The 121896-nt window shown below is 35.8% G+C and overlaps 1 protein-coding gene across 3 annotated transcripts; it reads right to left on the bottom strand.

Moving 5' to 3' along the window:
• Window positions 1–465: 465 nt before the first annotated feature.
• Window positions 466–101720, bottom strand: LOC145673130 (RNA-binding protein 5-like). Of its 3 annotated transcripts, none has more exons than XM_081742530.1 (19): window positions 101646–101694; window positions 82458–82565; window positions 79668–79770; window positions 77966–78295; window positions 76191–76326; window positions 74177–74246; window positions 63491–63564; window positions 56996–57118; window positions 52460–52574; window positions 49739–49960; window positions 46664–46896; window positions 44707–44820; window positions 41903–42104; window positions 39460–39713; window positions 37037–37264; window positions 33621–33784; window positions 28367–28535; window positions 9576–9743; window positions 466–5122 (listed from the first exon to the last, which is right to left on the bottom strand). In XM_081742530.1, the coding sequence occupies exons 2-19, from the start codon at window positions 82510–82512 to the stop codon at window positions 4973–4975; spliced, it is 2910 nt and encodes a 969-aa protein (XP_081598656.1). In that variant the 5' UTR covers window positions 82513–82565; window positions 101646–101694; the 3' UTR covers window positions 466–4972. The 3 variants fall into 3 exon arrangements, 2 of the variants coding, with proteins under 2 accessions (XP_081598656.1, XP_081598657.1); XR_014128725.1 differs by having other exon boundaries at window positions 4983–5122; window positions 28444–28535; XM_081742531.1 differs by lacking the exon at window positions 82458–82565 and having other exon boundaries at window positions 101646–101720.
• Between the last annotated feature and the right edge of the window lie 20176 nt (window positions 101721–121896).

The following is a 121896-nucleotide window of genomic DNA, read 5'->3' as shown; positions in this document are numbered from 1 at the left end:
TGTTTTCGAACTGTCTCAAAAGACTATGGTTTCCAAAGTCCTTTGATCAATCTAGTTGCTCATTTTATTTGTGGGAAACCTGAAGGGCAAGATGTAATAATTCATGAGCCACTGACGAATTGCAACAGAACATACCCAGCTCCATCGCCAACATCCAACGAGACGAGTTACAGCAAGTTGTACTGAACGTGATCCATTGGGAGCAACCTGTACCTGGAAAATGGTGGTTAACATTTCCAGCAGTAAATGTAGAGAAGGAAGAACGTACATATATACTCGTTTTGTCTTTGATCTACTTGTTCGGTTTATTTTGGCCTACCCTGTATAAGAAAAGCAGAAAATTATACCGACAAACTACATATTTACTGTTGCAATTATGTAATCTTATTGCTTACGGGGTTGCGGATAGAATTTATAGATGCCTATAAATACGTTTAGAATAGAGGATTAATAATATAAACTAGGTTTTTCTCTGGACTATCAAAATGACATTCTCTCATACTTTATTTTTCATATACCATATAAACAAACGCTCCAAGGAATGGAATTTTAAGTACCTTACAATACGCAACAGATCACTTCTGTTCTTTTCTTTACATAACTGATTTGTAAAATCTACACCCATAATATTTGACTTATTATCAGCACATACGTATTTCTAAGTGAGAGAATCAAGAATAAAAGTCCTCTGTACATTACAGTATGTTCACTAGTACTGTTTCAGAGTAAATGTTTAATGTGATGCAGCAATAAGAAGAATATTGTTGTATGCGTCGTATACACAACACCATATGTATATGTACAACCTTCACTTAAGAGGTAAATTATTTCTCTCCAACACAACATTGACTCAATTTGTCTGAAACTAACTATATACACAAAACTTAACGTCATGAAATCTTGAGTTTCTGTCGCTTATGGGAAGAATTCATTACATTCCAAAATGTTCTGAACAGTTATTTTAAATGTGACCAGAATTTCCTACAATAGGAAATAATTCTAAACAACATAATATTTTCTACAAAATATACAGGGTGGGCCAATAAGTTGCTTGAAACTACCAGTTATTCACTTTTTAACTGACTAGGATAGCAGTAGCAGATTCACGTAAACAATACCTTATGGCAGTAGTAGTAGTTCCTAACTTTATGATTACTGAACGGCAAAACATTGCGACACACTGATTTATTACTAATAATAATATAAATTATAATAGTGTAAGCCTCTATAAAGTAGTGACTCTGTGTTTTATTGAGCATTGTTGCTGTTGCTAGAGACGTTGACTGGTACGATCGATCTCAAAATCAATTATAACTAATTATTACATGCTTCACGATTTTTCAACTTTACAATTTCGCGACATAACAGTGTCACGAAACAGTGGTTGGAAATTATTGCGTTATGGTGTGGTTTGTGAATAATACGTTGTAAGAATTGATTTTATACAGGATTTAAACCTTGTTACATCTGTAATTATGTAAGTTTACATTGAATAAAAAGTTATCAAAGGATGAAGATTTGTTCGTACTTCACAAAAGATGCTACATGACCACAATTACCAAATTATGATTGAGTTATCTGCACCGCTTTCCAAACACTGTACCTCTATCTCGACAAGCAATCTATTACTTGAATAAAAGGTTTTCAACTCACTAGGTCCACAGCACATCTTCCTATTGGCATGATTAGAAGAAAATCTTATAAATGTAGCACAATGTTTTGTGCAACTTCACTGAAAATAGTGGAAGATACTTTGAACACATGATATAAGTAACCTAATTTAATGTTATGATACATACAGTAGTGATTTCATGGTTTCTTAGTTAATAATTTCTCTCAAATGTATTTTTGTCAAGTATCTCATGGCCCACCTTGTAGACAGACAATACACAAGAGCCCACACAAATTACTTTTTTCTTTACGAATGTTCAATCAATGCCTTTTGTGTTTTGTTTACGTTAAATGCAGAAAAGAACAGAGAAAAATTGTTGAACTTTCTCATCTACTGCTTAACTAAATTCATAAACTGAAATTACATTTCTCAGAAGGTATTTATTTAAGAATTACTCATTACTGTATTCTGAATTTCAGATTGACATTTTAAAACTACATTATGTAGCTAATTGAACGTATAGAAGATATTATAAATCAACACAATACTAACTTTGTGTTCCAGCAGTGATGTGAGTAATATCTACTCTTGAATTTCTCATTAATATTTCAAGAATAGATATTACTCATAATCACTACTGGAACACACAAAGTTTTTCTCTTAACTTATGCAAGGGAGAGTCCGAGGTACATTAAAAATCACAAATGTATCTTAGATTCATCACATTAAACAAAAAAAGTCTGAAAAAGCATATTCCTTACTGTCAGTCAGAGATACCTCTTAACTGGGCCGTGATGGCTCAGTGATAGAGCGTTCACTTCTGGTGCCATAGGGTATTTGGTGTGATTCCAGCTCGAGCAAAGTTAACTTTGTGGTGGACAAATACCGTGTGCGTGGGTTTTCTTGGGGTTACCCCGTTTCCTCCCACTTTCTTCATTCCACCATTTCATTTATTTCTCATCATCACCGTCTCCTTTAGCCTAGCCTGGACAAGCGTGGAACGTAAAACTAAAAGATTTCCTTTCATATCTGTTAACTACCAGTGTCCTTAATTTAACATTCAACAGTTATTCAGCAGGCTATGAAAAATTGGAGGAATGAAGACATATGGCCCGGAATCGAAACACGTGTGCTCTACCACTGAGCTATGGACATTACTTCTTTCATGAAACTTCTCATTAAGCATATAGTATACAAAACCGTCTTCATAATTTCATCTTTACTCCATAAATATCTTTCGACCATGATTCAAGTTTACGTAATGAAAACAATTCCAAATGCACAATGATACCTTCAGGATTCCCTTGCGCAGAAGAGAAACAAAGATCTATAAATTAAACTTGATGAAGCAAAATTAAGTTTGCCATAAATTTCATATCACATGTCAAGCTAACAGCTCAAGAATATTAGAACGCAGAAATCACTTAATAAATGAGAGATGTTATATCGCAGTAAGCACCACATGCAATTTACTAGTTAAACGAAGCCATAATTATTTCGTTATTTTTAGAATGACATGCTAGTGGTCTACTGTTACTACTTTTCATATATTTCGAAATTACAATTATTTATTAAACTGTACTTCCACAGATAAATTGAAAAGAAAATTAAAATGAAACTTTAACGATAATTATTCATAGAAACAAACAAAACAAACAAAAAAAAAAAAAAAAAATTAAAATAGAAATATTTATTGCATCTATATTTTCTCACAATATAACAGAATATCCACGTAAACTTCATGCTATTTTCTTTCTTTTCTAAAAGTGACTTAAATTCACTATAGTGAATGATCTTAATCGTTTGTTAGGCGTCCCGTTACGTGCTGTTAAATAGTAAAAATTCAAGTGAATTCTCAAAGAAAGGTGAACTGAAGAAATATACACTAACACCTTAAAGTAATTTTAGAAACTGTCTGGAAACATCTTTAACTTCACGTGATAAGTATTCGAAACAAACCATTCAATTATTACAATAATACGCACGAAATCGTTTTCTATTAAAATACTGTTTGAAAAATTTCTTTATATTTGCTGGTCTGTTAATAACGTTAATGTTACAGTATAAAGAAGCAAAACTAAAATTCGAGAGGACAGCGTTGAAATAGAATTATATAGTACTATGATTTTTCTTACATGTGATCATCTCCTCTTTATAAAAATTTTAAAAAATAAGTACAGTCATTAATTAACCTTAAACATAATGAGTTCTAAGACGCTTCGAATTGCTTTATAGTTTACATATTTCGGAAAAGAAAGAAACAAAAACTACAGATTAAGGTATTGTTTGCAACTATATATTTTTAGTACCGCTATAGAATTACGAAACTGTAAAGGTTTTCAAATCATTTCTGTTTTCTTATGAACTTATAGCTTCACATAGTTTGTTATAATTTGTCAGGCATATTTCTTGCCCATAAACTTTTGCATTACATGGATTACTAAAAGTTCTGTATTTCACTGTCCGGTTTTTTCGTAATTAGAATTATGTGCAAGAAAAAATTATTGTATCTTCTTGGCCATATTTATTAGTACATCACTGATGTGTTCATAACATATTGCTAACTACCCCTCAGAGGTAATAGTACAAATGGATTTTTCTTTTCAGGTAAGTGAATAAAAAGTTTCACTTTAACAAATTATTATTTTGACAAGTCCATTAATTGACAAGTCCTTTTACAATGTTTCCCTTATGCACAAAGAAATATGCATATTAGAACTACAGAAAGTTAATAAAAACAAATCAATAAAAAAAATAGGAACAAATTCCTGTATTATTGTGTAACTGCCATTTTAAACAACACTATAAAGATGAAATGCGAAACAGAAATTAATATAAGCTAACAACATTGAAGTTCCTGTACTTCTTTGCATTTGTTGAAATAAATGTATTTGATTTTTTTTTTTTTTTTTTAATTATATGAAATTCCTACAAATCATCGTTGACGTTGAACAAAGTAAAACCGTAATTTACTTATCTCATCCAGTAATGTTACACTGTACGAGAATAAACATATTACTTATCACAATTACTTCTTCATATCCAGTCACACAGTTTCAACTATTTATACAAAACGAAGTTACACTTGATGGTTTTCAAGAAAAAAAAAAAAAAAAAAAAAAAACTAATTCATGTCTTATAGCAGAGAGTTAATTGTTTCTCTTAGCAACGAAAAAATACAGAAACACACTGTACCACACGTTCACACACATCCAGCACACAAACATCTGTTCACTATGCACTTAAATAATTACACCTGGACACAACACTTGGTCACTGGCATACGATGGAAAATTAAAATTCCGCATTTTCCTTGTTTTATACATTGTGTCCAATACACAGTTTTTGAGTAGTCAACTTTCAGCTATTAGTTCTCTTTTCCTGTTCCGTTAATTCTTGATATCTCGCGTACATCATCTTCTTAACACAGTCTTTATACGTGTCACCAGGAAGAACACCGTAATTCCCACCCTTCATACCCAAACCGGCTGTGGATGCCCTTCTTTCAGTCTGAAAAGAGAAATATAAAATGAGGAATTTCTTAACTTTGTCCAGTTTTACAATGCGCTGAGGACGCTATATATAAAACTCCTTACCTCTGAAATATTCCACTATGTATATTTCATATTGTACAGACATAATTTGACTATGTAAAAATTGTAGTTGGACGATAGAAACCGGTGAAGCATACGCTTCAACTTTTTTTTAAGGCGCTGCGTCGAATGTGTTTGGAATATGGCAATGGTTCATACACAAAACAACAGTGCCCTCACCACGGTTTGTACGAGTCGGGACTTCGGCTACATTTGTGATAATTCGTGCGCACGCGCAGCTTTAAGCGTCAGTTCCAATCAGCTCTTCGCGTTTTCTGTATTTTGTGAGGATATTGAACAATGGCTAAACTTGAACAATGGTGATTCAGGCTACCAACTTCCACTTGAAAGATAAAGGAAAATGTTATAGCAGACAGCAGACAGAAGTGCTGGTTTATTATGAACATTTCAGGAAGTTTAGATTTTCGATTATTAGGAAATAAACTTCAACGGCAAAGCAACTGAAGTTTGAGGCTTTTTTCACTTTTCTGATACGTAATTATAACGAGTTTTTTGCTAATAATATGGTACTTACATTAAGTACTTTACATTATAATGTTCAATTTCAAGTGTAATATTCCTACAAGGATAAGTCATGAGTCTTGCAATATCCTAGTATACAGCATATCTGTGTTCATTACAGTACAAGAACAGATTAACATTCGAAGTATAATCTTCGTGTTAGACTGTCTGCAGCCACGTTCCTGTTAGTTCCTCGATACCACGTTTTGTTCTTGAAGGTAAAGAAACTAGTTACTGCTGTTTCCACCTCCTGCTGGTTGGTAAAGCATCGTGATTTCAGCAAGCGCGCCATGGACAGAAAGGTAATAATCCGAAGAGAAAAGGTCAGGATTATATGTCGAGTATAGTATCAGTTCGATGCCATGAAGTTCCTGCATTTTTTGAGCCTACTGTGGTTTTGCATTATCCTGTTTAAGCATATCACTCTCTCGGTTCACCGTGTTTTTGGCGCAGTGCAGCATACATCTGATACAATAGTTCGGAATAAAGATCAACATTGATGGTACAACAGTTAGGAACGAACTTGAAGTGAATTACCCCCTCGTAGTTCCAGCACACACTTCATGCTCGAAACAGCTTTGTCTGACAACCGGTTCTGAAAGTTGGTCCTTCCTCAACCACTGTATTTACACAATCGCATTTCGGGAAAGTACTCCCTTGTCATCGTATGTGACAATATGTTTCGCAGCACACGGATTTTGTAGCAGTTGTCGGCAAACAGCAGTCTCCTCTGGGCTTGAGCTATTGTCAACTCATGTGGCATACTGCGACAGTTCCTAATGTTTTTTCTGACTTCGTTAAGGTGACGCACTATAGTGGACTGGAATATGCCGAGTTGTCATGACAGTCGTGTATTGGTGGATATATTTTCCCTCCATCAATGGCATATCGAATGACCTCAGAATCTGTTACCCTGGGGAGCCCGGCCATTGGCTGATCTTTGACATTTTCACAACCTACATGAAATTTCTGGAACCAATGAGTTGCTGTGCTGTGGGTCACTGCACCTTCCCCTTTCGCATGACAAATGTTTTGGTTTGTTGCCGAAGTGTTAAGCTCGAATTCGAACTCACGCATTAGACACTGTTAAGCATTCATCGTCATTGCCACTAAAAAATCGGCTGAATATTCTGACGAAGTGGTGCCCTCCGTGTTAAAACAGTCCGCTTGTCACACTACCTTTTACGCCAGTTTGATCTCGTATTTACGGTCGATCACGGCGTATACACGCGCCTGTTGTTTGAGTTGTGGAAATATTGCAAGACTTATGAGGATTACAAACAGAAAGATTAATGTAAAAATAAAACTAATAAAAAATCCTATGCTTGCTTGTCCAAAAAGTTGAAAGCACTGGTCTTATTTTCGTCTCTGTTAAATGAAAATGAAAAAAACACTTGCCACCAATGACTAAAGCACGCGTCATATTCAGTAGTCTCTGCGAACTCGATCAAAGATGGACTAAGAGGGTGAAGAATGTCGAATTTTACGGAATAAGAGGTGGGTTATTCACAACTCATAATATTTTACTGCATATCACTCGAACGAAAGTTCTAACAAAATACAAGAGGCTAGATTGTTTCTTTCCCTCGTTTCATCTTCGTCTGCACCATATACGCAATGTTAGAAATTATTAGTCCAGCTATTAACCAGTTACCTTGGCGATTTACTTTTTTAGTATGCAGTAGTTGGATATACGTGTCCAATATCTGCAACATTTAAGGTTCGTTTAAAGGGACAAGTTTTGCCGATAGGTGTCACTGCAGTCTTCGTATCTTTCTCATGTATTTTTTACCTTTCAAGAAAATTCACGATTTCTCTTACAAATTTCAGCCTGCAGACTTCAAATTTTTAGAGAAGGAAGTTCATAATCTATCGAAGGCAACAACCCGTGACGATTTTTTATTTAGAGTTTTCTTCATTGTGAAAATGACTTAGTTGTTGAAATGAATATCCAAACTTTTAACAACATAACTGTTTCAACAACAACAAACTTTTAACAACATAACTGTTTAAAAGATTGTACAGTTATACGGAATGTCGAGATAGCGAAATTCTACTGTACCTGGATATTTGTATGGATTGTTTATGTTTAATAAGACTATTGATCAATGTATGACATATTTGGTCCAAATTACTCTAATCGTCATTAAGTTTCGATTCTCCAGTTCAACAACACGTTTTATCAGCTGTCGTTTTCAATAGTTTTCCTTTCAAATGAAAATTGTACAAAAGACAGGTGATGGAATATCATTGTAATGAGACGTCGCTACGCCATTAAAAACACTAAATTTTGACAAATAGTTTTCATATTTAAACGAACTAAAATTTCAGTTTCTAATTCATCTAGCTTTGAGTATGAAAGATACTAAAGTGTGAAAGAACCATAGAAAAAAAGTGATATACTACACTTCGGTATCTCATCACAGAAACACGAAATAAATACCAAAATAACGACGAAAACAGAAAATAGGACAGTGACTTCTGTTTTCTCTTTAATATGGACTTATATGACTACTACTTAATGTATCACGATAAGCTTCGTCCAGTTTGACATCTCATGAACCAGAAATTCAAAGTACTCTATTTATTTATCTAATTTATACACATTTAGCTAACTTTGTGATGTAAAAGCACACGCGTAAAATATGCGAGAAAATGATTAAGATATACAATTTTAACAAGATATAAGGTGAATTAATTCACAAAAAGGAATATATTATTAACATAAATGCTCCAGAATGGCAACATCTCTTCCTCTCTTTCATATTGTACACAGGATATTACATAAATGTCACAAAATGTTACAAACAGATTCCTCACATCAAAATAAGAAAAAACGGTTCATGCGAACCTGTGCTCAAAAGTGGATAGTTTGGAGTAATATGGTTCCGAAAACGTGAAATGAAGTTATGGGACCTATCGCAGTCGGGTCAAGGCATCACTGAGGAATGTTATGTGAACTATCCAAATATCCATGTTTAAAAATGATCCAGTACTTACATACCAATTTTTAGATAGGTGGGTGGAGAGTAATTAAGTACTCCCAAACAGCCTCTGTAAAAGTACCAGAGGTTCTCAAAGATGGATATTTGGATAGTTCACATACTAGTGCTACGAATTTTTTTGAAGTTCGCTTATTTCACGTTTTGGCACCCTACAACTCCAAAACTATCCACTTTTGAGCACAGGTCTATATGAACTTTTTCTGTTATTTTGATGAGGAATCTTTTTTCCCAAAATATTGTGACGCATTTACATAACCCCTTATATATATATATATATATATATATATATATATATATATATATATATATATATATATATATATATATATATATATATATATATATAGATAGATAGATAGATAGATAGATAAGAGAGAGAGAACACCTTCTTCACTATAACTTTGATTAATCTTCGTAAGTCCAAAAATAAACTGCGACTTTAATGGCTACTCTTGAAGGAAGTCACACCGGTTAAAAAAGCTACGGGAACAAAGCTTCAAGCAGCTTCTAAAAGCCGTCCAAGATTTAGTACATAGGTAAACTCTATTCCCTTAAATATACAATTGTTCTCATACTTTTTTGATATGTAATAAACGTCAGAAATCTTTGTAAACTCACGACTTTCTAGTTTTCTCTTTTACGAAGCACTACAGAATAGATAACTTTCCTTCCCTAAATCTTTACAATGCTGACAAACAGCGAAATTTCGACGTTTAGGTTTTTTTTTTTTTTTTTTTTTTTTTTTTTTTTTTACCATTTACAATAATTTGGAGAAGCAAAGTGGATACATTTTGAGTATTTAATATGATAAAACTTAACTGTATGCTAAAAGCTACCCCATACCTCTATAATCGATGTCCGGCCCTGGTTTCCTTTTCCTAATCCCATCCCTTCTTGCCACCCCATCTTCTGTAGAAGTTTATTTCCTATGTTATCTGAACCAATCCCTGCTTTCGTGGGTTCCTCATAATTGCTGGCCACGGCCTCTTCTCTGGCCTTTAAATATTTTTCCTGAAAAGAACAACATCACACTTACATTACAAAGAAAAAATGGCAGACAACTAAAATGTTAAAGGCTATACTCACACCATGTAAATTATTGTTTACATCGTGACGAGATAGATATTTGCTAAGAAATATTTAGTAATGAAAACTGAGCTATGATAGATATTTGCTAAGAAATATTTAGTAATGAAAACTGAGCTATAAGAGAACTGTTAAGACACTTTTGTTAAATATGTCAGTTGAAGATGGGCACGTGTTTCCCTATATGACTAACTATTGTACTCACACAACCCTCCCTGTATCTCAAAACTTTGACAATCAAGTGTTTGACAACAGATATGAGTTATTAACACTGAACGTTCGTGCACTGCAACTATTTTCAGTAGTGTGTTGGATGATATTGTGTAGCAAAACGGCCAGTTTACTATGGATTCGTATAAGCAATAGAAAAGCGCAAATAAAGAGACCTCTCATATTTTCAGAGGGCAAACTGTGCGTGATTAGAGATGCAACTGTATTAACAGCAACAATGTCGAAGGTGATGGGATATAAAACTCGTGCCAAGACTTCATCACAGAAGAGAAATAGTGGACGAAAACAAAACCTAGTTCCTCGGGCTTGAGGAACTAAGAAAATTTTCACAAACAACAGGAGCACAATTGACTATAAATCAATATGGAAAGTTAAACCACCTCAACATCGGTGGTCGTTTACACGATTATGAATGAAATCTATGATTACCGCCGCAACTGTAATAGCGTGAAAATGATGGTGCCGAGAACAAGGATCCCCAATGACTGGAAGAGATCAATGAAGTCTGATAAGTTTTTTTTTTTATTTTTTTACTCGTTCCCCCCTCCCCCCCAAAAAAAAGGGGTCGGATTTGTGTATGGGGCAAGCTCTAGACTATATATTTTCTACAGTCAAACATGGCTACAGCTCTGTCTCGTCTGGGCCACAATTTCACGGTATTTACTTATTTTACTCGTCGAAGAATTTATTACCGCCAGTGATAAGGTGCTCCTTTTAATATAGATGGTTTCCTAACACCGATGCAAGCTTTCTACATGGCAATACTCCTACACACACAGCCCATTAGATCTCTCATGAGTGGTTCGAAGAATCACGATTGCCTCTGCCTGCTCAGTCCCTGACCAAAACATTATGAAACATTTATGATCAATTTTATATGTTTATTGAACTCTTTAATTTTCTTGTTTCCTCGAATTTCGAATTTAGCCCATACTGAGAATCGATTTTTTTATTAACAAATTCGAAAGTATATTCATTTTAATAACAAATTATCGAAGCTCAGAAGCCTTCACTATAATCTTTTCAACAAAAGTAATATAATCATTACTATAATTCTGATTTTCCTTCTTAAAGCTTTCTTGTATGAAGTACATTGGTTTGCAAGAAAAAATTCAGGGGCAAAAAAAGGGCCCTACAATAATCTACATAGATTGTGATTTTTGCTGGATATCTTTAGGGAACAATAACAGAACTTATTACAAAAGTGGACTCAAACCAAAACTCGAGGTTTTACTCCAAGCGCTATATTCAGTCAAGTCTGAGCCTGAAACCATGCATTCCGACAGAATACGATTTTTCTCCCGTGCTTTCGGCATCTAAGGCCATTTAGCTCGTCACGTTTGAGATAACGTCGGGGAAATGGAATGAAGAAAGGATGGGGGGAAGTAAGGAAGCGGCCTGGGACCTATAAGTTAGGTACCACCTTGGCATTTGCCTGTTGTGAATGAGGAAAATCCAGGGAAACTTCATTCAGGGTGGTTCTTATCAGATATAAGAAATGTATATATATATATATATATATATATATATATATACAGTTTAAACCTTTCCTCGTTATTTATTCTATCGTCTTTTAAAATTTAGTTTGATTTCCTTCGTTTCAGGTATATAACTTAAGAGATCAAAATAAATTTGACAGAACACGATAAAATAAACTTATGATAACATATTTAAACTTGTCTCCTGGAAAAGTTGAAAAATGAGATACGCCCCTTTGTCTCGAGAGGGACGATATATATCTTCTGCAAAGAGAGGCGGATATTAAAGCTTGTAACACGACTATGCAATCGTCGTTTAAGCAAGTAACTTTCCATTGCTAATAAATCAATTTATTTCGGTTTTAGCACTGTTTACTGACTTTTATTCAACTAGCGCAACAAACTTTACATTTCCTCTGTCTACATTCAAATATGGATTTTAGATATTAATATAAAATATTAAAAAAAAAAAAAAAAAAAAAATTGGGAAATGACGATGATTTATGTAAAATGTATACGCCGTTCACATTGTTTACGCTGAAATATGGTGTGCGCCAAAATATACAGTACTGAAACTCCCGCCAAGTGCAACTGTCAACGGGGCTCAATTCCAACCGCATATATTTCCAGCAGTAAAAAGAAGTTATGCTGGGTAGTTGTTGGAAATAGTCTCTCAACTCAAGAAGGAATATTTGTACTTAACTATTATTTATGCTCATACGGAAGTGATCGTGAAGAGAAAACAGGTTTGAAACAGATGACAGAACAATTCAAAGAGATTTATTAAGATGGACAGAACAATTCAGAGAGATTTATACGATGGCTAAGTAACACGGTTATGTTGACTATTATTATCAAATTTAGCCATTCTGGTAGTGTACTGTGTCAATGGAAGGGGGAAATCTCATAAACGCGGGTTTCGACAAATGAATCGTGCACGTTTTCTCTAGCGGGTCCTGCATTCACCCCAACAAACGGCCTTTGAACTGAATGTCAAAGGTATATCCGTTCGCCGATTGTTTAAGAACATAGGTGAATTTTCACATAGGATACATTTTCGACACAGAGCCAGCCAAGACAGTGTATTGTGTAACTTTTTAGGTCATGGTGTTTCAGGATCCAGATTTCTTAAGAAATGTGTGGCTTCTCGACGAAAGACTAATTTACTTGGACGGCTACATCAACTGAAGACAATTCTTTTACTTGATTTTAAGCAGCTAGCTGTTAACAGTCCATAAATTCTACTTAGTGCACACGTGTGACTGTATTTCAGAATTCAGGGCCCTTCACATAATATATAGTAGTATTAACTGGAAGGGTGACCAGTTATGTCGCTCGAGAATCTCTCTCTTTGCTACTGACTCCCTATGCTCATTTCTCATTTCATTTTCCCAATCTTACACCACCCGATGACTACTTGTGGGAAATGTTGAAGAAGTTGTGTGTTGAACTGTTTCTGAATATTTGCGAATCTGCGTGAACGATATGAACAGTGACTAAAGCAAGGCAGTGCACACTTCGAATACTTACATTACATATACCATGGTAAATCAACACTCCAATAGTTTACTTTCTTTCATGAGAAATAAATCCACAGATGACACGGTAATATTTTCATTTCAATGTATTTTTTCGCATAATGTAAATTGTTATTTAAGCCTGAAATTGCAGATTCGCCCTCTTTTGAATTTTTAATTCAAAAGAGAATTTTAATTTTCTACAATATTTTCTTTTATTTTCTTCAAAATCAGAACTTCGTTGGTATAACTACATGGATCTTTTGTTTTACGAAATTTAGTGTTAAGTTGTTCCAAGAAGTTTAAATATATAAGAAACCAGCTTATGTCCAAGTCCGATTTCCCACAACACGTGGAGAAAACGTCGCTACGAGAAATGAGGTAATCTTTACCACTATACGTATTCTGCCATTATTGGAGGTTACTTGCCACAATTGAGAAGCTTCCATGCTTCACGGTCTTCAGCTAACCTCTTCGTCTTCACGTACAATTTTTCTGATTTGATACCAGCCACCAATTATAGTCTTCTTCGTCCTCTTCCTCTCTTTCCTGTAACAATACTCTCTAGGATATTCTTTCTCAGCCAATATCCCAACCGGTTTCTCTTCCCCTTTCCAATAACATCTAGGGGGCCGCGGTGGCTCAGTGGTAGAGCGTTCACCTCTGGTGCTTGGGGTCCCGGGTTCGATCCCAGCCCCCGCCAAGTGAACTTTGTGGTGGACAAACACCGTGTGCGTGGGTTTTCTCGGGGTTCTCCCGTTTCCTCCCACTTTCTTCATTCCACCATTTCATTCATTACTCATCATCACCGTCTCCTTTAGCCTAACCGGCATAACCGTGGGACGTAAAACTCAAAGATTTCATTTCATTTCATTTCCAATAACATCTAAAATTGTTCTTTCTTCCCCACCATTTCTAACAATTTCTCACTCGTTTCCCTACTCGACTCAACTAAATCCATCTATTCTTCTTTACATGCACCTTTCGAAAGCTTTCAGTCGTTTCTCATCACTTTCGCGAAATGTTCATGTTTCTGACCCATACAGTACAATTATCCACACAAAGCATTTTAGAGTTTTTTCAACTCTATTCAAGGACCCACAAAATAGACTTTTTTCTCTCCTAAATGCTTCTTTTGCTACTCCTATCTTTATTTTCATTTCACGTTCACACTTTATATCATTCCTAATAATACTACTCAGGTATCGAAAACTAATCACTTGTTCTGTTTTCTCTCCTATATTTGACACCGACTCCTTTGTTCCAATCACTCTGGGTTTTGCTTTTCTAACATTAACTTTCATCCCTCATTCTTCACAGAAAATTCTCAAGTTTCCTAACATTTAATAATTTTCAGATTCCGCCGCAAGTGCCATATCATCTATCAAACCGCATACACCAAATCAGTCTATCTCCTACAGAAATGCCGTCTTCATTATATAGGCCCTTCATCCCGTCTTATTTAGATATATATTAAATAATGTTGCGAGACAACATCCCTGTCAAACTCCCCTTCCAACTACACTCTTCTCTGTCATTTCCTTCCCTTTTGTAACTTACCTGTTGGTTCATATACAAGTTTCTTATGAGGCTTCGATCATTCCATTTCAACCCAACCTTCTTCCGAATTCCCAACAATTGCCAATTCATGCAGTCAAAAGCCTTTTCTAAATCAATACATACAACATACACCTCTTTCGCTTTTTCTATGACCATTTTACTGATTACCCTTAATAATCCAATTACATCTATTGTGCCCTTACTTTTCCTAAACCAGAAGTATTCCTCCTCAACTTTTTCATTTCCTCTCCCATACAACTTTCTATTAAGTATTCAAATTATTTTTTTTCGGCATGCGATACGAGACTAATAGTTCTATAACCTTCCCATCTCTCTGGTTCGTTTTTTTTCTTAGCCATCGGAATCATGATCGTCGTTAGGAAATATTTTGGTCACTCTCTTGTTTCATATATTTCATTGCAGAATCGGAACAATTTTCTCTTGCCTTTATTTCCCATATTCTTAATGAATTAGATCGATAGATTATCAGGGGGGCGCGGTGGCTCAGTGGTAGAGCGTTCACCTCTGGTGTTTGGGGTCCCTGGTTCGATCCCAGCTCACGCCGTGTGGACTTTGTGGTGGACAAACACGGTGCTCGTGGGTTTTCTCGGGGTTCTCCCGTTTCCTCCCACTTTCTTCATTCCACCATTTCACTTATTTCTCATTATCACCGTCTTCTTTAGACTAACCGGCATCACCGTGGGACGTTAAACTTAAAAGATTTTTCCTGATTGCTTTTCCACTTCTGATCTCGAATATACCTACCCCGAAGGATACTAAACATTATCATCCTCGCGTACTTCATTTTCTACTTCAAAATCTAGGCCACACAGTCTATCTCTACTCTCATACAAGTTCTCAAAATATTCTTTCCATTTTCCTAAGACTTCACTTTTTTCTGCCCATCTGATTTTCTACTGTCATCGTAATATCCTCTTGTTTTCTTCGAAGTTCCATAGATTTCACTTTTTTTCTCATTTCCCATCTCTTTCTATTTCTTCTGTCTTCGTATTTCTTTCGTAAACTCTCCCTTTGCTGTCTGTTTCCCTTCGTATCTCGTAGTTTCACTTTTTGTACATCTTTCTGCCGTCTTCTGTATTAACTATTTCCACTCCCTCCTAACCCCTTATTTGCTGCAATATCTGTTCTGTAATCCATGGTTTCTTAGCCGTTTTGTATCTGCGATAGCCTACTATTACTTCTACAGTCTGCTGTATGCAAAGTTTAATATGCTTCTACTGTCTGTTACTACCTGCGCCTATCCTTTCCTCGTTTTTCTTCGAGTTTTTCAATGAAAAAAGATCTTACTTCCTTGTTTTTCAACTTTTCACTATTCAACACCTTCTTGCCTACTTTTACTCTGCCTGCAATTTTCAGGTGAACATCCACTTCGATCAGCACGACAAGTTGTGATCAGAGAACATCTATTCCGATACCTGTCCTGAATCATAACATAGTCTATTTGATATCTTCGGCCGTCTATTGAGGATTTCATTGTATATTTTTTCTTGTGCTAATTGAACCAAGTGTTCCAATTACTAGTGAATTCTGTCGACAGAAATTGACTAGTCTCTCTTCTCTTTAATTTCTTTCGCCTAAACATTTTTTTTCTACGACACTACCTTCCTGTCCTTCTCCCACAACTTCTTTGAAATCTCCATTATAATTACGCATCCACCTCTCTTCTTCCTGTCTATTTCTTCTATTTTCTCATCATTTTCCTCTATATCCTCTGCCGTGTGCGAAGTGGTCGATGTGTATATCTGTATCATCACTAGATCTTTCTTTTTTTCCTTCATTATCATAACTCTATCATCAACAAATTGTACTTTCACTACCTTCTCTTTTAAGTGTTTACAAAGAATTATTCTCATACCATTATGACCGCCTTTTTCATTACCTGAGTAAAACATTTTATATCCTTCGCATTTCAACTCCCCATTACCTACCTACCCAACTTCACAAACTTCTAGCAAGTTTAGATTGTTTTGTTTCATTTCTTCTTTAAGATTCTTTAATTTCGCAGCCTGTAACATTTGGTACGTACGTTCCATGTCCCTACCCTAAACCTTTTACTCTTGACTGTCTTCCTTTCTCTAGCCATCTTTCCCAAATTGTCACTCGCTTGTCCAATAGACCTTCCTAAGACATCCTCCTCCTCGAGATCTGAATGAGGAGAATACTTTACCTTCGGAACTAAATTTTGATCTGCGAAAGACAATTGTACATAGTTCTCTTTCTGCTGTCAATAAACTTGGAGAAAATAGAGTGGTGGTTTCCCGTTACCTTCCAACCCGCATTATCCCAGCCGTTAAAGTAATTCTGACCACGCCTGAGACTAATGTCCAAGTCGCCGTACCAATCACTATGATTTTCGCCACTTGACTATTTGAGAACTGCTGCCTTCTCCCTGAACACTCGTCTGTATTTAGACCAATTCTGTACGGGTGGCTCCTCTGATAGTGAACTACCGCCGACGTAGTTCTAAATTTCACTGTAGCACGCAACCTTCCTCACCCGACAAATAAGTGTACACGTAAAGGTGATGTTTATCGAATAGAAACTTAAACAAATTAAAGACGACTGGACTAATTTCGAGAAGTGAAAATGTACTAATTGAATTTTATTATCGTGTTTTTACTTGCTTTACTTATGTTCCGATCACATGCATGGAAGCAGAAAGATCGTTTAGTTTAGTTGTTTAGTTTTAAGAAATATGTATCTTAAGATCAAAGATATAATTTATGAATTGACAACTTGGAAACACCTTGTTATTGTATACAGTTGCATCTAATGATTCCTCGTGGACTGCCAAAACGTACTGAATTAAATATATTTAATAAAATATCTATTCATTTGAAAGTGAACAATAATTTCTTTCTTTGGAGACAGTTGTATGTAAAGTGTTGAAAAGCTTTGTACTGCTGTGAATAATTTATTACTTTTACAGGGTGTTTCAGATAAAACGTCCAGTGCTTATAAATCCGAAACGGCTGAGAATAAAAAGATGAAACAAAAACTGAGATAGGGAAATGTCATAGGGCACATCATATGGTGTTGTTGTGGTGACCCTCAGGGCCCTCCTTCAAGGGGGCCCAGGGGCCAACTTCAAATTTTCAAATGGGAACATATATTGAATCGTACCTCATTCAATAGTCCATGAAAAACGAAACAACTTTTGTAGGAAACAATTTTCGATTTGGGCCACCGTTTTCAAAATGGCCGCAAAAAGTGGGTCCTGTACCAGATAAAAAGTCCAATGCTTATAAATCCGAAACGGCTGAGAATAAGAAGATGAAACAAAAGTTGAGATGTAAAAATGTCATAGGGCACATCACGTGGTGTTGTTGTGGTGACCCTCAGGGCCCTCCTTCAAGGGGGCCCAGGGGCCAACTTCAAATTTTCAAATGGGAACATGTATTGAATCATACCTTATTCAATAGTCCTTGAAAAACGAAACAACTTTTGTAGGAAGCAATTTTCGATTTGGGCCACCGTTTTCAAGATGGCCGCAAAAAGTCCAGTATCAGTTTGAGGTTGGCACCTGGGCCCCCTTCACAGAGTTCCCTGAGGGTCACCACAACAACACCACTTGATATGCTTTATCATCGTTCCCTATCTTAAGTTTTTGTTTAATCTCTCTATTCTCAGCCGTTTCTGATTCAGGCCTATAAGCACTGGACGTTTTATCTGATTCAGGACCCACTTATTGCGGCCATTTTGAAAACGGTTGCCCAAATTGAAAATTATTTCCTACAAAAGTTGTTTCATTTTTGAAGGACTATTGAATGAGGTATGATTCAATACATGTTCCCATTTGAAAATTTGAAGTTGGCCCCTTGGCCCCCTTGAAGGAGGGCCCTGAGGGTCGCCACAACAACACCATGTGATGTGCCCTACGACATTTTGATATCTCAGTTTTTGTTTCATCTTTTTATTCTCAGCCGTTTCGGATTTATAAGCACTGGACGTTTTATCTGAAACACCCTGTATATCTAAAGGAAAATAAAAATGAAATCTTTGTTTTACGTCCCATGGCTATGCCGGTTAGGCTAAAGGAGACGGTGATGATGAGAAATGAATGAAATGATGGAATGAAGAAAGTAGGAGGAAACGGGAGAACCCCCAAGAAAACCCACGAGCACAGTGTTTGTCCACCACAAAGTCCACACGGAGCGGGCTGGGATCAAACCAAGGACCCCAAGCACCGGAGGTGAACGCTCTATCACTGAGCCACCGCGCCCCTATATATGTAAGGAATTTAATGTTTCTTTCTTTAAAATAATATATGTCTTTGCATACCATTAGTAGGCATGTTCCTAGATTACTACTTTTGAGTTAGTTTCAGTTTTTGTATGTCATTGAATATCGATCATCATTATTTCGTCTGCAACTCTATCCATCACGACTCTGGAACTCACTAAAGAAATAATAAACACTTCTGACCAGAGTATATACACTTGTTTATTAAAAACTAAATTCCAGTGTAACAGTTTCAACAACGTAACGTTGTCTTCATCAGACACTAACTGAAAGAGATATCTTAGAGCGCAGTTATATATACTAAAAGTCAATTGCGGCCACTTTAAATTTGAAGTTCACTAATTGAACATGGTTCTCACGAAAACTGAACGAATAGATTGTCCTGATGTCGGATGAACGAAGTGTGGAAGTCATCGCAGATAATTTCAATCATCGCCACCCCTGAAAGGAGTCCTATCTCACTCAACGCAATTGTTACCCTCTTATCCAAATTCAGGTATAAATGAGCTGTTGAAGACAGGGCCTGGACAGGTAAACCTAAAATGCCAACACACAAAGCAATAATAATAGCAGTGTCGGCGTCCGTTCACAAAAGGTCGTCTTCAGTCAGATCCTGCAAGGGACTTTTAGTATATATAACTGCGCTCTAAGATATCTCTTTCAGTTAGTGTCTGATGAAGACAACGTTACGTTGTTGAAACTGTTACACTGGAATTTAGTTTTTAATAAACAAGTGTATATACTCTGGTCAGAAGTGTTTATTATTTCATTATTTCGTCCTAGATTTTAGTGCCTATTTGTCTAGCTATTTTACATGCTTTTAGTGCCTAAACATTCGGTTTGTAGCTATCACACTTACATATGGCTTCATAGGTTCCTGAATGCGTGACTTGATTTACGAAATAATATTGTACGTAGTTAAGAATGTCTTCCATATTACTCAGAGGTTAAAGCTCGATTTAATATTGCACTTTTGAAAGATTTCCTTTAATTCGTATAATCCAGAAACAATGACATCACAATCAAATTCTGTATGTTTGAATTAGTTTTTATCTTTTCATTTTCGGGCCAAAAGTCGTAGAGTAGTCGAATAAACAAAAAACGACAGACAGGAATGAAGTATTTCCACACACGTTTAGCTGAGGAGGGAAATGTTACAGATCATACTGTGTTTCCGGCGGCCATCTTGAATTCAAATTCAAGATTTAAAATGGGAAGTGTGTGTGTGTGACACATTATCTATTGTGCTGCCAAAATGTCTTGAGCCGTGGCAAAAATGCGAACTAAAGCTCTCACCCTCACACACCCACGCGTTGAGCCAATAAGGGTTCAGCTGTTGCTAAGCGAGAGAAAGCGAGTGGAATTCCTTCAGCCGATAGCAGCGCTTGCAAGGGAAGACTAGGGATCAAGTTAATGTGGTATATTTATAGTACTAAAATTTGCGTAGAAATTTATATTATGATTTTTGTCTAGCTCTAACCGTTTTTGAGATTTTTAATGGTATTTCCGTTATTTTAAATTTGAAGTTCACTAATTGAACATGGTTCTCACGAAAACTGAACGAATAGATTGTCCTGATGTCGGATGAACGAAGTGTGGAAGTCATCGCAGATAATTTCAATCATCGCCACCCCTGAAAGGAGTCCTATCTCACTCAACGCAATTGTTACCCTCTTATCCAAATTCAGGTATAAATGAGCTGTTGAAGACAGGGCCTGGACAGGTAAACCTAAAATGCCAACACACAAAGCAATAATAATAGCAGTGTCGGCGTCCGTTCACAAAAGGTCGTCTTCAGTCAGATCCTGCAATAAATGCAACTTGTACGGGTGTCAAGCTTGTGAGATTCTCCTTATGAAGGTACAATTCACACCACTTTTCATGGACACATGACGTGTGGTCCTCTGAAGGGTTTTTTCAACGGACGCCAACACTGCTAATTAGGAAGGCAGCAACTGTTTTAGGTAAAATAGGATTCCTTTCAGGATGGCAATTATTGAAAATATCTGTGATGACTCTCACTTCATCCACCCGACTTTAGCTTACCAGAACTCTTTCAATTAGTGAACCTTCAACGAAAAATAACGGAAAAACCATTAAAAACTCAAAAATCGTTACAGCTAGAAATGTGTTATACAGAAACACGAATGAATTAATTATATTCTTTTATTATACGTATTCACAAATCTACATGTTGCTCGTATTAAAACCTGCGAAATATGTTCTACATTTGATGTGAGATTCTTTTGTTCTAATGCAAAAATATTATTATGCAATTTTTTCTGTAAGTGACGACTGGTGTGTAACACTTGAACACCTTTGATATGCTCACAAGAAAACGTTTCTATCGCGAAACTGAACATGGTGTGTATATATTAATCTGTACCAACCGAGATTAGTAAAAATACAAAATCAGAACGGCAGACATCAAAGAGGCTATGGCTAATATTGTGATCTACGAAGAATTGTATCTGCTTGTCAATCTCAAAATTCTACTATGTTTATATGCAGTGACAAAAGCCCAAAAGACAAGAATTGCACAGTTAAGAGTGCGATTACAATGGGAAATTGTTATCTGAAACAATTCAGATGAGAATCAATGACAAGTAATGATTATACTGATATGCAAGGTTTTGTTGTTTTCAAGTGAAGAGGTGTATCGGAATCGATTTTTTCTGCAATTACGAAAATGACCTTCAAAATTGTGTATTACGTCACGTTTTTCACAAATCACGAAAATGTCAAAATTAAAAAAAAAAAAAAATTTTTTTAATCTATAGATGCCTGCCATGGAATTCATATCTTGACGTTGTCATCCCTGGTGCCTCTCCTAATCGTTGCAGAGCCATGAACGACCCCTTGTTGGAAAGCTAATAGAACAAGTAATGCAACGAGCTATGTTTCGTGCATCTGAGCTCCCATTCGTAGAAGAAGAAGAAGAAAATACGACATATTTGTAAAAAAAAAAAAAAAAAGTCATTTTTTGAATTTACGGCCACGCTGGCAACACTGTTAGTTATTCAACGTTGGTAAAAAAAAATCAAAGTGCAACCACCGTTTATAAAAATTTTTGGTTCGTAAACATTCACGTTGTTACTCCTGGCGCCTCCTAATTGTCACAGAGACATGATCGACACCTTGTTGGAAAGGTAGTAGAGCAGAAAATGGGTACCAACGAGGTATGTTTGATACCCCTGAGCTCCCATTTGTAGAAGAAAAAAATTCGAAATATTTGAAAAAAAAAATGAATTTCCGGTCCGCTGACAACACTGTTAGTAATCCCACGCTGATCAAAAAACTAATACAAGTGCCTTACATAGTAATACCAACCACATAAAAAAATGAAAGCCGTAGCTACAATAGGAAGGGAGAAACAAAACGAAGTGCAATCACCTGTATAAAATTTATAATTTGGTTTGTATGCATTCACATTGGCAACCCTGGCGTCTCCCCCACTTCTAATTGTCACAGAGATATGCATGACATCTTGGTTGGAAAGCTCATGAAACAGGGAATGCAACGAGGTATGCTTTGCACCCATAGTCTAATTGTCATAGAAGAACGGTAAGAAGAAAGAGAAAAAAAAAGAAGATAAACATATATACCTAACATTCGTTACCGGGCTTCCCTTGAAACTTCCTCTTTTTGGATTTTCGTTGATGTTCTTCCGTACAGTCTCTTTTTAACATCCAGCAATAGTCGGCCATTATATGGACAGTCCACCTTCCTTGGTATCTCTTTTCCATCACTTTAATGTCCTGATGGAAACGCTCGCCATATTCTTCCATAAAATCACAAAGATTGTCAGGAAAGTAATTGAGATGAGCATGAAGAAAGTGAATTTTGACGCTCATGTTCCAGCCAAGCAGTTTAAAAGATTCCAACATCTCGTCGATTAAAACGCTGTAATTTGCAGGCTGCTTGTTCTCCAAAAAGTTTTGTACCACATTTCTGAAAGCAGCCTATGCTTGTAATTCTATCTCACTCATACTTTCCTCAAATATTTTGTCCATCAATTTTCGGATTTGTGGGCCTGTGAAAATTCCAGCGGTTTTTTTTAACGTGATAGATGGAAATTTACTGAAAGCATTTACTATCTCTGCTTAAAGCTGTAACCAATTGTTTCATTAAACCTAGTTTTATATGTAACGATGACAACTATTTTAGAGGGATCAACCAATGGAAGTGAAGCAATGTTCTTTTTGCCAGGTATAAAAGTACTTCTGAATGGACATTGCTTTCGAAACCAATGTTCAGTTCTTGCTCTGGAGTTCCACTCACACAAAAACCAAGGGTATTTTATGTAGCCTGCTTGTTGGCCTAGCAATACGCCAATGACTTTGAAATCACCACATACACACCACTCATAACGCTTGTACTGCATCTTTTCCAGCAGAAATTGAAGGCTTTCGTATGTCCCTTTCATAGTCACTGAATGTGCTATTGGAATGGAAGGATGAACGTTAGTGTTGTGTAATAAAACATTTTTTACGCTGGATTTGCTGGAATCTCTGAACAGCCCCCATTCTTCTGAATTGTAATTGATGATGTACAATTTCATGACTGCCGAAATGTCTCGACAATATACCAAACCATTTTCCTCTGCAAAAAGCGAAACTAATTCTGCCTCTCGGTGTCTGTACAAGGAGACTCTCGTATTCGGACCCAATAAATTGTTTTCATGAAGTCGTGATCCTAACAAATCTGCTGCGTCTTTAGGTAAATTAAGGTCACGAACCAAATCATTAAGTTCATGCTGGGTAAGGGGCAAAGGCACTCTGTTCCTCTTTACACATTAATTCCATTTGAACTTTCCAACAAGTCGATCACATCATTTTTTACATGGTTGGTATGACAATGTGAGGCACTCATGTGATTTTTTTTTACCAGCGTAGGATTACTAACAGTGTTGCCAGCGTGGCCGGAAATTCAAAAAAATTAACATAACTTACAACTTTTTCGACTTTCTTCTTCCTTTTCTTCTACGAACGGGAGACAGGGTTACCAAACATATCTCGTTGGATTCCCTGTTCTATTACCTTTCCAACAAAGTGTCGATCATGTCTGTGACAATTAGGAGGCGCCAAGGGTAACAACGTGGATGTTTACGAACCACAAAATTTTATAAACGGTGGTTACACTTTGATTTTTTTCCTCGCTTCCTATTGTAGCTACGGCTTTCATTTTTCTCTATGGTAGGTATGACTATGTAAGGAACTCGTATTAATCTTTTTACCAACGTAGAATAACTAACAGTGTTTCCAGCGTGGCCGGAAATTCAAAAAATAACATTTTTTACAAATATGTCGAATTTTCTTCTTCTTCTTCTACGAATGGGAGCTCAGATGCACCAAACATAGCTCGTTGCATTACTTGTTCTATTAGCTTGCCAACAAGGGGTCGTTCATGTCTCTGCAACGATTAGAAGAGGCGCCAGGGATGACAACGTCAAGATATGAATTCCCTGGCAGGCGTCTACTGGTTAAAAAATACTTTTTTTTTTTTTAAATTCTGACAGTTTCGTGATTTGTGAAAAAACCTGACGTGATACACAATTTTGAAGGTCATTTTCGTAATCTGCAGAAAAATCGATTCCGATACACCATTTTATTTGAAAACAACAGAAAAAGTTGAAAATTTGCAGCTCAGTGTTATTGGCAGTCAATATGAACATCTGATAAGAACTCAAGAGTTATGCAAACACATTACTCGCAGTAAGCACACTTTACAAATGCAATTGCGGCATTTATCCTTAGCCTCGTCCAAGTAGCCAGCCTTGTAAAAAGAGAAAAGAATTATGTTCCTAAAACGTGGTGCACAAAATTGGTACAAAGTGAAAGACTGAAGCCGTAAAAATTGTCGTGCTGCCAGTTTCTCCGGCTCTGAAATTACTGTACCAGTGATGTATTTGATGAATGATATGTACAACATGAAAATGAAATCTTTGAGTTTTACGTCCCACGGTTATGCCGGTTAGGCTAAAGGAGACAGTGATGATGAGAAATGAGTGAAATGGTGGAGTGAAGAAAGTGGAAGGAAAAGGGGGAACCCCGAGGAAACCCCCACACACGGTGTTTGTCCCCACAAAGTTCACTTGACGTGAGCTGGGATCGAATGATATGTACAGTCGAAAGAAATGGACATCCAGAGATTGAATTAAATCAGAACAGCCACTAGGAATGATTCATCAGCCTAATTGATTCTGGAACAGTCTTACGGGTAAGGCTGTCATCCGTATTTGCTGACCACGAATTAATAAAGAGAACTTTTCAGGTAAGGTGAGAGAGTGAAGAGAATGAAGCGAAGTGATCCGGCGGAGAGCATAAGACAGGTCAGCAAAGAGAAGACTCAGACGAGAGTTGAGTTGATTTTGAGTTTAACGTCCCCTTCAGTAGCGAGGCTATATGAGATGTGTGATTAACGTGGAATCCGAACCACATGAGCTCCCGCCGTGAATCGAACCGGGTCTCTCACGCCATAGGCGCGTACGCTAACCACTTAGCCACGAAGGAGAGGAGCGGATGTGAAGATGCACCGACACAAATGTATACATCGCAAATATCCTCTCCATTCCTGCCCTGATCATACTGGATCTGTCCACTTTTCTTCGATACTTCTCTGACCTTTCTTCCTTCCACAGGTTTAGAAGCTTCCTGACACCCTCTATCTAAATACACGCGTAGTACCCAGATCCTCAATTGCGGAGGGAAAATGTTTACTTATTAGTGGTTGTGTTGGATGTGAAGAACACTTCTGGCACACATTTAGTTTCGTAATAACTACGAACTGAGGTAACATAATGTTCTGTGATCCAATGTTCGACTGGACTGACCATATAAGGTAGCTTTCTTTCCTCTTTCGATTTCCATCTTGCCAACCAATGTAAGTTATTACGCCTACGCAATATTCAAGTTTGAAATGTGTCAGTCAGCTCAGCGTTACCCTGTATATAATGTTAATACTTAATAATCAAATTTAACAGTAATAATGAATTCATACATATAATACAAATTCATTACGACAAAGCAAAGGCCATTTAACTAAAATTCAAGAGGAAACTTGTAAAATCAAACCATTAAAATTTAAGTATTAAAAAAAATCTAAATCAACAGGGTAAAAACAAAGACAGCACTCGGTATTTACAATAATCTTAAGTTTCAACTTCACTCACTGTTTCAATTTGATTTTGTGTTATATTTCGATATTACAGAAAAAAATAAATAAATAAATAAATAAACAATCTACTGAGACCTCTTCAAGAAATCTGTTTTAAGTGTTGGGTCAGTACACCAGTTCTCAAGCTCAGAAAGTTCACAATTCGGCAGAAGACAACATTCCCATTTTTCTAATTACTGTCATGAAATGAACTTAACACGTTCGGCTCATTTGATACCGTTTAGTATTAAATATAAACTAATTATTTGCTGAGCAAAACTATATATTTTTTCATTAAAATTCAACACGTGTTACAGTTTCGCCAACTAACTCTTTGGCTTCATCAGACACTATGTGGTACAGGATAACTGTACAATCGTATAACTGTAAAGATATACGGTTGTAGAGTTATCCTGTACCACATAGTGTCTGATGAAGCCAACGAGTTAGTTAGCGAAACTGTAACACGTGTTGAATTTTAATGAAAAATATATAGTTTTGCTCAGCAAATAATTAGTTTATATTTGATTATAACAAAGCAAAGCATCTATTTATGGGAAATATCACGTTTAGTATTAAAATTAATACAACATAAATATATTCAGATATTAATGATAGTGATTTCATAATACTTAATAAAATTATTACTAACCTATCTGGTTCATTTATCATAGGCAAGCACACTCAGGAAACATTACAAATTATTGAAGTACTTGTTGTTTGGAATTTTTGTAACAGTTTGTTCTCTGCAAGCTCTTAAATCTAAAGGTTCTACTTTATTTTAAGAAAATTGGAAAGGAAATTTTAATAAAATAATTTCAAAATGCCATAAAAAAAGTCTGCTGTCCCACGATTATGCACCGTGTATAAAGGAGACGGTGATGGTAAGACACATGATAACGGTGGAATGAAGAACACGAGAGAAACGGGGAAACCTTGGGAAATCCCATGTATACGGTGTTTATCCATGACAAAACTCACTTGTGAGAGCTGGGATCCAGGAACACCACGCAGCACCGTGTTTCAAGTAATACAATTTCAATACCTGATTTATTTATTTATTTATTTTTAAGTGGGCTTACTTCGTAAGCTTTATACAGAGGGTGTCTTAAAAGTCCCCTGACATAGGGTAACTGTTATTATCAGTTATAACAAAATGTAAGAGGGAAAACCGTCTTCACATACGATGCTTTCAATCTAAAGTGAAGGATTTCTTTTTTTAAATTTTTTTTTTTTTTTTTTCATCAGACGAGCCATCTGGGCTATACACTCTTTATGCGTCCAATCTTAAATGAAAATGCAACGTTGTCATTTACCTGCAGCACAACATAAAGTAAATGGGGGCATGTTTGAAATGGGGGTTGGACATCGACACATTAGTGTAAATGACAGTCACTTCATTCACTTATGTTGTGGGTCCACGTAAATGAAAACGTTGCATCTTTAACATTGGGCGTATAAACAGTGTCCAGCCCAAACGGCTCGTTCGATTTAAAAAATTCCTTCACTTCTGATTCAAAATATTTTCTTACATTTTGTTGTAACTGATAATAACAAAGTCACCCTATGTCAGGGAACTTTCGAGAAACCCTGTATATAATTTCCATTTACTGTCATTTTACACTCGAGAAACCAAACTATTAATTGAAATTCCAAACACAAGTAAATACTTCTATGAACATACTGATTTTTGCACTACAAATATAAACTAATTAAAATGAAATAGGTTTGAGGATACATTTTAGTATTGAAGTAAGTAAAAAATAAATAAAAAAACGAGTATTTACTTCTAGCTACTTAATTTAACAGGAATGTAAAATCTAAACCTTTCTGGTCCTCCTGTAGCCAAATATGGGAGAAATAAATACTGAATATGATTACTAGTGGTATCGTATGTACAGTAAGCAGCAAACGTGCGTAACTCCCTCTATAACGTGACTCTCTTGTTAATAACTTCGGAAGGACTGAACGAATCTTTAGTTAATTTTCAGTAAGCCACGGAAATTAAATACACTCCACGCCAAGCAAATTTGTTCATTCATTCTGAAGTTATGACGAGAGAAAAAAAGGAAGGAATGTGTGCATTTTTACTGAAAACGGTACAACCACAGAACACCGTAATGAAAGAAATGCGAACTTATGAAGAATCCATTAAAAAAATTAAAAAAAAAAATATTTTTAAAAAGGTTAAGGACTCAATCATAATTTTTCTTAGGACACTACAAGTGTACATTTACGCACTAGTTTTTTCTTTCTTTTTTTTTTATTTTTTATTTTTAACATTCATGCATTTCTACGATAGTTTACGCAAGTTTTGGGAACACTAAAATTAAGCAACACTCACTTTGAGTTTATTTGGCTGAGGAGGTTCCGGTTCCCCAAACTTTAACCTACGCTCTTTCGCTCTATCACGATATTTACCGTCTCGTCGCTCGGGATCATCAGGACCAACTCCTCTGGCTTTCCACCAAGCGTCTAAATTTTGCTTATGTAAATCGGACAGCTGTTGATGCCTGAAAAGAAAACACCATTATTCCATTAAAAGTATATATTTATAATAAGTATTAATACTTGAATGCCAAATGCGACCAAATTGTTCTCATTTACTCATGAATTTAAGGCATTCCATATTAAATCAACCAATGAAATGACAAAATCTCACCTTACGATCTTGTAAAAATTGGTGCACAGCTTTATTACAGCGGGACATGAAAAAAATCCCAAATATTACCTCTCTCCTGAAAGTGTCTCCATACAGGGTGTTCAAAAATTGCGAAAAGGCATTTTTTCAGTTACAATGATTATTAAAAATTGTCATAAAATGATTAATATGTGCACTAGAGACATGAAACAAACATCATTGGAAAGCTTAAATATTGCTCTACAAGTTGTACTATATTGAAAAAATTATTGAGCTGTACAATAAAAACTAACTTCAAAAATTAAAATTAAAATTTAAATATTGAATTTCGCACAAAGATGTCCCTGTGAATTTGTTCAAAATTGTCCAGATTGTAGTCTCATATGTGTACTAAAACATCACACAGTTGCATTTTGGGCACACAATGGGATCCGATTCAAAATTCAACATAAATCAAACATTGCAAGATATTGACCATGTGAATATCTGTGTTCAGATCGATAACCATTTGTCTGTAGCTATTTACCTGCAGCATCGAAGGAATTTATATTCAACTTCATTTGTTTGATGTATTCATTTGAATTTACACAATTATCCAGCTTTCGAGTTATTTAGAGAGATATTACGTTTCCGAACAATACTCAATACAGGTCATTATTCTTGTTAGTCAGTATGGATGTTTTTAAATTTATATTGGCTACATTGATATATGTTATTTTCATTCCTTTGTTTCAGGATTGCTGTTACAGAACTTATTATGAAAGGGAGGAATGCATTTCCCTCCCTTTCACAATATTTATATCAAATACGTTGTGAAACACAGTGACACTGTTCACAATCACATCATACACTTTCAGCACAAACAATTAGTCAATAAATTCCTTTTCCTATTTCAATTACGCACTTCCACATGTTTGTAACAGCAATCCTGAAACAAAGGAATGAAAATAACTTGTATCAATGTAGCCAATACAAAATTAAGAAACCCCCGTACTGACTAACAAGAATAATGACCTGTATTGAGTATTGTTCGGAAACGTAATATCTCTCTAAATAACTTGAAGGCTGGATAATTGTGTAAATTCAAATGAATACTTCAAGAAACAAATGAAATTGAATATAAATTCCTTTGATGCTGCAGGTAAATAGCTACAGACAAATGGTTATCGATCTGAACACAGATATTCACATGGTCAATATCTTGCAATGTTTGATTTATGTTGAATTTTGAATCGGATCCCATTGTGTGCCCAAAATGCAACTGTGTGATGTTTTAGTACACATATGAGACTACAATCTGGACAATTTTGAACAAATTCACAGGGACATCTTTGTGCGAAATTCAATATTTAAATTTTAATTTTAATTTTTGAAGTTAGTTTTTATTGTACAGCTCAATAATTTTTTCAATATAGTACAACTTGTAGAGCAATATTTAAGCTTTCCAATGATGTTTGTTTCATGTCTCTAGTGCACATATTAATCATTTTATGACAATTTTTAATAATCATTGTAACTGAAAAAATGCCTTTTCGCAATTTTTGAACACCCTGTATGGAGACACTTTCAGGAGAGAGGTAATATTTGGGATTTTTTCATCTCCCACTGTAATAAAGCAGTGCACCAATTTTTACAAAAATCTGAGATGATCAAGTCTGATGACTTGTTGATTTTACATGGAATGTCCCATTTCTCTGCTTGACAGTTGTGACTTTGTCTTGTAACTGTTAATTACACTAATCATGTTCTTTCTCCCGTATGATTTTCAACTTCATAAAACTGACCTTTAACCGAAGTTCTTGTGAAGTATATTGTGAAGAAACAATGTCTCTTCCACAATATACGTTTTCCCTTTTTGAATAGTATGATCCCTTTTGACAACTAATCATGATATCTAAGAACACATTTTCCTGTAACTATTGGATAAGCTAGAGCAAACTGCTCCACTGATATGTGTTTTTTTTTCTGACAATAATACAGATCTTTCTAATAATAGATTTTACACTAAGAATTAAACGCTAGAAATTCCGAAAATTGATACAAGAATGTATTGGCAATATTGACAAACTTGAAGGTAGTTACTATCAGATAGCACTGCCTGATCTGATCAACTCTGTACCGAATTTGTTATTATCATATCAGAGAAAGCAGTTGCATTTTGTTATGAGCATATCTAAAATAATGGATCAGAAAGAGCTTTCGAATTCTTATTACACAGAACAGCGAAAATGGCATATTACAGGTTCTGAAATTCAACAATCCGACTCCATCATTAGGAAAAGTTTAAAGTACAAAAACTTGAGCAATTTTCACCACATGCAACACTCCATACACAGCAAAAACCAGAATGTCTTAAAATTTTTACACTGTGAAAATCTGCACTGGGATTTGTTGGTTTTTGTAAGAGATAATTTGTCCAGATTAATAGGCGCTGGACCACCTTTCGCCTCTATAACAGCTCTGATGCCACGTGGAAAGGAGTAATTGTAAAAGATGTTTACGATGGTTTGTAACGAATAAGGAGGAGGCAAGGATCGTATACTTCAAATGTTCAGGTGAAAACATACAAAGGTAAATGTAACAGCACATGAATAACATTGCTTCAATACGGCGAAGTTCCAAGGTAGACATGGCCAGAGTACTAAGCAATGCATATCTGAAGGCAAAATTCTTCTTCTTATTATTATTATTATATCCTGATATTGAATTCAGAACTATTTCCTCCTATATACCTCCTATATATAAAGAAATTACTGATCTTCTTAGTATTCTTGTTAATTTCAACATCGATATCTCGGATATTTTAATGAAGTATCTCATCTTCATATGCTTAATTACAACATCACAGTGGAAATTACATAACGAATTGAATCAATACGAAGTAATAACAAATTCCCAGTTACTGCATGCATCATCCTTTTAATTGAAACATCCAAAATTAAAAATCCTATACACACAGAGGTTTGGTGCAGTAAACTACTAACAAATACCATTATTCTTATATTACACATATTTCAACCATTGGCCTCTTCTGTGTGTGTGTATACCTATAATCAGGTCCACATCCTAGCAATACACACATATTTAAATCAATGTAGGATCAGTGTAGTCATATCAAATTATTATTCGTGTCGATTAAAATTTCCGAAACTAGCGTCAATTACCCACTTCGCTGGGTTAAAATAAGAAAAATTAGTAATATGTTCCGTTAGCCAGTCACTTTTTACTATTCCTGAAGTGCGCTCTGATATCAGCCATTTTCGATCAATTATATTATATATATCGCGTCTTTAGAGCGCAAAGGTTCTAAGTCCATTTTTTTCCGAAATTGAGTTTTTTACAATTATAAATGGCGCATGATGTGCTCTTTCACATGGCGACAAAAAAGCGTACGAAATCGTTATTATTTACAAGAAATAATGAATGAAATATTGTCCTATGCCATATGTCCTTCTATGTTCTATGTTCATCATTTTTGCTCTCCTGTAAAATTTCTAAAATTGGACATAGAACCTTTGCGCTCTAAGGACGCGGTTGGGTAGTTCCAAGAGTTATTAAATCACAGTGACTTTCATTTTTATATATTAGATATCGATATTGAAATTAATTGTCTACACAAGGAAAATGAGAAGGTTAGTAATTTATTTATATAATTACAACGTACTTTTTACGTTCTGTAAGTAAATATTTTCTCCTATTTACCCAACCCACTTCTGGATTCAAATCCCCAGATCAATGATCCCCAAACAACAAAACGCTGTTGCCAATAGCGGTGATATGTCCTTGTAATCAAGCTGTCTTTGAAGACAGACACCCCTGGTCTATAATGCGAGGGGTGATCTTGCATGGTGGTCTGTGCACTCTGCCAACTGCATCAGTCATGATTGACACCCCATGTTAATAGTAGGTCCTGCCCTTCATAACCTCAGTTTTGCATACAAATGTAAAACAGGAAAACTCAAACCCAACTCCATCAAATGTTGTCCAACATATGTGTCTTGGAGAGAGTAAACTCTGCATTTTCACTTTATCATCCTCGAAACAAACAACTACCTGATGGATGTTGGTAATGCAACATTTGGGACACTCTTGTATATTATAAAAGGCATATTCTGACCAAAGCATATATTTTGGTCAGAATTTGTCTTTTATTACATACAAGAGGTTCCGAAACTAGAATGAGTGGTACTGGGACACTCCTATGAACAGTTGATCAACAGTGCATTATTCAAGCATCATGGGATCGCTGCATTTTTTTAAATACATTTTTTTTTAAATCATATCTTCAAATTAATTACCACAAGACAACAAATTACACCTCATTTTCAGAATACATTTTTCATTTGACGAACAAAAGATGGCTTTCAGTCGCCATTTGAAGACAATTTCGAAATGAATTAAGATATCACTTACCCACTCCCTGCAATAATTCTAAATTCGATCCAATTAATATATAATGTTACATTTAAAAATAGTACATACATAACTGTATAATGGCATTGCCATATATATATATATATATATATATATATATATATATATATATATATTGTCACGGTACGCCAACGCACCATTCAAACTTATATACTGCTCTAAATTGCGCGCATTTCAAAACAACATATGTCATGCGTTTTATAACCAGTTCTTCAAAGGAGACTGACTTGCAACTTTACAGAACATACATTTTTATATAAAAATTAAGGTAAAAATACCTTTAAAACTTTAGACCTTTTACCTGCCAGGAAAATGTGACAAATGTGTAGTCATATACCTTTTCATTTTCTATTATCAGATACATACACCATATTTATTATTATTCGTTTTACTATTGTAATACGTCGCTATACTGTGATGTGTGTTATCGTCATAGGTCCCGAGAGAGAGTTGAATCATTTTATAAGTGTATAATAATTGTAAACAGCAAACTGCGTAGTGTTACAATGACAAACACACTTACCTAATAAGAGCTTCTTTACTCGGGAACTGTCGCTTACAGAGTAAACACGCTAGTTTCGCCCAATCTGTGTATTTGTCGTCCAGATCTTCTCCTTCGTCTTCACTGTCACTTCCACCTCCATATGCGGCTACAAGACCTGCTTGTTTTGCTAAAGTTGCCTTCGCCTGTAAAAACAGAAGTTCCGTGAGTATTTATCATACATAAGATAGAAACGTTACAAAAAAAAAGTTGATTTTAAGCATTTTCGGTGATAATAATAAGTAGGGATAAACAAACATTAAAGAAAATAGTAGTAACTGATGATAGGGTGCCATACTGGTTTCGATATATCCAAATCAATATGATATCCTACTTGACATTCCTCAGTTACTCCTCTTTTCTTTAATTTTTCTTTCTTCCTACTTACTATCATTTTGAATAGTCATATATAGTGATTAGGAAACGAAACTGACTTGTGGCCTTGGGAACATGTGCAAAAATTTCCAGCTAGGCCGATCGCCAGTGTCGTGGCACTAGTGTTGTGACACTTCATCATAGTTTCAACAACTGACCAAAGGGCGAAAATAAAGTTACGTGTGTACTCGCGTGTCAAAATAACTGAAATGATTGGCAAAGTTTGGGATATCGTTTTGAATAACCAAAATGCAAGTCTCAGGGTAATATCACACTTCGTGAAGATGAATAAGGAGACTCTTCGCCAAATAATAACGGGAGGATTTATTAAAGAATCGGAAACAGTGTGCACGTTTTGTGCTCTATTTCTTAATGAAAGAATATCCAACCGTCCTACGAGTAGTATGCAAGTACGCACAGAAATTGTAAAAATTAATGGATTTTTGTACTGTCAGTAGGATGTAATTAGTTTCTATATAATACACGTACATAAACTCTGGCGAAAACTTAATCTGTACACTTTAAATCTCGTTGTTCCTTCGTTATCAGCTTTGAAGCCAAGTCCGTTGTAGCACACGTGAGTAAATGGACTTTAGAATCTTATATTTACTTTAAAGTAATTTATTTTTACTCAAATGTAATTTATGTCCTTTGTAAAGGGATTCGTAATATTGAATTTTGAAAATGTAATGTAATGTTTCTTACTCTTTATTAATTTTATTGTTTGTATTACTATATTGTAACTAATAAATACATTCGAAAATATAATAATAACAAAATATTACAATCACAACATATAACAACACTTCTGTCTTACTGGCACGGATTGTTGTTGGGTAACGAAAATGAAATCTTCCCACGATTATTCCCGTTAGGCTACGGGAGACGGATGACTAAGGCACGTGAATGATGATGGAAGAATTGGTGGAATGAGAATGTGTGAGTGCCCCGAGAAAATACACGGACACGTTGTCTACCACAAACTTACTTGACTGGGGATCGAACCAGGAACCTCACGCGCCAGAAGTACGCGCTCTACTACTAAGCCACGGTGGCTCCTATTTGTTGGATAACGGATTCGAGGTATTTTGGGTTCCGTCACACAACAATGTGCACATTCTCTGCATCATCTCAGCGTCATTTTACGTTCCATTGAACAACCTGAACTGGAAACCTTGTTTTCTCATTTAACATAGGGCGCCTTACCAGTGTGGAACACAAACGGTTGGTAGGATTGAAAAATTCCACTATTTTAGATTGAAAACCGTCTATTTCCAACAATTTTCCTCTCTTTCTATTTTTCTTATCTTTATTAATAACGTAAATGGACTATGGCCACGGACTTTTGATATATCCGAGTTTATTGAATGTAGAAATGGTATAGTCCGCAGCAAAAAAACCTGCAACATGAGCAGGTAAGTTTATTGTGAAACTACGCCAATAGCGCAGAAATCAACATAACGTCTAAGTGGCACGAATCACGCCAGGAGAAACCTCGGGGTCCTCCCCTGCACACTTATTTTGGAGCAAAAGACTTCGTCGTTTCACAATAAACTGACATGCTCATGTTGCAGGTTTTTTGCTGCGGACTGTACAACCTCGAAGCCGATTTTGCCGTGTATTAATGTATTTAATTTAAATTGTGTCACATCATATACGTAAAAATTGTTAATAGTTATATAGGTTCGTACAATGTCATTTGTTTTGGATGTTATTAAGGTTTATGAATTTTATTAAATAAATCGTACAAAGTTTATATTTAATTGTTTTTTCCGTAAGAGTTTATGATCACATATGACTGAATCCAAGTAAACTTGTAACAAGCTATAGAAGTTATATAAATTCACCTTTCACTTGCCACTAGCACGCCCGAACATTTCCATGTCATCTTGCCATTTACCGAAGTGGTATTACACACCGAATTAAGTCGATTTTACTTGTTATTCACTCATTTTTCATTTTTCTCTCGCTTCCCAACTGCCACACTATATATATATATATATATATATATATATATATATAGTGGCGGATCCAGGATATGATCAAGGGAGGGGCTAAACCATAGTTTGCCGTTTTATGCAGTGTAAAGCAGGATCCAGTGATATATATATATATATATATACTCTTTCAAATTTTACTGTTTCTAATAAGTGGGATAAGTATGTAGTGCAAACAGACGCTTACGGGATAAAAACGTTACTTTCCATGATATTTATATTTTGATAATAATGTTAATTTGTTCAGCAGAGAATTTTGTTAAGAAACTACTAAGCAGATAGATGCTTCTCTCTACACAATTATTTGAAGTGTCTCCAACTGACATTAAAACTTCATCGGACGTTGCAAACACATATGTATGTACGTATTAGTGTAATATTATGGGGTAATTTAGAAAACAAATTTTACACAACGTGAATTCACTCCGCTGTTACGCCATTCACATCTTATGTTCCGAAATTACACAAATAAGTGCACTCTTGTTATGACTTGACTGCTGAACAGAACTTCGAACAAGGATGCGAGGGTTATCAACACAGGTAAAAATGCTTTCTTCTTGCCACCTAAAAGACTAAGGTGTACAGGCATCTCGTTTCAATCGAAAAAAAAAAAAAAAATATCCTAATCCTAATCGTTGCTGCGACTTACTTTGTTTCTAAAATGGGATTTAAAGTATCAGATCAGCCCTTATTTGAGAAGCAATGTGGAAACTTCTTTCACCACCTGATCAGACATAAGATTTCTGTCATTTACAGATAATACTATGCAACATGGAATTGCAGTAAATCCTAGCATTCTTATGAGATACAGCAGATCTGATATTACAAATTAAAACTTGCAACTGATCAAGTACGATTGTATCATACTCTAAAATGTATTACTCAATGCTATTTAATACAGAATAAATATTTATTCTTTACCGTACGAGATACACACATCCAAATTTAGTGTACTGCTAAATATCCTTGCCTTTTTGTTACATACTAACAAAATGGTGAAGAAAACAATAGTGATTTAATACTTACAGCAGCCAAAGTATCGGCTATCCTCGTCTCATCGAGCGGACTTCGCTGCAATACATTGAAAACCGTAGGTGAAGATAAACTAACTCGTTCTTTTCTTTCAAGTACTGCATACCCAGCATCGGCGGCTCCACTTGATTTTGGTGACGATGACGCTGCAACTGCTAGTGCTAGATTTTGACGCGCGTTTTCTTTCTTTTGATTTAACGTTTTGGCCCATCTCTCCATATCCTACAAAAATTTTTTTAAATTCAATTTTAACATACAAACAATTACTATGAGCAATTCTTACACGTACAGAAACATGTCAGTCTATTTTCAGTCTAATATGGGTATTACAACGAGACTAATAAAAAATCTAACATTTAAGTTCTTTCTTTATTCCACGGCATGTTCCAATCACTGGATCATTTGTAAAATGACTGTCAAAGTTTGACCTATATAAAGTAGACACTTTTAACATTCTCCTTTGGCAATGTGCATAGTTATTGTTTCCTGTTAACAAGCAAAACTCCTATTTACAAAATACTGTAAAACGAAATACTGTGCGCTTCAATTAGAATGAAGAAATGATCATGAAGTTTACTAATTATTATCACTTACTTTGTATTTTAACGTCTCCAAAGTTCTTGTACCATGTAGTAATTGACCATTCGTTTACCTACGAGCAATACATTACTTGATAATGTATACCTAACACTCAATTAAGTAAGGTGTTTTAGCACTGCCATGGCCCAGTGAGTTTGTTGCTTTTTATTCCTATATTCCTATTCCTATTTTTCCTGTTCTATTCCTATTTTTAACCATTGTGACCAGGGCTTTAGGGGTTAAGTTAAAAGCTGAGTGCAAGGATTTTACAGGAATTAAAACCAAACCTAAGCTCTCATTGGGACTGAGTGAGCTCTCACAGAAACAATTTCGAAGTGTATGGATACTATGTGCCAGAATTAACTCTTAAGAAACAAATATAAATTAATCTTACTGCTTTTAATAAGCAGGAAATGACCACCATCTGTCTGTCTTTTTTAATAATGAAAAGTAAAACAAGAAAATAATCACTCAAACACAAGGGGAACATATAATGTTAAGTCTCAATTTCTATGGCAGTTTATTTCATTTTTTCTGACGCTTTTACAATAAAATGTAAGAATAACAAAATGCATCGAACTTTACTGAATTTTCATGCTTTTAATTTCTCTAAGGCCCTCCGTATCATTTATAAAATACATTAAATATTACACTTAACGTCTTACAATTAGGTATTTCACGTTAAATGAGACAAAATAATAAATGAATAATAATGGAAGAACCTGGCAAAATATACACTCAAAGGAAACAGGAATGATCGTAGGGAACCCGTGAATTACAGTATTTTTTGCTCCAAAACAACGATGCCTCAAAGTACACTAAATTTTAACAAGAAACATTGAAATTAAGTACGGCAATCATCTTGCTTACATCGAATCTCAAAGTTGCATAATACTTTGAATGAAAAGTATCTCAAAACACTTGCACATTTCTACAACAATGAACGACATAAACCAATTTTTACTAATTTCTAGTTTTCAGGAACTCTTCTGATAAAAAGTACGCATATATTGTGGGTTATTAAATCAAGTTACGGAAGAGATTCTCTTCAGATGTCATGTTGGGAGACAAATACGAGAAAATTAGCGAAGTTAACCGAAATATCAACGAGCAAGTGTTAGCAAGTTGAAAAAATGAAATCTCTAAGTTTTACGTCTCACGTTTATGCCGGCTAGGCTAAAGGAGACGGTGATGATGAGAAATGAATGCAATAGTGGAATGAAGAAAATGGGAAAAAACTGGAGAACCCCGAAAAAAAAAACGCACACGGTGTTTGCCCACCACAAAGTTCATTGGCTGGGATCGAACCAAGGACCCCGTACACCAGAGGTGAATGCACTACCACTGAGCCAGTACGGCCTCTAGCAAAAGCTGGAAAAAAAGCAATTCTGAACATAATAATAATGAGTTAAAAAAAATGGTTAGGGTATATTTCCGAAAGTATGGTTAAGAAGTAAAAAAGAATAATAAGACAACTGAAACACTTCATAATCTATATGATTACACCTTATCCAAAATTCGTTATAGTTCCTTCTGACAGAGCTATGTATTTTCCTTTCTTTTATACTTTTATTTCAATCTCTCAGCTTTTCGTGAGGTCTAATGGATGAGATTCATTAGGATTACTGTCACCACACTAAATAATAAGCTCATGACAGAAGAGATAACTTTTACTTTATTAAGCATAAGCCAAAGTTACACCAGCAAAATACACAATTGCCTATCCTTTCGAATTCAAATCCTAAAACATGTCATAAATATGGTTTGCCAAGTTCGCAGATCACCTACTGATATATATATATATATATAGGATACAGTTTCCTACAGTTAATGCTTACCTTCGCTATCTTCTTAGCGACTTTCACTTTGTCTTGTTTATCTTTTTCTTTCCCTTTCTTCCCATCATCGTTCCCTTGTGTATCACCCGTTGGCGCAGGAAGATAAGTTTGTCTCTCTGCATCCCAATATAAAAATTGTTGCGTTTGAGCGTTATAATAGTATTGTGACGTTGCATCGTAATATAAACCAGTTTGTGGATCATAATAATAGCCCGACGTTTCATCATACTGATAGGTACTCACATCAGGTACGGCTGAAAAGTTAAGAATTTCCGCATTTATTACGAAGAAAAGTTTCTGTAATCCCTGCAAATATATACCATTACTTCCAGGTTGTAATAAGATAACAAGTTTAAGTAAATGCAACTGAATATAAACTATGTACCGCACTATGATATAAATATATACAATGTGGACTTATCTTGATACTTTCTTGCGACTTTCGAACTAATAGATACAAAATACTGCAATTTCGTACCATGCAAATATCGACAGGGGGATATTGTTTGACATACTCTACAACTGATAGGTAAACATGACATATTTCCAGCATTATTTGTTTTCAGTGGATTCCAAACACATGAGCTACATACGGAATTTACAATGGTAATGTTCTGCTTGACTTCTATTTTTTTCTTCTTTTTTCCGAAAAGAAGTTAAACTGATACTTTGATTACCATCATTCCTGTATTTATTTTACTTGCATACTACGATTTTAATTTAGATACCTCTAATTACAACTACACGGAATATAGATTTTAAACTAATTTATAGATTAACCGATTTCTCAGTACTTTTAAAATATATACTTATGAAATTTCAAACTAAATGTGTATAATTATAAAGAATTTACTGAACTATACTGCACGTCCATCTATGTCTAGTGTATCTGAGGAAAAAGATGGTTGCTTAACCATCCCATAAACAAATGGGTTTTTTTGTTTGTGGAATCTTACATGATTGCAGAGTTCAAAAATAATAATTTTAATTTTATATCTTCCTAGTTCCGATGGCAATTTTTATTTGATAACACGCGCTGATTCTTGTATATGTACGGGGTTTGCGTTGTATTATTCAGAACTTGTGAATTGTAGGTCGATGAAACAAAAAACAATTTTGTTCAAAAAAGAACAGTCCTCCAGACAGTTAAACCTGAGATTACATTCTTGAGGTGATATGCCTCCGAACATCGCAAATTCGTCAACATCGATGTAATTGTTTAGGTGAATTTCGACTATTTTGCATTCAAATTTCATTAAATATGCAATAGAAGTTAACGCAAACCCCTACATACGTAAGAGTCAGCGTGTTACCAAATAAAGATTTCTGTCATCGGAACTGGGAAGATAAAAAAAATTAAAATTATTATTTTTGGATTTTGTAATCATGTAGGTTCGGGACAAACAACAACAACAACAACAACAACAACAAAAAAAAAAAAAAAAAATCATCTGATTACAAAATGGGCAAGCAACCCTCATTGGCTCACTTATATGGATTAATCCTTTCTGATTTTTAAAATATAAAAAAAAGCACATATGAAATATCAGTTAATGTTATGGCATACCAATTAATATATTTTAAAAATGTATTAATTCATGCCAAAAATTACATTCCGTAGTTGGAGATTTTCTGTTGAAACTTGAAACATAAACAATTGTTAATTTCTGTTTCCACTTGGAAGCAGTATCTGATACCTCGAGTACTTTCGGAGCTCGTTTTTCCTTTTTTAAAATTTAATCTAATCCGAATTATCAAAAAGGAATAATTTTTAAAATTTAATCTAATCCGAATTATCAAAAAGGAATAAAAGTGAGCCCGTCTTAAAAATGGGCCGTCTCCTCCTATAATTAACCCTGAATATGTTGTCTATTAAACATTTGCCATGACGATTAGGGTACAAAGTATGCTCCGAAAGCTCACTAATGAAAACGCTTAACGATTATGATCCAAGTTTGCTGCTACTGTTAAATCGTTTCACAGAACTAGTTTCATTAAATCTAATCACAAAGCGTTTTCTTTAGTTAGTATTATTTTCAGTTGCGAAACAATGGATCTTCCTTATATGTAGGAAATATAAACACGAATGAGAAACCAAGTAACCTAAGGTTACAAGCAATCATTATAAACTCCACATCCCATTAATTATTCACAGTTAAATTACATTGTTATACGAACTTCCTCAGCGTACAGCGCATTATGTCCCCGTCAGACGGATGATTTACAGTTGGCACGATCTAATACAAATCAAACCTGAAATTTTCTCGCGCTATCATTGGATTATTAGTTTCTTTCTTTCTTTAAACGAATATATTTTTCTTTCAAAGAATAGTTTTCTTATTTTTGATCAAGTTTTATTCTACATAACTACGAAGTCAGTATTTTAAGCAACTTCCAATTTACTACTTGAATTATTCTACTATACATGAATGAAAAAACTTACGATATTTTGGAACATGTTCTCGAACTCCAACCACTGCCTGTGGTGTAGCAGGCGTAGCTGCAGCGGACACAACAACACCACTGACGGCAGCTGGACTTGAAATAGAGGCAGCAGTCACAGCAGCCGCTGCAATAATGCTCTTTGCCTGTCCTTCCAACACTGCTTTGTCGTCAATTTTTTGAGCGGTTTTTGGTTTGTCAGCCTAAAATAATATAAAAGGTTTTATTTAGTGTATATGAAAAACGAGTTAAACAAACAAACAAACAAAAATTAGAAAACACTTACGTAGCTCCTATCCCAACCCTAATTCAGGCTGCACTGTTCGACCGTACTTGCACATTTGGTCGAAATTGTGTTATTAACATCAAGCAAATCATATGGCCATGGGGCATTAGCTGACAAAAACAGACATATCTATAATATTGGCGACATTATGATAAATGTAAGCCATACTGTGTCTGTTTAGCTAAAACAAAATCGTTATTTTCTCAAAACCAGTTGCTCAACAGACACGATCTTTTGCCTTTGGACGGCAAAGTAGCACCTAAATGTTGAACCTTTTGGCGGATTTTCATATTTAAGATCCTTGAGATAAGAACTATTACACTCCTACTTACACAACGTTTCATGTTCTTCTATCTACAAAGAATATTTCTCACATACGATATCCTGTACGGTGTATATTCCAGAAGTATATCTGCTATATCTTATTATGAAAAAGGAAATTAAATGAAATCTTTCAGTTTAACGTCCCACGATCATGTCCGTTAGGCTACGGAAAGGGATAATTCAAGCAAGTGAATGATAATGGAAGAATTGGTGGAATGAAAATGTGAGAGAAAACGGGAGTATCCCGAGAAAACCCAAGGACAAAATGTTGTCCACAACAAACTTACTTTGTTGTACCAGAAGTACGCGCTTCACCACTGAGCAAGTGCCCCCTTGCAACCTAAGAATTTACATCAAAGTATGCATTTTCACACACTAATTTATATGAAATTTTCAAAATCGGAAGATGCCGGATATTTCTTGTTCATCGTAAACTGTTCAGTATACAGTTAATAAATTAAGAGGAAAACGGGCCTATATATCTGCAGAATTTTACCCTCAAGTCCTGAAGTTATCCTTTTTTATCGAACGCAAGAAAAGAAACACGAATTAACAGATTCAAAAAGTAATCTGGAGATTTGGACATGAATAAGCTATTAGACATGTTTGCCTAATATCACAGAAAAATAATATTCCAAGATACTCCAATAATATTGGCTTTCTTTTATACAAGAATTTACATCTTATTTCGGACAGGATGAAGACAAAGGAAAAAATCGTCTGACTATGAATCTGACAAGAATTAAGTTTGCCAAGCAACATCACCTATCTACTCACGCACAACTTGTTCCTATAGACGTACAATTAAAGAAAACGATTTTTATACTAAATATTTTGAAAGAAATCGCTGTAAACGTTTTCAGTTAAGTGTGTTTCCTGGTCCTTCCAACTTTATCACAATTTTTGAATGATTACGAAGTCGGAATAAAATGTAATTTCCCAATATAATTTTCGAATATTGTTTAGTTAAATAGCCATGTATAGGGGCACGAGTTTTTCGCACAATGAATTTGAAAATTTCACGTTTCGTTTTCCATATTTCGCGTTTTGTCGCGTTTTCCAAATAAAGTTTTGCATTTTGTAGCTCCTGTGGAAAAGACATTCCCTGATATTTTTATAACTATTCCTTCTATTCATAGATCACTACAGAAGTAAACCACTAATTACCTAAAAACAAGATACACTGAATATATCACTTGACATTGTAAATTTCACTTATAGAAAATTATATATATTTAAATCAAACTGAAGGAAAATCAGTAACTAAACCTCCTATGAGTAGGAAATTTTTTCTATCTTCTGAAAAAAATAGGCACAAGTTACATTTAAGCATTAAACATAAGCATGTTACATGTTTCCACATTTTTTCCCTTCATTGTTGCACGTTTGTCACTTACCGCAAGTCCATACTGAAAAAACTCACAATTGGCATTGCTTGTGGGAAGCCACACACTTGTATGTGCATTTACAACAAATTTCAAGCAATCATTACTTCGGAACTTATGCTTATTCAAAACATTCATTACACTTTACTTTCCAGACGTATCACTTGTCTAGAGTTCATAGGTCACTTTGTAAAACTCTAAATACGGTTATCAGATGCTTGCATTTTTTTTTTTAATGAGTAAATTCAAGGTTATTTTATTATTACATTAACTCGCTTTTCACTTTGTTGTATTAGATACTGAGCAAAGCAACGTTTATTTAAAATAAATGTGTAACAGTTTCGCCAACTAATTGAAAATATTGGCTTCATCAGACAACACTGTAATTTAATAACAGAAGATAATGCGCACAACTACACAACATACGTTTGTTACACATCATTAGTGTGAAAAACAAGGATAAATTTATAAGTTTGAAGTCAACAATTAACAGACAAGCACTCAACATCTCAGCTTAAAATTAACATGATCTCTTCCTTAGCAAATCGAGATTCCCTGACTTTTCTCAGTCTTCCCAAATTCCCTGACATTTTCCACTTTTTCAGGTTTGTCGCCACCCTGCTTCTCATTCCAGTAGTTCTTCAAGAAGTTCCACGAGTCCAAGAACATAACTCTTTGTTTCCTATTAGCAGCGATAAAATTACCCAAATGTTTACAGAAAGTGATTTCAACGACTATAAATACAAAATTTACTTCATTTCTGCTTATTTTCCTTCTCAGTTATCCGTAGTGAGATTTCTTTATTCTTACCTGCTTCTTATAAACTTTGGCAGCCTGTACTTGCTGAATTGCCGACTGGGCAACAGCAGCTGCTGCGTTCACCGAGTCTGCCTGAGTCTGGTTCATTAACGTTAAGGTTCCAGTCTGAAAAGAAAATAATAACTCTTTGAGAATGAATCACACAATACTAAAATATTAAAATAATGAACAAATTAAAAATAAACAATAAAACTTGAGATAGGAGTATGTAGAGCCTTCTTTTTGAAAACTGGAGGCCACTTAACTTTTCTTAAAAAGCTTTATGTCTTATTCATAAGAAGTACATAAAACCAGAGTGAATCTTTGGCTATGTTTTCATGAAAAAATACTAAACTGTCCTATGCGCGGTGTGAGAATAAAGCCATTTAAAGATAGAATACAGTCAGTTTTATTAGACATCGTATTGGGACACGTCTAGTTCAAACCTCTATCCAAGGCCAACTAGTACCAAGTAATTACACTAGGAAGAAGGCCGAGAACAATCACTACCTGTTTGCTGAATAACAGATTATCTTTCAGAAGACGCTAAATCATGCATTTCTAAACAATAAACGGCAGAAACTTTTCCTCTTCTCCCAACTACCGATTGGTTTGTTTTTCTTAGTAAACAACTTTTCTGTTGATCTGTTTCCTGTCTCAGCGCCTGTCTGACATCGATGACCAGGAACAAAGAAAAACTCTGTGCCAAGACCATGTCAACACAACAATTAGTCATCGGATACAAAACAGGACACTAAGATCACTTATCTACGATTAGGACTAGTGGTGCTACATCTGTTTAATTCTGGCGTTTGGCTAGAACTACGTTCTCCTTGAGACCAGCATCTTGGAAGATAGTCTTGCTTAGGATTCTTGCCTCTCTTGGAAAAACTAGTCCTACAGACTTCTGTGCAGGCTCGACAGTATAGTCAAACCCAGGATATCACCGTTTATACAGGAGACGTCTAAGGCTTGTCTTACTTGATGCCAGGCGCCAAGATATCCCGTTGATTAGATCATCCTTCTGTCAAGCCATTTCATTACTGGTTTCTGCTCATTAAACTGAAGCTGCTGTCTTTCCATAGACAGATTATCATGAACTCCATATTTAGACTAAGCTATTTAATGATTACCTTTAGGCATTATTCAGTACTTTCGTATCTACGTTGTTGATGATTCTAGGTTGTTCTGATTGATACCCATTCCAGATGTTAATTATTATACTTAAAGATAAAATGTTCCAACAAAATAATGCATACAAAATAATACGTCATCAGACCAAAGTTGTCCAGAATTAGAGTCAAGACCACTACATTCGACAAACGTGAACCCAATCAGCACATACAGAATCTAGCACAAAGAAGTTCTGCTCCTACAAATATCAGATAGATGCAAGTGACTATTCAGACAATGTTGCTTTGACCCCATTTGGAATCGAAACTACACTCAAAATACTACATTTCTTGCGGGAAAAAGAAACTGTACACAGAATGTGATATTTATAGTAAAGTTCGCTAATTTGACATATTTAACACTATTTATAAAATTCTTAAAACTCATTCAACGTCTACAACGAAGCTGAATAATACAACTACATTACTCGAGAGAATTAAGAGATAAGCGTATGTTGAATTGTATGTGGTTACGAAAAGTAGGTTCAAAGAAAACTATACAAATTAAGAGTCTCGAAAAATATACTAGTAAAAATCATGTTCTATACGAAGGTAAAATCACTCAATAACTTACAAGTATTTTTGCTAAATTGCTTCCTTTTAAATCGAATGTTAATACAGATAAATGTCTTTAGAAAAATAAAACAGATGAATTAATTTTAAACAATTTCACTAAACTAGTATCCCATCTCGCTATTTACTTTAACACTCCTGATGAAGCGTTTTAGAATTAAGTAAAAAATTAAACCTACTGCAATATACATATATAATATTTAATGTGACTTAAGTAGTTTTACCTCAGATAATTGGTTTTGATAGTACTGCTGATAGTATTGCACATAAGCGGCGTGTTCTTCTGGCGTTGTGGCATAAATTGACGCACTGTATTCAGCAAGACGCTGCACATCTTCAGGTCCATACTGTGCAGAATCTCCACTTTGATTACTCCATTGTGCAGCTGCTAATGCAGTGCTAGCTGCTACCGACGGAGAGGTGGTCAGTTGAGGAAGTTTACAGTACGAAACCACAACTGAAAGAGAAGAAAAATTTTGAACTACACTAACACACACTCATTAAAATCAATAACTAAATAATAATAATATAAAACAAAAATTCGCTACAAAAACTTTTATTTAATTACTTTGTATTTTGGATTAACTAGTATAAAGGAAGGAAGAATGTTCCTTTTCAAGTGGTGATTGAGGAAAGGTAAACACGAGATTACCTCATTGTATTATGATTTTCACAAAGTATGACTTATCTAAGAACAATTTAATACTAAAAGGATGTTTCAAAAAGACAAGAAGCTTACTTAGACACGGAGATACAAAAAAAGTAAATATCTTTGAGGAATGATTTTATGATAAGAAATAGTATAGATGCCACTATATAATACATACTGTTGAACTTAGGTTAGTCGGATTATCAATATTTATGTATAAGCATTATTACAGTTATCAAAGGACATTGTACATAGCTCGACGTAATAAGTCGACAGCAATGTTGGCGACTTTTTTACTGGTCTTTCTTTCAATATTTCGGTTGTATCAGATCGACTATGGTAGACCTTGCTCTTAAAGGGATCTCACAAAAATACACTTAAAAGGTTTAGCCATGCGATCTTGAGGACAAGGGATGCTATAGATCGGAAAATTACTGGCGGCCAAGAATTGCTACAGAGATACAATTGAGTTGTAGGCAGTATGAGATTCTCCATCTTGTTAAAACAAAGAACTGCCTTAAATATAGAAAGAAATTCAATTTCCTCGCAACGAATGTTCAACACAGTAATTACCAGTTACGGTACTCGCGAGTCTTATCACCTCCTTAAATATACAAGAGTTCATACCGTCATGCAGTAACGCAGCGCACCCATGTTTACCTTTGTTGGAATGTAAAAGACCTTCGTGTTAACAGATAAGAGCTACCCCGCCACGGCGAGATGCGCACCACTCCACTGTTTCATAATAACTAAATTAAAAGACACTTTCGCATGGTTTTGCATGTTTCACAACGCTACCTACTCACAATGCTGCTATAGTTCAAACTCTTATCTTTTTGAGACATCCTTACATACGTACAGAAAAAAAAAATTCCTTTAGTTTAATTTTCTGTGTTTATGCCATTTAAACTAAAGTAAACTGATATCAAATATTGAGCACACTTTAAGCGAATAAATAATAACACAGTAAATTAGTCTGACAATTTTATAACTTTTGTAGCTAAATGTATTACAATATTTTATTAAGTTACTCTAAAACAGAAATAGTTTCTGATTGTTTTCTTTTTCTTTTTGTCTATTCTTGAGTGGGATTAAATAGAAAACAAATCAAACTTCCACTGCAATTAATGACGTATTTACTCAGAATTAAATGAAGCCTAGTCTTTTATACCTGCCTTTAAATCTACGTAGTTATTTCATAAATACTGTCCGGGGCTTAGAAATAAAACAGAAACATAATGTTGATATATTTCTACAAGATGAGACATGGAAATGTGGAGCAAGAAGACCACCAAACAGTTTTAAAAATATTCACCTTGAGCCTCGATGCAGGCCCGGAGTCTGGCTGGCCATTCGTCAATCGAACTACAAAGTGTCGACGGGGAAGTGGTGGATGCCCTGACCGGGGCGCACTTCCATTAGTACACATTAGGGTCTCTCTTCTTACGGACCATTGATTGAAGCACTGACAACAGTTTATAGTCAATCACGTTCTGATCCGAGCTGCTAGGCTGCTAGATGATCAGTCTAATGTGGAGATGAGCTCTGGGATGTTGGTTCGTAGCCACTCCTGTGTTAAGCCTTATGCATGGAAGCAGAATGCTGTTAGAAAGTCCGCTGTTGGTTGGGGGACATGATGGTCCTCAGTGGTTTCAAAATGGGCTCCAACAATGTGCTTTGGTACACGGTAGCCGATGACTCCATGCCGTGTTGTGCCGTTAAAGCTCACACCCCACCACACTATTACTGATGTTGGACGATGGAACCTTCGCATCCTAGAAAGACGTTCAACAGCTGTTACTGATTATACGTACACACTGTCAATTGTCCATTTTGAGAATTGTCCTGTGACAATTTCCTGTGTAATGTATCAGTCAGGAAGTGACTTGTATGTTGTTTGTAAATTCTGAATTCCAGGTCCGGACTGAGCATTCGTGATAGGGTTGATCTCGAAATGGACATCTCTCGGAAAATAAAATGAAGTGAAATCTTAAGAGTTTTACGTCCCACGGTTATGCCGGCTAAGCTAAAGGAGTCGATGATGATGAAATAATGAATGAAATAGTGGAAAGAAAGTGGGAGGAAACGGGAGAATCCCGAGAAAACCCACGCTGGACATCTCTCGGGACATTACTGAGTGATAACGGGATTTTGCCAAATTCTTGCACCTACGGCTTTAACTGCCTATGGTATCCTCACAGTGCCCGGTCTGCCACTACGCTGCCAGTCATTGACACTTCCCGTTTCACTATAGCGCTGGATGGTGCGGTAGACAAATCGTTCACTGATTTCCAGGGTTTCAGGATAGCGACGATCCGTAGTGGTGGCATGCCCATTTTGTGTAGCACTATGACTACAACACAATTCTCGTAGTCATCCTACTCCATCGTTACACGTTCCCAATGCCACGGATCTCACCGAGGAATCAACAGCTTTAGGAACTCACTTTGCTCACGATATCCAGATAGCAGAACTCACTCATACCGCACATGGTCAAACGGCGGTCAAAATCTACTATATTTATGAAATAACTTGGTATATCTCTTACATTCAATTGTTATATGCGAAATAGTGTACCGATAATATTTAGACGAAATTAATAATTACGACCAAGAACACAGATTATTTAACAAATAACTTTAAAACTTACCCTTCTTTCCATCAATAATAGGTGGCTCAGCTGTTAATGCATTATGCAGATACATTGCATCTACAACACTGTTCATTTCCAAGTAGCATACTCCTCGAGATGTATTTGTAAGCGAATCGCGTCCTATCCGTATACTTCGAATTGGCAACGAAGAGAAATTCTGGATCGCCTGGAGCACCGAGTCCTCAGTCGACAACACATCTAAGCTCCTCAACAACACAGCTGGAAAAATAACAGTAATACTCTAATGATATAATTAATACTTTAATCAAGCATTAACAATACTATAGCCCACGAAGGGCTTTGACCGACCAGATGGCGCATTTGGAGTGGCTAATAAAACAACAAGCTTCTAGCTTTAACTCCTAATGCTATTTCTTATACTTTTACCCATCTGATTTTCTGGTGATTTTACTACTACATTAAATCAATACTAGTAAGACTTCCGAAAACACAAATTGTACTTACGTAGCTACATAAAGTTTAATATACAGGGGTTGGACAAAAAATCTATAAACACTTCATACAGGACACGGAAGTTTGGCCCTCCACTGTACAACACGTGTTGCAGTTGCTGATCGTTTTTTGGTTTCAATGTGTCATGTGGACCTTCCTCTTCCGTCAGCCGTGACCCGTTCACCTGTAAGTGTCGTGGTGTGAAACTGGTGCGATAAAATGGGCGACCTGACATGACTTCCAAAGAGGCTTGATCGTTGGTGCCCGTCTGGTTGGAGCTTCAGTGGCAAGAGTGGCGAACATTGTGGGGGTATCGAAAGGCACTGTGTCCAATGTCACGAGGGCATACACAATTCATGGGCAAACGACGTCTGCAAAGCACAACAGTGGTCGAAAGACAATCCTGTCACATAGGGACCGGAGGGCATTAAAACGGATTGTAGCAACTAAAAAGAAGACCACTATAATGAAAATTACGTCTGAACTTAATTCCGGCCTACAGAACCCGGTTTCATCGAAAACAGTGCGACAGGAACTTCATAAAATGAAAATTCATGTCAGGGCCGCTATCGCCAAACCCCTGGTCACCAGTAAATGCGAAGAGTCGTATCCAGTGGTGCAAGGACCACAAGGCGTGGACTCATGAGCAGTGGAAACACGTAATGTGGTCCGATGAATCGACCTTCATCATCTTTCCGACAACCGGTCGTGTTTACGTATGGAGAACACCGTCGCAGGCCTATGATACAGACTGTCTGCTCCCAACTGTAAAGCATGGGGGTGGTTCTGTTACAGTATGGGCAGTGATATCGTGGTTTTCTGCAGGTCCCATCATAGCCTTGCATGGAATGATGAATGCTAAGGCGTATGAGGTCATTTTGGGGACCAGGTTCTACCCATGGACCAAATATTGTTTCCTGATGGTGATGGCATCTACCAAGATGATTTGGCACCCTGTCACGCTGCAAAAACGGTGAAATCATGGTTTGAGGAGCATGACCAGGAGCTATCACACCTCCCTGGGTCCCACAATCACCAGATCTGAACATCATTGAGCCATTGTGGTCTGAGTTAGAAAGGCGTGTTCAGTCTCATTACCCTCCACCAGCATCCCTTAAGGAACTGGAGCATGTTTTGGAGGGACAATGGTACAAAATTCCACACACCACGATTCAGGAGCTGTATACGTCCATTCCACGTCGGATCCAAGCTGTTTTGGACGCAAAAGGAGGCCCCACACCATACTAGGTATGATTTTCACACTTTTGCAAACGTATTAATTTCTTTGTTCAACCCCTGTATATAAATACACAAAAAAAGTCGATTTAATCTTCCGAGTATCAATAAAAATCGTCTGCAGAAAGGAAATGGAGGTGAAAGAATGTGGAAAACATCAACAATATCCCAGTTTAATCCCAAAGCGTTCTACTAATTTACATAAAATAACTCTCCAGTTATTAGCCTACAAATGTAGAATTATCACAGTAACTAACTCTATGGTCTATGGAACCTGAAGGTTCAATGCCGCCTACATAAAAGCTCTCTACTGACTTCTATCTTTAGCCGATTAGATCCAGTTTCTACTTTACAATCCTATGTCTGTGAGATACATCTTAATATTGTCCTCCCATCTGCGCCTAGTCTTCCTAATAGTCGTTTTCCGAATGGATTTTTAGTTAAATTGAACGAGTTCCTACTTTCTTCCATTCTGGCTACATGACTAGTCCACCAAAACCTCCTAGATTGGATGACCATAACAATCTTTGGTAAAAGGTATAAATTATGTAGTTCCTCGTTATGAACTTTCCGTCATTCCCATTCCTCTTGAGTCCGAATATTCGTCTCAGGATTTTGTTCTCAAATACTTTCAGTCTACATTCTTCTCTCAGAGTAAGCGACCATGTTTCGCAACCATACAGAACAACAGGCACGATTTTCGTTTTATGTATTTTAAGCTTCAACTTTCTCTATAGAATTTGAGACGACAAAAGATTTTGAAGTGAATAATAACACGAATTTCTTGTTTTTAGTCGACATTTAATTTCTTCGTAAATATGGTTTTGGTCTGTTAATACTGATCCTAGATATTTGAAAGTATCCACTTTATCGAAAGTATTATTTGAAATTTTAACGCATCCATAATTTGCGGTATTACGATCCCGAATTATACACTAGTTTTCAAAACTAAATCTTAACCTTAATTTTCTTTTACTGGGACTATATTATAAAATATGACTTTAAAATATTAAATCTAGATCAACTTACTGTGTGTAGGATGTGGACTAACTTCATCACTGCCTTCTCCTCCTTGTATGGACTCCTGACGAGAAGCTTGGCATTTGAAACAACTATCCCGCCTCTTGAAGTTGTGAGCTCCGCACTAGATCACAAAGAGCCAAACAAATGCTTTGTTAGACACTACTACGTTAAGATATAATTACTTTGCACGAAAGCGAGCTCTACATATTAAATTTTCTGTTAATACTTTAATGCTGATATTAAATTTAATGTTGATACTTTGTCTATACCAAAGAATTATGTTAATTCAAATTTGAATACTTCGTGAAAAATCATTATTCTGGTGTAGTATCCCGATGTTTCGCTACTTTTTCCCGAACAGATAAACAAGATAATATTATATATAAGTGACCCATTTGTATTACTGCCTATTTGTATCTATATTTTTGTTTCTAGACTGATTTCCGAATACTTAAAAACAATTTTGAGCTACGATGTTCTACGCCCTGGTAGTGCTTTCCTTGCACATAATTATTTGTTAGTATCTGTCACGATCTCTCATTACATAAATATTTTATAATCACTCTACTTCCACCTACAGCAGAATCGTTTTCAGGAATTAATTTTGTGAAACAACTGTCAATTTTTAACTGCACACTCAACCATGTTAAAGGCGAACTATATTTACCTTTCAATTCATTTTAGGTTTCCGCCTTTTTTATTATATTTCTGCGACTACTCGAGTCTGAATACAAAAATTAAAAACTCGCTAGTGATTGAAGTTCAGCGTCTCTTTGCACCAAGACCTATACGAGACGGGGATCTACAATTTAAGATGGAATCTGAACCATCGTTATGCGTTAAAATTTTAATGCTCTACCACCAGGAATCGAACCCTGGACCACTCACTTCACAGGCGCGCTTACGCTATCTACTAGACCAGCCGGAAGGGCAATACGCTTTTTATGACACAGATTGTATAATTCCCACAGAGACACTTAAAAATGAAATGGAAATATTCCGTTGAACGTCCCGTAGATATTGTTTGTAGGCTAAACGAAAGGACTGATTCATGCAAGTGAATGATGAATGAAGATGATGGGAGGAAACGGGAATTCCGATAAAAAGTATAGACACGATGTTATTCATTTTAACTCGCATACTAGCTGAAACCTGCGCTCTCTACATAGCGCATCATTCGCATATGAGCATAAATCTCCTCATTCCTCACAACATCTGTACCTGTCCCTTTACAGACACAAGTGAAAGACGTATTGATTTAAAAAAAAAAAAAAGCCAAGGGATATCAAAGGGGAGACTTTTTTCGATTATTTTTTCTCAACACCTCGCACAGTTTGCAAGATTTGAGCCTACTTCCGGTTGGAGTTTCTAATTCATGTATGACCAGTGTTTTCTTTCTTATTGCATGCAGTATGTAATAAGCAAACACATTCCATACACAATTAATTATAATGTCAGTTATATATGGTGTTCATTCGGCAAAACACTCCAAAAATTAAGGTTCATCTTAGACTGGAGAAATGGTTCTCCTTCCGTTTCCATTATTATTTGGCCATGAAACAAACGCCTGAGACACATGCAACCCCTATATACAACAGTGGGGTGTTGGAATGTATAATGCGTAGGATATGATGATTTATTTTTTTTTTTTTTTTTTAATTTCAACACTTTCAATGTACCCGTAAAAATGTAATAAAGAAATAGTGGCCATGTTTTTTAAATATTCAATTAGAACTGGACAATCTACGTGAAATTTGCAATCGATCAGTGAAAACATCATCTTTCTAGAGCCTGTAGTTTCCGAGATCTCATTGTCGAAAGGATTGGCCAGAAACATATAAATGTATTTTAAAAGAGCTCCAAAGATGACAGCACAATTCATTTGCATTTATTTCGGAGAATTCTTATTAAAGGCAAAGGCCTTTGAACAATAATTTCAAAGGATAAACTTTGTGAAAAATATTTCTTTAAGTAATTTATTTCAAGTACACTCTGTTAAAAATATTTGTCTTTGTTATAAACGTGAAATCATAACTAACCGTAAATCAAAGGTTTGAAAGCTAAGCTTATAGGTTAGAGCTCGGTCACTCTCAATTGCTACTGTAGCATTTTAATAGATAGATCACTTCGTATCAATTATGAGCTACCTATTACTGACCCATTCCAACCCTCTAGAATATACAAAACAGAGGCAAAAAATTTTATCATGATCTAGAATCCCATTATAAACGTACTACTAATAGAGATGGGAAGTTTGATTCCTTTTATGGAATCGGCTCCTTTGATTCCGTTCACTAGAAGAACTCATAAAAAGGAACGACTCCATGGAACGAGTCGTTCCTTTCTAACATGAATACTTTGATTCCATCAGAGATGCAAGCACTACATGTTTGTTTATTTCTTTCGTTGTATATCGTGAAAACTCGGAAATCTTGGGTTGTAGTGGAACCAATACATTTGAAGCTTGCAGGAAGTTGTAAAGAAAGAAAGAAAAAAAAAAAAAAAAGACTTGCCATCTCATCTGTTTCTGCTGGTCTGACTATAGGGGGAGTTCTGGTTTGGAACAAATCTCTTGTTCTCTATGGGTCGAGTAAAGGGGAAAGGGAGGTATGTTGCTTGGGTTGTCATATGTTTGTCCTCATTCAGGAGACAAAAGAGACGAACCTGTGCGTCAAGGTCAAGAGTAAAAACTTCAATTTATATTGGTGTTGTTTGAAGAAACATAAAATTTCCGTCTATCTACCCGGTACCCATCTTCTCTTCCTCTGTCTCTCTTGCCGGGCACGGTCCCAAATAAAGAAAACAACAACAACAAAAGAACATTGGAAACAAGGAACGAGTACAATAAAGTTCTTCAAGGTGAATGAACTATAAGAATGGGTTGTCATTCTTTTTTCTCTTACTTATAATACCAAGGAAACAGTGGCAGAACTTCAGAATCAGCCCCCACGTAAAAATTCTTCTCGGTCCCCCCGCGAAAATTCATCACACCCCACTCTCTCGCAAAATTCTTGTCAGGGCCTATAAAGCAATTCAATCTTTTCATGTATTTTCCCAACACAGATATTCGAAGTGAGGCAATGATTGTACTGTGTAACACAAGTATCTAATTATCAGAAAACTATTTTTGCATGAGAACTGTTACACTGTTTAAAACTGTATTTACTACATGTGATAGGACTGTTTATGATTATTGGGGGCGCGGTGGCTCAGTGGTAGAGCACTTACCTCTGGTGCGAAGGGTCGCGGGTTCGATCCCCGCCCAAGTAAGGGCTCCCCCCGTCCAACGATTCGTGGTGGACATCGTTGCTCGTGGGTTTCCTCGGGTTCTCCCGTTTCCTCCCACTTTCTCATTCCACCATTTCTTTCATCATCATTCACTTGCAATTTCATCCGTCTCCTTTAGCACTCCGTTTTCATAATAGTAGGACGTTAAACTAAGGCTTTCCTTTCTTTTGTTTAGGATTATTACACTGTTGTACTGCAACGAACATATGTGTATTTGTATAGCCTACGATTGATTCAGTGTTGAATTCAGATTTTTGTACCAGGAGGGGCAATAGATATTCTAGATATACACTATACACTATATTCTAGATATGCACTATATATAGATATTCAAGGGGGGCTGAGCCCCCTTGAGCATGTCTGAATTCAACACTGGTCTGATTCACAGTGAGAGTTCAGAGGAAGAAAAGTGTTATTTACTTTCCCAGTGACCTTTTGATTACATCATTAAAAGTTACATCATAACCCATGAAAACTAATTGTATTCAAATAAATTTTGTAATATATTAAATTTAACTCAGACTCAAAAGGCTGCAAGCATACCGAAAGCAGACTTTGTAAACTTAATCGAAAAAAAAATAATATCCTTTGGCCCGGTCATAATTAAATCTGAACTTCGTGGTAAATCGGAAGTATATATTTGCCACTCAAAAACAAGGCCAGTATGATTCCCTTTCGTGAGTTCTTTCGTTCACTGCCAGTTTTGGCTGCATTTTTTGATTCCTTCGTTCCACATACACTTTTGACTCTATTTGTGAAGCCCCTCGTTCCTCGTTTTTTGTAGTTGTTTGTACGACAATGTTGAGAAAACGAAGGAAAGTTTGATTCCATGATTCCTTCGTTCACGCCACTCTGTTTTGTTTAGGAGTTGGCGGGGGGAGAGGAAGGAATGGTTGTCTTTTCGTTTATAGCTTTGCACAAGGGAACTTCGTTAACTTTCGCAGCAAAACGGAAGTGTTCAACCGAAGATGTTCAGCCAGTGTCGTCTACGTCCAGTGTTTCTTCCATTTGCCAAAGGCGATACACGTGCTGCTTTGCAGTGCATACTCGTTCCTTTCAAAATGAGTTTGATTCCTTTCAAGGATTCGTTCCATTCGTTCTCAGAAAGGATTCGTTCCAAAGGAACGACTCGTTCGCGAACGACACATCTCTAACTACTAAGATTAGTTACAAACTGTTGATACTTACACCAGTTATAAACTGTTGACACAAGATTACTACTGGGTTTAAGTTTCTTAAATATTTAACACTTACCTTGACACAATACCAATCCTGAGATGCTTTACCAGATCCAGGCGGTCTCTCAGTACCGTGCCCATCTTTTGGAATGCTATACTGCATAATAGCCCTATACTGATCTTGCAGCATCAACACACCCTGGAAAGTAAATAAATTAAATGAAATCCAATGAACAATGAAAAGAATCCACTCGCACAGGACCTCTTTACAAACGACAGGTGATCGAGTTTTCAATTTTTTTCCCCGAAAGATGACAAAGGGCTGGCTGTTTTCTCTTGCACAGTTGCCATTGGTGTTGTAGCTACAGAGGCGTAACAAGTGAAGTTAACATTTACGCTCATTTGTTTGCTTACTTTTAATGTGTTTTTTGATCTTCATGCATAAACAGGTGAGAATTTTGTATTTTAAAAAATAGTAAAAAATAATGCAAGCTACAGAACAAATTTTGCATGTGGGATAAAATACTAGGATGGATGCTACACATACGAAGGAAAAAAAAAATCACAGAATAAAAATTTTGGTTGTTTTCAGAATGCGAATTTTTTTCTACGTGGGCATCCACCCTAAACTTACAATTCTGTCATGAGAAATGTTAGTTACGGATGCAAGTATATTACACTCGATACTTGAATAGAAATACTTTGTTCTATGTTAATATTCATCAACATCTTGATGTTACGAAATAGTGCTTGCTAATCATTTTCAATTTAAAATCTCATCGCTCCTGTAAAGCCGTGCAAAAATAATAGTAATCACATTTCAATAATCTATTCGTTATACACATTAAGGATGATATTGAGTCAATATATCCTATGTATGTGAATTAAATGAAAATTCTTCAATACCAGTAAAGCACCACTAGTGCTGTTCAAATCTGAATGGAATCAGCTTTTATGCAAAATAAGCGAATAATTATAATACGAAACTATTTCTTTCCATTTATCATTACATTAATCTACAATGCAATATCTTCGGGTGCAAAGGTTCGAGCCTCCTGATCTCACGGGCTAATGCCACTGATTTTCCATCATACTACATTAATAGCGCCGATTCTACAAAGAATCCAATCCTTCAAACAAAAATGCAGAACTGCACATACCACAGTTCAGATATTCGCAAATCTAAATATCTGTCATGAAGAGTCATTCTTTCACTGCTAAATAATATGGATGACAAAGCATTATCGTCTGACTCCTTTCTGAATTATTATTTCACTCTCTGCTTCTACTTCAACTACTGATTTCTGTTCTTTCTACCTTTTCAGAATCTTGAACATTTTGTTCCCTTCTGCATTACAAAAAGCCTTCTCCAAGATCCAAATGCCACGTGGGCTGGTTTTCCAACTCGAATTCTTTCTTTTATTAAGCCTCTTTAATGTAAATATTTCTTACCGTGTTAGGGTATTTATTCTGAAATTTAACTGGCCTTCTGCAAGTATTACTTCTATCTTGACTTCAGTTTCTCATAAGTTATTATGTCAAGATTTTGGGGACATTCCCAAGCAAACTTACTGATCTATGACTCTTACATTTCTCAGCATTTCCTCTTTTTCATTTGGTACTATCTTGGTTCTTATGGATATAATGCACCATCCTTTCTTCATAAACACTGCTAATTTATACAGCTTGTTCCAAAGCTCCTATCCTGCATTTTGTATGGTTTCTGTTGCTATATAATATCAGGGACTTGTATCCATGTTTCAAGTTTTCTAATGCTTTGTCGAACTCGGGATTTTAGTGTGAAATCTCTACTTGTTTTCCCAACATCTCTAACTCCTTGCCGCTTGTGTAAAGCATTTCTAAATATTCTTTCCATGTTTTTCATTTATCTTCGGTTTCAGCCATGATTCTTTATCTTTCAGTATACTGGAAAGTTCATCTTAATCTTCCATAAGCCATATGCATCTTTTCTTCCAATTTTCGTATTCTATTTCTTCAATATTTTCATTTTATTCACTCCTCCTCGGCAAGTCTTCACTTTTGATTGATCTTCTTCCTCTATACCGCTCCTTAGCCTTGTTATTGGTATTTTATCTCTCTCCCACTGTGTATAAATGCCAGAACTTCCTTGACGATCCACTCTTTGTCTGAAATTTTCTCTTTGTGACCAGTATTTCCTACGCTAAGCTAGTTTTTGTGTGTGACTACTCGTGCTTAAATTTTTTTGTTACTTCTTGTGTTATCTACTGTCTTTTTCACGAAAATTGCTAGAATTTCTTCCTTAATTTTACTGTATGGAGGTAACCATGTTTATTCTTCTTTTACTAAGCTATTACAGTTTATATATAATCATGATACGTTGTGATCACTATCCACGCCACTACTGAGTAGCTTCAACAGTTAAATTTAATTTCTAGCCTTAACAACTACGTAATATATCTTGTTGACGTGTCATTTTCAACGTACAAATCCTACGCTTATGTTTCTTAACTCGCTCAAGTCTTCTTTGCGTTTCCATAGACCATATTTTCCTACTGTTTTCCTTTCTCGGACTTTTCTCATGGCCGTACTTTAATCTTCTCCAGAATAAGATTCTTTTCCTTTTACATCTTTTATGGTGTTTTTAATCTCTTTAGACATTTGCTCTACTTCATCATATGCTGCTGTTGGGATACATACCTGGTAAACAGTTGTATCCCTTGGTTTGATAGTTAGTTTTACCGCTATGACTTTGCCACTTACTATGTTGTAACTTCTTATTCGTCGGGCATCTGATTCATTATGAATCTAACCGTAGTGAATCCGTTTTCTGCTCCCGCGTTAATAAATCTATACCCACTTGATAAATCTTTTCGTTCCCTCCCTTTTACTTTACTGATTCTCACCATATCCTCGCTGAGTTATTCTCTCTCTTTCTTCCATATTTTCTAACTTGCCTATAAAGATTAGACACTAAAGCTGTAAGTAACAAGATATATATTATTTTCTCCTGTTATAAATATAATCCCTATGCATTCATAAATTATTTATTCTGGTAACCAAGACTTACGATTACAGCCAAAATACTGAATTTCAAAAACAATTATACGAGGTTCTTTCGAAGTAAGTTTTAAATTATAATTCCGCATCCTCTGTGCACTAGTTTGAAACTACGGGTTTCTTCTAAATCATATTTATCTAAACCAGTGATGGCAATTTACTAGATCACTGCAGGTCAGGACAAAATACGAACAATGTTTGAGGGCGGTTTTCTATTTTCTTTGGCTTCTCAGTGACGGTGGTTCACTGATTGTCGTAAGTCGCCATTTTTGAATCTCTGTTTTACTCTGTGTATCTCGTTTCTTGTTTCACATTCTAAGTCAATTAGGGCTATTGAGCCACCGTGCTCCTTTGAGGAAAATAATAATTTGGACTCGAACCCAAACTCGCATAAAGCTTTTGATATTGAAATAACGTTATAATAACGACTGCTACAAATACATAATTCTTCCTACTAGTGAGCTTTTACATTAAGGGCGCTACTTCCAACACATGAAATCAAAGTATTAATATTCAAGCATTTTACTAGTTTCCAAGTGTTTTGATCAAAAATAAATAATACACAAATGCGTACGTGAGTACAGTATGATTAGTGTTCTTTTCATAATATGTACACATACACACATACACACACTGATTACTTCCACGTTATATCTCAAAACTATTTTTATGTGAATTTAAAATAAGCTGTTAAGACCTGTCACCATTTATTTAACTGACGTCATACAGACCTACTACTTATAACAGACGACTCACAAGACATTTCAACGTGTTGTTTATTGCTGCAAACTATGTTGTTATAGAGTCAAATTTTGCAGCGACAAGCAATACGTCGAAAAAGTTCAATATATACATATTATAATAATTTTATGTACAGTCACGTTCAGGAGCATATTCCTCGAATAATACACATCTTTTTGAAGTTACTTCTGAATGAATGACTCGATTTAAGTTATTAAACGATCTCTCGCGTTACAGTTAGACTTTGGTCGGCCAGACGATGTTTGGGTGTTGTATAATCTACATATATATGGACTTTCACTGCAGTTATTTATATCCTCCTAGACCACAGTTCGCAATTTAAACTTCTTTTTACCTACTTTACATCAACGCACTTTAGAGTATTCTGTAAATTAATTTAAAAGAGAGATAATTCTGCTCTACTTGGTCAAGTGCTTCAAAAACTTTCTGATAGGTTGAATGCTTGTTTTTGACAAGGTATATCTCACATGAGTGAGTCGCAGAGTGAACGTCACTGTACAAGACTAATATAAAATAATCAGAAAAAAATGAACAAATAAATAAGTTTTTCATGACTTCTAAAATAATGAGATATGCTGACGTTTTTTCTTTCTAATTTCTTTGTATAGTTTTTTCATATGCCAAAACTGTTTCAACATACTGTACATACGCATGCACGAATAATTTCTTATTAAGACTTGCATCTGTAAACAATCTATTCCCACCCTCTCATCGCAAACAAATACGAATGATACAAATCAGACGTTTATAGTAATAGAGGTGTATTAATTACATAATATGGTTAAGGGTATTCTAATTATACAACAATATCAGGTAGTTGAGTCTAACATCCCACCCTTACCACTGCATGCAATTTTATCTAATTTTAACATTAAGGTAGTAAACAAGATTTTTCAAACAACAAAAAAATTGCTCTCGACTAACTGACTTTCACAAACAGCAACATTTCTTCCAAGCTATTGAATAAGCATGATAAAAACCAGCTTGATGGCTCAACTAAAATTTTTGGTAGAAGCTATAGTAATCACTGTATTTGAATCAACTTTGCAATAAAACTAAACCTGTTCCTTTTTTGAAAGAATTCTCAACCTATAACATGGATGAGTTCCAGTATTTGTCCTATCTACACAGGGTTGCCACAGGATACTATTTTACATCGCTATTATTCATTAATTATTATTTCATTTTCTACACTGCAAAATATTTCTTAAAAAAATCTAACGTGACCAAAACAACTTTATCTATTTAATTTTGGTTGAAATATGTTTTATTTATTTAATTTCTATTTACAAATTGATAGAAGATGCATTTGTAACTTCTCAAAAAAAATTCGCTGAAGTTTTTAAGTTATAAAGAATGAACTATTCAACATCTTCAAAATTGAAGTATGTCATATTTTGTGAGTTTTTACTTTAAACAATTAAATCCTATATTGAAACCCAGCCCTCACTATCTTTAACCATCTAGAGACGAACGTGACATACAAACATACAGTCGCTAGTTTGCTGAGGAGAGTATGATTCATTTGTATTTAATTCATCAAGTAAGTCATTCAATAGCCAATCATAAGCTTGAGTAGTAGCTTTTATAGCGTCCATTTATTTCTCCATAGCCGTTCCTAAGGATCAGTACCTGTAAACAGCCGAAGTGACAGAAAATAACCATCTCTTTACTAATTAGAAGAGGGAGTCACAACCAGCAACTAAGTCTTCATGTTTACAAGCTCAACTCATACTATCGATCTCTCCCCCATTGTGTAAGACAAAACTGAGGCCTTGAGTCCATCTTGCTCCTGTATGGGCGACTAAGCAGCTCACTGCTTTGTTCATTTTAACATGATTCAAAATTAGTGTCCTCATACACATGTATCTACTTGGGGTTTTCACTAAACCCGAAAACAAATACTAATAAATGTTCAGTTACTTACTCTTCTCATTTAACAATTAAATGCAAACACTTGTTTTTCTCGAGTTACTAAATTCATGGACTTGCTGTTTTTGTAAGAGTACTTCCAAAATACATAACCTCAAATAATGATGGTCCTCGAGACCCTTTTCGTTTCAGTATAGTATATACCTACGTAACTAACCTGCATCTCAAAGCACACTGGTATACGTATGAGCCAGCAACGAGAAACTGAGAGATTTGATAAGGGCCCTTTCATCACGTGTGTCCTTAATTTCTGACAAACTACCCTAAAGCTCAAATGCTCTTTTAAATCTTTCCTGACAAACTACATTTCCTTACGTTCCCGGGCCTTTCTAGTTCGTGGCAACCCTGTTACGCACGAAGGAATAATTCCTGACATCGAATTTATCATGACTGATACCGATATTTCATAGTGATATAACTAACTGAATAAGTGATCGTCTGTATTGTAATAGCTGCCTATACGCATTCACTCTACATAAGCTATGTTCCTCGTCATGTAACTCAAATCAAATCTAACAGGCCTAATTTTTGAGTATAGTCTTTCGATCTAGGAACTTCAGATATTCTCACTATCTTCTTGCACTTTTCAGTTTCAGCTCATCCTATCTCCTCCTCCTATTTAACTTCCACATTTTCAACTTACTTCTTAGTACCAAAATAGTCTCTGATATATATATATATTCAAATTAATCCTAGCAACGTTGTACCCATACAAAACGGGCCAACCTGATAGGGAATAGAAGGTGTAGAATACCACAAAGAAAGTTGAAAACTGCAAGCGATGGCCCATCAATAGAATAAGGGGCCTGGAGGCCCAATGCAGAAACCTGTGGGATACCTGTTTCATCTCCATCCAACGAGTGGCTTCCTGCAGTGTGTTAAACTCGACGAAAGCAAACCCTCGAGATGCACCTACACAGATGGACCAACACATGTGTTAATTATCTGCGGTGCAACTTTATTGTAAATTACACAAACCTGTAAAAATTTTTAACACCACGACTCTGCTCACTGACTCAATAATCACTACGACTAAAAAGAAACTATAAACATTATACGTTCTTCCTACTATAGAAATGTTTTATATAGAACAAACAATTTAATCACTACACATAAATAAAAGTACACATACATTTAATCATAACAAAAGAAGATTTTTATTTATTAAAAAAAAAGTTTGGTGTACTTAGAAAAAGTATTATGAACACTTCTAGTATGTGAGCTACATTACTTAATAAAACACATGGAACTTCTACAATTATAAAGATTATTTCGAAGATTTCCTATTTCTGTAGTTTGCATTTTTTTAATGTAATATTATCTTTTAAATACTTGACATATGCTTTCTCCTAGAACTCAATTTCCGAACAAGTATTATGTTTCGTTTACGTAAACTGAATAGTACCCTTAACTATTTAGCAGCATTAAATCATTTACATTAAGGATAAATTCAGACATTTTCATAAGCAAATATATCCAGTACAAATTTCTCAGGAATTTCATAAAGTTAACAAACGTCTATTTCCTAAAAGTGAAACCGCTATTCACTAAATAGGAATTTCGAAACTCTTAAGCAAAGAAAATTATGGCTTTATATTATTATATGAAATACATAGCACTAGACTATACTGTAACACACTGCTTTCGAGCTTTCAAATTGACGTACCAAAGAGAAAATTAAAATACGCCTACAAGAGTTTTTCTTTATTGTACGAGGCGTGTCCGAAAAGTAAGTAACGTTTTGAAATAAAAAAAAAAATACTAGAACAGATTTGTTCAAGCCAAGTTTATTTTTACGTGAAGGAACGTCCCTTAAACGATTTTTCAACATAGTTTCCACCAATGTTCGAACAGTTGTCACAGCAGGTGACCAACATGTCCAAATCTTCCTCAAAGAAACATCTCGCCAGTGAAGACAACCTTAACTCCACAGCGATTTTTGCGTCATCATCACTTTCATCAAAGCGCTACTGCCGAATTCGCGCTTCAGATGCAGAAACAAGTGGTAGTCAGACGGCGCCAACTCGGGACTGTACGGTGAGTGGTCCAACTGCTTTCAATCGAACTGTTGGATTAATGTTTGGGTGGCACTAGCATTATGGAGTCGAGCATTGTCATGGAGCAACACAACTCCTTTACTGAGCATTGTTCTCCCTTTGTTTTAGATTGCACGTCCAAGTTTTCTCACTTTCACAGTATTGTTCCGAATTGATGGTTTCACTCCTGGATACGAAGTCAACCAGAAAAATCTCTTTCTTGTTCCAAAACACTGTGCACGTGAGTTTTTGTGCTGGCATCGTCATTTTGAACTTTTGCTTTGTGAGAGATCCTATGTGCAGGCACTTCACTGAATGTTTCGATTCTGGGGTGACATGGTGAACTCACGTTTCGTCACCAGCTATGACTTGGTATTAAAGTCCTCTCCTTCCTCTCTGTGACGGTGGACTTCTGTGAGCATTTTCGAAAAACAGCGAGAACAGTTTGCGATAACCTAAGCGGTCTGTAACATTCTCATGCAAAACAGTTCTCGAAATTTGAGGAAACTCATCTGAAAGCATTATCATTGTGCACCGTCTATTCTCACGAAGTTTCTCATCTACTTTCTCCACTAACCCATCAGTCACAACAGAAGGCCGCCCACTTCGTGGACGTTTGTCCGCCCTTCATTGAACTACCTCACCCACTTTCGCACCATGCCATCAATCACTGCATTTTCACTGTTAAGTCTCTACAATTTGACGATGAATTTCGTCCGGCTTAACGTTCCTTGCATTCAAAAACCGGATAATAGAATTAATCTTACAGTCGGTGGGTTCAACAATTGTTTTACACATCGTAAACGATCACAGGACACAGCACACTCGCGACAACTCAACCGTACTGGCGTCAATGGAGAAGCAACGAACCTTTAAACGAGTGCGCATGCGCGGATCGCTGCAGTGGTGTTCAAACGAAACGATGCGTACTTGTCGGACACTAGCCGGATGTTTCGTTGAGGAAGGTTTGTGAAGTTGGTCACCCGCTCGGAACACTGGTGGAAACTATGTCGAAAAATCGTTTAAGGTCTGCTCTTTCATGTAAAAATAAATTTGGCTTCAACAAATCTGTTTTAGTGTTGTTTTTTTTCTAAATGGTGCTTACTTTTCGGATACACCTTGTACAAAAGCGAAACGAATACCCTAAGTGAGTCCCCACATGAAGGATGAGTACAACCGGGTACGGTTCCCGGTGGGAACTGATGTGTTTCGGGTTCCACGCTACACTGTATTTACAGGTAAACACTATAATGGAAACCAAACGTCCTCAAACTGTCTTCATTCCCATGTATATGGTTATTTTTATTATTACTGTAACATTGATCCAGAAAATATCCAAACATGTATCAGTGCACTAGAAAATCTACAAGTCACTGGAATGCCTCTGAACTCGTGACGATACTTATTCTTTGATAGTAGAATAACGATTTTTTTAAAGCATTTGTAATGCGTAAGAGTTGAATTCCAGTTGAAGTGAGACTAAATCTTTCAGCGTAACGTCCCACAATTATGCCTTTTAGGCTACGGGGGATGGATGATTAACAAGTTGACTGCCATGAGCATCATATGTGGTGCTCACCTTATTTCTCTGTGGGGCCATGAACACCATATATGATGCTCATTGTCACAAATTACTGTGAAAGACCATGAGCATCACATATGGTGCTCGGCTTTCATTGGTACAGATTCGGGAGCAAAAGTATCGCGAAAAAAATGTGATATAACTATCCATAATCGAGAAAACGTAAGAAGAAATTTATGGCTTCCTCGGACCAGTACCCTGAAATCACCTTGACAGTCAACCTGTTAAGGCGAGTGAATGATGAGAGAATTGGTGGAATGAGATCATGGTAGAAAACGTCCCGAGAGGACCCTAAGAAAACAATGTCCACCACAAACTTACTTGAACGGGGATCAAACCAGGGACCCTACGCACCAGATAAGCATTCTACCACTGAGCCATCGTGCCTTCAAGTCAAATTTCAGTTTAACATGAATTCAAACCACATATCCTCTTACCCGGGAATCAATTCAATCTCCTAGCTGTCTCAAGTCTTGACATCTCTTTTCAATATAATTGTTATATGAAACAATTTAACAGGTTAACGTAAAATCCGAACGAGAATTCTTACCAAAACACAAACCTGGTTCTCCCGCAACCCTAATCACTTAAAAAAAAGCAAAAATTAATAAAATGGTTAGCTTGAGCACATAAAAAAGAAAAGCATGCCCAGGGGCGGCTATATAACATACTCACAAAGTCATGTGTCGTCCCAATTAATACAATATATATATATATATATGTAAACGAGGGTCATTTAACTCGAAGTGGCAACATTGCTGTGAAATGGAATGTAGTGAGTCACTCACCTCAAGAAGCTTACAGTTCTTCGATGTAGTCTCCGCCAGCCTGTTGAATCCTTCACCAGATGTCTGGTAACCGCTGAATACCTGTCAAAGTTCCACTTTGTGAGAGGGTGTTGACTGCGCCCTAAGGCACGAACAACGCTGGGAATGTCTCTGAAGCGTTTGTCCCTGAGAAATTCTTTCACTTTTGGGAAAAGATCAAAATCGCAGGGGTTCATATCCGGGGAGTATGGAGGGTGCTCCAGTACCTCCCAACCCCATCGTCGTGTAGGAGAATTGGTCCAGATTCTTGGAGGTGTGGACATTTGCGCCGCAAAGCAGGTCGCAAATGGTAACTGAAGTATGAAGCACTGACGGTAACGCCAGGTGGAACATGTGACAGGATAATGCATTCGTGGTCGTATGACATTATCATCATCACCTTCACGTTTGCTGGTTCTTGCCTAAGCTTTTTTGGTCGTGGAGATTCTGGGTGGGGCCATTGAATAGACTGATGTTTCAATCCAGGCTTGTAGGATCTTCCCCACGTTTCGTCCCTTGTAATAATGTGGTGCAAGAAGTCACCACCTTCCTCATTGTAACGTTGAAGGTGCAGGCGCGCACATTTCCACCTATACCACTTTCGAACCTCTGTCAGAGTATGGAATACCCATCTGGCTGCAATTTTCCGCATGCCAAGATCGTGTGTTAGCATGCGGAACATTGATTCGGAAGAAATGTTCATCTCCTGCGAAAATTCACTACAAGTCCAGTGCCGATCACCGTCAAGCAGTGTCCGCAGTCTTGCAAGACGAATTTCGTCCGTGGCCGCTCGCATATGCCCTCCACCGTGCATTTTGTCTGTTGACTGTCGTCCCGCCTAAAATGCTGTAACCCAACTCGCCACTGTCCGATACGGTAGAGCAGCTTCACCACAGGCATCTACTAATATTCTGTGAATCATCCTAGCATTTCGCCCTCGTGCCACCTGGAATTTGATAAAAACATGCCGTTCTGCACGCGTGAACATTGCGTTAGAGCGGTATATCACACAACAATTACTTTAACAATGTCTACTCGCCACACACTTGGTAATATGGGACCGCAGCAGCGTTAAACTGATTCGTACACATCCACGAACACACTACGTTCGTCATTTGTCTCCTGCCCAAATGACACTCCAATCGCAGCAGTGTTGCCAGTTCGGGTTAAATGACCCTCGTATATGGATGTTTATTCCTGTATACGAATGAAACGACAAAACAAAAATTTCAGTTATTTTAATGTGGAGTCTGCAACCCTGATTGATGTCCACAAGAAATTTGGTAACAGCGTAAGTCACGATGCTTGATCATCTTCTCTGTTCACATGATCTGTCTTGTTTCTTTTCCAACGTCCGCCTACCATCAAGAAGAGTGCTTTTAAACATCTGACCGTATGTATAATGTAATCATACTCTCACTGTAACTTTACTTTTACTGTAATATATGTAGCTCGTATCAGAGTTTAAAAGAATTCGTTAATGAGATAAACTACTGAAACGTAAAGATGGTTTCGCCGCCACTGTGCATGCCCAAGCCAATATCACCTAACAGAACATACTATTATCTGATGATCTTTTATATACCTTTGTAGTATTTTTAAATTATTATATGTCTCGGTACCTATTTGCAGGAATTTCTTCCTTTACTGTGCTACTAGGTGAGAGAGATTACATGGTAAAATATGAAATGTGCTTATTCTTTGCACATAAAACAAAAAATATACCATTTTAACTCAAATCTAGTTTACTAAATGTAAACTTCCATATATACTATCTTTATAATAAATTGGAGTTTCATATGAAGTATTTATTTTCAACTTATTTAGTATCTGCTTTTTATTTACTTACCTTGATAAAAATGCCAGTAAGAGAAAGACAATAATTCGTAATATACCATTATAATATTCGTATACTTACCCAGACACCTATGATACTTTTTAAAAAGAAAAATGTTATTTATCAACATATCAAGGGTGCAGAAATTATAATCCTCAGTAACTGAGGGAAAAAACAGAATGGATAATTGATAATGTATTTAATAAAATTTTAATTTTTGTACACAATAGGTTGTCAATTATGATGATCTGTCTCAGCCCTTTCCTTCTTTCCCCTCAAATATACTAATATCATTCTTTTTTCGAAAAACTGTCATTCGGGCAATTAAGGTTTATTTGTCTGAGTATATTCTGTAGACTGATACAGTACATGCGTTTCATTATCTTAATCCATCATTTAAATAAGCTGGTCTAATTTAATTGCCAAAGTAGTGAACAGGGATCCTTTTTAAATTTGAAGCTCTATAGCGCTGACAGCTTATAAACATAATCCAAGTTTTAAGACTTACGAGTGATTACCTTACTGGATATCATACTAATGCTTCGTATTCCGTCTCATTTCCAAAAACATTTGGGTTTTGACAAATAGCTTAGAATACGTAAAGTTGAAATTACCTGAATTTCCATGTGTGCTTCCTACTTTTGTAAGCGCTTATTATATTAATACTCTCTCTCTCTCTTATCTAATGATAAATCATGACCATACAAATTCTGCTATTACTGGATACAATTAGCAAAGAGACGATCCTTCATTTTCTCTTCTAAATTTGCCGCCAAATACATTTCACATATCCGTATTCAATTTTGTTTGATTAATTGTATTTGATGCCTGATGTCTTCTTTACAAGGTGGACAAAAGTAGGTATACACCCCTGCATTTATCAAGTATAACATTCTAGCTTATAGGTTTATTTGCTTCGACTGTTCCGAGCTTAAGATATAAGTAAAAAAACGTTGAGAACAAATAATAAATAAACTTAAGTCTACCTAATGGATAACAATAAAAAATATATAAAAAGCAATGAGTTGAACAGTACGGGAATGTATACCTACTTTTGGGCCACCAGGATAATTCGTAGTTCTGTATTCTGTATTTGCATTGAATACTGATCTGCTCTTTTTCTCAATGCAATTATTTTCTAGCAGAGGCAACATTAGAAATATTAAGTTCAGAGGTCACATGAGATGGTATAAGTTAAATTAAGTTGATAATGTAAACATACTTTTGATAATCCTTACAATTAGAAGCCTATACTAAAGCTTATTTGACTGCTTTGCTGCAACTACTATTGACAGCAGGGAGAAAATTAAGGACAATGTAGAAGGAAAGTAAAATGAAAAAGGAAAATACCATAAAAATTCTTCAAAAACGCAACGCAACATAATGTTTTCCTTTTATTGAAAGAGATTTCTGTCACTTGGCAGTGGATATCTTGGAGAATGAATCTGATGATTTCATTGTCTTTATGACGAAGTTCTAAAAATTTATCTTCCTGTTGAAGATTTAGTGATTTCTTTAGCAGGCTAAATTTGATGCTTCTGGCCTCTTAGGCAGTTTGGTAACTTAGAAAAGATGCGTCATTCTATTATACACCCTTTTCGTGTTATTAGATTCTGACATGATAGCTTCTACTGATCATTCCAATGCGGATTTCACAACAGCTGCATCACGCTTGGTAGACTCTCTCTCTCTCTCGTCATGGCGGTTAGAACATGTTAAATTAGCTATTCTTTTGTATTCTTGTTTAATACATCTTAATATAATTTACACCTCTATCTCATAGTGGAAGATCGTGATAAGGGAGTTGTGCTAATGTAAATGTATTCATCTGATTTTTTGGGGAGGAGAAGTTAACATTTTATCTTATGATTACTTATAACTGGTTTTCCTGAACTTTACTCTTGTTATTATTTAACCCAATTTGATAGTTCAATTTGCAAACATTGTCAATGCCAAAAATAGAACTTAATGCTATTTTTAGACTTTTTAATAACTTTTTTTAAAACAAAAATTAATAAATTGATTAACAACTTTTGTTTTAAATATATTGAAGCAGAATGAAAATACTGAGTACAGCAGTTTCTAGTCTCTAAACAAGAGCATATACTTTATCTTCTGTCTCGAGGAAATAAATGCTCAGTTTAAATATTTATTTTTTAATTTTTCAATTATTTCAGTTCATGAAATAGAAAGTATAGCTGATAATTCAAATTGTTAGTTTAATTTTTTTAATTTCTTTTTAATATTTCAATGATTATACTTCAGTTAACGAAACAGGAAATACAGTTGTTAGTTCTCTTTATAAATACCGTCAACTACGTTAACGAAGAAGTTACATATATATTTCCAATACTTTTGTGCTCAAAAATGGTTCTCACAACATTGGTTACAAACGGTGAAAAGGATTACCCATTCCAATGCCTTCAGTCTGATTACACAACCTGTCCTGAACTGGAAGACATTATTAAAGTAAGCTTCGATTTTTTTTTTTTAAACTAATTTCTCAATTTCACAACAACCGAGATCGAATTATCTACCAACCGCTTAGCAAACAACAACATAGTTGAATAGTATAATGAACATACCTGAAATGTTCACTTATGCTAATATATCAGTACTAACCAATGACATTTGGTCAAAATCATCATTAGTTAGGCATAACCCTTTTAAAATCTTGGGTTTTTGGGGCATTTTTTAGACTTTCAGTCAAGCAGCTACTGCATCGTCACTATTTATCCTAGGATCATGGTTCATACCTCATTCTCTTCAGAATAGAGCAGGCTTTCAAATGGTACCACTTACATGCCCATACCATATACCAGGAAAGGGAAAAATTGAGGGGAAAGGGGAATTTTTTTGGTCCCTTTGGCCCCTCTGGAACGGCCCTGTGTGAACGTAGAGATCTGATAAATACTACCCGACACACTAAATGTGTGTACCAAATTTCAAGCTTTTATCTTGAATAGTAAGGGAGGGAAAAATTTTAACAATAATCCCCACAATGCCCCAGATTACCGCAAAAGACCCTGACCTCAGGTAAAAAATTTCTTGAGACATCCATATTCATCCTATAATCATGGTTCGTCCATCATTCTCTTCAGAATAGAACTGCCTTTCAAATGGTACCATTCACATGTCTCCATCATGTACCTGAGGAGGGAAAATCGCAAAGAAAGGAATTTTTTGGTTAAAATATTCCTTTTTTAAATGTTCTGCCCCTCTGAACCCCCCTGTTTTAACGCAGAGATCTGAAAAAAATCTAAGTACTACTGGGTGGACTGAATGTTTGTGCAAAATTTCAATTTTTTAGGTGCAAAAGTAAGCCCGCCAAAATATATATATATCCACAATACCCCAAATTCCCATATAAAGAAGGATTTTTGTTAAAAATTTCCTGAGACATCCCTAATTACCCTAGGATCATTGTTCAACCACCATTCTCTTCAGAATAGAACTGCCTTTCAGACGGTACCATTTACATGTCTCCATCGTGTATCTGAGGCGTAAAAATAGCGAAAAAGGGATTTTTGGTAACAAAATATCCCTTTTTAAAAAAACCTTTTTTCCCTCTGGACCCCCGTATGCTAACGCAGAGATCTGAAAAAATTCTGATAAATACTACTCAGTGGACTGAATGTTCGTGCAAAACTTCAATCTTCTAGGTGCAAAAGTAAGTTCGCCAAAAAATAATGAAAACAGGCCTAACAAACTAAAATATATTTTTTTTTAAATTATGACGTCATCACCTCCTATGTCTCGACGCAGGAAGTAGTGAAGCCGTATGTCCCGTGTTCTACAATGCCTCTAGACTTGAAAAAACATAAAACCCGGACGGAAAAGCTGAAATAGGAGAGTTATAACGCAAAGTACGTTAAACACCCGTATGGTACAAATTGTACCATAAGTAAGACCTTGACCCTATTTTCACTAAGAATTCAAGTCCATGAGAAATGGTTAAGACACGAAAAGTCAGTAACTGTTCACACATAGAAATGTAGCAGAGGGTATGTTTTTGTTCCAGACTCGTTCTGAAAGCTTTCCAAGTTTCAAATCTACAATTAATATTCACGTGGGCAACCACACACGAGTAACCTCGAGAACTGAAGTCCAGCTTCAGTTCTTCTTTTTGTAAGTTATGACGCTAATGGGCTAATGGATAATATGCAATCATGTAATCAATTCATTTAGGCGGAACAGTCTTGATTTATTTTCGCGAAGAAACATTGTTGTGAAAATGACATATGAGAAAAAAAAATTTCTTTGTCATCAGCAAGAATGGGAAGGCATGTATTTTGATATGCCACCAATAACATAAATTAAGCTCGGCAAAATAATTTGTAATCAGTAACAGATTTTACTGACATACATAAAAAAGCCAATATATTTCGATATCACTAACACAATCGCCTTCACAACAGACAGTCTTACGACAATCAGTCGCCAGCAAACGTAAACAACTTTTTTCACAATTTCTTCTTAAAAATTTCGAGATAATGAGCTGGTTGTAATAAAAACTGAGAGTTATTTTTTTTTTTTTATGTAATCCTCTATCGGCAATATTTGTTGTAGTAGTGAGTTATATTTCTTTAAGGTTTGGTGCAGTTTTAAAAAAGATCCTCTTTTTAAGCTTATGTATTCAAGTATTTCCCTTATTTCGAAGGCACTGACCAAAAACGAAATAAAAAATTCTGGCTAATTCTTCTCTCCTTAAATGACATATAATAGCGAGAGTCTTAGGTTATCTCCCGTCCGTCGCATTCAATACTTTCGTTACCACATTCCGGTTTCGGCGCTTATTTAGATGCTTGTTCCTACATGAAAATAAATGAATTTATGAAATTATGTAATTGTTAATTTTATATGTTCCGGGCTTTATTGGTTAATACCGTCGACAAAACAGAAAAACAAACACGTCGATTATAGAGATATTGGCAAATAAAAATGTAGAATTACTTTTTACCTCAATTTTCTAGCACTTTTTTGTTCTTTATACCATCATCATTTAATTTTATAAGTTTATTTTTGTTGTTTTCGCACTTCATAAAGATCGAACTAGGTTTCATCACAAAATTACGAATACCAAAACATAATTTCACTCATATCAGAGGATTTACTTACCTGCACACTTTTCAAAATGTGTAAAAAAAATAATAATTCGATAAAATTAATGTTATAATTAACATGTGCAAATAGAGTCAGTGAGCAGTATAAAGGAGCCTTACTGCAAGTGCTATTTAATAAATAAAGGAAACATATAGTTTACCTGTATCTTTCTTCCTTATAAGTCTTATGTCCTTCGGCATCAATCCGCACTGTAAGATATCCTGTCTGATCTGAAAAGGATGAATGACCAGAAATTACGTCCCGAGCTGTCTCAGGCTTGTCCTGTTACATCAATTCTGCACTTTTTTAGGCTAACCATTTCTATATAATGCATTTATCGTTTATATTATATATGAAGGTTATTGGGCTGTCAGTGTTGTCAACCTGGTACAAAGTGTTATGTTTTCAAATAGCACTAGACATCCACACGTCAGTAAAGCAGAATCTGCCCCATGTTTAGGAACATTTTGATGTCAGGAATCATATGCTAACGTGTGGACGTCTAGTACTATTTGAAAACATAACATTTTGTACCAGGTTGGCAACACTGACAACCCAAATAACCTCAAATGTTGACTAGTTTCATTCTCTATGTTAGTGTAAATGTATTTGCACAGGCATTAATTCGACTTTATTGTATTATTCTTGTAATATTGAACATTTTCATTTACTTTCCCATAATGAGCCATTGGAGGGACTCGACATTTGAACAGCTTGTATCTCGGAAACGAGGCGACATCGGACTCATGTTTATAGGAACATTTTTACTTATTTGGACGTCCACAATCATCTCGTCACTTTCGTCACTTTCGGCCATGTATTTAAGTTACACCCTGTTATATATATATATATAAAATTAGTACTCTTGCCGATATTCTACCTTATGTTGGAAAACACAAACCGTAAATATCAACCGACCGATTAACAAAGAGGCGATATCTGATTTCCTAATTACTTGTCGGACGTATGTTTACCTCTTGTGGTATAAGTGACACAATCAGTTTTATGTTCTTTCCTTATCCCGACATCCCTACCAAGCCAAACATCTGGGAGTTATTTCATAGGACTTTCAGTAATCTGTAGATATCTTGCTGCTTCTTATTGCAATGCAAAGTTATAATACGTACACACTTCAAATTATTTCACTCTTACTCAATACCAGTGAACAAGATACAAAGTTGAAAAAATACAACAAAATCTGATCTCTTAGGATTAATTTATGGCTTTAAAAAATCCACAGATGAGTTGCTTATACGGAATAACTGCCAGATGCTCGAGGAATAAGCACAGAGTACGAAAGTGAACGTAACACTGGTAGCTGAAGTGATTCAGCAAAAGTCAAAGATCGTATTTCTGCCAGTCAACAAACAGATGAATATTTCCAACATTGTTCAATGCGTATACTTATTTACAAGGTTATTTTCAATGATGGAAACACGAACCTCAATGATGATTTCTTGCTCACCTCCATTTTATTGATTCCGTGCTTAGCATCTTTCAGGTTGGACCCGACGAGGGTCACCGTTAGGTTGGGCATCACAAAAACACTCTTTGCTTATAGCGAGTGTGTGTGCTACTTTTTGTCATATCTATATACTGTATATATATCCTGATATGTACATGAGATTTCACAGACACTTGCGCAATCCAGTTGATTCATACAAGTTTGCTTTTGTTATAAAACCGTTTTTTGTTCTTTAGCAGTGTCTATGCATCATAAGAGACTTTAATGTAACAGAATTAGTAACAGTGTTTCCGAGAAACTTTAACAGCTACTTTTGTAAAAGTACATGAATAACGAGTAATCATCAATAGTTTTCTCTTTTTCATTTATTTACCCAATACTTCCAATTTTTCTAAAAGTGGTCATGAGGTTTATATTTTACGAACTATATTCTTAAGCTCTTAAGTGGTTGTCTCATTTGTCTAGATGATGGAATTCGAAGGATTTCAAAATACTGAAGAAATATAATTTTTACCACACTGGAACATACCAAGTAAAGTATTTTTGTATTTTTCTACTTTATAATTAACTGTACTCTGTAACATTTTATTAAAATCAAACCAAGGAAAAATGTACGCTCTTAAAATGTTGTAGATTGTCCGCGTCTCATTAGAGATAATGTTCAGAAATTCGGTGTACTTAAGAAAAATAAAACGTGTCAAGTACTTACATCATTTTCTGTAATATGTTGTGCAAGACCTCTAATCATAATTGTATTGTTTGGAGGTTGCGTTTTATACGTATCGCTGTCAACTGTGGTCTTTGATTCACTGGGTCCATGGCTATTACTCCTTCTATCATAATCACTGAAAAGAAAAAACATTTTTTTTATAAAAATATAAATTGGCTCATTACTACACACTGCGACTACTATTAAAGGAAACATAACAGTAACTGTTGCTTTACAAGCACTTACGGAAAATGATTTTTAAAAGGTAATCAATCTATTATGAAAATTATTGGAATCAGCTACAGTGTTCGAAAAATTATAAAGAAACTAGTATAAACTCGAATTTCTCATACTACGTAATGAACGCAATATTAAACATAAAAACAGTTTACTACGTGATCAATTATTAAGACAACATTGTTCTGCTTACTCCATAGGACCATATGAAAGATGAGTAGCGTTCTATGGTTAAATAAGCCAGAAAGCAAAGATGATGCTCACTATCTCTTACATTAGAAGGAAAATACGTTGAAGTGATTCTTTAAATATATCCACTTGCATCTTTCTTAGTATTTCATTTTTTACCACTGTTGTCACCTCAAGTTTTGCTGAGTTAAAAACTTATGGATTAACATTTATTATATACTGAAAGAATATCTGCTCAACAATATTAAGTTGAGAAAAAAATACTACGCACTATTAAGTTGAGTAAACATTCTTTTACTATAGAATATGCGTAAAAATGCGGTCTGCAACATTCAGTATATTGATTTCTTTTGTGTAAAACTATTTATCATAAAACTACGTATAATAACATCCTAATTTTAACCGTATAAGAAAAGATTCAACTATTTAAGACGATATTGGTTAATTTTGTGCCCGTGCTCGAACAAATATTTCGGAATGTCTGAAGCAGCTGAGTCACCTCTGGAGTTCCTAGGTTTTTTTTTTTTTTTCCCTAATCCTAATTTCTATACTGAATATAGTCAATCTGATCATACCAATGTACGTTCTACTGCGATCATATGTCTTTCTCAACGAAATAATGTATTCACAAGTATACCATTTCTCGATTGAGAACTTTCTTAATTCAATTCAGCTTATATTTAAGCAAGTACTCCAACTAGCCCCTTTAAAAAAAAAGAAAAGAAAGAAAGAAAAAAAAAAGAAAGAAAAACTACCCATATTCTCATATTCTCCAATGAAGACAGCAGAAGTTAGATGTCAAAATCATTAGCAATAAGAATTGGTAACTGAACACTTAGTTAACTGTTTTTCTAGTACAAGGTCTACTTAGAAGTCAATTTCAAAAATCATGTGGATCCTGAACAATTAAGTTTAGAATTGATAGTCTTGTAAGTACTGAGTACTACCAATTGAAATCGCAGGATTGTTGTAGGTCGAAGTTGTCATCGTCCTCTTCTACTACTACTACTTTTAACAGATTGACACATTTCCCCCTTTTTCACCCACAAACTCATTAAGAACCCTTTACATCTTTCTTATAGTAAGTTGTTGAAATTGATGGTTTGGCCAAGTGGAGAGATTTTTTAAACATCTTTTATTGGCATATACACGCTACGGGCATCCTTAAAAAGTACCTGAAGGGCATAATTTTTTTGTGGGAAGATCTTGAAAATTGTGAAGTATACATAATTCGACAGCTAATTTAACTACGATAAACTTTCTTCACATGTTATCAATATGCTACAAATGAAAAGAACAAGGAAAGAAAGTAAAAAAACTGCTATTTAAGAAGAAAATAAATAACTTGCCTAGATCTGTAGCTATCTGGGCTTCCTCTCATGTCATCATCTCTGCGATTCCAGCTTCTATCCCTATCATCTCTTCTATCCCTGTCTCTGTCCCGGTCTCGGTCTCTATCTCTATCTCGATCTCTGCCACGGGGACTTCTATCACGCCTTTCTCTTCTGTCTCGATCATACCGATCGTCTCGGCCTCTTCTGTCCCTATCGTCACGATATCTATCCCGATCTTCTCGATTTCTCCCTTTGCTTCCCTCACGCTCATAACGGTCTCTGTCTGATCCTCTGTTATAGTCATCAAAGCGATCCTTCTCACGGTCTCTTTCTCTTCTTCTGTCCCTGAAAAATAAAAAAATAAAAAATTATATTTTCTTTCCTGTCTGCAGTCCTTCAAAAATTATATTACAGAGTCTAAACCAATCTAGAATCACAGTAAACAGGATATATTAGTATGAAGTATTATATTTGATAAATTGAGAAAATAACCGTTTTACATCTATAAGGGACTCAACAATTGCACTACAGGTACGAATTTAATGTACAAAGCACGGTTGACGAAAATTACAACTTTTTAAAAATATTTTTTTTTTACTTCAAACGATTTTTTTAAAACTAGAATACAATATAAATTATATTCCTCTTTTTAATTGGTTTTAGGTTTCTTTTAAGTGACACTAGAATAAAAGCGAATCAAGTTTCGTAAACATGACATTACTCAATAGCAGCACTTATTCTTCACCCGGCATCTAAAAGCGGGTGGTCACCGTGATCTTGCAAATTCAATTAACAATGATTGGATGAAAAATAATACACGGTGACCTTATTATCTTTTCTAAGCATCTTAATCACAAACTACCAAGGTAAAACAATATGCACGTGAAGAATACGGTATCATTTTGTAAACTACGAAAGTCTAACACTGCACGCAGAACAGTGTTTCGTTTATAATTTGAATACTTTTTCATGTATGTTCCTTGTATCATGCCTGTCTCATAATGAATATCCGTATTTTTTTCTCTAAAATCATAAAATTATTAAGATCAACTTGTATATCAACATTCATATATATGAACATAAATATTTGATTTAAAGTTATCTGCACTCAATATAACGAAGATAATAACACAATATATAAGGATTTTAAGTAGAGACGTGTTTCTGATCAATAAGAGATTTTTCTTTTCTTGCAATTAACAACTAGTTGAAATGCCCATTAGTAGTCGAGCATTTACGTTTGGTACAAAGGATTCCTGTCCAACTGGCATTGTGATACACATCACATTCTGCGTGGGATTTTCGCATTTCTATAATCTCTTTTCTACTTTATCTGGAAATTTCGGAGTTCTCTCGTCTTTTCCTTTTCTCATTCCCCCAATTAATTTGAAATTTTCGGATTTTTCTCCTCCCACCAATTCTTCTATCTCATTTTATTTGTATTTATCGCCACCCATTTCAGTTTACATGTCAAAAGTGTAGTTTTGTTGAACTAATGGTTTTCAGTCTTCCATTTTAAATTAATTGCGTGGAATTGAGAAGGAGTCAGGTTTGGAGAAAACAATTAACTTTTGTGCAAAATCAGGAGTACAAAATACATACGATTTAATATATGTGAACACAAAATATTATACACACTTGTTAAAGCCAAAGATTTTATTAATTGTATTAAAACACGAAAAACCCTGGTAGGAAAGTTGTAAACTGAATAACTTACCAGCCGTCTCTATCAGTCGTCCTTTCTGAATACGAATCGGCATTGTAACCACCGTGAAAATTGTCGTACGCATCACCCATTTCAACATCCATATTATGGTACCCTACATTTAAAAAAATAATGTTTTCAGTACTATTATTTAAAAAAACACTATAATACTTTTCACCATTAAAAAATATTATTCGAATGTTATTGAAACACCCTATCACACACAAAACGTTATTAGTTTTCATGAAACTGCACTGCATTACTTTCCACATTGGAAAAATAGCACGTGCATATCGATTGGAACAGACTTCATAATTAATTAAATTGTGTACCTATTGAATTAAAGAATTGCACATTATTCATTTATATATATATAACAAAAATTTATGTTCTCAGCTTTCCCCTGTGAAGGATTTCACTGCCTCATGGGTGATGTTTTTTCAGAGATTGGACTTGAGTGAATTTTGTGAACTGTTGAGATGTGGAGTTGCAAATGGACACTATTTTGAATGAATCATATTTAAAAAAAATAAATAAAATAAAAAAAAAATAAAACACGATAGCAACGTGAGGTATGAAAACTATTATTTGTTTACGGACAACGTGGTATAAAATGTAAAGAACACTTAAATTTTTCATACTCATCTGCTGCACTTCTCTGAAGACAGATATACTGCATAAACAGCAATATTTCACAAACTACTCAGTTTTGATTCTTCTAGCAGTAAAAAATTCCGACTTCATTCAGATATTATTATTATTTCTTACATATTTTATTTATTGTGGCTCATTAGATGTTCGTATATCTTCTGTGACACATACTCCAACAACGCATAACTTACAAGATAATCGGCGAAACTAATACTATAAAATTGGAAGTTACAATTTTACTTGCATTCAACACATTTGTTTGTTCTTAGGTGCACATAAATATTCAAATTATTTACAAAATCCTTAGAATAAACCGTTCTGTAATACCATTATTCACTGTCCTTCTTAAAAACAAATAAAAGTGACGTCATCAAATACTCCGTCGTTATTATTTTGTGTGTTTATTTCTTAACATGGCTGCTAATTCATTAGAAAGTTTTGGTGAATTTTGTGTGCAGTGAGTAAAATGTGCTTTGTTGTAACAAAATCTTTACACATTAAAAATGATCTAGACATGATGATTTTGGCTAGTATTCTCTAGTTTCTTTGTTTTCCCCCCTTAAAAAAATCTTGTAAGTGAAACTTCCACGAAGTGTAAACCTAGTTTGGACAAGACATAAAAGTATTTGAAGGAGAATCCTATATACTGAGAACGTGTTTCGAACCTTTTGGGCTTATTTTTATCTTAAACACAAGACTGTACGGCAAAAGAGCGGGAAGAACATTGACATTGTAATTAAGTAACGAGTAAATCCATTTCTACACAAGCAATAAAAATAAAATGGGGAAAACATAAGTCTTCGATTTTCCTGCAATTTGAATACGTGAAAACAGAAGAGAATCTGGGAAAAACACGTATTTTGCTTTAATAATAATCACACAACGTATCGAAGATATATTTTTCAAAAATGATAAATATCACAAAACCTTTCAGATGAATCTTTTTTTGTTTTGAAATATATTCATTACTACATATTATAAGTAAATCTCGGAATGTATTCAAAACCAACATTTCTACCACAATTACGAACATTTCTATCGCGGTGGCTCAGTGGTAGAGCGTTCACCTCCGGTGCTTGGGATCCCTGGTTCGATCCCAGCTCACGCCGTGTAGACTTTGTGGTGGACAAACACCGTGCTCGTGGATTTTCTCGGGGTTCTCCCGTTTCCTCCCACTTTCGTCATTCCACCATTTCATTCATGTCTCATCATCACAGTCTCCTTTAGCCTAACCGGCATAACCATGGGACGTAACACTTAAAGATTTCATTTCATTTTTCTAATATTTTCAGAAATTTTGAGACTGCTGTTTTTGATGACTTTTAATTGTACAAAGGCTCATGTTTTGAACATGTCTAAATTTACTAGTTTACACATGTAGCAACAATTGTACTTTTAACACAAAAGGAAATTCACCATCTACTTATTTAAAAGTTTGGGATTTACCATATTTAAAAAAATATGAAGTTCGCCAGGGCTTAAGCATGGTCGATTTTGACGTGCTCTATCTCAGGTAAACATTTTTTACAAACTAAAACAAAATATGTGTTTTTCGCACATTCTCTCATAATTTCAAACATTCAAATTTCAGGAAAATCAGACAATGTTTTCACCCCCTCTGTCTGTCTGGAGATGGATTGTACCTAATGACTTGCCTGGGTCTGCAAGGTAGCTTGATTAAATGAACCAAGAAAAATAAATAAATAAAATAAAATTGTACATCTGTCAAAACTAACGTAAGAGCTATGGCATAGGAAAGTGTTGTAGGTCTGAATCCAGGACAGGTTATTTAGTTCGATATTCCATATAACGCAATGAAGTTTCTCAACTAATAATACGCCTTGCTGTGTAATTGGAATTGAATAATTATAAGATGATCTGAAATTATATTTGAAAATATTACACTGGTGGCCACCCGCTGGAAAGTCATGTGGTTCAGAGTTCACAAACTGTTATGTTCATCTCAAATCTCATACCACCAGGACTAGAAGTGGCATCGAACTCCAAATACCTAAGCAGCGACTTGTTTTGATCAACTGCAAGGAACAACTGTTTTTTCAACAAAAACGTCCTCTCTTTCGTATGCGCTCAATAACAAGATAAAGTTATTTTTGTTAGTACAGAAACGTTAAAGTGAACTTTCCTTCTTACCTTTGGAGTTTCTTCCACTTATTCTTGTTCTTTCTGTGTAATTGAGTGGCTCCATTGACCTCTCTGAGTGCTTTGAGTTAGCAATATGTCACTCTATATCAATTATTCCTGTGTGAACAAAGTATATTTACATAATTTCACACCGAGAATCCAATCCACTGAACACAATCTCGTGAACAATCTTTCTGTATTTAAATGTGCCTGAGTGGAAAATTTCTATTTACAACCCAATTTCATTGAACAAATTTAACTATTTGTTGACCATAAACTTAAGATTTCAGTGAAACAGGGCCTTACTTAGCATGAGAAATGAAGATACCTCGAGTTCTGTTGCACAAAGGAACAAACAGTTTCTCTCAATCATTTCGCGGCATTATGCGGCCATCACCATCTTGTATTTTTTGAGCACGCTTATTCACAAAAATTATACCATAAGTTCGCAATATTTCCTTCAATACTTTTTTCCTCTTGAAGAAGAAGAAAAAAATATTGAAAGTCAATATATTTTATAGTAAGTTTTTGCTGGTTCGTCACAGAATCTTCTCTCTTTTAAACTAGTTTTCTATTTCTTATGTACTTGATAGTGACAGCCGCGTACTGACGACAAAATGATTAAGTATAATATTTCCTTTCTTAATTGAACTAAACAAACATAGAAGTTATTAAAAAAAAAAAAAAAAAAGCTATAGTTATTGAGTTTTGGCACCATAACACTCCGTTCCTTGAACTCCACCAGAACGTAATAGTAATTGTGTTTTTATCATATCTATAAAACAAGGTTCGAAAAATTCCGGTGCCAAGTGGTCATAACGATTAGAAATGAGACAAGTGTTCCCAGTTTTTACCTGCCAATAGATTATTTTGAGCCTAGTTTGTTAGTCATTATACTTTCGTGAATTGTTACGGAAGTAGTTCGGTGACGTTGGTGTGCTACATTGTCATTTTGAAATTGTTAAATAACAATTATAATAGTAATGTTATTGTTACTTTAGTCTTCGTTGGGAAACTTGCTCCCTTAATGTTAAAAGTACTTTGTGACCTCTACTTTACGCACAACTTCGTGTAATTAAATTTTTGATTTCTACTTTATATTAAGCATATTCTTACCTTCTGGTTTAGTAATTTATTCTTTCGATAACTTGCTCGTATTTAAAGGAATTCAATTTCACGATTAGTTCTGATGTTTATTCATCAATTTGTACTATTTTCGTCCCTGCACTCAGGATGTTTTGATTCACACTGAATTAATGGTTTTACTCGGATATGCTCGTGCTGCAAAATCATGAATCCATACGTTGGTTTCGCTACGCCTACTCCGCCATTTTTGTTGTCTTAACTTATAATAAATGTCCCATAAGTTGAAAGTTAAAAATTCTAGTGCTATTTCTTGAATATTAAACAAACGATCGGAAGTGAGATTGATCGCGAAGCCAATTTAGGTTACTACGCCCGAGTCCGAGTTGAGCGCAAGTTCCACTGAAAGTAATGAGTTTGAGCTCCATTAAAGGTAATGACTCCAAGCCCGAATGCTGTGTGCAAGCTGAAGCCCCACGGAATGTAGTGAGCTTGAGTCCAAGTAGGCGCGTCCCCGAAAGAGATTAGTAAGCGCGAGCTTTAACGAGAATAGTGAGCGAGAGACCAATTGAAGGTGATGAACCGAAGCACAAATAAGTGTAAGCCCCACTACCGTCATTCAGCTCAAGTCCCAGTGATGGTTGTGAACCGAGAAATTAATGGCCGCAAGTTCCAATGTGGCTAGTGAATCCTCATTAAAGGATGTGAGCCCGAGACCTACTGAAAGTAATGAACCCTACTGTAGTCCTCAAAACTCTATGTGTAGCTATTTTGAACGTTAAAACAAATATTTAAACAAAAATAAACACAATAAACACTACATGTTATACTATACAGAGAACATGTTTTGAGTGAATATTAATTGCGGAAAAGAGAGAAGCCCATCAGGTTTAGTGATGCTTGCTTGTTTAACGGGTTCACCGAGTTACGGAGAGAAAGATAGCTATGGGCAAATCCTCTATATTATAGTCAGTTTACCATGCTTCTGTTCTGATCCAAGGTTCTAAGCATTGTGATTGGTTGGTGACGTAATGTTGATGTACAATGTACTTTGTCGTATATATGTTGTATGTAGTGACGTTTCGGTTATGAGATACGCCATGTCACTTTTTTTCTTTACATTTGTACTTGTCAAAAGACAGTATCATCATACTGTGAGTTATTTTCTAAGGTATGTCTTGACTTATGTGTAACGTGCATGAGCAGAAATGGATTATTTGAGTATTAAAATAGCGGTATTTTATTGAAGTTTTGAAAGGAGATCGATAAAAATAAATCTAGAAAGAATTACGTCATTACCGTATTACAACCCTGTGCACTGCAGAACTTAAAATTTTTCCTTTCTTTTTTTTTTTTCAAAATATATTTTTCTTTCTGCTTTTAGTTTCGTCGAGTTTTAGAAATACAATTAAACAAGCACTACTTCATTATTCATTTCACCGACTTCAAGTTTTGATTAATTCAGGGAGTGCATCTGAGACGGTTTCTTTTCCGCTCATGTATAATTGTTTATATTAGTATGAGATCGTTGGGATCTGAGGACCCAAAATGGCGCCCGTTTTCGAGTTCGATCCAAAGCCACATCAAGTGTTTGTTTATAGTCCTCGTCGTGCGCGAATGTGCTGCCACCAAGTAAGAAAAGCTAAAATAAAAACAAAAAAAAATATCAAGTATTTGTTTTTGTTAAGAAGAAAATTTAAAACTAAAATTAGATTCATTCAAGTAAGTAGTTATAATTTACTTATTTTTATTATAATCGTAATTATTTTACCACATTTAATAGGTGGATAAGTATGTTAACATTTCCAACATCTTCCGGTATTTAAACCTACCAATTGAAAATTAAGGGGGGGCGAAGTGAAGCTATCCTCGCCGGGAGAAAATAGCGTCCTTTTCCGCGTGACTATTGGATAGTGATAACATCTCAGGCAACTGAGATGTAAAAAAATTTGGACAAAACACCCAAGATTAAATAGTTATGTAAGTTTTCACTAGTGAAACTTCAGGAGTGGACGAAGGGTGAGAAATGAAGGCCGACTAACTATTATAAACAGATTAAAAAACATGTAAGGTGAAGTAACAGAACTTTCCTTCCGTATCAATATGCACGAGTACCGGCTATGATGGCGTTGGCTGTCCGGAGGAACGGTAATATCCAGAACTGAAAAGCACTTCAAGACCTTTCAGGTAACAATAGCCTCTTACTTTAAATTGGGATGCAGCTACTTTAGATATTTTGAGAAGCAGGCCTTGAAATTTAGAAGACCATGTGACTAGGAAGGTTCCAGGTGTAGAAGTTTTTTTGAGAAGATGGTTGCTATGGTTGGTTAAATTTTTGCTTCAATCCGGATCAATTGGTGACTAAATTCTATAAATTATCATAAATTCCATCAAAACTATGAACTAGGAACTAAATTCTCGGTTTTCGAAATTCTTTTTATATCAGATAAAAAGGGGGGAGAAAAATTAAATTAATATATACGCCTGCTTATTGTAAATTGTTTCTACGATGATAAAAATAACATTATATGAGTTTCTTTAGAGTAATGGAATCTAGAAACATGATTGTTTAAAGTAAATCTTTCCGGTCAAGCATGGGTCCCCAGTCGCCTGGGTGATAGAATTCGTCCTTCCTCTCCCTTCACTTCCACTTCCACCGGTTGGAACTTCAAATATCAAAAATCTACGCTTAGGTTAGCACCTCTCCATATCAAATCTGCATTTAGAATCTTTCGTTTTGTATGAAGTTACTTCTTTGTTAGTTATAGTAGTTAGGTTAGTTTTAGTATCGTTAACTATTGTGTACCAGAATCTGAAATTGGCTCTGTTGTTTGTGGTTAATAGGACCCTTCTAGTAAACTTTATGTATGGAATTATAAACCTGGGGTGATGTTTAGAACGTTCACTGCTTTCTCTCTCTATCCTGCTGACATGTTATTAATATAAATGCATGTGATAATGGAATTACCTGAAGCTTGTCCGCTCACCCTGTAGTTTAAAGAAATATTCAGCAGATACGATCAGTAGTTGAAAATTTGTGCTAAACCAAGCGAGACTGGAGAAGTTGCGATTTAATGAGCCATGGGCAAAGAAATAGTTAAATATATGAAGAAAGTGTGTATTTAGAGACGTGTTGCGCCTGAAATAGACAGGTTGCCCGCTCGAAATAAGATAATATTTTATTTCTTCAGTGTGTTCATGTAGGCCCGGCCATTCTCTATCTCCACCGCTGCCACTTTCATAGGGTGTTCAGCCATTAGGAAAGCTGTTGGGTGAAAATTGTATTCAGTTTGTGAACCGAGTTAATAAGTATACCGTAAACCTTTGTAATAGTTATTTTGTATTCCTGGTGTATGTCAGCAGGCGAAAGAAATGTTACCCCCCCCCCCCTTCCTTTCGAATGATATAATAGTGCTTAAGAACAATTGTAAAATTTAATACTAAATTGTGACGAAATTGAATTCAGGCAACATAACAATATATATATATATTTTTTTTTTTTTTTTGGTCAACCGATATAAACAGAACTTGTAATTTTGTTCTATGTAATTCTAAATCTCCAAAATGCAAAAATGTACTTGCACTAAGAATCGGATTGACGAAACAGAGTTTATATTGTATGAAACTAACTATAACCTGAACTAAATTTTATTTGGAAACTTAAGAGGTGCATTAAAATAAATGTTCTGTTCGCGTAGATATGGTTGTAAAGGCAGGTTTGGTGAAGATAAATTTGGAATTAAGAACATAATTTGGGACTAAATTTTCAAACCTAATTATTTTTTTTTTTTTCCCACTTGCAATGTATTTCAGTCTTTCTCCTCTCCGTGCGGGAAGGAGAGCTCTGTCATTGTAGTTTTATTTTTTTTTTTCTTTCTGTTCTAACAATAAATTTAGTTTGTACTGTCCGAAGTAGTCGTCATTGTGTTATGAGATCTGAATATCCCTTAGTTATAAGCTGGATTAACAATATTGGCAAGTGGTCTTCAGAACGAAAGAATTAAACTTTATGGATATTATCAACGGTTACAGTGCTTCTCGCAGTGGTCTCAACAGGAGAAAAGATCCTGATTCAAAGTATAGTTTAATTTTATTTATTTATTTTATTATTTTTTTTTTTAAATCTTCCTTTCTTCATTATTGCAGATGTTATTTTATTTCTCTTTATATATTAACTTAAGTTCTTTTTCTCGTTGTGCAAATAGAATTTAAGTTACGGTTGGATAGCCTGGAGTACCTTCAGTACCCAGGAGAATATTCAACCTAGGCCAAATTCTGAGGAAAGGAAGAAAGCGAAATAAAATCGTTACATTAAAAAGTGGCGACCCAGCCGTAGGATGATTCTCTTGTCTGAGTACTGCTCGAGAAGTAACGTGTAATAATATTAATGGATAATTCAAATATTAAGCAGGTGAAGTGGAAGTGAAGTGGAGAGATGGTGGGTGAGTTTTGTTTTCCGGCGCTGGGACTGGAGGCTTGACTGGAAATATCTTATGAGTGGTTATATAAGTATATAGTGTTCTTGAAGTGAAAGTTTCAATGTCTTTTTGTTTTGTTTTATGCTAACTGTGTTTGTAAAGCGATTGTAAAATGGCGTCTCGTGGAAGTGGCTCCGATGGGGATAGCGTTTGTTCGGGTTCTCAGCAAAAAGAATATGCATGTTGTGATAATGCGCATCAAGTAGTCAGTACTGAAGGAGTAGAGAAAGTGAAAGCCGTGATGTGCGAGAGTTGCCTTCGCTGGTTTCATTTTGATTGTGTAGGTATGAAGAATACCTCTAGCATGTTTGCTTTAGTAAGCGCTGATTCCTACCGTTGGCTATGTGCAGGGTGCGAAGCAGCTAAGCTACCTCAGCCTAACAATGGCAATGACGAGGATCCCGAAAAGGGAAACAAGGAGTTTACGCTTGATAACGGTATTTCTGACAATGCACCCATCGCGACCTCGTCACCTGTCTTACGAGACAATTGTACTGTGTCGTCTGTCTCGCGAGAAGACGGTCTTATGTTAATGATGGAAAAGCTGTTCAAGAAGATAGACGAAATTAGTTACGAGGTAGTTAGTAGTAAAAAGGAGGTGAGTAAAGTTAACCAGAAAATCGACGAAGGGTTCGAGAAATTTGGGACTCAAATTACTGAGGTGCAGTCAAAAATTGAACGAACTGCTATAACCGTGCAGCAATTATCCTCTAAGTTGGAGCAAGTAAAAATACAAGCTCATGAGGAATTGCAAGTAGCAAGCCAGAAATTAATGGATAATGTTGGGATAGTTAGCACGAAGGTCGAGAGTAACGAATTACGAATTCAAACACTTGAGCATAATATGAAGGGAACCTTGAGTAGGCTCGAATCTCAGGATACGCGTTTGCAACAATTACCTGAGAGGATAGAAGCGCAGAATATTGTTTTACAAGAAGTTAAAAGTAAGCAGGATGGAGTTGAGGGCGCAGTGGGCGAGCTGAAATCACAGAATTCCAAAACAAATGAAAGATTAGAGAAGTATCAATGCGAAATAGGAAGTGAAGTAACAGTATTGAGACAGCAATTAGAAAAGTTAGAATTAGCTTTGCATGAGGATAGTAAAAGTGACAAGTCTGTAGATCAGGAAATTCCTAGAAAAAGAGCGCACGTGAACTTTGAAACCGGGCTTTCTCAAACAAGTAACCGAAGTAGGAATATCCCCACTAACAATCCTTTTGTATACAACCTGTCGACTCCTCCTTTGTCGAGTGGTAATGGTAATTATCATAATATGGCAGGTAATTGGCAAAACAAGATTTATGAGAGTACTAACTTAGGGAATTGTTTCGGGTCTTCCTTTATGACAACCACCCCGAACTTGGAATCCCAATGGCATTGGCAAAGCCAAAAACCTGATGTTCATCCAGTAACTTCTAACCCATTTTTCTTTTCACCTAATAGTGGTTTCCAAAATTCTCCTAGTTTCTCATCGTCTATTATCAAACCTAAAGACCTTAAAGATTTTCCGGTTTTTAGTGGAGAGGTGACTGCAGGTGCAGGCCGATCTTTCTTGCGAAATTTACAACGATGTTTGGATATGTATAGATTGTCTGATGCCGAAAAACTTTTAATAGTATCGAAGTGTTTGATGCGGGGGGCCGAAGCGTGGCTGCAATCAGTGGCACGCGATATTAAAAGTTATGAAGATTTTGTAAAACTTTTTAAGAAACAGTATTGTTCTGCTAGTATGGAAAGGATCCATAAGAAAGCTTTGCAAGCTTTAAGATTCGATAGGTCGAAATTTTCTACGTTGCTTGAGTTTGCCTGGTATATAGTCGAGGTCTATTTCAATATAACTGAAGTGCCAGACCAGTCCGAATTGATAGATATTTTATTGGGTTGCTTGCCGGCTGAGGATTCGCGGTTGTTCATGGTAAGCCCGTGTTCAGACATCGATGAATTGATGGCTAAGATTGCAGCACTGTCGGGTCACGCAAATGCGCACGCGAGTGATTTAAGACCTCCTGCAAGACGGTTTTCTGCCAAACAGGCTAAAGTCATCAAAAATAAAATTCAACAAGTAGAAAGTGGAAGTCAAACTGATTTTCTTAGCTACTTCGACAGTCAACGTACTAACCGAGATAATTTAGGATACGGTAATGATAATAGAAATAATCGGAATGGTCAAAACGCGCAAAACAATCAAGGCTTTGGATCGTACCGAGGAAGGAATCGTAACTTCCGACGAAGGTGGCGTGGTAGTCGAAATGGAAATTCGAACTATAGGCATGAGTCATCAGAAAACACTTCCGGTCAAAGTAATGAGAGAAATAGTGATAACACAATTTTTACCAATAACTCGGGAAACATGAACGGAAATAGTACGACCCCAGACAGACGGGCTCCGGCCCCGGAAAACTAGAAAGGCAGTCACTTTTGGAAATGGGGGAAGCTGGCTGCGGTAAGGATGAAGACCCCATTATAATTGATCAGACATTAGAAACTATTCCTAAAACTCTAATACCGTTAGAACCTAATGAAATTTCTCAGACTTTTGATATTAATCAACAATCAGTTTATTTCAATGTAAATTTTGTAGTAGAAGACGAAATATCAGAACCAATTAGTGAACATTATTTTTCATCGTCTCCGGTAGTAAGTGGTAATATTGGGGGTGTAACGTTAAATTGTACAATAGATAGTGGCTCAGATCTGAACCTGATGGACTGGGAGATATGGAGAAAACTTAAGCAGAAATTCCCATCTGCTAAGTTAAGACCATATTCAGGATTGACTTTGGGCGCCTTTGCCGGCAAGGAGAAATTTTCTGTGCAGGGTGTTCAAACTTTTAATTTAAACATTCAGAACCGGATTTTTGATGTGCCAATCTTTGTCATAAAATATTTAAGGACTGATTTAATTTTGGGTTGTCCCTTCTTGGACAAGTTCCAAGGAGTGATTGATAGATGTAGAAGAGAAGTTAGATTGAAGGATAATTCCGGGAAGGATATTGTTATTGAAACCACAAACCCGAACATACTTTCGGTTTCTATTTCGATGGTTGAAATCGAAACTAGTCCTTTTCAAAAGTCACTGGAAAAGATAGTTGCGGTAGTAAGCGAAACTTCTAATAGTATAGATCAGTCTAAAGTGGGTTCATTGACAGATTCGGATAGGTTGGAGAATAAAACTAGTTCGGTGACGGAATTTGAATCTAATCTCAGTGAAGATGAAATTCGAACTTACATTTCCTCTCGAGACGATCTAGACTCCTCTTCGAAACAACGCTTACAAGATTTACTTATTAAAAATAGAGATCTCTTTTCTGAGTATCCGCGAAGAGTTAGAACACCCCTGTGCAGGATCGAATTGACGGATGAGGTGCCTATTGTCGGTCCGTATTATCCTATCCCGCAGTCTATGCAGGCAGCTTTCGAAGAAGAACTTCAAAAATGGATTAAGTTAGGGATCGCCAAAGAACAACCTTCTCCTTACCGCAACCCGATCCATTGTGTGAAAAAAGCTTCTGGTGGTGTACGCCCAGTCCTTGATACGCGATATCTCAATAAAAAGGTAATTTCATCTAAAATACAAGTGGAGCCGATTGGGGACATCCTCAATCGTGTTACCAAAGCATGCTATTTCAGTAATTTTGATTGCTCGTCAGGCTATTACGGAATAGGACTTCATCCTTCTTCGTATAACTGTACCAGCTTTGTTTACTTAGGCAGACAATATGTAATGACTGTTCTTCCGATGGGAATTAAAAGTGCTCCATCTATTTTTCAAAATGTAATGTATAGTTTTTTTCAAAATTTTACGAAATCGTACGTAACGGTCTATCTAGATGACGTTCTCGTCTCTAGCATCACTTTAGACCAACATTTTGAACATTTGGAACGTGTTTTTGAAATTTTTAGGTCGGCTAATTTTTCTTTGAATTTCAAGAAGTGTAGTTTTCTGCAGAAAGAGATCCACTTCTTAGGACATGTGATAAGTGGTCGGGAAGTTAAGACAGACCCGCGTCACAACGAACCCATAAGATGTTTTCCTATTCCAAAATCCAAGAAACAGGTCAGGCAATTTTTAGGTTTAATTGGTTGGAGACGTAAGTTCATAGCTAACTTCGCAGGACTAACAGCTCCATTTTTCGACCTTCTTAAAAAGGATAAGAAATTTCAGATGACACCCGAATTGCTAGAAATTTTCTTCAAATTAAGAGAAATCATTAGTCAACCTCCAGCTTTAGGCCAACCGGATTTTTCTCTTCCTTATCATATTTATTCGGATGCTTGTGCAGAGAATTTAGCAGGCTATTTGTGCCAATACCCTTCTCCGGAAGCAGACCCTGTGGTGATAGCTTATGCCAGTCGTCGTGTTCGACCACATGAATTATCTTTATCAATCTTTCAACTTGAACTCTTAGCCGTACTGTTCCTCTGCGAACATTTTTCTCAATATGTTTTGGGTCGAACTACGTATATTCATTGTGATAACGCTGCCGTTACGCATGCGTTTACAATGAAGAACTTGGATCCTCGCACCACCCGAATTTTATTGAAATTGCAACGTTTTGATTTAATTTTCGAACATTTGTCCGGCCGGTCCAATCAAATTGCTGATATACTTAGCCGAAATCCTCCTGAGGTAACTAAGGAACAAGAGCTCCGGTATGTAAATTTTCTTACGGTACAGGATTCTTCAGCTGTAGACTTTAACGAAATTAAGGAAAAACAACGTACCGACCCCCTTTGTGTTAAACTTCGGTCCTCTTTGGATAACGTTTCTAAATCTAATCATATTTTGGTTCATCAGGATCTTCTTTATATTAAAAATCGTAAAACTAATCAGTGGCTGTTAGTTATCCCTCAGGAACTTACAACAAAAATCGTTGATTTAGTTCATTCCAAGGGACATTTCGGAGTGAGGAAATGTTGGTCGTTTTGTCGATCATTGTTTTACTGGAAAGGGGTAAAACTTAGTATAAAACAATACATATGAAATTGTATAAAATGTGCAGAAACAAAATTCGCAAACCGCATTATTGCAAAGGATGATTGTAGCATAGAGGCAAGAATGCCACATGAACGATTAGGATTGGACATCGTGGGGAAATTACCAGGAAGTCATGGTTTCTATTATATTCTTTCCATAATAGACATTTACTCTCGTTACGTCTGTTTCTTTCCACTTAAAACGGCCCACGCTAAGGAGATAATAGCAGTGTTGGAAAGGAGATATTTCTATCTGTTCCCCTATCCCAAGGCTATTATCTCTGATCGTGACCCACAGTTCCTTTCTAAGCTTTTTAAAGGATATTGTAATCGTAACAGTATTAAGCATGCTCTCACTTCCACCTACACCCCGAATGCGAATGGCCTCGCGGAACGCAGCCATAAAGAACTTAATCGTATTATTAGACTGGAGTGTCAGGAGAGACAAACACAATGGAGTCAGGTATTAAAGCTCGCGCAGGAACTTTTAAACTATTCCCTATGTAGTAGTATAAACTGTACGCCTGCTGAACTGTTCTTATCGTATTCAGCGGCGGAAGTTTTCAAGAAATCATTTCCGTGGCCCTCAAATTTAAATAATTTAAATATTAGAGATAAATATCTTGAAATTCACCCGGACGTGACCTCAAAAGTTGAAAGAAAAAGGGTGAAGAAAACTGGGCGAGAGGTAATTCTGAAAGAGGGACATCTTGTGATGGTAAAAACCCATTACCTCTCATCTGCAGTTAAGCATGAAACGTATAAATTTATGAAATGCTATGTCGGCCCTTACGTGGTCCAGAAAATTCTGAAAAACAGCGCCATTCTTTATACGTTGAAAGGCGAAAGTATAGGAACCCAAAACTTTCAAAACCTAAAATTTGACTGTACCAAGGAGAAGAGATTAGAACTCCTCCGTGATTATCCTCACATCATACAAGACGAGGTTACGTAACGATTGGAAGGTAAAGGAAATAGAAACCAAGGACAGGCTATAGGATATGTAGTAAAAAAACAAAAAAAAAAAAGAAAAGAAAAAAAAATGGTATGTGATTGTTTTATACTGTAATTTTGTAAGTGGTAGAAGATATTCCTTATGTTAAGATAGGTATAAATTCGTTGTCATGTCTCATTGTGTATTTTTCCTTTCATTGTTAGTGTATTTTCATGTCATGTTGTAATATTTTTTTTTTCCTTTTCTTTCTTCCATTAGTAGTGTATTTCCATTCTCATGTACTTTTATTTCTTTTTTTTTTTTTGGTTAGGTATAGTCTTATGTCATATTACTCGTGTATGTGATGTTGATGTCTTGCAGATGATTTCATTGACTGAATCTTAAGTGTAATTTTATGTCGTGCGGGTTAATGTGAATTGTCAGTGGAACCTGAAGATTTTTTTTTTATAGTTTAAGAAGTTTTTTTCTTTTCTCTTAACTAATATCTTTGTAGGTATAGGTTAGGATCTTTTTTTTTTCCCTTCACCTTTATTTACTTATGTCGTGTGTTATCAGGATGTCATTTTTTTTTCCTTTCATTGGTAAGGCTTGTTAAATGTTATGTCGTGTTTGTTATCTTCTACCTGACCTTCATTGACGATTTAGGTAAGAGTTAGCTTTGGTGTCGTGTGAACTCGGATTAAATAATTGGGAATCAAGATGGAAAAATAAATAATCTCGATCGAGATAATTTATTTTTCTTCGGTGGGCCCCGAAGATGAGACGGTTCATTTTCCGCTCATGTATAATTGTTTATATTGGTATGAGATCGTTGCGATCTGAGGACCCAAAATGGCGCCCGTTTTCGAGTTCGATCCAAAGCCACATCAAGTGTTTGTTTATAGTCCTCGTCGTGCGCGAATGTGCTGCCACCAAGTAAGAAAAGCTAAAATAAAAACAAAAAAAAATATCAAGTATTTGTTTTTGTTAAGAAGAAAATTTAAAACTAAAATTAGATTCATTCAAGTAAGTAGTTATAATTTACTTATTTTTATTATAATCGTAATTATTTTACCACATTTAATAGGTGGATAAGTATGTTAACATTTCCAACATCTTCCGGTATTTAAACCTACCAATTGAAAATTAAGGGGGGGCGAAGTGAAGCTATCCTCGCCGGGAGAAAATAGCGTCCTTTTCCGCGTGACTATTGGATAGTGATAACATCTCAGGCAACTGAGATGTAAAAAAATTTGGACAAAACACCCAAGATTAAATAGTTATGTAAGTTTTCACTAGTGAAACTTCAGGAGTGGACGAAGGGTGAGAAATGAAGGCCGACTAACTATTATAAACAGATTAAAAAACATGTAAGGTGAAGTAACAGAACTTTCCTTCCGTATCAATATGCACGAGTACCGGCTATGATGGCGTTGGCTGTCCGGAGGAACGGTAATATCCAGAACTGAAAAGCACTTCAAGACCTTTCAGGTAACAATAGCCTCTTACTTTAAATTGGGATGCAGCTACTTTAGATATTTTGAGAAGCAGGCCTTGAAATTTAGAAGACCATGTGACTAGGAAGGTTCCAGGTGTAGAAGTTTTTTTGAGAAGATGGTTGCTATGGTTGGTTAAATTTTTGCTTCAATCCGGATCAATTAGTGACTAAATTCTATAAATTATCATAAATTCCATCAAAACTATGAACTAGGAACTAAATTCTCGGTTTTCGAAATTCTTTTTATATCAGATAAAAAGGGGGGAGAAAAATTAAATTAATATATACGCCTGCTTATTGTAAATTGTTTCTACGATGATAAAAATAACATTATATGAGTTTCTTTAGAGTAATGGAATCTAGAAACATGATTGTTTAAAGTAAATCTTTCCGGTCAAGCATGGGTCCCCAGTCGCCTGGGTGATAGAATTCGTCCTTCCTCTCCCTTCACTTCCACTTCCACCGGTTGGAACTTCAAATATCAAAAATCTACGCTTAGGTTAGCACCTCTCCATATCAAATCTGCATTTAGAATCTTTCGTTTTGTATGAAGTTACTTCTTTGTTTGTTAGTTATAGTAGTTAGGTTAGTTTTAGTATCGTTAACTATTGTGTACCAGAATCTGAAATTGGCTCTGTTGTTTGTGGTTAATAGGACCCTTCTAGTAAACTTTATGTATGGAATTATAAACCTGGGGTGATGTTTAGAACGTTCACTGCTTTCTCTCTCTATCCTGCTGACATGTTATTAATATAAATGCATGTGATAATGGAATTACCTGAAGCTTGTCCGCTCACCCTGTAGTTTAAAGAAATATTCGGCAGATACGATCAGTAGTTGAAAATTTGTGCTAAACCAAGCGAGACTGGAGAAGTTGCGATTTAATGAGCCATGGGCAAAGAAATAGTTAAATATATGAAGAAAGTGTGTATTTAGAGACGTGTTGCGCCTGAAATAGACAGGTTGCCCGCTCGAAATAAGATAATATTTTATTTCTTCAGTGTGTTCATGTAGGTCCGGCCATTCTCTATCTCCACCGCTGCCACTTTCATAGGGTGTTCAGCCATTAGGAAAGCTGTTGGGTGAAAATTGTATTCAGTTTGTGAACCGAGTTAATAAGTATACCGTAAACCTTTGTAATAGTTATTTTGTATTCCTGGTGTATGTCAGCAGGCGAAAGAAATGTTACCCCCCCCCCCCCCCCTTCCTTTCGAATGATATAATAGTGCTTAAGAACAATTGTAAAATTTAATACTAAATTGTGACGAAATTGAATTCAGGCAACATAACAATATATATATATATATATATATTTTTTTTTTTTGGTCAACCGATATAAACAGAACTTGTAATTTTGTTCTATGTAATTCTAAATCTCCAAAATGCAAAAATGTACTTGCACTAAGAATCGGATTGACGAAACAGAGTTTATATTGTATGAAACTAACTATAACCTGAACTAAATTTTATTTGGAAACTTAAGAGGTGCATTAAAATAAATGTTCTGTTCGCGTAGATATGGTTGTAAAGGCAGGTTTGGTGAAGATAAATTTGGAATTAAGAACATAATTTGGGACTAAATTTTCAAACCTAATTATTTTTTTTTTTTCCCACTTGCAATGTATTTCAGTCTTTCTCCTCTCCGTGCGGGAAGGAGAGCTCTGTCATTGTAGTTTTATTTTTTTTTTCTTTCTGTTCTAACAATAAATTTAGTTTGTACTGTCCGAAGTAGTCGTCATTGTGTTATGAGATCTGAATATCCCTTAGTTATAAGCTGGATTAACAATATTGGCAAGTGGTCTTCAGAACGAAAGAATTAAACTTTATGGATATTATCAACGGTTACAGTGCTTCTCGCAGTGGTCTCAACAGGAGAAAAGATCCTGATTCAAAGTATAGTTTAATTTTATTTATTTATTTTATTATTTTTTTTTTTAAATCTTCCTTTCTTCATTATTGCAGATGTTATTTTATTTCTCTTTATATATTAACTTAAGTTCTTTTTCTCGTTGTGCAAATAGAATTTAAGTTACGGTTGGATAGCCTGGAGTACCTTCAGTACCCAGGAGAATATTCAACCTAGGCCAAATTCTGAGGAAAGGAAGAAAGCGAAATAAAATCGTTACACATCAACTAACAAACTTTACCCCTAATTTTTATGTGCTTGGACGGATTAAAAACAAATTATAATAAATTTATTATAAAGCTCAAAGTTTACATTTTACCCTGAGTGTTAAACGTGTTTAATTCCACATACTTGGCAAGGAGATGAAATTAAGGAAGCTTCTGGATAAAGTTGTGCCAAACCAAGAGATTTTCAAGCTTAGGCAGGTTCTTTCCAGTTGTCTAAGCGGTACCTGCATCTTATGAGATGAAGTTTGGTTCAATAAACCTAATAAAAACACTTTTAGAACATCTAGCTTAATAACTTAAATCTGTAACACGAAAGGTCCATCATTAGAGGATTGTGATCCATCCAGTATAGTACACAATTGGCATTTTAGTGCTCAAAACTACAAGATATGTGTATGAACTTCAACGTGTGCCCCCCTGGTAGCTCGGAGAATGTCTAAGCGCTTCCTGCTAGGTGTTTTGTAAGAGATCTTCTGTCACAGTACCCACAACTGCTTGTATTCCTAGCCTTCAGTTCCTCGACGTCAGCAACAGGTGTGGCATAGACTCTGTCCTTGATATAGCCCCATAAAAAGAAAGTAAACTGGAGTAATGTCTGTGGCGGGGAGAGCGTAATACCACAGCACGCATTGCGCTTTCCCCTGCTTCGATGCCATTTCGCCAAGTAACGTACTGCGTCACTCCTAGGGTAGCACTAATGCCGTTTATTGGTCTTAAAAAAACTTGTAATACTAACCTATGTAACGGACCAGAATTTACATTATTTTGTCCAACGTTATCCCGTAATAAATTTTTATAATCAGGGCAGGGCTTTATGCTCACGGTGTATTTTTTTGTGCTTTCTCACTGTGAATCGAACCCGGAACAACGTGCTAGCCGCTAGACTAGTCAGGGTGTCTACTAAAATTCCCAAATGAAATTTCATGGCCTTTTCTTCACCAAATCATAAAATTTCGTAACATCCTCAAGAGCGAATTTGGGTCAAAATTAGGCCGAATTTTCATGCATGCGATAGAAGCGTGCTTTGCTTGAAATTTAGTAATGTCTAAAGCCGACAACCAACATTTTTGGTGGTGAATTTTGACGTTTTAAAGAACAAAGATTTCCAGTCTGTACTTTTATTTGTACGAGTAAATAAAATAAAAAAAATAATTAAAAAAAAAAGAAAATCTCGACCCAAAAGCTAAATTTCTTGACTTTCATGACCATTTTCTGATTTCATTACTTTCGTGACCGATAGACACCCTACTAGTAGAAAGGACTGGAAATTTTCGTCTAACAAATAATAATAATAATGCAAGCGGTGTTCATAGATTATATTCGTTAGTAATACATTTCTTTTTCTAATTAATCCTTCACCAGATGCATCAAATGGTATTATAGGCGTGATCAAAACGATCTTGTGATAAGCATTAAACCTTAATTCCTTGTACAGTCAGCAACAAACGTTCTTTCCGTTTGATAAAATTAGTTCCGTAACGAAATAACTACAGAATGGAAGGACAATTTGAGTACAGATTTCAGTATATTAAAAAGAATTTAAATTTCTGTACGTTCAAGCTATACAACCGTTATTCCAAAAATAAATTTTGTCGCCAACTGTACCAGAACTAGAATTTTTATGAGTAAAGGGTACTCATTATTTATTAGTAAAATATTCGGGGATTGTTTAGCAGAAGGGATCTAGAAGTACGCAAAAAATACAAAATATACACGAGAAATGAGTTGATGCAAGTACTTAGACCTAACATAACCTAACCTCATATTAACTATATGCGAAATTCTATCATTTTTTAGAAAATTATGCTGAACCCCTACACTAACAATCTAACATAAATTAACTTAACCTAATGTGAACAGAAATCACCGAAATTGTAGTTTGGTTCAGGTTAGGTTGGGCTAGTTTTAGTTAGCTTCGATATCCCTGGACCTTATATCCGGGACTTAACTCCCGTACACATATATAATACTGGACTCACAATTGTAATTTAGGTTTTCGTATTTTCCAGCGAGACAAGAACGTACTGGTTTACTTTCGGCACACTACTACAAATAATAGTTGAAAACCCAAAATTCATACCCTAATTTCCTTCTTAGTCCAAAAAAAAAAAAAAAAAAAAAAAAAAAAAAAAAAAAAAAAAAAAAAAAAAACAGCTAGGCGACAAAAAAAAAAATCTCACTTGACAGATAAAACTCAAGGGGACTACCAGAAGTAATTGTTGAAAACTTCGTTCTTGCACGATTTGCGTATAAATACGGCTTCCGAACGTGTGACATAAAAACTAATGCAAGAAAACGAACCAGCCTGTATTAGGTGGCCGCTAAAAACCACGAATGCTATACAACTGAGTAAGAGCAGGGCGAAGTTGGCGGGCCCGCCGAGCGTAGTGCATCCAGAGGAAGCAGGCGCGTCAGTGAGTGCTGGTATGTGCGAAGTGAGGGTAGTTAAAAGTGTGTTTTGGCAATGAAACGAGCTTTAACAGCACTTGTCATGGTTTCACATAAGTAATGCTTAGGGTTACCAGACGTACTCTTTTAAGAGTACATGTACTCTTTTTCAAGGCATGTACTTTTGTACTCTCTCTTTTTTCAGTGATGTACTCTTTTGTACTCTTTTTACGTGGGCTAATTGATGTGAATTTCAACATGCTAACAAACAAATAGCCCTACTATATGTGATTGCTTTGTGAGTGACTGATTTGTTTTAAAAAGGCGTAACTGAAAACTTTTTTTTTCTTTTTACAGAATAGTATTGTCATTTGTTTATTGTTCTTTATTTTAGTGATTTAGACGTAGAGCAAAGGTTTCTGTTGTAGTGTACGGTATATTAAAAGTCTTATTATGTTTTTTGTACAATAGAAAATAGTTCTTATGCTGAAATATTTTTTTTTCGTGTTTGCACCTTATTTTTAGTCTCTCTTTTCGGGTAATCCTTTGCTACCCAATTCCGCGGATAATCGGTGCTCTACTGTATTTTAGTGGAAAGAATGTTGAACATTTTTTGGTTATCAAACTCATTATTACAATTATTTTTATTAATAAATTATGGAAAACTTGTTTAATATTCATCTATTATTATTATTATTACAGTGAAATTTCAGTTACACTTTATTCATTTATATTTTTTTTCAAAAGTCATTGCTAAGTGTACTCTTTTTTCACTTCCACAATCTGGTAACCCTAGTAATGCTTCACATGTAAACATAAAATACAGGTTCTGTACATATTGCAGAAATATACCGCCGGTGGAAAATAGCATCTAACAGAATCATCATCCATATTCTCTCACTGATTTTATCCGTCGTAAAGCACTCGTAATAATTTTACACAAGTAAGTCCAAAATACAGCTGTATTGGTTAGTAGCCCCATTCAAATTCTGTCGCCTACAGAAATTACTTCTATATAAACGTGTTTTTTCATGCAAAGCATTGAATTTTATCTGTTAATTTTCATAAATGTGTTGCGCCAAAACTACACCAGCATCGACAGGAAAATAATATGCAAGTGTACATAGTAAAATGCCATGTTCACAAACAGAATATTATTGGATTTTATACGAGAGACTCATCAGTGGTACGTAGACCCTACATTGTTCAATATTTATGCATTCTAATTCTTATGTTTTACAAATAAATTACCGGCATTTATATCATTTTCTATGAATAATGATCACATATTAAAAGCGAACTTTCAACATTTGTATATCAGATCCACGATCGAGCAACCATTTTTCTCTCTCATTTCATGTGGACACTGTAAATATTGTATTATCTTGTTAATATAAGTTTAAATACAAATACGGATTTCAGATTCCGTTCATACTAGACATGAAAACGGCACACTATTAAAAACGAATGTCATTCTAAATTACTGAATTATCATAACTTTACACCAATGCATCAAATCTCGCCACTCTGGCTTTGTGTTCGCCATGACAGGAACGCCTTATCTGCGTAGCAAAATAACGAATTGCTCAGTAAGATGTATCAAAATTACACTTAAATCTTTAATTATACCTTTAAAAAGTATATAAATATTCTTTTTCAGTAATATTTACATACAAATTTAACATAAATAGGCAAACAAAATCTTACCTTTTTCCCTAGATGATTGCCCCTATTCAGCAGAGTTGCCAGACTACACAACACTTCAGGTTCAGGTTCAAGGTATTTTCCTTCCTTCTCTTCGGAAGTTTGGATCCTGGAAAAAAAGAAAAAAAAGTAAGTGCTGTTTTTTTTGTTTTTTTCATTTAACGTTTTCCATTTTCTTTTTCCACCAAAATTCAAGAAGTTCTTTGGTTTTTTTCCATTTCTTTCTCACTTAGTTCCCTTCCATTTACATTAAAGCCTAGCCTCCAAGCTAATTTAACCAAATTTCCTTCCTCTTTCATTTCATCAATCCATTTCCATTTTTCCCTGATTTTTTGGGTTTCTTCACATTTTAACAATATGTGTTCTAATGTTTCATCTTCTTGAAAACATAATTGACATTTTTCATTCACTTCTTTAAATTTTTTCAGTCTTACCCCTGTTTCAAGGCTCCCTGACCTGGCTTTGAAAAGTAAAATGCTTCCTAAATCATTGTTCATGTAATTTATTTTCTCATAACTCTTTTTATGTGTGTATATTGTACACACATAAATTGTATATTGCACAATTTACAATGTTGTACAATGTTGTTAATGTCATAAAATCTCAGCATATAAACTGAAAAATTTCCCTTTTCCATCGATTTTTTCAATTACTGGGATCATTCCATATAAGTCTTCGCAACATCTTGCTTACAACGTAACACATAAGGCGGATTTTCATGCCCGCGTTAGAACGGAAGCATCACATGTAGCGTATTCACCGTAAATTATTTTCGTTTTCATACATCCGTGCGTGTATTGCGCCAAATTACTACTCCCTAGCTAATGCGCATGCGTAAAATAGAAAGTTTGCGACTTCCGCCATGTTAGTCAGTGAATACAATAGTGTACGCGCGCTACTTCCGTCAGAATTGAACAAATTTCTACTCTGACGCGAGTGTAGCGCGCCATCTCCGATGCGTGATTTCATTGGCTGTTTAGCACAATCGCTCGCAACTCACGGAGGTAAAGGACACATGAAAATCCGCCTATACACACAAATATACTATGCTAAATATCGCAACTTTTGCGTCGTGTTGATGCAAACCGATATGGAATGTGCCTAGTATATTCTCTTTTGATGTTATTTACTTTTTTCAAAACTGGAAGTGATGTCGTCACTTCCTTCCCGTTACCATGGTGATCGCCATGTTTTTTTTTATACAAACACGTGATGCTAATGGAGCTATAGAGCTTATTTCTAAAAGCTCCACATACCTAAGTAATAAGGTAGAAATTGAATAGTTAATGTAAGCACAATTATCATGTAATCCAGCATAAGACAGGGGTGCCCACAAGGGGGGGCTATGACGCAAACTGCGTCATTGAAATATTTGGGGGGGTAAAATCTATATAAATATGTTTGAGGGGGTGTAAAAATTAATCGAAAAGTTTTTTTTTCATGGAAGAACACCTACGGATAGACAATTGAGGGGGGTGCGTCATGGACATGAGGGGGGGCACCACTGCATAAGAAGCAATTATACGCATTATAAACTCCCTAACGTGTAGATTGACAAACTGTCGGCACAGAGAAAACTGTAAAAAAAATTAGACTTTTAAAAAAGCAAAAAAGTCTTTTAGAATAATGTTAATTTTATTGGGGCATTTACACCTCTAATGTCTACTGTTTATAATGGAAGTGCACAATATTATTTCTCAGTATATATTACAAAACAAATAAAAGGCTAGCCTTTAGAAATATTCAACCCAGACCATCAGTGGATATAGGTAACATCTTTTCTTATATTCTCTATCAACTTTTTTTTTTTTAAAAAAAAAGAAAAAACATTTAGAAAACGTATAATAATTTCACATCCAATTATGAATGGTTCAGTATATATTTTAAACAACTGTTAAACAATAAACCTTTTCAAATTTGCAATAGTATATCATACTCATATTACTGAGTCATAAATTTCCGGAATTATTTAAAGTTAATATCTGATTATGAACAGGGTGAGTACACTTTAAGGTTTAATTTAACCTGAAAATATAGAAATTCTCTAAATATACATCAGAGGGAAAATTTCACAAGACATGTGAACTCGCTAATTTCAGTGTCAATGCTTGTCATGCACGTAACATTATTTAACATATTTCTTTTCTAATTACCTTTTCTGCCGTTTTTTCTCTGTTTCAATCATTAGAAATATTTAAAAAGAAACATAAGTATTTGTTTTACTCTAATGTTTGCAGTTCCGAAATATTTCATCACTGTTTTCGTTTTGCACATAGGTTCTTTAGGTATATAGGCTACTTGTTGTTTAGAAAATAAAATGGCGATCACCATGGCAACGAGAAGGATGTGACGTCACACTATTTCAGTCTATTCAGCGGCGGTCCGTGGGGGAAGGCTGCAGGACTGCAGCCCCCCCCCCAACGTAATTCCATATTTCCAGTTCGAGACTTAATCATCAATCATTATATTTATGATATTTATGCCTTTTTTACTCGCGTTTTGTTTTTCAATTTTTCACCTCGTTGATGCAAATTTGTTGTTCCACTTCACTCCCTGGGACTGTCAGTACAATCTCGCCTGGCCTTTCTTACGATTCTGTGATGCCACTTCCTCCTCTTTTTAGCATGTCTTTACTGGTAACATGTGGACTGCTTTACATGCAGTACGACCCGCTCGGGAGAGTAATACTCCCGGAAGTACGTTTTTCCGCGCGCTACTCTAGACAACTGTCTTACGTGCTATCCTAGCCAGTTGTTTTAAGTTGGTCACAAAATTTATATCATGAAGTACAAGGGGAACAAAACGACCCTATATCATGGAGTACAAGGGCATAAGTACTACAACTACTTATCTGTATAAAAATAAATAAATCACTTTTTAAGTATTATTTTCATATTATTTTAATTTAATAAGTGTTATAAAAATGTAAAAAAAAAAAAACTTTCCTCGGGCGGGGTTTGAACTCGCGTCAAAAGATGAATTTATTTCTAGCATATAGCGCTAGCCCACTCGGCCACTGAGGCCGACAGCAGCAATTGTTTGTTGTCTGCTATTTGAATGCAACGTGGCAAGAAGTGGATAACGCCAACCAATCAGAAATGTGTTTCTCGTTTCTACTTCCGGGAGCATTACTCTCCCGAGCTAGTCCTCATGCAGTCCTTTCGGATGGTTGACAGTTTGCGCAAGCGCACTCTTCTCATTTTGTGTTCGTCTGCTCTGATCAGCGATGAGTACGTATATTCAGGCTTGCCAACTCTAGGGCAAAACTATACAAAACTTTAGTTTCTGATTTTAGCTTCGAGTGGCATAATCGCCCTTTCTTTCATTAGCAACACTGAGTATACTTATGTTTTTTGGGGTTTGTCTGCTGGCGGGGTGTTTCTAGTAGACAACTGATTTATTGTAATCAATATTCGATTATATTTAATTCTTTCAAAATGCGATTTAATTCTTTCAGTATTTGCGTGATGTCGTGCGAGTGATCTAGTGTTACTTGTGAATTTTATCTTCTGTATCAGTGTTTCCAAAAGACAAAGGAAAAATCTATGAAATATGAAACTATACAATTAGTTTTTTTTTTTTTTTGTAGTTCTTTTAGAGCGGTCTGTTTCTTTCTTATGATTGGCCTTCTTATTGGCCAAAGCTAGGATGGCGCACCTGTGGTGAGTGGGGCTATAAATGGAGTCGAGGCCAAAGTGAGAGAGAGAGGTATCCTACTGCTTATTTTTTGCACTGTTTTGCTCATCAATTAAATTTTGTAATGGAAAAAGCTACCAGACAAAACACTAAAGCCAAAATATTCTTTTCTAATCTTTCTGCTATCCCGGTTTTTTCTCGCTCTCATAACAGAACAGCAGTTTTAGATTCCTGTTTTGGAAAGCGGATACCCAGTGGTGGACCAACCAGATGAAATTTTAAATCTAAGACTTAATGTGGTGTATGGAAAACATGAAGATATAAAAGAATGCTTCCAAATTTTGTCAGAATCCGAGACCTCAAGCACCACAACAGTGAATGAAGTGGCTGCCTTGTAGTGAGAGAGATACACCCTAATGTTTACTGAATGAAGAATTTTGTTTCTGGCTATTTTTTTTTTCACTTAGTTACGCCACATCTAAATATTCTATACAACCAACTTACATAGTCACCATATAAATGCAGCAAAAGTTCAGTCATATTTGTCTGCCTTCACCACTGAAATTAATTAAATCAGGGAATCAAAAGAACTAGTTGATACCGAAACGTAAAATCAAATCCAAAAGAGAATTGTTTCAAATACATAGTCAAGAGCACACGCAGTCAGTTATTTTAAACCAAGTAATCCTGCGCTTCCATTTTACAGACCTCTTATCTATATTTTTACTTCTGCAGAACTCTAATTTTGATCAAATTAGTGCTTCCTTTCCCGAAAAAAAAATCTCTACAGAGCTCTTAGCTCTCCTGATTTTGATAAAGATGAACTTCACACTGAACTTAGTGTAGTTTGTGCAAGAGAAGAGATCAGGAAACTTGGTGCTGCTGTGAAATTCCTCCAGTATGTTATAAGCAATAGTCTTGCTTCCACTTAAGTGCTAAAACTTTCCAAAATATTCATAATTTTGCCGCTAACTACAAGTGAATCAGAATGATGCTCTTCTACCCTTAAAAGAGTAAAAACTTTTCTAAGAAATACAATGGGAGAAGAATGGTTAACGATACTTGCCATGTTATCAATAGAAAAGGAAATGTTTGAAAAGATATCTAACTTCAATAATAGAGTTATTGAAAAGTTTACTACAAGGAATGACCATCGTATGGAATTAATTTCTAAATAAGGTGTTTTATTTTATACAGCCCTCCTAAGTATAAATAGCACGAGCCGCCACTGAGTCTATTACTTAAAATTAAGTGCGGATGAAGGTGGATCACTACCGGAAGTCAGTACATATTTTAGCTCATTCCCTTAACTACTGCGCAATGAAACGTTACATATTATAAATATTGTACTAACATTATAAGATAAAGTTCTGTTTCAGCTACAACACAAGACACTGATTTATTTGGTTGTGTCTTCTGATATCGAAAAAGGGAACAAATAAAAGAAAATATTTGATTCGTTTTACAATGAGCGCACAAGATGGCACTTGCTGTAAGATCTTACCAAAAGTGCTCGATTTTATGAAATGTTTATTTGTATGTGTAAAGTATTTTAAAGTAAAGATCTTATTACGAAATAGATATATTGTTTGATCTTTCGTCGTGTTATGTTTTACATTTTATTTAAATATTAATTTACATTTAAGGAAATAGATTTTGAGAAGAAACAAATTTGTACGTTTAATTCCTGGATTCTAGAGTTGCAGTTCGAGAAGCGGAACTTAGCTGTGAATTGCGGTAAGGGTCAAAAACTAATTTCTCCGTAAGTATCCAAGCAGAATTCCAAGATTACTTCTTTTATTATCTGGCACCAGTAAGCACTCGACACTAACTGGCAACACAGCACTATTCAAGCAACGTTTAGCATAGCACCGAGAACACCTACTACTCCCAGATATGGAGGACAGAACACATTCCATCTTCATGGAAAGATTTAGCGGTAGTCCCTATACTTAAACCACACAAACCTATCGGGTTGGCTCAGAGTTATCGTCCGATTACTCTTATTTCATGCATCGTGAAAGTTTTTGAGATCATCCTCTCTAAATTGAACTGGCACTTGGAATATTTTTCAGTCTTCCCACCCACATTAACTGGTTACCGGAAAGGCATGTCATCTTTGGACTCGGTTGCTGCTCTTCTTCTCGATATCTGGAACACATTCCAACATCGACAGTATTTGATTTCTGTTAAACTGGATCTGGAACATGCATATGACTCCATCCTTCTCGATCGCCTCATCACTCACATGGCACAACTCCAACTTCCTACACCTTTTCTCCGATATACTCATAATTGGTTGGTACAACGTCGCATCTGCATCAAATACCTTAACAGATATTCTTCTTATCGTTCAACATCATTGGGTATTCCTCAAGGCTCTAGCCTCTGTCCCACTTTATTTAATATATACACACTCTCTCTCCATCAACGACTTAGAAAACTGGTTCGTATTCAACAATACTGTGATGACATGTTGTTATATGTCAAAACTTCCAATATAGTGGATGGGATACGCATTTTGCACGACGCTCTCCTAGAACTTCACTCCTGGACCTCTGAAAACGGCATGTCAGTCAACTGGGCGAAATCTTCTTGCACTCTCTTCACCCGGAAACGTTTTCAACCTCCCATCCATCTCACGGTAAATAACACTCCTTTACCAGTTACACCTATTTTACAATATCTTGGTTTTCATCTCGATTCTAAACTAAATTGGAAGCATCATCTCAAAACAATAGCACTTAAAGCCCAACCTTATTTTAAGTTGTTGTCTTGCATCAGCCACAAGGGGTGGGAAACAGATATATCCTCCCTGCAACAAGTCAGTACTCAATGTGTGGATGCAAAACTTCAATATGGCGGAATATTACTCTCTCCACTACCCAAACGGATCAGCGAACATCACATCCGTCTTCAAGCCACAACACAGCGAATTATATTCCGACAACCAAAGACAGCACCTTCCTCAGCACTTTTAGAAGAAGCTGGAATAATTCCTTTCCCAGTGAAAACATATTTTGTGCCTAAAAAATTCCTCCTTCAACGCATATGCTGCACCTCATCCCTATTACTATCGAAATTACAATTTCTATACAATAGCAACCTTCATACCCGACTTCCATATTATAAACAGCTACCTTGGATTTATCGAGCATTCGTTAGTATTCATAACTGGCTCAATCAATTGCATCGAGGACCGAAACTACCATGTTATACTACACAATATAATACTCTTCTACATTCTCCCACACTTGAGCAACCGGTGGTCTCTTTTGAACGTCTTCGCTCCACTCAGCCTCAGATAGTGCGCCATCTCTGGGAACACCACATTCAATCTCATCACTCCAATACCATTTTAATTTACACGGATGCTTCTAAACAGCATACCGAACATGGATCTGTGGTTGGAGCAGGAATTTATATACCAGCGCTTAATTACGCAGAGACTCACAGACTTCCACCGAATACATCCATCTATTTAGCAGAAAGCTGGGCAATTCGCACGGCATTGAAAGTCGCCCTACAACGACAACTACCTATCGTGGGTATTTGTAGTGATAGCCTTAGTGCGTTACAAGGAATATGTAGAACCCCATGGAGATCTGCCAATACATGGTTACAAATCAATATTCGCCAACAGCTTCGAATATTACATAACAATCATCAAGTGGTTACGTTAATTCATACACTCTCACACTGCGACATCCCCGGGAACGAAGTTAACGATATCCTGAGCAGATATCTATGCAACACAACATGGCACACCGTTTGATCTCCGGCTTCCATCATCTTCTTTCGCCGAGATGCTGCTCCAGAAACGACAAACCAAATGACGAACCTACCGACAACAACAATGATCAGGACCAGGGATTTATTATTGGCAACTAGAATCGATTCCCACCACGAGAAAATGGGAGGTCCCTCACAATTGGACAAGAAAACATCATTGTTTATATTCTCGCCTGCGTCTTAATACTGCTCAGACTCCCATCCAGCAATATAAACAACAGCAGAGCCCCTCACGTTTGTGTTATTGTGGCATAAATGAGGGTTCTATTGACCACCTGACCTTTCAGTGCTCTCTAACGCCTGGTTACCGTCCGACACTCAACACAGTCATTCATTCTGTTTATTTCACAAGCCCCGTAACAGTGTCTTTCTTACTAGCCAACAAAAACCACCTTGTTCATCATCTGCTTCAATATTACATAGTGAACAACTACGACTTGTAATGGTGTCAAAGTGATCAACTGTGCAGTGCTCTTGTTATTCATAGCAGCTTGTAATATATAGTATCTTCGACATAGTTAGTGTTGCACATGAAGTGATTGTTTCGATTGTGTTTACTTATTTTGTTCCCAAATTGATTCTGGACCAATCATCTCTACAAGTATAGATCCCCATCTAACCGGTTGTAATGCTCAGCGGACGAGTTCCTGGAGCATCAAAACATTGCGAGAGAGAGAGAAGACCTAGTGATCCACCTTAAGAATCCACGTCACAACATTTGGACAATCTCTGGTAAAATTTATTATTCACAAAGGAACAGTAATACATAACGGACTTATTTGAGTAAACCCCAACTAGAAAGTGAAGTAACTCATCCTCCTTATCTGGAACAAGAAGAATTGCCACAAGAGTGGAATCAATCATTATTACAATTCACAAGAAAGGCCACAAAACTGACTGTAATAATTATCGAGGCATTTCTCTTGTGTCAACATCCTACAAAATCCTTTCAAATATTCTATTAGCAAGATTGACCCCATACGCAGATGAAATTATTGGAGATTAGCAGTGCGGATTTAGACGAAATCGATCAATTTACCATTCTCCAAATACTCGAAAAAAAAGTGGGAGTACAATACCCCGGTACATCAACTATTTATTGATTTTAGAAAGACGTACTACTCGGTTAGGAGAGAAACATTATACAAGGTTCTTACGGAACTTGGAATACCGAGAAAGCTAATTAGATTAATTAAGATATGTTTAAATGAATCCCAAAGTAAAGTCCGGGTAGGAAAATTTTTGTCCACGAGCTTTCACGTCGAAAATGGCCTGAAACAAGGAGATGCGTTGTCGCCATTATTATTTAACTTTGTTCTGGAATACGCTATAAGGAAAATCAAAGATAGCAACCAGAGCCTAGAGTTGAACGGTATTCACCAGGTTATGGCATATGCTGCTGATGTAAATTTAATAGGAGGCGATAGGAGAACAATAGAAAGAAATGCAGAGATCTTATTAAACGCTTGCAGGGACATGGGTTTAGAAGCAAATGCAAAGAAAACTAAATACATGGAAGTGCGTCGGGACCGTAATACGGCAAATTATGGATGCGTTAAAATATTAAATAATACTTTTGATAAAGTGGATACTTTCAAATATTTAGGATCAATATTAACAGACGAAAATCATATTCACGAAGAAATTAAATGTCGACTAAAAGCAAGGAATTTGTGTTACTATTTGGTTCAAAATCTCTTGTCACCGCGAATTCTGTCGAGAAATTTGAAGCTCAAAACATATAAAACGAAAATCATGCCTGTTGTTCTGAATGTTTGCGAAACGTGGTCGCTTACTCTGAGGGAAGAACATAGACTGAAAGTATTTGAGAACAAGATTCTGAGACGAATATTCGGACCCAAGAGAAATGGGGAATGGCGGAAACTTCATAACGAGGAACTACATAATTTATACGGTTTACCCAACATTGTTAGGGTCGTGAAGTGGACAGGTCATGTAGCTAGAATGCAAGAAAGTAGAAATGCTTTCAAAGTCTTGACTGGAAGACCAATCGGAAAACGACCATTAGGAAGACCTAGGCGCAGATGGGAGGATAGTATTAAGATGGATCTGGCAGAGATAGGAATACAAAGTAAAAACTGGATCCAATTGGCTAAGGATAGAAGTCAGTGGAGAGCTTTTGTGAACGCGGCATTGAACGTCCGGGTTCCATAGACCATAAAGTTAGTTAGGCTGTAGTTGAGGGTTTACGGTGGTATACACTGTGCGCTCTCGAATCCCACTTATTTCTGTGACTATTTGCACCGAAAATTAGAAGTTGTTCTATTGAGGTTCAATCTCTTTAGGTGCACATCTACCTCCTAGTTTTCTATAAATATCATTGGGCTTCATCATGCAATTCGTCAATACATTCTACTCAATTTTTTTTAAAAAAAATCTATTAAGCATTTTCCCATTCCGATCCATATCATACTCCTCTTTTCCCCCTCTAGTCCTTCCATGCTTTCCCAATCTATTTCATGTTCTAGAGAACACGTATGTATCACGTTAGCGTATGTTAAACACGTATGTATCTTTAACGTGTTTATATACTGCGTTGCTCCCTCTTCTTAATCTAATGTCATATTGCTGTTGTTATATTCTTTCTTCCGATCTCTTTCCTGTTTTTACTAATGCCTTCATATTATATTATTTACAACTGATTCAATATACGGTACTACTCCTTAATGCAGGACCAGTTCCACCATATGTGCAACAGGCAGACACGTAGCCAGGATTTGGTAATAGAGGGGGTCCGAGAAATACTGTGGTTATCACACCAGAGGTTCGATCATTCAAAGTTATTTTACTGGCAACATACAATACCTTGGTTTGTTAGAACAATGATTTGTTAGTAACTATTTTAATGAAAAAAAAAACTATGTAGAAATCTCAAGTAAAAGAATATTTTAAAAATATTGAAAAATATTTAGTCTTCCGAGGTCACTCAAACTCGGTTCTTTTTGTTTTCTTTCTCTTATCTTCGTTTAACGCCGTCATGAATAGCAACGAGATGTCTTTCGGCGGTAAAACATGCTATAAAATTGATTAACATTGCCGCGAAATTTATTTTTTTATAAGTGTAACTGGAATCTATGTTGACAGGCTCATATTACACAGGCCGACGTTTTTAAACTTTTGAAAAAAATACAGAAACAAAACTCTCTGATTCTGACAAATTTTAGGTCCCTGAATATGAATATGATATCCATTTTACTACATTAGCTCGCATTTCTGTGTAACGCATAGTTGCCAGATTTACCATAATAGGGAAAATGAGCTATCATGAAGTGTACCGGCCAATAGCTGTTTGCGTGCCGAAAGGGAATCAACTTCATTTCGACAGTTGGTCAAGAATGACATTCAGTTTTAAAAATTCTTAAAATTAATCTATTGAATCAAACCAGTTAAAGAACTATATTCTGTTTGTGTATTAGCACTAAAAAACTATATATATTCTGTTAGTGTAGGCCTATTAGCATTTACATACATAGAGTAATTTATAAAGTCTAATGTTTAGAGCTGCAAACACCATCTGTTTTACTTTTTTCTTTTATAAAATGTTGGGTCCTCTCTCTTCACCGACCAGCAATAGTCCCCCATCATTGATATCGAGTTTCCATCGTTCTTATATCCTGGTGAAATCGTCCTCCCATTTCGTCGCTTACATCTGCGAGATTTTCTGGAAAGAAGTTGAGGTGGGAGTGCAGAAAGTGGATTCAAAGACATGCGGCATTCCAGAGCTTCATACGCGACCAGAAGTTGCTGCACCAGAGCATCGTAATTTTGAGCTTTAGTTTTGCCCAAAAACCTTTTACAACTTGAACAAAAGCACGCCAGGCATTTAACTCTTTGTCATTTAAACTCTGTTCAAATAATTCGTCATGGATAAGTTTGCGAACACCAGGTCCTGTGAAAACTCTTTTTTTTTTTTTTTTTAAATTTACCATCACTTAGTTTTGGAAAACACTGTCTAAGATACTTAAATCCTTCACCTTCTTTGTCCATAGCTTTTACGAAATTCTTCATGAGGCCCAACTTAATACGAAGAGGTGGAAGCAACACCTTGGCTGGATCGATCAGAGGCCCATATTTGACAATGTTGGTACCGGGCTTAAAAGTCTCTGGGGGGGCACTCTTTTGTGAAAAATGTTTTCTGTAGCTCTTCAGTCCCAAAGACACAGAAAACAACAGTACTTTGTAAATCCCCCTTGCAGATGTAGCGCCCCGAACTGCCCAAAGGTTCTAAGACACTAACCCCTTTCAATGTGGAAACACTGAAATAAAGAATAGTCGCCATCCTGCTATTTTTGATGAGCACAGGAAGACTCAGCGAAGAAATTAAAATGTAAAAACAAAAATTTTAATTGCGACCTTTAAGGACGCGAACAGAGAACACCTAACTCTCACTTAATCATATGAATAGGTAAGATGAAACCCTTTTCCCCGCACATTCTACAATTGTATTTTCTCCATGAGCCCTATAGGTTTACCTATTGGCTTAACCTAAGGTAACTTGAAACAAAGTTGTATCAATAATACCTGAACATAAGATCCTTGTTTGTCTTTTATTATTTAGTGAGAAAGCATTACAATGTGATTTGGATTATGCAAATACTTAATACAAGTAAAAGTCTAATTAAACAAAGTAAAATAAAATAAATAAAAAAAGTCGATGAAATTTTAAATGCGATAATAACTATGTTTCTCCGTTTCATCACTTTTTACGGAGATAGATAACACAACTCTAGCCTGATTATCCAAAATAAGTCACCACAACAACACAATAAGCTGTATCAAAATTATAATGGCAACATCATATCTTGCTGCAAATGGCATAAAGTTATTCCAAGTACATACTTCTTTGTGAGTAGAAAAACTAGTTATAATATTAGAAACTTAAGCGTGAATGAACAAAAACAGAAAAATCAAGACTGAGTAATTAAAAAAAGTCAGTAAAAACATTTGAAAATGCATACAACCAACAGAAAGATCATAAGAGCGCTCTTACGTGAACACAGATTTTTCTTATGAGATTAATATTTAGTACATAGTTTCACTTAATGTTTTCATTACACCATTTACAACCGGAATCTTCTTAATGGCCAAACGTTCCATCTTCAAATAATTAGAAAATGTACTCCCACTACCGCTCTGGTGGAAGTAAGACTCGACTTGGAGCCGTACATAATACTTGGTGTCGTAATCCATGACAAGATACAGATAAAGCTGAACTGTTTAGGACGAAGGAACGAGCCTGTAGACATAAAAAGGCTTGATATGAAAGGCAAGCACTCTTGAAGTAAATCGTTGATACTAAAGTATTTTTCCACAGCAAAAGAAAACAGAAACACATAATACTCTGCGTGGCAATCCATAACATAAATGAAACTGAACTGCTTGGGACGAAGGCACAAGCCTGTAGACGTAAAAAGGCTTGATATGAAAGTCAAGCACTCTTGAAGTAAATTGTTGACACTTCAAAATATTCTTCCACAGCGAAAGAACGCAGAAACTAACAACTTCTGATGGGGTAAAAACCCGTAATCAAGAACCAGCTTAGTACGAAGGCTAAGCAAACCATGACGAAAGCTCATAACTCATAAATGACTTAGTGCGAAGGCTAAAGAATAACAATAGTAACTCGACGGTGAATAAAAGTACAGCTGCTTTATGTTCCTTAACCAAAGACCAGTAAAATTAACTACTCCATCCGAAGGTACACCGATACCCTGAAGATTTGGCGGCGTAATACAAACACTCTAGGTAATTATCAATGTTACAGTCAGATGCAAACTCATGTTGAACGAAGAAAACGAAATAACTTCTTCAGGTATGATCATCACAAGTAGAAAATGAACAAATACTTACTCCGTATCACACTTGAATGTTAGTACTGCTACTGTTAAAATAATTGAAGTGATGTTTAAAAGAAGGTTGTAACTGACGCACATAGCACTGCTGTTATGTATATAAAATATTGAGGCACGAATTAGGTCGAAAGGGCATTGGGCTCTACTAGAAGTTTACACAAGCATGATTTCACTAGACAATGTGTTGAAGAAAAGATTAGTTTCCGAGATTAAATAATTGCTAATCTTTCAAACGGCAATTGCCCATACGAAGATCACAGTACCATCAAAGTCAATTTCGTTGGATTTCTGGCAGAAAAAGACACTTCTCACTTTAAGAAAGTTAATATGCGGAAATGGTTAACATATGCTAAACTCGTTGATTGTAATAGGCTACTTTGATCCCCAAAATATTACAAATTTCACACTTCTAATAGCCACTAATTATGGCGTTTGACCATTTAAGTATTCAAGTTATCAACCATCACTGAAGATATATGCTATACATCCAAAACTAAAAGGAAACTGTGCGGTTCGTTAAGAGTTCACACACTACAACTTCTGTCGGTAAACTGCCATCTTTCAACAGCCTAACATGTCATTTCCCTTAAATTCCGAGGGAAGATGGAACATTCTTACAGAGTGGCCAGATCAATAATAGAAAAAGTATTAAGATTAAAAATATTACAGACCAAAATTATCGAGAATGTAGTGGGCACTACACAGACCAAGTAATATCGCAATAAGTTTCAAATCTCCGCAAATTTGCCAACCATATTCTTTGTAGTTAATACGATTTAAAATAGTGCGAGATTCTCGTAAGTCTCTTTCATCGAAACAGAGTGTGCCACTGGAATAGACGGCAGCTTATTTCCATTATGAAGTAAAACTGCATTCAGACTGTACTTAGACGAATCTATGAAAATACGCCAATCGGATGGATCATGTTGAATTTCTAATTCATTCATCAGACCATTGATGTCTATACATACGCAAAGGAAAACTTCCATTCTGTAGTATTCTCAAAAGGGTTCGTTCCTTCTCCTGTAGTGAGTGTAAGTAGTTCCAGGTGCCAGTAAATTCCACTCTTTGATTCTAGCACCCAAAAGTTGAACTTTCTCTTTCGAAAGGTGTAACTCTCTCACTAAATCATTCAACTCATGTTGTAGGATGAAGTGAGGCTCATCTTTTACGTGGAGGAACTGTCTCTCGGATCTTCATCTGCAGATATTGAGTTGGTGTCGTCATCGCTTCCTGTAGACGCTGTAATATCGATAGTTTCCCAATCTTTCGGAGGAGTAGGTACAGGTAAATTTTCTCTATGGGGCACTGGTCTGATCGCGCATTGCAAGTTTGGGTATTCGATGGCACGTTGTTTCTTCTTGTTACTTCCTGCTGTATTCGTCATAAAGAAACAGCAATCATCATAATGATTCCGGGATTATCTTTATATCATCGGAACAGCAAAAGGCATCCTTCGTTTGGTTCCTTTAAGCCAGGCAGTCAGGGTCGCACAACACATCAAACAACACACATGAGGGACCCAGCTTTTATCTTGATCACCGATCTTGCAGCCAAAATAAAAATAATATGCTTTCCCAACGTCATCATTTATCAATCTAATCTGCGACTTAACCGTAAATACGCCACAGATATAACAAAATCTGTCCGGTGAGTTTTTACATCCTCTGCGGGAAGAACTTAACATTTTGCAAAGGAAAGCGAAACTTAGAGCAACAGCACAACCACTTATTCCATAAAATCACTAAAAGATACTGAAAACACAGACAAACAGTTCTGGAAAATACGATAAAATAAAACTGAAGTTACTGACGTAAAAATTCCAAGTCAATTCTCCCGAAAAATACTTATACACTTGAGAGATTACTTACTGCAATGCATAAAGCCCATTATACATCGTCAAACTTTTCCATCAAATATTGTATCAAACTTTTCTTTGACTGTAATTTGGTCAAATAAATTGAGTAAAACTTTCGCACCCATTATAAACGATCAAATATAAAGGTGAATATCATTGCTCAATTGTTTATATTTCTTGATTCATTTGTTAGGTTACATGAACGTATATGTGAGTTTTATGGTGGCACCTGATGGTGTAACTATAATGAATAAGGTTGTAGAAATGAATGAAATGACTATTCACAGTTACTTCTAACTCATTTCCCTCCTTTATTGCTATTCCCAAATAAATCTTATTTTCATGACTCCTTTCTTGTTCAGTAAATGCGTATGAATCTATATTCTATTTATTGGTCCGATGCTTAAATTTCGTCTAATTCAATTAATTTTCGAGTAACTTTTGTAACTTGGGGCACTGATTAAGAATAAATAGTTCATCATAAAAATGTTAGGCTATTGTTTAGCTTTGGGGGGCCAGGTTTTTAATTGACTTTTTTGCGATTTTCTACTGATATTCGGTTAGATTAGGTTAATACCATTTAATTCACACAGTATTGCGGAGCGAGCGTTAGCGAGTAAAGGTGGGTTAGAGTCTCGTAGGGTACATTGTTTTTTTGTCTTCGTTAGTGTTGGCTCCCATTACTAAACAGTTACCAAATGGTAGGTTTTACAATTAAAATGAGAGAGTACGTATTAAAGAGGGTTCTGTAGGATATTAAATTCCGAGGAATTTTTCAGTGTAGAAAACTACTAATTTATATTTAGAAATGCGAAAATAATACGCACTCTAACCTATTTTGATTTTATGCAACACCAAATGTTTTTCGCACTATCCTCATTTTGGCTGTCACCTTCAGTCATTGATGCCTCTGCCTTAGTGCTCTCAAACGGGTCGGGTCGGGTCAGGTCAACTCGGGTCGGGTCAGTCGGGTCAGCTCGGGTCGGGTTGTCGGGTCAGGCTAATCGGATCGGGTTGTCGGGTCGGGTCAATCGGGTCAACTCGGGTCGGGTTGTCGGGTCGGGTCAGCTCGGGTCGGGTTATTCGGGTCGGGTTGTCGGGTCGGGTCAATCGGGTCAGCTCGGGTCGGGTCAGTCGGGTTATCGGGTCGGGTCAGTCGGGTCAGTTCACTTTGGTCAACTGAGTTTAGGTTGAGTTTAAACTCGGCTGGAGTCGAAAGCTGCTGTTTTTCACTAGCTGCCTAATTAAAAATAGCAATTTTCAATTGATTTTATAGAAATCATAAATCTATTTTGAACACTTGCAGCTAGTGTTTTTATGATAAATGCTTATTTTTCTACTTGTGTGTACTTTAATTTTTAAATGTGGAAGATTGATTTTACCAATCGACTGTAATATTAATATTTACGCCAATATGGAGTCTGGATTTAGAACAAAACTAGAAGTTGTTTAAGCAACGCCAAAAGAGAGGTTGGATATGGACGACCAAGCCCAAGCAGGGCCGCGGTGGCTCAGTGGTAGAGAATTCATCTCTGGTGCATGGTGTCCAGTAGCGTAGCTAGTTTTTTTCAGGGGGGGCAATGAAGGGCCCAATAGGATTTTGAGGGGGACATCTCCAATATATATATATATATATATATATATATATATATATATATGTGTGTGTGTGTGTGTGTGTGTGTGTGTGTATTCAAGGTGAATGTTACCATCTTTATTGTTCATGATTTTACTCTTTGGAAAACAGTGAAAATATAAGAATTTAGTACCTCAAACAACTAGGATTCATTAATGCAATTGATTTCTAATATAAGTAAATAGTTATTTAATCATGGCGTTTAAAATATGTGTAGCTGGTTGACTTAAGTGGAAGCAAACACACTTTTACAGGTAAAGAAAATAACTTATAGGTTCATGCCTCTACTTGAAGAGGATTTTTCTATTCGTGTGGGCAGCAGCAAACATATCCACAACTTGTTAAAGATCTAACGATTTAGCAATTTTCTTCTCAATATAAAGTAACACTAAGTTTTTCAACCTATCATGAGTCATTGACTTGCGTATACAAGTCTTTAATCTTTTCAAAGAAGAGAATGACCTTTCACATGTAGCACTAGAAACTGATATAATCACAGAGATGATACCTAGCTTGTAGGTTTCTAGGAATGCGTTTTTGTAGACACAAAGAAGATCAACGAAATTTGTTAAGGAATCAGCTTTCGTTTTCTTCTCGTCTTCATACAACTTAATTGTTAGAGCAACCCACATTATGCTTTGTTTCTTGTTTAATTATGCTTTTTTTAAATTATGCTTTATTGTTAATTTCAATGATTATTTTACATTAATCGTGTATAATGTATAATTATTATACATCAAATATTCTAAATATCTTGATCTATTTATTGATATTTTTTTGCAACTAGTTTCTCTCATATTTAATGAACTTTCTACTTAATTCATTGTAAAGAGATGTGCTTTGCTCGAATAAATTTTTTCTATCATTTGTGTGCGCCTTACAGGTACATAAATACAGAAAGGGAAAGTAAAAGATGCCACCAAAAAGTACAGAAAGTGCTTAAGTTCAAAAAGTAAACATAACAATACAGTGATGACGCCAGAGGGGGGCAAGGGGGCGATCGCGCCCCTAGTAGCTACTTCTGGCCCCCTGACTGCCACCTAGACTGCCCCCCCCAGACTCGTACAATCTTTAAACATTCTTCATGTAGTATTATATATCAGTATCATAACCAATCTCATTGACAAAGTGTAGTCTACTTTCCATGAATTTACTATGTGGCAGATTAATCCTCAAGCTTTCTTCTTTGAGCGTCTGGGTATGCACGCATATTTCTGTTTTTTTAATTTAGCCCCTTTTGAGGTAAATTTTAGTTATACTTCTTTCTTATGATTTTTAATAATTGTGCCTAGCGAACAATAGTAGATTTGGTCGACTTGTTTTCTTCTCATTGGATCAACTTCGATTGGAAACAAAAGAAAGGTAAAACCAGTTACGAAACTTGTTTGTATTTGTCCAGGTTTGAAGTTTTCAGTTTCATATTTTGTTTTATTTAAAACTTCTTTTTTCTGAAACATTATTCTCTGCTTCCAATATTCAGAGGATGTGTTTATAACAGCTTAGTTTGCAACTACCAGGGCTTAATTTTTTGAAGGAGATAAAAAGAGTTGTGTTTTCCCTTCCTGCAAATGATAATAATAAAATTATGGAATCAAATTGATTCCCAATAAAATATATTGTCAGAGTGCTGATCTTTAGTTAGTAATTGGTTTATACTAGTGCTCCTTTACTTATTTTGTTTCAAAGTACTGACGTGACGTCTACCATATTGACTAGGAACTGCTAAAAAATTCGTAGCAGAAGGAGGAGTGCACATGGATTGGTGAAGTTTTACTTCTTCTTCTCTTCCCCCGAGAGTCAATATACTACCTTGTATAGTGCTCCAGCTTTTGCAGAAAAGTTAAAAAAATCTAGATTTCCTCGCACGACTGTTCGTAGCACAACCCCTATCAGATCTAAAATGGCGTGTTTCAAGTGTTATTTACGTTTGGGAAATAAGTAAAACGTAATAGTTAGACGGAGCTAAATCTGCGGAATAAGAATGATGATCTAGACATTGAAATCCTAGATTATGCAATGTCAGTTATGTTCGCAGGGGCTTGATGGACAGGTGTATTCTTCTGAAGGAACAGAATTCCTTTCTTTTCATTTTCCGCAGCGTTGAATTTTGAATTTTTCTTTCAGTTTTGTAAGTAATGTAGAGATTCTGGATTAAATATCTGACCATTGAGGAGGTAGTCTACCACTCCATAGTTATACCAGAAGAATGTTCCAAACAGTTTCTCAACCTACTTCTGTGTCTTGAACTTCTTGGGGCGATGGAGAAATGAGTGCTACTACTCCATTGACTGTTGTTCCGATTCAGGATCATAGTGGTACAACCATATTTCATCTATGGTTACTATTCGTCAGCGAAATTGATCAGCATTACGGTCAAATTGGAAGAATACTTCTCTTAATGCCGTTACCCTTTTATTCTCCTGACATATATTTTGGGAACCCATTATGCCGAGAACTTGCGCATACCCAAGCCATTCTGAATTATGCTACCGACGAGTTCCAAAAAAAAAAAAAAAAAAAAAAAAAAAGCCCAGAATCCCTGACACAAGTTTTGCTGAGAAGGTAAAAACTGAGAAAGCGGGGTGCAGACCTCAGACTATAATAAATATAAATAGCTTAAATTATTTTTGTCACCCAAAAACTGGCGTGGCCTAGGCCCTCCGGCCCCGGGCTATATCCACCACTGGCTGAAATGCTGCAATTTTCAAGAATAATGTCACAAATTGCATCCATAATTCCAGGAAGAGTCATTGCTTTTAATCATCCTGGATGTAAAGCATAATTTGTTGAGAAATTGTTACGTTTATACTAAGCCACTTACTTCTTCACCACTATATATAACGGAGGAGTCCCGTGGTGTTTCACTGATTTCCTAATTAATTTACTTCGGTGACTTTCCTTGGTGGAACAAAAATATTATAACAGTAAGGATCTGGATGTTCGTGAAATTATCTGTTTTGGCACACATAATCACTTCAGAGGCCTGAGAAACAATAAGAATTTCATTATTAATATGAAAATTTATATTTGTACATACAGAGATATGTTTTTCTAAACTACGATTTCATTTTTCTACCTAGTACCTACACACCCCCGTGAAGTTAGCGACCGAAAGTTTAATAAATCGATATTTTTTTAGAGTTCTGAGTAGCACTCAAAGAGTTCTAGAGTTCTTGCTAGGTTAGACCAATAGTTCTGGGTAAATAAAGATTTTATAGCGATTTTAAAATTTTGGAGCTAACTTCACGCAACACCAAAAATCTTAAAATGTCCTAATTTTTTTAGAGTTCTGAGTAGTACTCAAAAAGTTCTAGAGTTCTTGCTAGGTTAGACCAATAGTTCTGGGTAAATAAAGATTTTATAACGATTTCAAAATTTTGGAGCTAACTTCACGCAACACCAAAAATCTTAAAATGTCTTAATTTTTTTAGAGTTCTGAGTAGTACTCAAAGAGTTCTAGAG

The sequence above is a fragment of the Thermobia domestica genome, chromosome 16, assembly GCF_964235325.1.
Source record: "Thermobia domestica chromosome 16, izTheDome1.hap1.1, whole genome shotgun sequence".
NCBI classification, from domain to species: Eukaryota; Metazoa; Arthropoda; class Insecta; order Zygentoma; family Lepismatidae; genus Thermobia; species Thermobia domestica.
Note: the sequence above shows the minus strand (reverse complement) of the source record. Positions and strands in the feature narration are given on the sequence as shown.

Bases quoted from the DNA above. Each gene is read 5' to 3' on its own strand.
- LOC145673130 (XM_081742530.1), bottom strand. From the start codon at position 82,512: ATGGAGCCACTCAATTACACAGAAAGAACAAGAATAAGTGGAAGAAAC. The intron at 49,961-52,459 runs GTAAGTTGATCT...TTATTTTTCCAG, and splicing joins TAGTCCACATCCTACACACA to CTGTGTTGTTGAGGAGCTTA. The intron at 28,536-33,620 runs GTAAGTGTGTTT...TTTTCTTTTCAG, and splicing joins AGTAAAGAAGCTCTTATTAG to GCATCAACAGCTGTCCGATT.